The sequence below is a fragment of the Dermacentor albipictus genome, chromosome 2 (assembly GCF_038994185.2).
Source record: "Dermacentor albipictus isolate Rhodes 1998 colony chromosome 2, USDA_Dalb.pri_finalv2, whole genome shotgun sequence".
Classification (NCBI taxonomy): Eukaryota; Metazoa; Arthropoda; class Arachnida; order Ixodida; family Ixodidae; genus Dermacentor; species Dermacentor albipictus.
This window is the reverse complement of record NC_091822.1, coordinates 71,104,862-71,249,040: the sequence shown is the minus strand read 5'-3', so window position 1 is coordinate 71,249,040 and position 144,179 is coordinate 71,104,862. Positions and strand designations below refer to the sequence as shown.

Sequence of the window (144,179 nt, the reverse complement as noted above, 5' to 3'; positions counted from 1 at the left end):
CACTGCATACATTCTTCGACCTGAGGCAAAGAACTTAAAACACAGCATACGTTCCAATGAAGAACAATCCCAAAGAAGCCTCCAAACCACATAATTGATGATAAGGCGAAGCTCGCAGCGCTTTCCGCATACGTTTCTTGGTAAAGATCACTTTTGCGCCAGCTATCGCGGCGATGCCAGCTTGCGACGTGGGGTGTGATGTCCCTAGCCTTTCGTTTATAATATAACCAGCCTGGCAACTGATTTCAATATTGCTACACGTTATGGGCGGCGGCGTGCTGTCAAAATCACCATTACTCCAATTCCTACCATTACCTATAAGCCATAAACCATTGCATACCCCCCTCCCCCCCAAGCAATTGAAATGGTTCATTACAGCAGCTGCGCTGTACATCCACTTCTCAGGGCCATGATGGCGACATTAAAAAAAATAATTTGTTCGTCTTGCCCAGCATCTGTTGTGTTTTATTCGCGAATGTTTTCTTCCAGATGGGATTTGGTCAGACTTAATTTTGCAGTGTATTTCCGTAGAAGGTGGCCCGCTGTAGGTCCCCTTTATTCAAACCACGTGATGGTCGGTGCATGCTGTGACGAAATGAGAAGTGACAATAAAGACCGTCCTCGAGAACTCTGGTGTTTTACAGTTGTCAACCAATTTAGGTCATTTGGCGACTCGTTGAAACTTTTATAGCAGCTAGTCGTTCCCATTGAGGGTTTTACGGTCCTGTTGGCCTAATCGCATCCGTTAGTTCGCAAGACTGGGTTTTAGCTCAATTTCCGGTCGAGCGTACAATGTCACAGGAAACGGCTAATGCTCTTCTGTGGCTGACCCTCACGGAATCCTGACGCCGCATTTCCGAAGCCTGTTTGGTGCCGAACCGACACTCACATCCCAACTGTTATGTGTTGGTTGGCTGACTCCACTTGTCGTCTGCCTGCCTACCTCCTATAGATACATCTGACACTGCTCCAGGGACAGCGACTTTCGTCTCTACCTGTGAGTGCAGGAATTATGTAGCCTTGGAGGCATTGCAAAAAACAGATATATGATCAATTATTAATGGTCCAAACTGCATGTACTAGAGTGTGGAGCTCAATCAAAAATATTTGGTATAGTTAATGTCCTAGCTGACGCATATAAAATGAAGTGATCCTGGCACTTCTTCATGGGCCTTGTAATAATTGTAACAAACACACTCGCTCCTCTGTAGGATTTTCACAGTTTCTATACCACAATTATTGCCGTGTGATTTCACGACAAGTTCTGTCTTCGTTGTTGCTATGCCACAATTTCTACATCCTTAACCCAACCACCGAGGATAATTTCGCACTGAAGTTGCCTAGAACAGTGTATATATATATATATATATATATATATATATGTGTAGTAGTTATTTTGGTTGTGGCGCCACTTTATCCAGCCTGGTATTTCAAAAAATTGCTCAGGCGCAAGATGGTAATGCGCTGAAAACTCACGAAACTAGCATTGGAATGGGGGCCATGCTGAAGTCTACGCAGTGCGGTAACGTTTTGAGGTCTCCCTGTGTGAAATTTGTAGTAAACACAATGGGACGTCAAGAGCATGCCAGTAATTTCGAAGCCTTCTTTTTCTTTTTTCTTGAATGGATATAGTGCAAAGCATTCTATATCTCTTGATGGAGCCGTCATCACGTAAAATGTTTTCTAATTGAGGCGCAATATACCTGCGACCTACGTCGTCTTCTTCGACGGTGAAGTCACCAACTCTCAGTAGAACCCTTGATCTTCACACTGGCCCCAGTGGAAGAAAAGGTTTCTCTAATATAACGCTGAGTAAGGGCCCAGTGATAGGCCCGAAGAGCAGCAAATTGACACGCTGATACATCTAATTAGCCCGCAAGCAGAAGATATCTTTGCCACGTTCCCGTTTACATCTACAAATTATAGAAAAAAAATTCACAAATGTGTTTTAAGGCTACGAATTGTACTTCATTCGAAAATGGAGTGTGATTTCCAAATGAAGTAAGTTGAACATGTGAGTCCAGCACAATGGTGAGTGCATCAAAGAGATCGCACTCATTAAGCAGTTGGAACAAAAGCTACAGGCATGGCTGTTATGCCCCAATGGAATGTGCCTTAATGCCAGAAGAAACTAAACGTTAACCGAGAGCCCATGCATTTGCCCTTTTTCTACACAACTCTTACGGTTTTGCGCTGTACTGGATGTAATTTTGTTATATTTGTTAGCGAATGAGAGAACTAAACACCGTTAGCATATTCTAACGCTGGTCTGACGAATGTAGTGCATGCTAGTAGCTTTGAGGACGCCGACGCCATCTTTAAACACGTTTCTAGCAAATTAGTAGACTGCAGTACGAAGTAAGCACACTAGTTTTTATCAGCCGTATGAACCGGGCAACATTCGCTTACTAACTGACTTAACAACCATGGTGTCAGCGCGCACAAGCACACATGAACACATCATACTCGATTAGCGGGGACACTCGGCGTCAAAACGCTGGTGCGAGCAAGCACAGCCGCAGCAGCGAGCAAACCGACCTTCGTGCGGTCTACTGCTTCTACTTAAAAGCACCCAGAACACAGAGCGAACTAAGGGATTCGCCATCTGCGGGACCCTTGCAAGATGCGGCGCGCGCAACCGCGGGCGACCGTGCACGGTACCCACTTGTGTGCACGGTACGGAAGCGCCTCTAGTGAATGCGGTGTTGCCTTAGAAACGTGCCGTAGAAAGTTATACTGCCGTGTATATCGGTAAATATGAGCATGTAAATCAAAGAAGTCGCAGCTAAACGAGTAGGAAAGTACGTTTCTGCTACCTTTCTTCTGCGCTTGGCGCACACGCAGAGCCATCTTGTGGCAAACACAGAAGACCCCCTCCTCGCAATTTACGGCGCTGCCCCGAGAGGTGGCGCGCCACTTGCCCGCTTCTCCCCTTCGTCTCGTTTGAGCGCACTCGGGCCATGCGGGGACCAGTGTGAGGATGCCCCAATACCCTTGAGATAAATAGGTTTTCTCGCTCTATCTCCTTCCAACTTCCAGCGTGCGTCACTCGAACCCTCGTGTTTCAGCGACGCGGCTCCTCTTCCTGCTCACAGCGCGATTCCTAGTTGCAGCGTCCGATGCCGGACTCCTCCGGCGTGATCGCTGCGCCGTAGCGTATCTGGTCAGAAAGCGTCCCCTGCGATGTGTGCCGTGCTGCTGGCGAGGAGTCATGCGTCTTCGTGGTGCTCCCAAGTGAGATAGAGAATGATCCCATCGAGGCGTCAGCCCCATTGTCGCGTCCGCCTTCATGGCGCGTCGCGGCCTGGCTTTCCGTGCCAATCACGACGTGTGGCTCGCGTAGATCGTTTCTCCCTCCGAGACACCGAGTTCATTGGTTCGTTTCGCTTCCACGTTTCGTTGTCGCGACGAACGCTGCGTTTCTCGGCGTTCCCCGCGTGATTGGTGGGTGCAAAGTCCGATGCGGGGCGCCTCGTAAGTTGTGCTGTGGACTTAAAAGTGTTGTATAAGAAAACTGTCTTTGTTTGACTCAAGAGCATGCCGAGCGAATGAGTGGGCGGTGCGAACGGGGTGCGATAACGCTATCGCGTTCCACTCTTCAAGGCGAAGCTTAAGCGTCCTCCAATTTTTCCTTTGCGCCGAATGCTCCGGGAGGAGCGCATCGGGACGTGGAGCGCTTTCTGCCGCTTTGGGCCCCGAGGGCCGGGCGCTCCCGCCCGGGTCGCTGTGTCTTCGAAGCCACCTGCGACGGGGCAAGAGACCGCCGCGCACTGTGTTTCCGCGCCTTATTTCGCATCGATGCGAGAGTCTGCAGGAAGGTGAATTGGCTCGCTACTGGAGCCGCGCTTCCGCGCTCCAGCGTTTTGACAGCGAGTTTTCACTGACATCGAGTGAGATGCGTTCATCTTTTCTTTTTTCGTGTGCGTGTGTACATGGAACACCGCGCTTGTTAATTAAGTTAGGATGCTTGTGTTTACAAGTTCACATCGCTTATAAAACTACTATCATCATTTCGTATAGCTGTCCAGTAATTGCTATCGCAATCGATGTTTCTCCTTTAGGACGAAACTCGACTTTCTGACGCGAAGCTGTTTGTGGCTCGTGCACACCGTTTGTTAGCCAGCAGAAACCCCTTCTCCACAAGGCGAGCGAGTGAGTGCTAAACCAAGGGTGAGGGCGGGAAAAACAAAAACGCAAAGGGTAAGAGAACATCCGTTTCTTTCGCATCGAAGCGCGGTTTTAGCGGCCACCTGCGTCTAAATCCACGTGCGCATGACATAGTTGGCTCCGACGTGATACCACTGAGGGACAGATAACGCTCTCCCCTCGAAGCGGGGTTGTCGCGGCCACCTGCGTCTGAAAACACGTCTCTGTAACGCAGCGCCTGTCAGATAATGGAATGGAGGCTCGTTTTTGTTTTCACGTTGCCATGGGACGGCCTCGAGAGGTTCGGACGCCCGAGGCGCAGCGAATGTAGGAGGAAGGTCGCCGAGTGGCGCCGCCGAGCCGGCGGTGAGAGAACAAGAACGCGCCTGCGCCGCCGAATGCGCCCGTCGACGTCGGGCCGATCGGGCTGCCCGGGTAGAAGAGCCGGCCCGCGACGCCGAGCGCAAGTGACGGTGTCGAGACGGCGAGATGGCCGTAACCACAACTTCGCCGGTGCCAACGCGAGGTTCCGGGGAGGCTTTCTGGACCGTCACTTTGGATGGAGCTGGCCGTTGCGCGACAGGCTACAGTTTGACAGCGATCTGTCTGAAATCAACGGAATACGATCCGAGGGACGGCACGCGGCGGGATTCGTCTCCTAGCACGTACGCGTGTGCTGCTGCAAAGCACTGCCGTCTAATTCTGCGTTGTACGCACAGTCATACCGCCGTGCCGCCCAACGGGGCTTCGCTGGTCAACCGCCTTCACAGGGTGGAATGGAGTTTAATTTTTTTTTTCGTCTGAACTCTGCTTTTGCGTAGTGTAGTTGGTGTGAAATGTAAGGTTCTCATTTAATGTTTTTCACAACCCTGCCAAATGTTTTTTTTTCTCACTTTACCCAAATCATCCCTCGTGTTATTCAATTTATTATACAAATATTTCTCAGGGGTTATCCAACTACTGTGACGGCACCTGGAATTACATTATCATGGTAGGTCAGTGTCCAATCAAAACTCATATTTTCCGGATGAAAATTTCATCTTTCCTACATGACGTTTTGTGGACATTCCTTTAGTTTGCTAAAATGAGTGGTAGCTAATTCATGATTTCCTCAAAGAAAAAACAACTCTTCAAGTTTAAGCGTGCATCGTTCTATATACAGGGTGTCCTATACCAGTAGCCAAATCCTTAAAAGTGAAATATACAAGCACGCAACCAATGATATTCTGTCACCGGTGACATACAACACCAGGAGGATCATTTTTGACAATCGCACTACCAATAATTAAATGGCAGTTATTACCGAAATTTTTAATTACTGAAATCATCATGCAGATTTTATCAAAAAAGTGTTAATTGGGTTTTAATAAACTCGATTCAGTTGTTTTCAGTGTGCTATGTCTCGCGTAACTTTTTTTCCGCGTCATAAAGAAAACGCGCGAACTGTGAAAACAGCAGCATGAGCATGCGTGCACACACCGCGACAACAGCGCTCCCTGCTGTTACCTGAAAGACTTAACTCTGCTTAATAATGGCCTCCGAGGTTAGCAGACACCGGCTATAGTTTAGCTCCGGCCGTTCCATTCGCCGCGCTCCCCAGCAAAAATGTGTCATGCATCGCGCGTGCCCGGTTCGCCTTGCAGGAGTTCGCAAGGCGAACTCCTGCAAGTCTTTTAGGACAATATCCATTAACTTAGAGAAGCTAAACGGCGCGTTCTTCAGCCCGAAGCTGAGTGCGAGAGGGCGAAAAGTGCCTACAGGTGAGATGAATGCGGCATAGCGGCCGGCACTTTCTGAAAGGGGAACTTGCCAGTACCCCCGCACGAGATCTATAGTTGAAATGTATTTAGCAGCACTAACTCTTTCAATTGGTTCCTCAATGTTGGGTATCGGGTGCAGCTGATCCCTAGTGACGGCATTTAACTTCCTATAGTCAACACATGGACGAGGGTCCTTGTTAGGGGTTTCTACCAGTATTAGCGGTGACGTGTAGTCACTCTCAGCGGGCTCAATAACTGTAAGGCTTTGATCTTACTGGTTCGGTTGATGTCAGCTCAATTGCATGCGTTATTAGTTCGGTTCTACCTGGCCTATCGCTGAATCTGTCGAGATGTTCCCCTAACACCTCTTTTAGCTCATATAGCTGCTCGGGTCTTAAGCGTGAGAGCTTACCGAGTTTTCTACTACTTCTTCTAGGCCAATTTCAGAGTTGGAGGTCGCCCTATACTCCTTAAACTTGGTACTAGTGCCATCCTGCTCTTTGATGGTATAGTTAACGACTCCACTCCGCTGTACATATGGCTTCATCAAATTACAGTGATATATCTTCACTTCCTTCCTGCGACCGGGCATTTTCTGAGCATAGTTAGTATCTGAAAGTTTGTGCAGCACTTTAACGGGCCCGTCCCAGTGAACTTCAAGCTTTTTCTTTCTTGAAGGTTTGAGGGTCATTACCTGGTCTCTGGCGTTAAACGTTCGAAGGCTCGCATTCTTGTCGTAATAGAATTTGGTGTTCTTTTGAGCTACTCCCATGTTTTTTCCGACTAGTTCTTGGGTTGCGCTTAGCTGCTCCAGCAAATTTAGCACGTATTCAACCACTGTTGGACTCTTCCCTCTTTCCTCCCACATCTCTCTCAACATTCTCAGTGGAGAACGGAGTGTCCTCCCATACCCTAGTTCTGCTGGCGAGAATCCTGTCGCTTCATGTGGAACCGTTTGCAACGCATACAATGTTTCCGGCAGACAGTTCTCCCAGTCCTCCTTCTGCTCGTAACAGAGCGCACGCAAAACTCGCTTAAGCACCGAATGCCACCTCTCTACACTGCCAACGTCTTCTCCTGATGTCCCGCTGAAGTTTGATGACACTTGGTAGTATGACAAGGAGAGCGTAGGAGTTGCCCTCACTGCATCAGAGGTCTGTACTTCAAACATCACCTCGATCGGAGAAGGCGGAAGTTTCGTCTTAGCCCGTACCTTCTACCAATCCGTTACGGTCTCCGGAGAGGGGTAAGGTTTTCTTTAATGGTCGGTAAGGCAGAAAGACCGTGGAAATTGTAAGAATAGCATTGTCGTCTTCTTTTTATTCACACTCTTCCCGCATTTCTCATGGGTGACTCCATGTAAGAATATAAACATTCTTCACAAGACTGAAATAACGGAGGAATATCAATTTACAACTCCACAAATTCATAGTACCTGTGCTTAGTAGCCCACAAAATAAACAATGCAGCTATCATTAAATTACCTTGCTGAGTAACTTTTTTCTTCTTTTTCAGCAATAAATCCGGTATGACATGCTCGCTAGAAGTCAGTCTACCCATAAAACCGCGGTTAGAAAAGACAAAATTTACATTTTTCTGCAAAAGTAGAGATTGTCGTTGTTTTTTACACGTTGTAGAGACGTTGAAGACCACAGCCGCAAAACTGCGAGTTACCCATTTAACTTTTCATTCGGCGAACTTGTGCCCACATAAGCAAGTGACATAAGCAGGATCGCCAGTCAGCCTCTTCAGTCTCTGAAAGAGTACGTTCATTCTGGTCAACGACTCACCGGGGACCCTCATCATGTGAAGAAAGTATACAGAAGAATAAAAATGGTTTGGAGTGCATACCGCAAGGATTGTCAGATTCTAACTGGAAGCATAGCGCTAACATTGTAAATAGAGGTGTACAACCTCTGCATTCCATCTGTGCTAAGATCTGGGGCAGAAAGCAGGAGGTTTACAAAAAAGCTCGACAACAAGTTAAGGACCACGCAAAGAGCGCTAGAACGAAAATGTTAGGCGTGACGTTAACGGACACGAATAGAGAAGTGCGGATCGGAGAGCGAACGGGGATAACCGGTACTCTAATTGGCTATAAGAGAAAAGAATGGACCTGGGCAGGCCATGTAATGCGTAGGATGGACAACCAACAGGTGCGTCATTAGAGTTACAGAGTGGTTCCAACTGCCTACCAACCGCCGACTAATGGTCTTACAGAGCGCCTGAATAAGATCCTTGCCGACAAGCCAGCAATGCATGTCGACGTCGACAACACGACTTGAGGTGTCGTCCGGCTGTACGTAACATTCGCTTACAACACAGCGGTACAAAAAACAACACAGATCACGCTGTTCAGGTTGATTTATGGCAGGAACCCGATGACGACTGTCGAGGCCATGCTGCCGCATGTCTCCGACGAAGAGAATCCTAACGTCGCCACCTATTTTCAGCATGGCGAAGAAGCCGGACAGCTCACCAGCCTGCGATTGAAGAACCATCAGAGGACCGACAGCCGACACTACAACCTTCGCCGACGTTACGTCGAGTACCAGCCCAGCGACTGTGCTTGGGTTTGGACTCCAATACGCCGACAATGACTTAGCGAGAAGCTTTTACGCCGCCATTTCGGACCATATAAGATCACCCGACACATTGCCGCACCTGACAATGAGGTCGTGCCAGATGGCATTTCGCTATCACAGCAGCACCGCTCACGACCTGAAATAGTTCATGTTGCGCAGCTTAAGCCGTTTTATCAGCGCTAACAAAGATTTGGCGTTAGCATAGCTGAACTTTGGACTTTCTATTTTTATTTATTGCGAAAGCAGTACTGCTCGCACTTTCGGCCCATCGGTGGTCGTGGCGCCTCCTTACACAGCTGCGCGTCACGTGACCGTGCGACGTCACGCCAGACCAAGGGACGGGGCCCCAGCTCGCAGCATCGATGGTGGAGGCGAATCCTTGCGCGCTGCTGCTGCGGTGCTACCGAGAGAGGGCGCTCGCTGGTGTGACGTCACGCCAGACCGAGAGACGGGGCCCCAGCTCGCGGCATCGATGGTGGAGGCGAAGCCTTGCGCGCCACTGCTGCGACGCTACCGAGAGAGGGCGCTCGCTGGTGTGACGTTACGCTAGGAGGATAAATGGGGCTACAGCTCGGCTCCTCGCAGTGGTCGGCGCGCTGCCTTGCGCTATGTCGGATGATGTATAGCCATAAGTTTGACAAAGGGCAACCATGTCCACACCATCAGCCGAACCAAGGCGCCGCCAAGGGTATTGCTTTCGCAATCTTCCAGGCTTAACCAAGCTGAGCCTTCAGCCAATTTTTCTGACTGTAATCCTTTTTTACTTTGTTTCTTTGTTGTTTCTTAATAAGTGCCCTTTTGCTTTTTCGCTCTCCTGTTATGTCTGTGGCATGGGGACGATACTTTTTGAGAGGGAGGCATTGACACGTTTACTTGTGTATCCTTTCGGGTGGCCGCTTTTCACCGTCTAACAAATGTTATCGCTAAGCGCGGCACGCACCCACATGTACCGGAAGTTTCTCGCATGTTATCGGTGGTTCTTTGTGCTGTCTGTTGTCGCCGAAGCCTGTGTAATCTAATTGTATGTGTGACGCAAATTGCGTGTAAGTTTCTGGAGGAAACATGTGCACCAGCGGTAACTCTGGAACTTTCTATGGCTAACGTATAAAGGCCAACGCGCTTGACCATCCAAACAGATTTCGAGAATGGCCAACCATGTTCGCCGCTATGGCTGTGCTTTTAGTGTAACTTAGTTTTCTGGGCACAAGTTAACCCAATAAAAGTTAGTTTCCTCATTCGCAGTTTTGCAGCTGCATCATTCACCGTCTCTACTACGTGACAATATGGTAGAGGGACCACTAAAAAAAAAGCGTTAGTCCCAGATTCGATTCCCGAACAAGGACAAAATTTTTTCAACCGCTGAGCTTTCTGGGAAGCCCATGTGAGTTTCCTGTGTAGCTTCGTGCGACAGTAGGATGGATCCGCCTTTTTTTATTCCAACACCTATATTACCACGTAGGCAATAAGCGGCAAAGTACACTGTTCAATCTAACATAACCATGCCTGTATGTAGGGTAGCAGGGTAGCCCACTGGCGAATAAGTCCTTTGACGAAGAGGTGTTAATGAGTTTTGTACAGCGTTAAAAAAAAGCAGCGGATGGCACATTTTGTTCTTTGGGGCTTCAGGTGCTTCGGGGCTCAAATTTTCTTTTCCACGTGACCGGGCTTCACTGAAGCTTTCAGCATCACGTGGCATGGCGTGAGCTTTACCTTTGAAATTTCCCGAAAGAACGAAACAGTGAGGCGTACTTTCATAAGCAACTAATAGCTAATTGTTCAGAGGAGAAAGCATGCATGGCACACCAGAACACACACTAGAAGTATGCGAAACAAACTCTTGGTGTGCGTTTGCATGAGCATGTCGTTATTTCAAGGATTATAGGGTAAACATTTTTTATTCATGTATGCATTGCACTTTTTATGCTAGTATTCAGCCGGTCCACAACTAAAGATTGCTCAGTGAAGTCTATTTCTTCGCTTCACGTCTACCACCTTTTCAATCGCGAATAAATTGATTACGAAATATTTACCTAGTCCCCTATTTATTGATGAACAAGCGCAACATTGACTTGCAGGCGAGAATTGCTTCCAGCCCGTTATCATTGTAGTTTTCCACAGAGCATTTAGGTCCACTGCAGGACGGCCTTTTTCTTAACTAGTAAATTATTTGGCCAAATAGCTTTTATTCTCTTTTTATATCTTGCAGGACGTCGGTGGCGCGTACTGAATACAGGTACGAATGGCTCGCAGTTGCTCACCGAACTGTGACCACGGACACAATGAAGCGGTGGTCATCATTGACCGTTGCTGGAGCGTTCCCGTAACGATGGCCGCCACTGCGTTTCTGATCTGCATGCCGTCAGCGTGCTTCGGACTCTTGTTTGTCCTCTTCATGGAGCAGTTCGGCGTCACGAGGGAAGAGGCAGCCTGGCCAGAGAACGTGTTCACCATGGCGAGCCACCTGTCAGGCGAGGGGTCTCACAATATGTTTGCAAAAAACTGTCACCATCCTTTCACCGGGAAGCAATATTGATGCGTCAGCTTAGAAACACTATGCAGCTGCCCGCGTAAAACGCAACCCCCCTACACCCCCCCCCCCCCCATCTCGGGAACATTTTCAAAATACTATCGCTTGTCGACTGCAAGAATATCTTTCGCATCATTGTCGACTGCGTGTTATGTTAGCGACGTGGCCCCCCTGTACCATCGCCTCTGCCTCCAGATGCCAGAAGCCTTGAAGCAGCTTATCAGCGTTGTGGACAGTGAACTCCTAGGAATTCTAAAAGGAGCAGAAATCTGTTTCGCCAAATATTTTGCAGTATCAGATCAGCACCCTCAGGTATAAACAAAACATTTAGCAGGATCGCGCGAACCTATGAAAGAATTCTTAGATGTCATTAACGCCGAAGACGAAAGCATTCTCGACTACTTAGAACATGATTTTGACACTTTTTCTCAAAAACAAAGAAAAGGTTTCCTAGGCGTCAATGAGCTGTGGCTGCACTTTAAGAGCGCCGTGCACGAATGCATCAAAAAGTAGGTTCCTAAAAAGCGGAAGAAAGTCAACCGAAAAAACCCGTGGATTACTCGTAATATCCTGCACTTAAAGCGTCGATTAAAACGTTTAACATGCTGTCGGTCAAGCCACACTGTTTTGGCGTCCCTCCGAGCAGACCTTAGATCCGAATTAAAATTAAGTAAATACCATTTCTTTAATGTCAGAATGCACAACATTTTAAAAAACAACCCAAGGAAGTTTTGGATGCATATATCGAAGCCGAACAGTCTTGTAGACAAGATAAAACTGAATGATGTCGAAGTTACCGACACTCAGCGCATTGCGGAAGCTTTTAACACGTTTTTTTCGTCAGTATTTTTACGTGAACCCACCCAGAAATATGATACTCATGGCGTTGGTCTCAAGCTTCCAGATCTTGTCATATCTGAGGAAGGCATATTTTCGTCACTGCTAAACTTAGATCCAAAAAAATCTGCAGGTCCTGACGACATACCTAACGCTTTTCTTAATCGGTACGCCGAATGGTCCGCGAAATACCTGTTCATAATATTTAACGTAAGTTTAAACGAAGGGGATCTGCCTAACGACTGGAAAGTCGCCAAAGTAGTCCCAGTCCACAAAAAGGGAGACAAGCTTAATGTAGAAAATTACAGAACTATCTCCCTACTCTGCACCGCTTCTAAAGTTATGGAACACTTTATTTGTAAGCATTTAAGTTACTTTTTAGAAAATAATGACTTCTTTAGTGAGAGTCAGCACGGCTTCAGGCGTGGCTTTTCTACCACTACGCAGTTACTTCATATGACCAACGAAATACTGGCAATCTTGGATCAAGGTGGGCAGGTAGACATTCTTGTTTTAGATTTCGAGAAAGCCTTCGATCGGGTTTCACACAAAAAAATGATGATACAGCTAAACAGCATCATACGCAACGAACAAATTTTGCGTTGGCTTGATTCGTACTTGACGCATCGAAAACAATTTGTCAGCATAGGTGCTTCGAATTCATCGCTCGCCTCTGTACTTTCGGGCGTTCCACAGGGCTCGGTTTTAGGGCCACTTCTTTTTCTTATCTACCTAAATGACCTGGCTTGCAAATTTTCCGTGCGGTGTCGCTTTTTTGCGGACGATTGTATTGTTTACTCGAGCATTCAATCTGTGGATGACCAATCTAGCTTAACTGACTATCTAATAGCAATACACGACTGGTGTATCCAGCGGCATATGACCCTAAACATCTCGAAATGCGCGCACATGGTTATTACACGTAAAAAAAATCCGCTAATTTGCACTTACACGATAAATAATATGGACATTAAACAGGTAGAGGGATTCACATATCTTGGAATTACAATTGATTCCAAGATGAGCTATACCGCTCATGTTAGGTATGTTTCTGCGGCAGCAATGAAAAAGTTATCGTTATTAAAGCACCGTTTAAAAAACTGCACTAGTGCTACCAAATTAACTGCATATAAGGCAATTATTAGGCCAACACTCGAGTATTCCGATATAGTCTGGGACCCTCACACAAAGGCTGGTATAGACATTATCGAAAGAGTACAAAAAAAAGCTCTTAGATTTATCTACAATGCTTACAATTGGCGCATTTCAGTCACCTCTTTAAGGTTGCGCTCTGGGCTCCAGACACTAGAAACTCGTCGCAAAATGCACCGTCTACAAGCAATGTATAACATAGTTAACAACCACACTAAAATGAGATTTGACAACTACATGCAATTTAACAAATCGCGACTGACCAGAGGTAAGCACAATCAAACAATATTATTGCCGCGCGCTAGAACAAACGCATATCTTTATTCCTTCCTGCCCAAGACAATTGGCGAATGGAACGCTCTTCCGCAAAGCGTGGTCAACTCAGCCACTCCAGATTCCTTCTTATATGCAGTACAGACGTGCTTGTAATGTCATGCATTCACTGTACCTTTACTTGTTACAAATTCTGATGACTCATTTATTACGCCTTTGCTATTGGCAGCAATGTGACGGCATCATTGTATTTCTTTTGTGTATTTGCATATGTTTACTTTGCCTATTAGACTGTTTTTTACTCTTTTTATTTTTTTATCCCCTTCAAGAAAAAGTTTGAAATCACGTGATGTTGTACCACTCCTGCCTGGGCTTCCAAATGGAAGCCGGCAGTATTCTGAAATAAATAAATAAATAAATAAAAACTTCGCAACCGCAAGACGACTGAGCTGCGCAGACGGTAATTAGGAGTTTGTTCAAGGAAGTGTGTGCGTGCGTGTGCGTGTATGTGCATGCGTGCGTGAGCACGTGCGCGTGTGTGTGTGTGCGTGTGTTTGTGTGTGTGTGTGTGTCTTTGCAGGATAGGGGTTAATGGTAGGGAGGGGAGTTGAACAGTGGATACCGTGAGCGTGTTCTTTTAAGCGTACACGTGGACTATTTTGCGCCACATCGGAAGCGACGTGAACTGACCTAACGAGCATCAGTGATTACAAAGGAAGGAAACAGATCCTAGCACCGGCACCAACTTCTCAAGTGTTAACGAACAAAATACTAGGAAACTTGCCCGATATCACCTGTGTATTTTACACGACACGAATGTTGGCGGCGTTGCCAGTCTCAATGATATGTTCTCGAAGCACTGACTATGCCTGGACATCTGGCATACATCCATTTACTTTCTACGTTCGACGTCGCGGAACTGTCTCAATGATATGTTCTCGAAGCGCTGACTATGCCTGGACATCTGGCATACATCCATTTACTTTCTACGTTCGACGTCGCGGAACTGTCTACTGAAATGCCCTATGCGGTTTCGCCTAAGTGTACCTTGAGGAACTGTTTCAGACACGACCATACTAAATGAAAAAGAAAATCCGCCTTCGTAGGCGTGCACACAAGAAAGCGTCGATTGTCAAACAAGCGCTTATCTGCATCCTACCCTCTCTACGTTATTTTGGTTTCTTCCAGTAGTCCATCCTGGCATTCTTAAAGGGAAAGCTAGACAAGTTTGCACTGATAAAATATCCTTGAAATAGTTTTGTTTTGTTGGCAATGTCATGAAATGTGCAATACTTATAGAATAAAAGGAAGGTATACCTTCCATATTTTGAATTTCAGGACGGAAAGCCAGCGCGGGCACGTCAATATGACGTCGCGAATTTTTATCTCTTCCCCTATTTTATTCAGTCGGTAAGTCATGCGATCGTTATTTTCCTTTCCACGTAACTTGAACTATTCAGGGCAGTAAGGAATCCGCAAATTGAGATCCCGCCTGCAGTTGCCCTATTTCGTTTGGAGGCGAACTGCAAGAACACCGGCGTAGCGTTCAATAAGTGCACGCTAAAGAACCTTGGGAGATCTATTTTATTCTAGAGTGCCCCATTTCAGCAAAGTTCCTAATTCTACTAACAACTAATATCCCAGAAACATTTTTGCGAAGGTCAGTCTATGGCATTCTTAGGATATACTATACTCCACCTGCACCACTAAAAAATTAACTGGAACTGATTACAAGCCGTCAACCCTTATGAAGTCTCGATAATTTGGTTCAAAACTTCAATGCGGTGTCGCCATCTGGCTTTCGTTTGCGTGTTCTTGCTGAAGACGGAAACCTTTCGTCGCAGTAATCGTGATTTATTTTCTTTAGTAAATCCTAATGGCACTGATAAACGTTGCCTTGCCTTTTTCTTATGTTCATATAACGTCGTTCTTAGCAATAGTAAGCAGTCCGCCATCTGAATGCGTGACTCTTCTGATGAAGAGACTAACAGGCACTGTCTATGCCGTTGCCAACTGCACTCCCCTCATGCGGAGTGCAGTCGGCAACTGCATAGACAGCGCCTGTTAGTCTCCTCAGTCGTGTTGGCTAGGTGTTTTTATTCGCTGCCCCCTTTTTACGAAAAAAACTAAATTTACCATATTTGTTCTTTGATTTCTTTCAGGGCTTGGAATCTTCATGCTGCACCGGTGTATCACGGCTTATCACATCATACTTCTTAGCACCGCCCTTAACAGCGCCGCATTGATCAGCTCAGCGTTTTCCCCTAACATCACGTGTATGAGCGTGACCTTCGGTGCTATGCACGGTACGTATGACTTCGCATAAAACTCTCGTCATGCGTATTCACAGTAGCTCACATTGCGTTGGGCAACGCAATAATCGCGGTTTTCATGGGCCGTACTTCACTAAAAGAGAAAATTACCGGTTTCTGGATGTGCCAAAAATTAGGTGTACTTCGTCATATTAACCAGACCCATGATTTTCGTTTTGATTTATTGCTACTTATATAATCTTAGACTTCACTGATGAATAGAATAGAAGATGAACATGCGGAAGGCAAAAGGAATAAACAATTGCCTGGCAAAAGTACAACAACTCACGATCACCAGTCGGCATCTAGAGCCTGTGCAGGAACGCGTTTGTCTAGGTCAATTACTCACAGGGGGCCCTGATGATTACAAGGAAATCTACAGAATAAAAATGAGTTTCAGTGCATATGGCAAGCATTACCAAATCTTAACGTATGTGGCAGAAACTTGGATGTTAACAACGAAGCTCGAGAACAAGTTAAGAATCGCGCAAAGAGCCATGAAACGAAAAATGCCACGTGTAACTTTAAGAGACAGGAAGAGAGTGGCGCCGTATCAGGGAGCAAGCGGGTACAGCCGATACTCTAGTTGACATGAAGAGAAAAAAAATCGAGCTGGGCACGGCATGTAGTGCGTAGGCGAGATAACCGGTGGACCATAAGAGTTACCTATTGGGTGCCAAGGAAATGGAAGCGCAGTCTAGGGCTGCAGAAAATTAAGTGGGGGGATGAAGTGAGAAAATTTGCAGGCCCAAGTTGCAAATAGATAGCGCAAGACGGGGGAAAATCGCGATTGTTGAGAGAGTCCGTCGCCCTTTAGTGGACATAATAATTGGCTGCAGCTGACGATGGTGGTATCATCTCTGATATTGAAAAATCTTCTTCAGTGTTTTAACTTTCAGTCAAATTGGTGATACACTAGGGCAGAGAAAACAAAGTAGTTTTTCTTTCAACGGTGTCAACCATTGCCTAAATCTCGGGCATGTGACATTACAGTGCAGGAGAGTGCGCACTGTGAATCAAGCAATGTAGCCTAATCTTATGCGCATAGCACGAAAAGATGAACTCAATGTGGCAGAGACATGGCAGATGTATGCAGTGGCACAGAGGCACCTTCAAGTTTCGTGATATTTAAAAATTATGGCATTAGGCTTTAAAGTTGCGGTTTGTCAGAGTGCCTGCACTTCTGTTCAACAATTAACATCAAGTCCGATAAGACATACGTTCACAAGAAGATGGAGTCTTGAAGGGATTACCAGTGGTAGAACAAGGAATGTTGCTAAAGCAACTTTTCGACAGCGAGACTTGTATACCCTGAAGAAGACATGTTTTTGTCAAAACGTTGGCCTAAGTGACATTCCTTGTTTTGCCAGTCGTGATGCCATCTTGTCCGATATGCTCTTTCAGCAGAGAGAGAGTATTAATTTTTTTATGCACGCATACTGTTGTTGGATGCGCTGTTAAGACGAGGACCGAGTAAGGCACGCAGATGAACAAACGGGAGTGCTTGAAGCAGTTCATGTAGCTGAAACTAGATGACGCCCTTAGTCTGTTTTGCGTGTGCGTTCGTTAGATGGCTTGCATAAAGCCGAGATTCGAGGAAAGAAGCCGCTGTGCATAGGATTGTGCAGCGTACAGTTATTTCACTTCACTTAGAAGATAACACTGCAGTGCTGCTTAGCAAATAATGCAAATGAGAACGCATATTGTCGTGCAAATGTTTCGAAGCAAGCACGACCACCGATGCAAGTTAGACGCGACTATGTTTGTGGTATACAAAATCAAACGAACATGCCAGGTGCAACGGGCGACGTTCTGTGTCTCGAATACTTCGATGGAAAAAGGACAAGGTGCAAAGCAAGCAAGGTGCAAAGCTACATGAGCCTTAAAATGGACCAATGATTGAACTGCGTGTTTCGTACGTGACCATTTCATGCGCTGTCAACACGCTCAACGTCAATTTCCGGGCGTCTGACAAATACGCTGATCTGTTTGCGACTGAGCTGCTGCGTGGCGCATTGCTGGTGGCATTTCTTAAAATAAGACTACGCATGCCGGCGCGGTTTCGTGATCATACAGAACGAGCCTGTGCCGTGGCCACTCCAACGCGTCTACAAAGATGTTGAACTCAATTTTCTTTACTTTTAAAGAGTATGGCCCAGGACTATAGGCTTTGAATAGGCCAAATTACTTGCTATGTATTTACATCCTCCTCCTCTCGTCATCGTAGGCCATCTTGCGCCTCTTCCTTCTCTATTTCTTCCCCTCTTCGCCTTCCTCCAACGCAGAGTAGCTGACTGGAGGAACGTCCCTCAGGCAGCCCTCTTTGCATTTCCTGTCATCAAACTTTTCTGTCGCTCTGAACTGATTTCACCGAGCAACATCTACGTGAGAACTAGTTCTTATGCGCCGGCCTTCATTGCTACTAATGATACGCTTTGTCATTTCAATAAGCCGCTGTCCTTGCTTAAAACTGTGAAAGTATGAATACATGACCCATGTACACCTATTCAAAGACGTTTCTGCACTAGAACTGTTTTACGATACTTTACGCAATCGCTAACTATCATGCTAGCTAATTTATTAGACAATACGTTAGCATTAGCAAAAATGAACCTTGAGTGCACACAGATACTAGCGTACTAGCGCTTCGCTGGTTGACCTTCGCTGGTTGCAACAAAGGTTTTGCGCCAAATAGCGAATGAACTTTTGTTTTTGCGAAATAATGACACTGTTGCTTTGTGATTGCCCACTTTTTGCTCCAAGAATACGCTCTCCTTTATTGTCTAGGTTTAGGTGGTCATGCTAAGGCACCTGGTACATTCTTGGCAAAGTTACACCCTTTGGCTTGCCCCTTTTGCCACACAACAATAATCGTTATCTGCCTTGATGCGTTTCCTTTCTTTAACGCTGTGAGCCCGGACCTTTCCAGTAACGAACGGCACGTGCGTTATCAGAAGGGGAACTCCGAAGGGTGTAAACTGTTCTATGCTTATAACGCGCGTGCCGTTCGTTACTGGAAAGTGCCGGGCTCACAGCATTAAAGAAAGGAAACGCATCAAGGCAGATAACGATTATTGTTGTGTGGCAGAAGGGGCAAGCCAAAGGGTGTAACTTTGCCTAAGAGTGTAGGTGTCTTTGGGTACTTCTCTAACTTCGCAGCGGTGCCCAACACGACGCTTGTGTTAAAAGCAATAATAATGAAACAAAATGCAACAATGAATTCTATAATTCACATGGTTATATTTTTTGGCCCAATATATCATAAATAGTTGGAGTCCTTCCTCGTCAGGCTAACGTGGGCTTCTAGGTGCTGGGCACAGTCAAAACAGGTCCACGTTTCTGCAGCAGCTCCTTCCCTTGGCTGCCTCACTGGCTTTCCTTCTCTCTCTCTCTTGGCATGTGACGCCTAAACAGAGGTCACTCGTATATTTAGCAGAAAACGCAGACCAGCACATCTAACAAGTGTTTAAATTTTGCGACGCAGAAACATCGAAACGAAGTCGAAGCAATCTTTTGAAGATATTTAATTACACGCGTTTTAGTGCGCATTGTGATCCCCTCCCCCCCTTTGTTAAAAAAAACAAAGAGCGATCGAAGAGTTATATCTATGCGAAATTTGAGGAGTACCAACGCAGTGCTGCGAAATGTTTATTTAAATTTGTTCGAGTAGAAACTCAAGCCACTGGTAACCGCGATACCATACCTATTAGAGCGCCCTGTGAGATGAAATGGCGACGTTCGAGCTGCGGAAGAGAGATATGGACCACTATATATGAAAGTGGTGTCAGAATAAATTAATACGGGCCTGGTATTGCAGATCTGCTGGCACGATCGCACTGTCTGTTTTCCAGGGACAGTTGGAAAGCAAGCGATTGATGAAATTTGCTAAATTGCTAAATTATAGTCGAATAACTATTTGATAAATTTTTGTCCACGATCAAGAAAGCTCAATGCATTAGAACGAGGAGATCTGCAGTTGACGTTACGTTTTTCTTGATTTTGTATATGATGTACAGAAGATAATTGACATAGATATGTATTACAACCTGACAAGGACGTAAGTAATGTAAGAATGTAGCAACGCAATGTAGAGTGAAAACAAAGAAACGCAAAAAGTGGTCTTCAACATGACATGGTTGATGTGAAGGTGAAGCTCCAGATAATTGTCTATCATAACTTCTACAAATGAAACCCAGTCACGAAGGGGAATACAATGACGACCTGCCGTTAAAGGAGGGTCGACTAAAGCTATTCGGTATGAACAGATAGGCGAACAATTTCGTTTTAGACAGATAAGTATTTATTTAGTTGTCGCTAGGCCATTTTCTTAAGTCCTTCAGTAATAGTTTGCGTGATTACTTCAAAAGAGATAGACTCATCTGAAAAACATACAGTCGCATGGTCTACCTAAAGAAGAAAATGATATGTCTGTGACATGAGGTATATCACCGGTGTGTACAGAAAACAGCAGTGCACCCAGTATTTAGGCATAAGTAGGGCTTGGTAAAATTTTTCGGGAAGTAATAAGTTCCACGCGCTTATACACGAAATACCCTGTCAGGCCGATGTTTTCAAAAGGTTAGGGCAGGATCAGTTATTCTTATGCTTCTTGTTTACGAAATATTATCGCGGTAATAATAATATCAAAGGCCTAATTAAAATCTAAGAAAACGGAACAGTTGCATTAATTTTTATTAAGAATATTTCTCATGAAATCAGGGAAAGTAACACTAAGTTTATAGTCCTTCGCGGTCCAATATTGAACTGCAAAATTTAGGGATGTGGAACTTTCGTGAGCGTAGTTTAGTCATATCACAAGATATTTTTCAAAAACTTTGCTTAAGGAGGGACGAAACAATGTTAGGTGGCTATTCTATAATATTTTTTTTAATAGCTTCCTGAAAATCAGAATAAGTTTTGCACCTTCAAGCAATGACGTAAGTGCGCCAGAATTAAGGATCAGATTAATTAGTACGCTTCGGGGCTCGCAGATGGCATTGGCGACTTGTTCTGTTTACGCACTGATATATCATCTGCTCCAGGGCTTGTGTAACGCAGATTGCGTAGTACAATAGGAAAGACCTCATGCATGCGGCGTGAAAGAAAGAGAATAAACAGAATGACTTATGCTACCTATTTTATATGGAAAAGTTTTCTGCTCGCTGCTGTTGAGTATTACGAAACGATCGAAGCAGCTATGAGGAAGAAGACAATATGAGATTGTTGCATACAGTTCTTCAGAATAACACAAATGTCTTATTTAAAAAAATCTGCGTTGAAAAGTTCTGGATCTGACCAAGAAGAAACTAACGCAAAACACTTATACCCGGCATTATTTCCCACTATCTTCGTCACGCTCAACGCAATTCGCGTAAATACTTAAGTAGCCTTTTTGAGCAGGTAATCAAGTTGCGACGATTATTGGTTGAACTGCTGCACCTTAGCTATGGCATCAGAGTCACTCGAATAAATTTGAATCATTTCTTTATGTACGGATACGAAAATTAGTCACATGCAGCAAGATTGGGTGAGCAAAGTGGTCATCAATGCGTTTCAACTCTAGTAGAAAAAACCGTTGCTATTGTAGCTTTGTGTACAGTGACATAGTCCTGCAAAATAGAACACTTTTCCGTAACTTCCCGCCTCGTTCTTTCTTTAAAACTTCCTTTATCGTAACAGTAACATGCATTACTACTGTAGATTTGCTGTATGAGCCACGTAGATATTGTAAGTCATTAATATTCCGTAAGTATAGCTAAAAATTTCCCGGTCGCAAAATATCCGAGTGCCACCTCAGCAAGGACTGCTGTGCTATTTACGGGACCATAATGTCGTAGCCACGTTCCCTCCACAATGCAGAAACGGTCCAGGAAGTCGTCGTCAGACCACTCGAAGTGCTCCGAAATTATCTTCGGTGCGTACACTCGATGGTACTTTTGCTCGGCGTTTAAATAATTTCGCCAACATTTAACCAATAGCTGCTGCATGGTCAACTGCTCCTGACTTTATAATGTGGTGCAGATATGTTCAGTTTCTCAGGAAATAATTCAGCAGCGTCTTCGAGTATCACGACCTGCGCACGACAAACGACTTCGGGAGCTCCTATGATGAAAGGTCACCCGGACATTGTCGAACCTTCAGTTTAATGTGCCCGCAGTTGAAATTGTGCGCACTACAATGTAACTGTGGAGTAACCCAGTGTTTCACTCATACTTTCGCGAATACCATTGTAATTTCCTTCAGAATGAAAGGAAGTTTCGAAACACCCCGGGGTTCAAAAGGTGGGAGATACTGCGTTCGCCTCTGTTGTGGCTGGAACAACTGGGGGGGAAATGTAAAGTTATGATGCCAGGCTTGGAGGGAAACTTGCAAACCGTCACATAAGTTTACTGAAGTCAATAGGATTTGTCAGATCATTTTCAAAATTATTCAGGTCTTGAATATTCCGAAACCCCTGTATAACCTTCGCACGTACGTATAGTCGCAATGACATGGCCGAGATACCGACCGACCCATCAGACACGCCAAACACTGCAGGGTTGGCCAAAAAAGCTTAAGAAAGGAGCAGCGCCTCAGCAGACGAATAGAGGGTCGGTATCATTGAAGGAGAAAAATGCGATGCTATACAGCACCGCACATGGCTTCAAAGACGGGAAATCATGGTGGGAATGATCGGATTATTAATTTATTTGAAAACTGATTGTCTGATTGAAAATAAATGAGGACAATTTGTCTGCATCACCACAATCGCTGAGTAACTGTTGACCCTACACGGAAACTGCAGCGCCTTTGAAGCAGTCGGAAAAATCCTCACTTCTACGGTTCTTTCTCATTTGAGACACCATGAGCGTTATGTTTTTTCATATTCGTAAACAAAATTACTATTCCCTAATTTCGAGTAGTGAATTCCGCATTCGAGTACGAATAATGAAATGGTTTTCAGCACTCTTCGTTAAGTCACTCTCTTATAACCTAGTGCGCAAGACAAAAGAAATATTCAGTTACCCATGTCCAAGGGCATATTTAAGGAGGTGGAGGTAGTTTAGTTTGCTTTCCTTGATATTTCGTCTCATACTGGTGCAAATAATAATAAATACACAGCTACCCGTATTAACTGTGTAGAATGTTGCCGTGCGGAAAGTATAAAGAGCCCTCTTGTCGTGCTTAGTGAGCTCAGTGGCTTTTGAAATACGAACCAAAGCGAGATTAGACGCGAACACGTAGAGCTCATTAGTGTGCACGACTATTCATCAGTGCTAATATTTTTTCTTGTGTCTTTCTAGGTTATTTTTCTCTGTGCGCTCTGGTTGATATATTTATTTATTATGATTTCTCTAAAAACGGCTTTGTTGTTGTTTTTCGCACGGATCGAGGCTGTTTTAGAGGTGACAAGAACAACCGAAATGGTGCAATTCTTGTGATCCATGAAAGGAACCACCAAAGTTTTCAGCGAACATGAACATCATGCCATTAGCCCTCATTGGACAAAAGTATGAAATTTACAGTGCAGCCATTTGTATATTTATTCGTCAATACCTCACACGTTTTCAGGAAGGCATTCAGTGAGGGGGGAATTATGGTTACATGAGCGTAAAACGAACTTTCTTCAAAAAATAACCTACGATGAAAAAATGTCGTCAGCGTAACAAAAATTACTATTCGTACCACGCAATGGCAGCCAACATCAAAACTGTACATCCAGAAGTTTGTCTAAAATGACAACTAAACACAGGAAAAAATTACATCCAAGGCAAATTTCACCGTCGATTTCGCACGGCGCTGAAAGCCGGCGTATGACGTAGTCTGTATTAAATAGTGAGAAAAGAATAAGCAGCAATGCAGCCAGCGTCAAGGTGCTGGATTTCACCTTTGAAATGTAATTTGTACTTATTCTAAAATAAGTAACTTTGTTTATACCTTTCCGCAATAAGCAACTTCAGGGCCGATTTTTTTTTTAGAGAGTGAACCGTGATTCTTCTTTCTCACGTCACGTTTTACTGGCTCCATGTGGGAGATCCACCTGCGGTTGGTAAGGCCATCGTGATGAAAGATGACTGCATGATCCAGCAATGGAGCTTGTGAGGTGAGAAGGGGGGGGGGCAGAAACAGCCGTGTAACAAGGCAGTTGGTGATGAATCATGACTTAGTACAGCCAGGAAATAGAACCCTGTCACCTTCGAAGGGCGTGAGAAATCGCTTATACACAGCTCTGTTCTTTTATATATTTTTGCTGTTCGCATAGATCTGTGAATCACTTCAACAGCGAAGCGTTTTTTTTTTTCCACTCCACCGGACTTTCCTAAGAGTGGCTACTGGCTGGTTCGGTATTACTGCTGTATTGCCGGATATCTTGCACGCAGGATACCACTGCCATTTTTACTACCGTTAAAGATGTCTAGGCTGCTGGTTGTATTTTCTAGTAAATTATTGTCGGATCAAAGAAGCGATGCCTAGAGATCCTCATTCCCACATGAAGCGTCATCGACTGCACGATTCCTTTACTAAAGCTGACATTGCTGGGTCTCAGAACCATTAGTGCCGATTACTTAAATAACGTCACCGAACAACCCCCACACCCTATCCATGTCATAAAGCCATTTCTTCAGGAAAAAAAGTTTCATTCAATAATTTATTCAATTGTAAAGGTGTTTATTAGTCACCTGCATTTAGCACTGATTGTTAGAGCAGGGCGCGAACTCCAAGCCCGTGTGGCGCTCCCCGAACAAAAGCGCTGGAGAGATTGACGGACTAGAAAGCGCTGGGGAGGATGGCCCACTATATCGTCCCTCTTCTTAACTAAAATTACCCCCGAAAGCCCCAAGCCCCGAATTACCGCCTAAAGGCAGAATGACGTCCCAATTTGTTGGTCGGAGACGACGTACATGGCAAGCATACCGCCGAGCGTATGGTTGAAGCGTTCCGTAAGACCATTGCTTTGAGGGTAGTTCGCCGTAGTCCTACGATGAACAACATGGCACTATTGAAGAATGGCTTAAACTATTTTGGACAGGAAGACATGTCCGCGATCACTGAGCAGTTCCTAATGTGGCTGATGACACAGGATGAAACGGCGGCACAGGAAAGAGGCAACATCGGACGCGGTACCTGCCGGGAGGGCGGCGGTTACGGCGTATTGGGTGAGGTGGTCGACTGCCACTATGGCCCAGCGGTTCCAAGCTGACGTCATGGGAAGGGGCCTATAGAAAGCAATGCCGCCGCGCCCGAATGAGCTGGTGAAGCAAGGTAAAGGTTGGAAAATGCCTCATGACAGATGTGGGGGGGGGGCGAGGGGGGGAGGTTCCCGGTGCTAACAACTGGGGTAAGAGTGAACGAACTTTTGAACGTAGCTTAACATCCTTTGCCGGTAGTACCACAGTACAAGGCGCAAGTACGTTTTCAAAACTCCCGAGTGTGCACACTGCGCATTGGAAATAATCTATGATTTTATTTGATTTTATTTGGATCGGCGTGGAAAGCTGCGCATATCTTGGAACGCTCACCACGAAGTACTACCAACAACCACTGGCACCTGTCGGTGTTAGAATTGAATCGGTGAAGCAAGTTTTGATGAATGACTAATTGGTGAGCTTGACCACACAACGTGCGAGTGGTTGGTTGTGCTGATGAACCAGAAAGCAAGTCTATAAGGGAGGGAATCCAATGGTACTTGCGCTACTCAGAAGCGATGCCGGTAAAGCCAAGCCAAGGAACGGTAAACTGGGGTAGTGGGCAACAGGCACTGTCGTCAGGCAAAGGAGAGTGTGAGAGGGCCTCGGTGTCAAAATTCTGGCGTCCGCGGCGGTACAGCACTCCGATATCGCAGTCCTGCAGGCGAAGTGCCCAGCGGGCAAGACTGCCTGAGGGATCCTTGAAGGACGGCAGCCAGCATAGTGCATGGCGGTCCGTAACTGCATCAAATTAACGGTCATACAAATCACGTTCAAAATTAGAGGCCATATGATGACCAAGCGTTCTTATTCTGTCAAAATGCTATTGGTTTCAACTTTCGTAAGTGTTTGAATTACATAGGCTACGACATACTCAGGAAACCCTTGTCTGCGCTGCGCAAGCACAGCGCCGAGGCCAACACCGCTGGCATCTGTGTGTACCTCGGTAGGGGCTGGCGGGTCCTAATGGCGCGAAATTGGCGGAGAAGTTAGCAAACGACGGAACCTTGTGAAGGCCTCGTCGCACTCGGACGACCACGAAAGAGGTCCGTTGCTTCTAAGTAGCTTCCTCAGCGGCAATATCATGGCGGCGAAATTGCGAATGAAGCGTTAGAAGTAAGGGCAGAGACCTATGAAACTGCGCAATTTTCTGACGGCAGTTGGCTTAGGCAATTCGGTGACGGCCCGATGTTTGGCTGGGTCGGGGAGTATTCCACCCTTGGATAGGACGTAACCTAGAATTGTCAGCTGCCGACCTGTGACTCGGCACGTCTTTAGGCTTAGTAGTAGGCTAGCATTTGTTTGAGACGTCAAAAAACACCGGAGCTATTAAAAATGCGTGGTGAACTAAGGAGCAAAAAACTACACTGCCGTCAAGATAGCACAAGCGCGTGTGCCACTTCAAGCCCTGTAGAACTGTGTCCCTGATGCCCTTGAAAGTTAGCGGTGCCTTACAAAGCCCAAAAGGCAATACGTTAAATTCGTATTAACCGTAGGATGTAACAAAAGCTGTATTCGGCCTATCGGCGTCGGCCATTGGCACTTGCGAATACCCTGAGCGCAAATCAAGAAATGAAAAGGATTCTGTGACTTCTAGACGGCCAATCGCATCGTTTATGCGCGGGAGCGGGTAGCCGTCCTTTCGAGTGATCCTGTTGAGGCGCCGGTAGTCACAAAGAACCGCACGGAACAATCTTTCTTCTTATCAACGACGACAGGTGATACCCATGGACTGTTGAAAGGTTGTATCACCTCTCGGCGAAGCATGTCGTCGACTTGTTCGTTGATTACACGACGTTCTTCAGGAGCTACACAATACGGACGCTGCGCACTGATGGTTGCGAGCCAGTGTCAATCCGATGAGTAACATTTGACGTCCGGCCGTGGGAAGATTGCCCTACATAGAAAGAAGCACGAAATTCTAAATGACAGAACAGCTGTGATCGCTTGACCGGGCCTGGTCATCGGTAAATGAAGAACCGACCACATCACTGGGCGATAGTTCACACGCAGAAACAGCACTGAACGCACTGGAACTAGTACAACAATGGTAAGTGGGCACGCCCGTAACTTGCACGTCCTCGATTGCTTCTAGTTTGCCAAGATATTCCCCTTGGAGCAGCATCACAGGATATGGAAACAGATTGGGCGCGACAATGATGCTGGAGCCCTATGTGATGTCCACTGTAGCAAAAGGTAGCAGCAGACCTTTCCCCATGACAAAACGGTCAGCTGGAGTTAGTAGTTCAATAGCCCCATCTCAGATTCCGCTGCAGTACTTGGACACGACGGTTGATGCGTTCAGAGGAACGTGGGAGCCTGCTTGGACAATTGGTTTCCTCGAAAGCGAAGATCCGTCGGAGCGGCAAATCTAACAGCAACGAGAGTTCTATTTCAGCCCGTGCGAAATGGATAAGGGCATTGTGGCACCAGAGAAAATCCTAGCCGAGGATAACGTCATGAGAACACGAGGAACGGATTATGAATTCTATGGCGTATGGAACATCGCCAATGACAACACGAGCAAAGCAAGCCGCTAAGGGGTGAATATTCTGCGCACTGGCTGTGCGGGGGGATAGCCCTGAAAGAGAAAGCGTGACTGTCCGAAGTATGCGGCAAAACTTAGCGTCCATAATACATACGGTGACTCCTGTGTCTACGAGTGCACATGCGCGAACACCGTCAACAAACGCTTCCATTACGTTCGAGGGAATTCTTTGAGGACCTTCACATTTCGATGGTGTCGCAGCCCTTGCCTCTTTGATTGTGACGATTAGTTTTCCTCGTGCCCAGTGACGGGGCTACGTCTCATCGGCCAGAGAGAGCTACGGCGAGGATACAGCGAACGGCGGGTAGTTGGCGTCGGGCGCAAAGTCGGAGGCGTAGCCCACGAGTGCTCGTTGTATGAACGTTTAGGCTGGCTGTTCACGGGTGGTGCGGCGCTAGGCGGCTGCACACGATTACGAAAACGTACGACGTGACCGGCGTAGCCGTATGCAAAGCACATGGGCCAGTTATTAGGAGTACGCCACTGGTTCGCTAGGGCAGGTCCCATCCATGTCACAACACGCCTAGAAGGGCGCCGCTTCTGATATGACTACATGTCGGGCTGTATTTGGGGCCTAGCCACGACGTCGGCATAGCGGACAGTCATAGATGGAGAGAGTGGTTTGGTCCGCGCGACTTCAGAGTCGCTAAGTGGAGAAGCCGCAGGAGAATGATAACGCTGGTCGGGTAAGGCTTTGGTGTTATCCTGCGCATTTTTGCGATGGAGCTGCGGCATAATATTCCAGGCAGGCTGTTAAACACCCACGTCGTCAAGGAGAGCTGGCGTGCAGCTCCCTTCAAGACGAACGCTTCCATTTCTGCAAGAAGCGTTAACTGATCGTAAATGGTAGCCAAACCAGCAATGTGTTCGTCCCGTGATGAAGGACGAAGTGTCTACTAGAGCTGCCTTTGTAGCTCTTCGTAGCTTTCGCATAGAGCGACGATGTCGGTCACGGGCTGAGGATTCTTTGCAAGAAGCATGTTGAAAGTATCGTTCTCTATTCCTTTCATGACATGTCGCATTTTGTCGAATTCCGCCGTCATCTCGTTGATTCTCTAATACAAGTCGAGAACATGCATAATGTAGCTCGTAAATGATATATCCTGTTGCTATGTACGTTCTCGCAACCGCGAGTATGCACGCAGCTTGCGCACAGCCGGGTGACCAAGCACAGCCATTAAACAGGTATTGAACAAAGACCACGTCGGAAACTCGGACTCATGGTTGTTGCCCCAGAGACTGGCGACACCCGCGAGATAGAAAAGCATGTTACTCAGTTTTGTGGGATCGTCTCGTTTGTTGTAGGCGCTTACCCTCTCATATGTCGTCAGCCAGACCTTAACGTCGGTGTCGTCTGAGCCGCTGAAAATGGCGTCGTACCTATGGCGAAGCATACCATAGCATATGATGCACGCAGGAGGCACTTGCTGTAATGGAGTAGGAGTGGTTGTCTGGGATGCGTGTTCAGACATGGTTGGGGATAGGGTAGGGCATCGAAGTTCCAGGATGTACATTGTAGGTCGAACACCGTCTACGAGTTGTTAAAACGTTTAACAGTCAGCGGCGTTTGGTGCCGAGCATTGCAGCAGGGCACGGACTCCCAGCTCGAGCGGCGTTCCCCGAGCAAAAGCGCTTGAGAGATTGACCCACTGGAAAGCGCTGGAGAGGACGGCCCACTATAGCGTCTCTTTTTTTGCGCGACACATTCATGGCATGCCTCATCAATCATTTCATTGATTGACTAGGCATGCCATTCTAACCGTACGGTGCCTAGTTTCCTAAGCATTCGGCTGCAAGCGCACGTATACTTCTATCGTAGTAACGCAAGCTGTCTGTATGAGATCATTGCCTCGTGTTCATTATGATTTCTATAATATGGCTCCAAGAAGTGGGCGGCAAATTTCAAACGAAGAAGAAGAAATTATGGCAATATGAAGGTTATTCCATTGCTTAGCATAGGTGCGTGAGATCACGGGCACACATGCCAGTTCCCTTTATAACAAGGACGTAGGAATGAAATGGGCACACAGCATTTCATTACCTGCTTCAGGAAAGCTTCGCTTCACATAGATTCCCAAATGTGCGTAGGATTGTGTTTTTTTTTCACCCTTTTCTTTTCAGGCTTCGGAATGGGGCTGTTTACCACATCCGCATCGATCTACACCATGCTCCACTTCGACAAGTATAGGACGACGGCCCTCTCTCTGTTGTACGGCGTTGGATGGGGCCTAGCCGGCATCATCGGACAGTTGATCCTGTCCGGCCTGATAGAAAAATATGGCTTCCGAGGTGCCGTACTTCTTCTTGGAGGGATCATGATGCACTCGATTCCGATCGTCATGCTGGCCAAGAAACCTTCTCCGATGTGCATCGGATGCAAGTGGTGTAAAAGCACATCTGTTGACAACCAAGAATCTGGGATGCATGCCGCACGGAGTGAGGACAACGTCACAAATCCAGGGTGATTGATTCGTAGGGCTGTTCACTTAACACCCGCCATCTTGTCACTAGCGCCGCATATTTCTACTAAATAGCCGAGGACTGCTTGTGGTGTAAGCGCCGTCTAAGATGCGGTGAGAATGGTCCAGCGTTTCAGAAACTTTTTCTTAACTGCAACCTTTGCCTCAGATTGTTTCTTTTACCTTTCGCAGTGGCACAAGCATATTATATCTTAGACGGCAAAATTTTATGGAGCATTGGCAATGGTACTGTTCCTGTTCTCAATAAGCACATTTTGGGCAGTGCTGCCGACTTAATGTAGTGTACACTGCCCTTATGTACGACGCAGGTTTCTGATAATATACTGACCTGGGACAAATGACGAAGGCGAAGTACAGGACAGCTGCTTCAGGCCCCGACGAAAAACGAACCATTCGTCATTCTCAACCTCGCCTTTATACCTACATGATGCTCTCTGTGCAAGCTTCTGCCCATCCACCACAATTACGAAATCTTATAATATTTCTCCCATTGCAGCCGAAGCCGGACGGCGAAGCCAGTCAGTTTGGCGGGACTAGTAGCGGTTGAGACGGGCAACTTGTGTAACTTTGGTTTTCGCGTTGCGCCATCGTGTTTCCGCCAGGCATGGTACTTTGTACACGACCTCACTAATGAGTTCTAGAATAGCGTAAGGCCAATGTTCTGCTAAATTCGCGCATAAACAGCGTTTCTGCTGCGTGTCCACAGCTAGGCGAGGTCATCAGTGTGAAAGACAAAGTGGTGGCGACGGCCATGGTATCGTATCCTTGAGCGATCCTGATGTGCCAGGATGCACAAACAAGCACGCCACGAGCTTTTTTCTGCTCGGCAGATGATATCAGCAATATGTCGTTGTCATGTGTAATAAGCTTGAATCTGGTTTTCACCATGTAATGAGGCAGCTGAACATAAAGCACAAAGTAAGAACTTCTGCCATTCGTATCATGTCTCATACTCTCGAATGCGTAGGCGATGAAAGGTAGCTTTCAATCACATTTATGACCCGAGTGGCCGTACATTGAAACCATTGTGCTAATAAGCGTTCGGTTCGTACGCTCTATCATCTACAAACTAATGGTCTGTAGATTATGTATGTAATGCCGGAAGCTAGATGAATAGCGACGAGAGGTTTCCCCATACGGAAGCTAGTGATATTTTTGCTCAAACCAAAAAGTATCTTTTCAAGAAGGTTCTAATGACTTTGGCGGCTGGCAAGATGGTGGTTAGCTGTAGGAGACTCTGAGCGTCGTCTTCAGGTTAATCTTCGATGTCTTCACCATTCTGCAATGTCACCCCCGTCTGCAGAAGCATCATGCCGGTGCAGGTTAGAAGGTGACCGAATGTTGTGGCCTGATGAACGAGACTTGAACTACGTCGGAGCGAGCCTGAGCGACGATATCGTCAAATGGGGCGATTTTCTACGTCACGTTAGTGACTTGACAGAAGACGCGATAAGGCCTAGAGTTGCATAAAAGCTGCTTCACCGAGGTGCAGTGCCCCGCGATGTGGACCAAATAAGAATAATAGTACCCTGTGTGAGTCGAGTGTCACAATGGCAGGCGTCATATAGGTGCCGCTGACATTTCTTTTTGTCCGAAATCCGACGTCAGCCAGTATGAAGGACATCCTGTTCCTTGAGTAAAGTTCACAAGCTTACTCTGATATTAAATGAAAGATGCGAGGAATGAGGCTTTCGAGAGGTAACGTAGGTTCATGGCCAAGCAAGAGGAAAAACGGAAATCAGGCAGCAGTATTGTGGTGAGAATTCTGTGCAAAATTGACGAATGACAAGGCAGCTTCTCTGTCGTAAAGGCCCCCAGAGAGCAAGTCAGTAAGGATTTTTTTATTCAGAATACCCCCCTAAAGGCCCTCTCGCAGGGCCTTTAGGGGGGTATTATTCGTCTCAGAAGCTCAGTTACGACGTTCATTTCTGGGTGATAATTAGCAGCAAGTTTGTGTTTAGTCACCCACCATCTTAGTAGTTGAAGAGCTGTCCAAGGTTGTCGTGATAAAAGATGACCTTCTCTAGGAAATTTCTGCAACAGAATTTGCACAGCCGGTCGGGATGGAGCGTGCGATTGCGATTGGGCGGCGTGATCTGTTGTTACGAAATTCCGCTTGCTTGCCAGTACAGGCACATAAAGCTGCCCAGAAAATCAATGCCTAGAAGATAAAAGGGCTGGCATGCTATGTCAGCAGGTTAAAGGTGGCCAGAGAGTGTGAGTGGTGTCCTTCGAAAAGCTCATAGGCTTATTGTAACAACAAAAGTTGGCGATGATGCCGGCTTCAAAATATGCGCCAAAGAATGCGGTAATACGCTCATGACATGCCAAAACGACCGCCTCCAAGCTGGGCAGAACAGTATGATTAAGGTTAGCTATACGAAGAATCAGGGCCGCCATGGCGCACAATACAGCGGTACCAGATGTCATCCTGTAGTTCAAGCAAGTGAGCGGAATGGTCGGGCGCCTGGGAAGTCGGCCGTTGGACGAGGTTTTGCTAGGGAAGGTCCTGGTGTCATTTCTTTCTGACGTCGTGAAAAGCCAGTGTAAGAGTGAACGCACACGTGTAGCCCCACTGTAGAAGTGTCAGTCGCGTCGACAAAAATACACGCAGGCAGTGTCCATCTTGGATGTCATCAGTCAGACTTCTACACAACTGAGCCACTGTATTTTTCGAAGGCGCAGAACCCAGCGACCAAGGCACCATGAAGTGTCTCTGAGGAATGAAAACAAGATCAAAGCGGGGTGATTACTGATGAGAGGGAATGGTTGTACATACAGGGGCAGAATTTGTCAACTGCTCAAACAAGTACCAGGTCCTCGCGTTCGACAGTTCAGTGACAACGATGATGGATGGCAATGGCATGAAAAGGGACGGCTATCGAAGATGCAATGAAGACGTGTAAGCATGATCTAGATGGAATCACGACGATGGTGTGACAACAAATACGTAGGACGACGTATTGACGGCTATGCCATGACAACGGTATGAGGACAATGAGATGGGGACGGATGCCTGTTGACAACAGCGGCACGACGACTGTATCATAAAGCCTGTATGGCGGCGATGGCGCGATGACGAGGCTATGACGAGTCGGATGATGTAGATAGAGTGTCGACAATGGCAAAGCCACAATAGCACAACGACGCTGGTCCAGCCAACGTATGCAAGACAGTAGCTGTCTGACTACGACGGCGCGATAACGGCGACATAATCACAATTCAGTGACGAAAAAAGATTGATGTTGAAGCGATGACGACGGTGAAGTGACTGCGTTACGACGACGGCATGACAACTATGTAACGACCATGACGGCATAGGGACCACAAGTACATACCTAGTTTCCCAAGCTATTAGCGAATTACGTTCACCGGGTTGGTGAGACAGGCTTTATAATTATGGCATGAGCAAAGGCAGATGACAAAGCTGGAATGACGGAGAATACGCGATCAGTAGCACATAATTAGGGGTCAATGCAAGCAGACCTCTTTCCAGTGGGTGGGCAGAACAGAGCTCATAGATAGATAGATAGATAGATAGATAGATAGATAGATAGATAGATAGATAGATAGATAGATAGATAGATAGATAGATAGATAGATAGATAGATAGATAGATAGATAGATAGACAGACAGACAGACAGACAGACAGACAGACAGACAGACAGACAGACAGACAGACAGACAGACAGACAGACAGACAGACAGACAGATAGACAGACAGACAGACAGATAGATAGATAGATAGACAGATAGATAGATAGATAGATAGATAGATAGATAGATAGATAGATAGATAGATAGATAGATAGATAGATAGATAGATAGATAGATAGATAGATAGATAGATAGATAGATAGATAGATAGATAGATAGATAGATAGATAGATAGATAGATAGATAGATAGATAGATAGATAGATAGATTAAAGCAAAGGATGCCCACTGGGTGCGTTATGGTTCAGTTGTATTGCGAGCAAGAATTTTGTACAAACTTTCCGCGTGATGATGGGTCGCTTAGTGAGAGAGATGCGGTTTGGCTGCGCATAAATCGGGCTGGCTTCACTGGTGCCATTCCATGCATAAAAAGGGGCGATCGTTCATGAAGACGACTTCCAAAGTTGAATATATTCCATTACAGAGCAAGGAAGCGAGCTTGTCGTGCTGCGTTAGAAGATTTGGAGCAAACGAACACTGGTTCACCGCCGGAAACGCCACTCTCGTCCCGGCTGGTGTGGTAGGACAGACTCGGTCCGTGTTGTGCCTCAGTGTGAACCCGTACAGGCCATGGCTAACCTGACAGTGCCAGCTCAGCCGTGTTCCGTTCCGAGAAGAGCGAGCTTCCATGCACGTTCGTCTCGAGCTCACGCATTCACTTCTTTGGCTTCTGTTGGCTTCTTCCAGGTAGCCATACTAGTTTTTTTTTCATTCCTCCGAACTCCCGCCCGGCGTACGCACTTACCTAGCAGTTCCTTAAAATGGGACACAAGTTCAAACTCAAGCTTGCAACACATTACACGGGGCGAAACAGCGCGCCACAAACCTACGCGAAGAATAAGACGGTGTACTACGACAATACGTCACAAGCGTTCAATGAAATCCGCGTGACTCATGTAGTCAGCACCGACATAGTTCACACCGCGAATGCATTCAACATGAAAGCCAAGCTCCTGAAGCAGTAAACTCCAGCGTAGAACCCTGTTATTTAGATGTTTCGCAGATTGGTTGTATGTCAGTGCTTGATGATCGCACTGCAATTTGAACGGTCGCTCATACATGAAAACACGATATTTCTGAATTGCCTAAACTACGGCAAAGCCTTCTCTTTCTATAAGAGATTAGGCTGATTCACGTGGCAATGATTTCCGGCTTGCATAAGAAACTCGGTGCAGTGGACCTTCATGTGCCTGGAGTAGTACTGCTCCTACGCTTCGTGAAGACGCATCTGTTCGTAAAACAAACGGCCTGTGTAAGTTTGGGGATTTCAGCGCAGGCTGCGTGACCAATAGTCTCTTCACGGCTTGAAATGATTTTTCGTGTTCTCGACGCCAAACTAGTTTATTGGGGAAGCCCTTCTTTGTAAGTTCTGTGAATCCATAAGTCAGCTCAGTGTATTGGGAACAAATTCATGAAAGGAACCCGCAAGGCTCAGGAAGGCTTTCAGCACCTTTTTGGTTTTCCAGTTGTAGAGCCGCTCGGGCCTTCTCAGTAGTACTTTTCGTCCTCTATAGTACACCATGGTCGATGATGTGATCTAGAGAGTTGGTCGTTGGGCAGCCGACTTGGCATTTTGCTGGCTTAATCGTTAATGGAGCCGTTCTGATGTGTTCAGAAAATCTCCTCAGTCTTTCCAGATGGTTTTTACAGGTTTTGGTGGCGACAAGCACGCCATCGAAGTAGTAGAACAAACTGGGAGTGCCTTCGGTGATGACTCGCATTAACCTATCACACACTGCCGGTGCAGTCTTGCTGCCGAAGTGCACAAATTTGAAATGATAGAGTCCGGATTCACCGGTGAAACCGTGAATATTTGCAGCTGTACTTCGCGTCTCTGAGTGGAGCGCATAATCAGCCGCACGGTGAACTAGCCGGGACGTGATTGATCCAATCGACATTCACATAAAGATGTCCAGAGTTCTCTAGACTGGCTGGTCATCGGTACTTGCCAGTATTCTTTAGTAAAACAGAAGTGTGAGAAGAAGTTCCATCCGATGAGCTTAGAAAGCATATCTGTGCGAAGGGTCACCTCACAACCTGCGAGAAGAACCCTACTGAGTTGGCGAAAGTCGATGCACAACCTCTTTGTGGCATCTTTCTTTTTAACGACCACTTTAGATGAGTGCTCGGCCCACGTTGATCTTTCAGCGATGCCCAGCTGCAACATGTCATTAACTTCTCGTTCCACGGCTTCTTTGACGGAAAAACGCAATGGGTAAAGCTACACCTGTATCGGAGCCTCTCAAGCTGCAATTCACACTGAACAACGTCCGTCTTCCCTGGTAAACGCAGATGTCTCTGAAGTTGTCCTGGATCTGCCTGGCTTGGTGTCGCTCGTGTGCAATGAGTTCCAGTGCTATACTCACGTCTGTCCACTCCTGCATATGTCCAAATGTTACATGTGGTACATCACCGGGAAAATCCTGGGTCGTGCCAATCTCAGTCGGCTGAGTGGTGGTAGCGCCTGCAACCATTGGTTGGCTTAGTGGTTTGCACTCTTAATATTTCTTTAACATGTTAGAATGAAAGAGAATGACAGTATTTCCAAGGTTGACAAGGTAATCGAGTTCAGTGCGTTTCTCGATTACTGGAAACGGATCTTTCCTAGAGGGCACCAGTTTATTTTTATGGGCTGGTAATAATACTAGCACCCGGTCACCTGGAACAGGTTCTCGCTTCCTCGCTTTCTTGTGATAATATACATTCTGTAGTTTTCTCGCCTTCTCTAATTCTTTTTGTGTGCAAGTGCACATGCGCATTGTGTTCCAGACGTTGCCGAAGCTCCATCATACATGTATATGTCGTGTTTGTCGCACCGTCTAGGCGAGAATTTGTCCATAACTTCTTGAGAACAGCCATGAGCCCTCCAACATGACGCCCATATAGCAACTCAAACGAAGAGACCTCAATGCTACTCTACGGAAACTCTCTACCAGCGAGCAATAATGGTCCAAGGTAGCGATCCCCGCTTTTTGGACGTCCTTGACAGGTCACATGAAAATGAGGCAGGCGAATGTTTTCAGCACAGCAGAGCCGGCCTGGGAGCGGAATCGGAAAAATGAATAGCGAGAGGTACACGAGAAGCATAACACCGGCAAAACAGTCTGTCATGGTGTAACGTGCCAACAGAAAGTAAAGACCCAGGGTATGTTCGGGGGGGATTGATCGAGGGCATAAGCAAAACAGAATTACAGAGTCCGGTGGTACTCACAGCAGGAGGACACATACCAATAACGGCCCGTATTCCACCGTCATCAAACCTATACTCAAGCGATGGGGGAGAACTGTAGGTGAGAATGCTAGCATTCATTATATGTACTTGAACGCCAGTGTCAATGACAGACGTAAAAGACACGCCCTGCAAGCCCACTTTGATGAGGTTGAGATGAGTGGGAGTGGTCAGGGGATAATTTTAGCACCGAGTCGTTATCTCTAAGAGCTGCTACCGTTAGTTTTCCTGAAGCCATCACTGGGAGTATCAGCCGGCTAAGGGACGGCGAACTACGAGATGGAGACGAACTGAAAAACCGGCTATGTAGACAAGGTACGTCTCTAGATTACATGGACCGAGAAGGATCGCCAGAAGTTGCCCGGCATGCTTGCGGCTGGAAGCGAGAAGTATCAGGGCGTGAACGGCTGGAAGAAAAGTTGGGCCAAAGGGTCGAGTTCTCCGAAGCGCAGCAGTGATGAGAAACATGGGTGATACACCAACAAGGGAAGCATATAGACCTGCTGTGAGGAGGGCTCCATTGTGCCCGGCTTCGGGAGCACGTACGAACATGCACGTTTTGGTTGCGAGTGACAATTGGTGGTGAAGTGCTGTGAAGTCTTAAAACAAAGCTCCATTTCTACCGCGCATCTCCACTAAAACGTTACGTGCAGAATAAAAGCACAGAATATATATGTGACACTTTCTCGGCTTCGGACTTACCATCGTCAGCTTTGCGGCATAGAGCTAAGACGTCGAGGATGTACGAAACGTACGGCTGCGTAGATGACTGTACACGAGATGCAAGAGCCTTTCTCGCGGCAGCCTAGCGCCCAATGGGGTCGCCGAACAGTTCCCGTAGCTTCTCTTTGAAATTGTCCCAACTGGTTATCTCGTCGTCATGCGTTTGGTGCCACACGCGTGGGGTGCCGCCGAGATAAAAGATGACATTGGCGAGCATAATAGTTGGGTCCCACCTGTTATTAGCACTGGCGTATTCATAGAGTTTGATCCAGTCGTCAACATCGTGGCCCTCCAGGCCAGAGAACACACCTGGGTAGCGATGTGGGGCGACCGTGATGATTGGAGCAGTGGGACATGCCGAAGCCGTTGCAGAGGTGGGCGCGTCACCGGGAGGCATGGTGACAAGCTCGGTGTGCCGACCACTTTTGAGTTCCGTGGTGAGGACGGGGATCGCTGACCTCCACCAGAATGTTGCGTGTGGATAGACACAGACAGAAGAGGCTATTTACAGGCTATTTACACTGGAGCCAGGCAGCCAGGCCGACACCCGCTCGCGCCAAGCGCACCGACCAACTTCGTCGTCATTCTCGCGGCGGATCGTTTCTTGAGCATCGCTTGAGCATATCGTAATAATATTAACCAAATATTTACAATGAATTTAGAGGCTGACAGGATGATGTTAGCACGAAAAGCCTATAAACTCTGTCGTCTTCGAAATAATCTCTAATGTTCTTTTTTTTTTCATCAGCCTATGAAGATATACTTGAAATATCAAATTTGATACGGTACAGTTCACGCGAGATAAATTGCTGGTTACTGGCAAAGAGCGTCATGACTTCATTTAATTCTAATGACCATCATTCAAAACAAAGTAAAATAATTTTGTTCGCAATGAATCCTTCAAGGTACATGCGAGCACTCACTTACTTTGCGCGTCACAACAATACTGCCCTTTCAGGGGACATACAAGCACCGCTACTCAGAGGAAATGTTGCCGCAACCCAAAACAAGGGGCGTTTTCGATTTGTCTACTTATACATCTAATGCCGCGCTATATCAGTCCAGGTATTTTCATGTGTTCAAGCTATAACTTCAGACGAGCTAACGCATGCAATGACAAAAATAAATACCGAAGCTTCCGAATTCTCATCACCTTGTAGTAGATTTAACAAAAAAAATACCGACGATTACGTTACTTCCTAATGCGAAATTTGACCGCAGCAAATGCGAGCCTTTGTTTGCGTTTGGCCTCGGCCTCGGCCGCGCGAACGGTAGAGTCTTCTCTGCGACGGCGATGAGCTTCTGCTTCAGCCTCGCTTACTGCTGGTTGCTCTCGACGGCGGCGATGAGCCTCCGCTTCGGCGGCGCGAACTGCAGGGTCTTCTCGGCGGCGGCGATGAGCTTCTGCTTCAGCCTCGCTTACTGCTGGTTGCTCTCGACGGCGGCGATGAGCCTCCGCTTCGGCGGCGCGAACGGAAGGGTCTTCTCGGCGGCGGCGCTTAGCCTCTGCTTCGGCGACGCGTACTCCTGGATCATCTCGACGGCGGCGACGGTAAGCTTCTGCTTCGGCGGCACGCACCTCTGGATTCTGACGGCGACGGCGCTGGGCCTCTGCTCTGGCAGCTCGTTTAGCAGCAGCAGCAGCAGCAGCAGACGGAGGACTTCCATCGGTCGTCTCGCTCATGGCTCAGAAAGAACTGGCAGATAATTTCGCAGTGGCGAACGGCAGCGGCAATTTCGGCTCGGGCGATGCACATATACAGATCCGCCGCCACCGATCTGGCTCTCTGATTGCCACCGCACAGGGCGAACGGCAGCGGCAATTTCGGCTCGGGCGGTGCACATATACAGATCCGCCGCCACCGATCTGGCTCTCTGATTGCCACCGCACAGGGGTTGCATTGGAGGAGGAGCGAAGAAAGGAATTAAGTTCGAGCGGGCGCTTTGACAACCGGAGACTCGCAGGAAGAGGGGGGAGGGGGGCGGCGTGTACACCCAGCGGCAAACGATGGGGGCAGAAGCGCGCGCAGCAAGCGGACAACACGATAAAGGGAGGAGGGAAGAGATAGCAGCGACTGACTGATGCCGCTGACGCCGATAGTGAGTTAACCCCAGCTGCGGAGTTGGTTTCAGGGACAACGCCGCCGATGCCGACACAAACAATATGATACCCTCGCTTCCGCAGCGCTAAGAACCAGGTCTAGCCGTGGGAAGGTGGTCACGTATTCGTCGACGTGCCGGGGCCTACGTGAAATAACCGGCGCGTCGGCAACTGAAGAGCACCCTATCCGCCACACAAGAAGAGGGGGGGGGGACCCTTTCCTCCTCTTTCTGCATGGCGGCGACGGTGTTCTATGCAGTCACGTTATCTTGACTCTCTAGCGGCGTCAGCGGCATCCAGCGGTATCAGTCGGTCGCCGCTAGCGCTGGGGAGATGAAAGGGGGGCGGAGCTGGTTACGAGGCCGACGACAACGCCGACGACGACGCGAAACCCAGGAACGGACGCCAAAGAGCTGCGCTCTAAAAAGACGTGGGGCTTTACGTGCCAGAACCACGATGAGATTATGCCACTCATTGTGCGGTCTTTAACTGACGCTTGTATGTTTTGTATTCTTCACCTGGCGAGCTCTCATGTTGGCTTGCCTCGCAGCTAGCCAAGACTGCACCACCGTTTTTGAAGCTGACTAAATATTAAACAAAAAATGTGGTTACCGTATTGACTAAGAGGGCGGACGCATCAAAGCACAACTTGTGCCGTAAGAAGCGAAACAATACAGAACATAAAAAAAGCTTTTCTTTACTGACGCTCTCTCCATTCTCTCTTGCTCTATTCTTATATTGCATTGCTTAGCGTACTATTACGCACTAACAAGTACGAGCTAGTTCAACAAAAAGTCGTGATGCATAAAGACCGAACAAGGATGTCTAACAGACGGTTATTTGTATAAACAACCAAAGCAAATGGACGAAAACACATAAGGAGCTTTCCGGTAAATAAATTCCTCCGTGTAGGCGAGCTTTATTCCAAGCGAAAGTGAGTGCCAGAAAACAGATGATTTAAGCAACTTCTCACAGCACCCTTGTCTTTCTCGCAGGAATGCGAATGAACTGCAAGAGAAACGGCCCATCGCCAAGTCACCGCCACAAGAAAGCAGTTCTCTGAGGCACGCCCTGGCACTCTTCGTCATGCCGTCTTTCTACGTGATTGTCGCGGTCATCATCATTGACGACTATAGTGCTGTGCAGTTCTCCACGACAATAGTGGACTACGCCATCGACAAGGGCATAACATTCGATGCCGCGAAGACGCTGGTTTCCTTCATGGCACTCGGTGGGCTCATCGGTCGTGGAGCGATACCCTTCATTGCTGACATCCTGCCACGCATACGTAGTCCGCTCTACGTGCTGGGGTTCATTTTCATCAGTGCTCTCCTGTTTCCAATGCCAATCGTGCAGGCATATGCGGGTGTCGCGACGATCACCGCGATGCATGGCGTCTGCAAAGGAACTCTGTTGTGCTTCAGGGCCGTTATCATTGCTGAACTGCTTGGCGTCGATCGGACAGCCGCTTGCTGCGGCGTCACGGGCATGGCAATGATACCACTTAGTCTAGTCAGCCCTATGATTGTGGGTGAGTGTTACGAAGATTATTCAGCTTTAAAGGGAAGCTGAAAGGTTTTCCAGAAAAAATGAGTGAACCTCTGTAAATATTGGTTTTCAACCCTCCAATTTCGAATATCGTATCGAAATTGAGCGAAAGAAAGCGCAAATATATTTTATTTCGACGAAAAGTGCCGCAGCGGACACGCCCAGCTCGCGCGTCTCGTTTCCGCCTGTGATTGGTCGGTGCGCCTCGTGACGTCAACTCTGCCGCTGCCGACCGCTGCCGCTACACACGAAGCGTGGTGCCAGGTAGTTTGGTGCTCTTTTTCTGAGACGGTAATGAAAAATTTAGAGAGACTGCGTTTTTCTGAGGAGTTGGGCGTTACTCCCTACATGTACGAGCCGATTGCGAAGAGCCGGCCTCTCGAAGAAGCAAATGATGCTGGTGCGAGCAGTGCTTTCGACGCGAACGAAAGCAAAGTCTTGGGATCTCCTCGTGTTGGAAATGCTCTTTGGTGAGTATGTTTTTTGCAAAGCGATCTAGTGATCTCGCCGATCTTTCGCCGATCTAGTGAGCTCGTTTCCGGTCAAACAACTGTAGTGTTGTGTTCCTGCATGCCTCCTCGTGGAACGTAAGCGGGGATGCGATCGTCGGCATTTGTGCCTGTCCAAAGCTGTCGGCAATCTACAAAGACGGTTTAAACGCGTGAAAAGCTTCCCGGTTCATGCAGTACGTGTAGTGACCTTCATCTGTTGACTACCACTCACGTTTATTACCACTCACCTTGACTACCACGCACGTTGAATACGACTCTACATACACGCAGACGCACCAACAAAGGAATACAGGGTCGATCGAAGCAGATTACGATGGCACGCACGCAGAAACAAGCGCGGTCAGGCACGGTCGCGGACGCTGCGAAGGGACGAAGCAGAGTTGACGTCACAACACCGCGGTTTCCGGTCTCCGCTAAGCTCGTCCACTCAAAGGGAGGCGGAGCTACAGCGCAATTTCAACCGACGATTACGTCGCTCCTAATTGAAAAAAAACCCCAAATTTTACCTACATGGTTTATAAGGTTCGCGCATCCGTATATGAGCGTCTCATTGAATTCGACAGACTGTTCAGCTTCTCTTTAAGAACTGAGCGAAGAACTTGCAATTCACCAAATTTTATTGAGCATATTATTCTTCTCCATAGCCCGAAACAATCTTAGTCGTGTGCTTCGGGATTTGTTGCACGGCACATACATAAATTAAGCGCAATGAAGCGCTATATTCGAGGTATTCTAGTTAAAGGGTGCTTTAGCTAAGACTGACAATTTAAAAAAGAGCATCTCGCCTGTGGCACGTCGCATAATTCGGTCCTTGAAGTCGACTACTCGATAACGCGGATTACACATGCAGTAGAAATTTGAATAGTTAACCGACCAATTACCACAATGTCACTAATTATGTACTAAGTACATTACAACAGATATTTAATTTTGGAGTTCCAGCCGGTGATTTCGCAAGAATTATTCACTGTTAACGAATGTTGAGGATGACACCAGCTTCGAAAAGTTCATTCACAGATGTACCAATTAACACAATTAACACAAAATCAATACTAATTAACGCGATTTCACTAATTAGGTATTGAGTACAGTACAACACATTTTGTGATTTTCGAGTTGTAGTCGGTGATTTCGCAAGGAGTAATCACTGTTAACGAATATTGAGCATGACACCAGCTTGGAAATGTTCATTCCAAAATGTTGCAACAAAATACATTGAGTGCCAGTTCCTCTTTTGCTTTTATAGCATAAAGTGCCGTATTTACAAGCGTTCACAATAACTGTTTCTAACGCTTGCCGCCTTTCTGCACACAAGCCACATTGGCCTTGCGCGAGTAGCAACAAAATCCATCGTGAATGTCATCAATTGCCGAATGCGTTTATTACCAGCGGCAAACTATCCGCCAAGGATGACCTAAATTTGTTATGAGTAAATATATGGTTAACCACCTGCTTTTTGCTTAAAGGGGCAAAAAAGAGAAACAATAAATAACACTTGACTAATATATATCGCTTAAAAGGCCAAAAGAAATTCAACGTCATAGTCCAATTTATTGAATTTTGTGCCGAAACCTCAGCGCTGCTACACCTCAGTGCGACGTCACACATTTTGAAGTCGTGTTGCGTATTTTACTGGCTATGGCTCGAATAAATGTTCCTGAACCTTGCTAAGTATATAGCTCTGTTATAATACGGTGTTGTTGATCTTTACCAATAGCGATTGAACTACGCCAGAGCAGGCGCAGTTGAAATCCATGACGTTACCACACGCTGGTGCGGGAAATTCAAGGCGGCATCGCCCCCTGTATTTCGTTTTTCTTTTCATTTCCTTATTTATCGGCTTATCAAGCCTCTTCTCATGTTAAGAGTGTGCTTTGTGGTAATGTTGAAGGCTAATGTACCAGTACAGACTGTGTAATTCTTTCTGTTTAGTGCCACTTGAAAAATAAAATTAAGCAGTTTCTCCAGAAGGGCGAAGCACCGACTGCAATAGCAAGGTTCCGCCTTACGTTTGAACTGCTCGGATGGCCTCCTCACTATACACGTGTGCGTCAAAAAGTCTGCCACCCTTGGAAGCTTAAACGCCGTGCAGGGCTTGTGTAATGGCATCACACAGGCGCCACTGTGTTGCCTGTGGGAAGTGCCATCAGTGCAATCACATCGCTTTCAGATTGCCAGAACTTATATTGATTTGCTTTTAGTACTCGAAGAAGATTTAAGATGAAAGGTGTACATTGTAAACTGAATGTTCCGTTAATTTTTCTTTGAACATAGCAATTTTTCTCCAAATATAAAGAATAATTCTATGAAGAACATAGGTCATGGTTTGTGCAACCCTGCTGGTTAAATAGCGTCGCATCTGCCTTAAATACGCGGCGTAGATAAAGATATAGACTACATAGGCACATTTGTACGGTACATTTTAGTGCCATAAAAAGCCCTGTTCACAGACGCCCTCGTGGTCGCACGGCGCATGGTCTTACGCTTCGGCTATCAGTTCGTTCTGTGTATCCTGCCGCAATGACTTTTGCCAACGGTCGCTTCCGTTAGATGGCGCCGTGGGTATAGCACTTGCTCACAACTACAAGTGTCGATTCTGACGGAACCGATGTCGGCAATCATGGAGTCAATTGCGACGCGCCAGGAGGTGATAATCGCTCGGAAGTGCGTGCCTGCGACAGGACAGCACTACGTAGGCCTCCGAGTATCACCGCTACTGCGTTGGCTGAATAAGTCACGAAGGTGACGACAATCCCAGAACGTACCGCACATTAAGGATGTGTACTTGGTAGGTTTCAGCGTCCTGTGTCGACCCGCAATGAGGAGCAGTTACACAATAACTGGCCGAATATTATTCGCGGTGTACCTGTCACTGTCGCGTATGGTATCAGTTGCAGTAAAAATACTCTCGCGCAATCTTATTTCATGCAATCAGGAGCAATCTCCAAAAGATATAAAAATAAAGAAAAGTCGTGAGTAGTGTCTCTATTGTTCCAGTCGTCTTCACTCGTGAAGGCGGCTCCCCGCGGTCGCGGACAATAAGGAACCTTCACGCAAGCGTGTGCATGTGGGCTTCTTAGTTGTGGAGAAGCAGAGAAAAAAACCCTCTTTATTCCATCTCTTGCCTTTCCTTCCTCTTGTTACTGACTTCGTGTATATTCCTTTTACTCTGCATCGCTTTCTCGATAAGCTTCACTGCGTGGCGTCATCCAGTCATACATATTAAAGAGCGCTCAGGACACCAGGAGCTTTATTTTGTGCTGCAGCATTGGTGGGAAATTGTGAAGTACAATCTTCGAAGTGCACTCTGTGCGTCCTGAGTGCGTCCTTTTCTTTGTCTTTTTATAAACTCTGGGAAATAGCTCTGTGATTTCTGAAGCGGAAGCCTGCGGGAAAAAAACACTAGTATATGGTGGTGGTAACAGCTATCTGTGTAAAAACAGTTACAGTTGGCTTCAGCAACGGTCGCCCTCATTGCCTGTCCTTCATATTTACTACACATCACCGATCTCTTGTGCTTAAAACAGCAGCTGTTTCCTGCTATCCTGTGTGGCTGAGAATCTGGAGAAGCTGTTAGGGTTAGTAAATGTGTCGGTGTCCCGTAAGGGTTAATACTACTGGAATACAAGGCTGAAAAAAAGTTGCAGGTACCTGTAATCCGCAACAGTGACTACTATATCAAATAATGCTGCCTCTTTTCTGAAGGTTACTTGGCACCATCATTCTTTTATGGCACTGTGTGCGTTTTAATACAAAAAGAAAAGATTAGAAGGGGCCTGGACAGAAGCGCTTTGACATATTTTGCTAAATATAGCATAGAGCGTCGCTTATTAAATTGCTATTCGTTGTTACCTACCAATATTCAAATCTTACACGGTGACCTTTTTTTCCATAGCTCGTTCCACAGTCCTTACTTTGCTATGACTCAAAGAAAGAAATTCAAAGTATCCTGTTCTTCATTGAAGAGCGGCAAATTTCCAGTTGCACATGGCTGGTTGAATAAGTTGGCGTCAAAGATGCTCATTTAAGAGTGGCACACGCCCAATAGCACAAACCCAGTCGCCAAAGTTGGCATCAGTGAGGTCCATTGAAGATGCTGCACGAACCGAGTGGCACATAACAAGTGCTCCAATCGGCGTCAGAGAATTTTATTGAACAGCGTTAACTGCTAAGAGCCGCATCTACACGGACTGATTCCGGTGTGAACGAGGTTCGTTGAAGTGTTGCCCATATGTACACATTGCCGCATACTAAGGGACCAAAGTTGGCGCGACAGTTAGTTCCGAATCCTGGTCCCTCAGCACAGCATCCTGAGGCGTTACCCATTCGATGATGGACTGTGCAGCGGATAGGCGTGAAAATGATTAGCGACACAGGCACAGCTCCCCCGAAAGTGCATGAAGTAACCTAAGATTGATCAGTCGTCAAAAGCTCCGAGGAATTCGTGTTTCACTATATTTACTTCAATCTTCGAGCACCAGAGAACCTGTGCTAAATCTCACTACCCTACTGAGGAGGCCCACACTTGATTAAAGCAAACCGGTAGGACGTGGCGAAACTACACCTAAGAGAAAGCTAAAAAGAAACACTGTGCGGATTTGAGTCAGCGTTAGGAACCGTTATAACATTATCGTAGATATTGAAAGCATAACATTTATTCTAAATTTTGCCCATTTTCTTTTGTTTGAGTAGCGACTGGCCATTTTACGTCTCAAAATGCAGATGCCAGACAATACCTTATAGTAGAGAGACTAATTTTACGTACCTGCGGTTCCACAACTTGTACTGAAAATTTGCTACGATTGCTGTTTTGCATTCGTGCCCCTTCCAAATGCGGTCATTGCGGGATGTTGTTCAACGGGTCACCTCTTGGTTATCAGAAGGACTTCATTGAAACGGAGTCATTGCCCAGGCCATTAGCAGATCCTAAAAGCTTGCCGTACTTTTTTCACAGTTCTTCATTGCAGACATGGATACGACAAAAGACGCGGTAGGGTATTACATGGGAAAGCTATCGACGCCAGCTCTTCTGACATGAGCTGCACTGTGTACTACCATTGAACAAGTTTCGCGTACATTGTTCTTAAGTACACCAATTCTCCATGCCCGCCCTCCCTTATCTTCTCTCGTCATTTGTCCAGGAGCCTACCGGGACGGAAAAGGCACGTACGATGGATTTTACCGGATGATAGCAGCGGTCAATTTGGCGGCTGCCGTCGTCTTCGGTGTATTTTCAGTGTGGAACCGAAGGCGATGAAATCTTGCATCGACAAATGGTTTTTGCGAGAAGCATAGTCGAATTTCTTTTTGCGCCCATATTAATAAATATCGCTTGTGATGACGCCGCCACAGATTCTCTCTTACTTTTTCGTTTTTACGTACCTCACGGGAAACGTGCGCCATGAACGTGCAATATATATATATATATATATATATATATATATATATATATATATATATATATATATATATATATATATATATATATATATATGTATATATATATATATATATATATATATATATATATATATATGTATATATATATATATATATATATATATATATATATATATATATATATATATATATATATAAACGAGAAGAAAGTGGGTTAACCGAGGGACCCGATAATTATTAGTCATGTAATGAGAAGCCAACAAACACTGACACCAGGTACAACATAGGGGAAATTTTAAGTATTTGTGTTTGTTGGCTTCTCATTACATGACTATATATATATATATATATATACAGTGAAAGCTCGTTAATTCGAACTTCAATAATTCGAATTTATGGATAATTCGAACTGTACGATTTGGTCCTGCCAAGCTCCACAGAAGTCTATGCATAAAAAAGTTCGTTAATTCGAACGCGAGAAGGTTCCCTCACGGATAATTCGAACTACGCTCGCCTGGCACACGGCCAGAGAAACGCGCCTACTGTCTACACACAAGGCTGTATTGCCTCCGAAACGGAGAGAACGGCGAGAGCAGGCAAAATCGGAAAAAAAATTTAACCGACGCGGGGTCAGCCAGAAGGCAGCGGTGGCTGCAGCCTCTCCATTCTACGTAACCTCCGAGACTTCTTGCCCGTTGCGAATCTCGGAGGCTTTGCAAATCTTGTACAACTGCTAATGTTGTGCGGAGATGGCACGGCAAGCGCCAAAACACAGCGAATCAAGTACGTCGCAGCTGCGCTTGCAATCAAGAACCAACGAATCAGGGCCTTCGCCACCTTCACATGTTCAGCGTCTTTGTCTCGGCAGTCTTTATCGGTTGTGCACCTCTGTTTTCAACTTAGGAGGTATCGGCTGTCGCGATTCATTGTGATGGTGTTCAGCCTCGGCTAACGTTTGTTTCGGTGGACATCGGTGGTGTGGCACAGTCGGACCCAAAGCTTCGACTTGAAGATGGCGTGTGCCCGCGGCACACGCCATCACTTTCTGACACGCCAAATTTCTGACATGCCCTACTGCTTCCAAATCGCAGTGTACTGTTGCCCCCCTTCACTTTCGTTAGTTCGAACTTTCGTTAATTCGAACTGAAGCGGCTCCCCCTTGCGGTTCGAATTAACGAGCTTTTACTGTATATATGCGCCTATACAGCATAAACTTTCATGAGTGGCTACTCTGCGAAACTTTAGTCACGTCCGTTGCTAAAGGCGACGTGGTAAGTAGGTGACTGGCGCAAGTCTTCATCTGACTGCATCGTCGGCATCGGGGAGCCCCACCGACCAGCGGAAAGCAACCGACAGCTTCGATTTCCAATTCCGCGCCCACTTCTTGGTGGACAACTGTGCAAACAAAATATAAGTTATAAGACTGTATAAATTAAAATGTACCAATTGGTCTAGCCGTTGCAGTGTATCTACAAGTGGTGGAATAATAAAATAAAACAACTTCAATTACGCGAAACAGGCTTCGCTTTGCCTCAGCTGATCTTTTCGATTTTTCCTTAGAAGGCGAGACGGCGGTGACTGACGGAAGCTTAGCTCAGCTGGTTCGGCCACTCGTGCTTCTTGTTGGTGTCGTTAAGGTTGTGCGCGTATTCCTTGGCTTTCTTGACAACTTCCACTTTCTCTAGACGACGGAGCACGAGAAAATTCGCAACTATTCGCATTTGTGGCGTGACAAGAAAAAACATAGGCAGACTAGCTCGAACAAGATGACTAGATGGCTGTATTGGGGAATCACTACACTTTAGCAGCTCTGTGGTAAAAGACAGGTTATTTCGACTCCCCTAAGACGACAGGTGCGCTACGTTCTGTGCACTAGGCTTTGACTTTCGTTATTGAAGCATTTTGGCGTAGTTAAGAAAACTATAAACGAACTTGAGTAGCTCACGCTATCTTATCGTACAGTATGTTCGATGAGTTTGCGTTAACCTCATTCGTGTTCCGTGTAGTAATGGTAATTTTACGCCCACCTACGCTCTTGGATAGCCTCCTATTTGGTGCATTCACAGATAGCCTTCACACGTCTAGATGTTCTATTGTGAAGCTCCAATAGCCTGGCTGCCAATAGCGAACTTTTGTTTCGTTGCCAGGTTGTTCAGCATTACGTTAGTCTGATTTTGCATGAACCACTCCATTTGTGAGCAACCCACGTCGGTCTGTATGTGGACGAAAAGGTATCGACCCTGGAGCCACTACAAGCTTTCCCTACCAGTTTACGAAGCTCTGCTCCCTTGCACAATTTACGAAACACTACATCCAGTGATTCAGACTGTGAGTATGTGAGAGGGGGGCACGGACACCGTGGTATGCATCAGCTCCCTTCGTCCTTGCTGACGGCAATGTTGCCAAGCTGAATTAGTTTTATGGCTACTTCAGCACTGAATGTAAGATTACGATCTCGTGACCATCTCACTGCTTTTCCACCACATCACATCAACGCAGACTGTACAATTTGAATCACTCTGACAGAAACCATGGCCTATGCTGGAAAAAAAACTGGCGATTCGATTATAGATGCGGCAGAAACGCGTTATCATAAGGTCGCACCTCTTTGAGGTCCGAAATTCGTGATATAAATCATGTTCACCACAAGTCATAGTGTTGTTCAGGAGCTCACTCAACACATGTCTTGCCTCTTCGAGGAACGATGTCCAACTGACGGTGGTCCCGAGCAGCCATTTGCACTATGTATACATATATATGGGTATATATTGTAAGGCAAACAGACAATGGTCCGTCGGCCAGAACGCATGTTTACTTCTGCGTCTTCTTGCTATAGCAATCCGAGCGCCATGCCTCCCCTTCTTTTCTTACATTCGACCACGCTGCTGAAGGTAGCACGGGCGCGCACAGTAGCTGTGGGTGCGCTGGTACCAGAAGGACATAGCACACAAGACCTAGGAATGGAGGTAGTCGTCGTTAAGACCAACCAGTGCGCAACCAGCTTCTATGGAGTCGGCAATGACTGTGGCGCTCTGGTGGCAAGTCACGCCGACGATTATCTCGTCGCAGTTGGGAAAATGCGACAGGCAATTGGTCACAGACCGAGTGGTCGAAGAGCGGTTGGTGGCACTGGTTACGGTGGCCGTATTATGAAGATGCTTCGAGGCGCTCCTACCAGCAAGTCTTGAAAACGCATCGCGCGCAGCCGGACTGCCCTCTTCAGAAGGGGTACCATCGGCAGGATATGATTGGCCTGTGATGCGAATCGTGAAAGGTGGTGTTGCGAGCTTTTGAAGTCTCAAAGCAGGGGTCGGCTGCGTATGCGCCGAAGGCGATTATCTTTTGCGCGCTTGGTCTTTTGTGCGTCTCTCGTAGTCTCTTTCCGAATTTTGAGAGGGTCTCTTGTGTGTATTGGCTAGCAAGACTTCCCTGAGACTGTCAGGTGAGCCTCTTAAGGAGCCCTGAGCGACGTCTGCGGAGAATACGGCAGCCCCGGTGCCCGTGCTACCGAGATCTATGGCCAAAGAAGTAAGTGCGGCATTCGTTGACGTGGCATAGGTGCATGGTGCCCTGGGGTAATGATAAATGGCAAGGGAAGCGGGGACGGCGTTCCCTGGCTGCAGGAGTCACACAGAACGGCGAAGTCCCGCAAAGATTAGGCTTAAGGCTGGGCCGCCTTCGGCTGCGTTTTGCAGCGGCGCTGCATATGTCTACACTCCCGTACATATTAAAGGCGTAAGCATTTCTACGGTTACCGAACGGGAAAACTGTCCGTACGTCCTTCCTTCGCGTGAGACGATCGCTTTGAAGATAGAGCCAGGCAGCTCTGGAAGAAGACGACGACGAACGGACGAGCAGTGGCATGAAAATTTTAGGTTAGGCCAACTTCAAATATATACATATATATACATAATTCAAGGAAGAGTTCTGTAGATACCGTGCATAGGTAGTTGAAGAAACGAAGGAGCACACCTACAAAAATTGCATTTTTATTGTTTTTGCGCTTCGGCTGTGGCACGGCCGAAGCGTAAAGACATTAAAAATGCAATTTTCGTGAGTGTCCTCCTTCATTTCGTCAACTATATATATTAATATATATATATATATATATATATATATATATATATATATATATATATATATATATATATATATATATATATGTACAATCATCTGATAGGGAGCCAACAAACAAAGACATCAAGAGAAAGAGAAAATAGCGGAACTTACTTGTACTTAAATAATAGAAATACAGAAATGATAAATTAATGGAAATGAAAGCAGCTGAAGACACTATTTCCCGCAGTTGGGGAACCATCCCACGTCTTCGCATTGCGCGCGCAATGCTCCACCAATTGAACTACCGCGGAGCCGTTTTCCCATCCACTCTCTGGGGTATATGTGTTTTACTACTAGAACTAAGCTTCAGAGGTTTAGCAAGCGCCACCACTCACAAACCTTGGCGACGGATGTGTAACATCCGTTCTATCGCAGGCGTCACGACTACGCCATCTTTTTGGGTGAAGGCAACTGGTTAATAAACCCACACATGGTAATTGAGGGCATCACTGTTGCCGCATTCAAGACCCTTATGTAATAAACGAAAGGAAAGGGGGTTAAACAAGGGGCTCGACTTTTGTTAATCATATAATAATAATCCAACAAATGATGACGCCAAGGAACCCTTCGAGGAAATTACTTGTAGCAAAAAAGTGAATTAAATAAACGATAAATTAATGTAAATGAAAGTGGATGAAAAAACAACTTGCCGCAGGTGGCGAATGACCCCGCGTCTTCGCATTACGCGTGCGATGCTCTACGAATTCAGCGACCGCAGCGGCCTTTTTCCACACGATTTCTTGGGTATACATGTTTTACTACTAGAACCAACCATAGCAGTGTTAGCCAGCGCCACCACTCACAAACCTTGGCGGCGGCTGTGGAACATCCTTTGTACCACAGGTGTCATGAGTACGTGATCTTTTTAAGTGAAGGCAATTGGTCAATAAACCCACAGATGCTACCTCAGGGCACCAATGCTACCGGATTCGAGGCCCTCGTTATGGCCAGTTACCTTCAGCCAAAAAGATCACGTACTCGTGTTGTCGGCGGCACAAATTATGTCCCACATCCATCGCCGACAGCTTCGCTATCAAACTATAAAAAATGTTAGAGTTTGATACCCACCATAGCAACTACGCTAGGCACCGACGCCGCCAACATTTTGGTGCCTCGCCGAATTTTCATCTACGTTGTGGTGTTCTCTACTGTATGCCATAATCTGTGCCCACAGACGCGACATCTCAAAAGTAGGAAAATTTATTATGTATATGCAGTTGGCGTCCGTATACCTCTAGTGCAGTTTAAAACGTGCTCCTTAATAATTATCTGCAAAGGGAAGCGCCTAACGAGCGCATGTATGTACCGTAAAAAACAAACCGAAGTGACGAAGCTCACATTTTATTGCGGGCATTTTTGCCTCTATGCATGAAGTCAGCGTGAATCCCTCATCCCCTTAACACACGCCATACATTACGCATATGATGCACTCTTTGAGCATACCTACAATAAATGCCTCTACACCGATATGACCAGTATAACGAAGCGATAACTGTGTACCGGTTCATTTGTTAGCGGTGTGGTGCGCGACTTTTACATGGAAGTGACTTTTGTAACGAACCAATTTGGAGGCCCCAAGCACTTAGTTATAAATGCGGTCGACATTGCGCCTTAAGACAAGGGTAGCTTACAATAAGAAAAAATAATAACTGATATGCGCGGGACTAACCCGGAAGGTAATGGCCGTAAACTAAAACTCGGGAAGAACGAGAAGAAGAGGGGGCGAGGCGACGAGCCGATTACGCACATAGACGAATGGACCGAGACGCTCAGAAGGGACGTAGACGTGGCAACGAGTGACGTTCCACCCAAGGCGAGCCTCGAAATAATTGACAGAAGGCTCCTACACATGTGGGAAGCAAAGCAAGCACTCCTAAAATATGGAAATGCCAAATACATAATAGGACGTTGCGCAAACGCATAGCACAATTAGACAGAGACATTGAAGAACGCGCACTCCAGGTATGCAGGGCACAGTGGAAAAGAATACGCGTGCAAATGCCTCGAGAGGTTGATGTGCGAGGCGAGCGCTTGCCACCTCTTTGGGCACCTTTTATATCCGGAGGAAGCTCAGGCCGCTCAAGGCAACGAGACTCCTAGGATAGTAAGATATTAATAAATCGATAGCCTACGTCCTCGACGCAATACGTGACCGTTATTTTAAGGAGGCCGACAGCATCCAGAACGCCGAATACAACGGCGTCTCAAACGAGAAACTGGACGCGGAATTTAGCGAAGCAAAAACTCCGATAGTACTGTTCGAACGAAACGCCCGATCGACGTCCGGCCGGACCCAGTTACCAACAAGACTCTCCGTAACCTAGACGACAAGTTAATCTCCCGACTCGCGACCAACGTCCACGAGGGCTGGGAAGGGGTCTCCCTTTCCGAAGTGTGGAAACGAGCCCACGTCATCATGATTCCTAAGCCAGGCAATAAAATTGCACCAGATAATCAAAGACCGATTTCGCTTCCATCTTGGGTCGCCAAAGTCATGGAATACGCAGTTCTCACTCGCGTGACCCACTTTCTCGCAGACAGCGACGCATACCCGCACACCATGCCGAGACTTTGCCACAATCTCTCCGCACAAGACGTATTGCTTCAGCTAAAGCACCATATCGTAGACGAGACTACCACCTCCACTAAGGCAATTCTCGGCCTTGATATTAAAAAGGCCTTTGACACCGTTAAACACGAAGTGATTTTAAAAACAGTAAGAACATTCGGACTAGGACTTAAGAACGTGCAATTAAGTTCGTGATTTACTTGCGGGCAGGCGCACACGCTTTTTCGTTGGCGACGAATAATCGCCCGAATTCGAGACGGGGCCATCTGGCATGCCGCAAGGCTCCGTAATATCACCATTACTCTTTAATTTATTTCTACTCGGCCTACCCGCGAAATTAACAGAAGTAGAAGGATTGCATCACAGACTCTGCGCGGATGACGTTACCCTCCGGCTTCCCGGGGGAGGATGGGATGGTCACGTCGACCGAATGCTACAGGCGGGAATAGATGTGGGCCAGGATTTCTTGCAAGGAACGGGACTCGAGTTCTTGGTGATCAAGTGCGTACTCCTATTCTACAAACCCACAAACAGAGGTCGTAAAACTCTGCGCGACGAGGAACTGGAACACTCCAAATTACGCATTATATTAGCGCATAGAATTCCCATTCGCACGCAGAAAAAATTAGAATGCTGGAGTTCCACCTGCAGGCAAATGGTCATAACGGAGAGATGGTGCGAAGACTCCGTCGTTCCGACTCTTGTGTCGCATCAGGTATAGACGCAGCGGTATGCACGAACACCGCGCGATCGGTCTCGTGCAGACGTGCGCGATAAGCCGCATAATGTATGTTGCTCCCAGCCTGAAGTGGATAGGGTCGGAAAAAAACAAGGTCGAGTGCATAAGAAAGGCTTTCAAGAGGGTGGTCGGCGTTCCACTCAACGTGAGCACCGACATGTTTCTATAGCTCGGACTTCACAACTCACTTGACGAGTTAATTGAGGCGCACAACGTTGCGCAATACGAACGATTATGCAATTCAAAAACAGGTCGACCGATCCGCGAGTCACTCGGAATCCCGTACCGCACTCTGCATGAAGAAAAGACGGTGGTTCCGGCCTCGGTCCGCGAGCCCCTGATCATCCGCCCGCTTCCCAAGAACATTGCACCCGATGCACCACGTCGCGAGACGCAACAAACGACCAAGCGACCTTCATAAGAAGTTTGGCAACAGCAACGAGTCGGTGTACGTAGACACCGCGCGGTATGGAGAAGGGGAAAGCGCGCACGCAATCGTGGTTCCAGACCGCACGGGCTTCGGGAGTGCCACGGTAACCACCGGACACATGGAAGCGGCCGAAAAAGCCGCAAGTGCCCTGGCACTTGCCGCGGTGCTGAACGCTGCGATCGTTATCAGCGACTCGCAGGCGGCGAACCGCGGCTTCGAGCGCGCGGACGTGTCTCGCTACAAGCAGCCCGCATATTCCAAATTTGTGACGACGGTGAGTCGACATTGCCCTCGCAACCGCAAATTTCTATGGTGTTCCTCCTCTAGACCCCGGCACACACTGATGTTCCGCTCGCGGGCAACGAAGTTGCACACGCCACGGCTCGAGGTCTCACAGGCTGAGCCGCCGCAGGTTATATGGCCGCCACCTCCGTCCTCGAGAGCGGGGCATTGGATCTACAAGATCGGGACACTACGACAGAAATGCCGCGACGAGAATCACATTGGGTGTGGGGCGATCGTCTGACCACGTCCAGAGACCTCACCCAACACTACAGACTCGAAAGACGCACATTGCAGCAACCACGCGATAAATTAAACAGGAACGAGAACATAACCTTATACCGATGTCACACGTGCACGTCTGATCGCGATCTGGACCAACCCGGATCAAAATTCTCGACTGCGATGTGCTCTCTCGAGCATATTGTGCAAAGGAGCCAATCACAACCGAGAAATTTGATCCGCATCGGGCTTGATCGCGATCAAAAGTGCGCTGTGTGACACTCGTATTACGCCTATTCGAAAGACGCACCTGCCCTAGCCCAGCTGTCTTACACCACTGTTACCCAGGGTTACACCCGACTGATGAGTGTAAAGCGTGCAGACGGAGAGCAACGCTGCAACACATGCTCTGGGTATGTGCCGGCAACAACGCTACTGAAACCTCCGCCATTCGCAGCCCGTCCATAAGCGAGGTCGCTACTTGCGCACGGGAAGCTTCGAGCTTGCTTCTTCCTGACGCCGCCCGAGCTGCGGGGTTCGCCGGGGACCTTCTCTGTCCGCGCCGCAGCCGCTGGGAGGCGACTCTCAAGAGTTCGGAGTTGGAAGACGAGCTCTCCGCCGTGCAGCAAGCCGGAAACGCCACCCGAGTCCAAGGACTTCGAGCCGTCACGTGAGGCCGACACAATCAAAATGTCGGGATCACTCTGTTTAGTAAAGTTTATTTTCTTCTATATACACAACGACTTCCCATTGCATATTATTTTTAATTCTTAAACGGTCGCTACAGGGAAATACTAATTCAGTCTTCACAGATAAGGTAGTCTTTAGAGTCAATATTTTTCTGAATTACATGGTAAAAGATTGTTTACTAGAAGAGAAAATGATGGCCAAAGTTTTATTTCGTGAATTTCGTACCTAAATTTCATAATTAGCACTTGCGTATGGCGTCATTGATTTCAAGATTTATATTTATCTCGTACTTGGGATTGTTTTCTTTCCTTGTTGCACATGGGCGCCGTGTTACACGGAATAAGTGCTATGCACATTGTTTCGCGGATGTTTGGAGGAATTATGTCTTTTCGGTCCATGGTGGCTATAAAGCTTTCACCGTAGCTCAGCCGTTGTAGCCCTGATCTTCCGGTGGGCGTGAGCTTGAGTCGTTCTAATTGACTGGCTTTATGAGCTCCAGCTAGTCATTGCAAGGTGTTGTGTGCGCCCATCTTGAGAAGTTTCGTAGTCGAAGCCGTGTCTCGTAGCCCCAGGGCGATATTGATGGAATTGAGTATTTCAATGTTACATTTTTCTACTTGTGAATTCTTCAACAGTGAAGACACAGGCAGGATCCGAACGCCAGATACATTGAGGCAGCCAAATACCCGCAAGGAAATGCTTACGCCCTGAGCGTCGTAGATTTTCATGGTAGAGAGCCAGCGTCTGCCGCAGTTCATGCACAAAACCCTGACACTGCAGAACAGACGGCAATGGGCCTAGAAATTACCGCGTCCATGGACGCAGCTGTCGCCTTTTCCGATTCTGAAGCAGCTGTAGGTAAATATGCTAAGGGTCCTGTGTCGACATAAGCACTAAATATATCGAAGTACCGCAGCACTCCGATCCCCTACACCTTCGTGACATGTGCTGCTGGGCACGAATGGCTGGAGGGGAATGAAGCGGCACACGCTGCGGCTTGAGGTCACATCTGCCGCGCTAACCCTTCCTACTCTCGAAATGCCCGGTCTGCGTCCGCGGGGCAGAGACCGTACCCATCACGTACTCAGCGATCCTTCAACATCACGGGCTGGAACGCAGGGCACCACCTCACCCAAAGCTCAACAAAAGAGAAAGTACCGCATTCAGAAGACTACAGAGTAACACTTACACCCACGGTACACTAATGCACAGACTTTATCCAACGCTACAAGGTTACCGCTGCCCAATGTGTGGCGTAATGGACACCTTGGTGCACCTGATCCTCGAGTGTCCATGGCATCCAGCCACAGTCGCATCTTCTCGACCGAAAAACGGTAACGCCTGAAAAGAAAGCGAAGACCTCATGTAGGCGTAGGGGTCATCTCAGAGGACCTAGAACACCAACGACGCCTCGTTACCAGGGCCATGGAGACAGTGAAGGCCAGAGGGTTCCTACAATAAGGAGATCACCCACCTAGACTAAAATTGGGGCATACTACTCCGGGTACTGTTTCGAAAATGAACGTTTATTCGTCTTCCTCCTCTCGTACTTTGGAAATTGTGGTCATGTAAACGCTATCTTAAATTGCTAAGTTCAATGTTTCCTTCGTGTAGAATAGGATATGACAGATTTACATTCACAGAAGCTTACGTCGCCCTGACCAGACGTCATGAGGATCTCGTGACGCCGTGGCCGGTTTGTGTCAGCACCAGTGTCGCTTTGGCATCTGTTCTGCCAAAGCAAATATATATATATATATATATATATATATATATATATATATATATATATATATATATATATAATCATTGGGCAAATTAGTAATAGTAAAAATCTTCAATTTATTTTTCTTTCTAGTGTCCTGTTCATATCAGGATTAAAAGCCGCTTACATATCATCTTTGTCGTTCACATTCCAGCTGTTCTGGAATTGTTTCTTGACTGGTGATAAAAGGAAATGTTGTTATGACTCCGCAGTCTCCATCTGGTTGAGGCATTTGCAGAAATAGCTCGTCGTGAACTTAGTTCGAGGAGCGCGTTTGCACATTGCTTCTCCTCTTCCTGGCGTCAGTGAAGGTCTGCGCACACACCATGAGCGCGGCGAACAGGTCAATGGCACCGCACATTCGGTAGAGATTGTCGTACGAGCCCCTCACGTCACGGAATGCACCTGCGAGAGACAGAAGGAGCAGGCTGAGACAATTGTAACACGCTCGGAGCCAAAATGTTCGCAATCCAGCTTCTGTCCATTGGCAGCTTTTAAGGTGATAGATTTAAGAGCCCCGTTGCGCAATCGGCACGGAGTATGCTGCGTTGGCCGCGAGCGAAAAGTAGCTGCCGATCACAGCGCGCCGCGTACCACGTTTCTACCAATCACAGAGCGGCACGCGCCGCGTGCTTTCTACCAAACCTAGTGCGGGGCGCACGTTTCTTCCATCCGTCGCAGCAGCGGCGCAGGCCAGGCGGGGGAATGAAAAAAACATTTCTTTGGATTGGACGTTCCGGACTTGCGAATGTGAATGTCCAGCGAAGCTGTTGCAAATCACCACAAAACTGTTAAATACAACGCTTTATGGGCAATAGGGTAATGCTAGTAATGGTAACTTTCATATACGGCAGTAATGGGAGTATTGATCATTTTTGTACTAATTTTTTGCAGCACTCCCAGATGAGTGCTGCAACAACACTGAAATCAGTTGCTAGGCTGCTTTTTTATGTATGAAACACTGGAGACCTCACGGACGTCACTCCCCAATCCGCAAGTTGCCGTTCTGCACAACAGTAATCTTTACCGGCAAGGTTATGCGGGGTGCTTCGCATTTCTTATCAGGGGTGCCTTATCATCAATGACGTGGTTCAGATGCTTGTTTTGCGCATGTTCTTTATTGAAACGCATGCTGTAGTGCATGTTGGACGGGTGATTCCGAAGAATGTGCGCACTGTTCGCTTCACTTTGCTGGGTATTTCAAGCCTCTACCTTACCGGGAAAGGGGGGGGGGGGTTACTCCTGGCCTGCACTGCCGCCGGGATCGGCGCACATTTTTTCTAACTGACGCGGACACGAAAAATGCCGACCGTAGAGAATGTAACAGCTTCGCTGTAAAAGAAATATTACCAGAAAGCTCGCTTTCTTGCATAGCGTTCGCCGCCATCGTTTCCCCGTAGAGATTACGGTTGCCTAGTCTGCAGTTTACGGGAAGTGTGAGAAGCAGTCAGGGATCGTTAATTGTATCGCGTACTCTTAAAGGCGAAGCTTAAGCGTCTCCCAGGTTTTAATGCGTTAGCATTCTTTAGCGAGCAGCCCAGTCCTGTCACGCGAAAAGTGTCACGTCTTGCATCTGCACAAGAAGGCGGAACTTGCAAAGTTAACAGATTTATTCGTTATAGTAGTGTATATGCAGTTGACTGATATCTTTAAAAGCAATAAGAAACAATTTAAACCGCAAAAGAATAAGCATAAACACAGAATACCCATAGCGATACAAAGGGCTCCTTATAAGATGCACTGGGACGCTTATAGCCTGGGTGGGCTAACGGAAATTTCGGGTTGGGTGAATTTGAAATTATGGGTTACGTATGTCAACATGAAATTTGGAGGTAAGCCAACTGGAATATTGGGGTGGGCCCGCTTGAAGTTTGTGGATTGTCCATTTTAAATTTGGGCGTATGTTCTTGGGCAACACAAGTGGAGTTTCTGCATTCAACTTTTTTTTTCCTACTGACCCATTTGACTATTTAAGTTGCACCACACGTTGCTAATCAGAGGCCGCTTATTCTCGTGGCACAAGGAGCGTCTCCGACATAGTTCGCTATTCAAGCATCCACAATACTCAAGCCGACTAACTGGCAGGGTCATTTATTTACAGAAAGGCAGAGAGGTCGGTGTGAGCTATAACTTGCTCTGACCTGCATTTAAGACGCATGCACTTTAGATGCTGATGTGACCTGGCTTCGGACAAATGATCTGGAAATGCGCGATTGCCACCTGTTAACACGATGAAACACCATTCACTGAGTGAAAAATTTCAGCGGTAACGATATGTATAGTATGCGCCTCGATAACGCAAGGCCTCTACAGTAGGTTACGAAAGCGAGCTAACCATGAATGACGCCTGTCAGGAGAATGTCATGGAATTGCGGGCTTTAGACCCTCAAAGCAACAGATGGGGTGTAGGATACATCGTAAATGGGGGCTCAGAAATACTTTACACGATGTCGAATTCTTTGATTTAGGTACGCGAGCATTAATTCCGGCTCCAGTAGAAAGCGGCTACTGCGGCAAGAAATAGAACCCCGGATATCACCGCTAGAAGCCCACTGTCATAGCCAGTGCTTTCTAGATGGAATACAGTTCAGTGTACGGGACCTACCAAACTACGGCGTGAAGCGCCCACTCATAAATAAGGGAATCCTAATTAAATCAGTGCTTCCCACAATGTTCACTCTTTCTGCCTACTTGATGAAGGCAGCCACTCGCACACAAATAGAGAAATCACCGAGCGGTTCACGCGGAGCTGAAATACGTCCCACGAGGAAGAACACGCATAAACGGCGCATAACGCGCGAATACAGACACAGTCACACTTGTCTACAGTGCTCCCATCACTTTATCTGGATGTTCACATCATCCATGGCGCTAGACCGGTCGGCAATTATCACAGTGAGCATGCATGCGGCATTGATAAGCGGGCGCTAATAAAAAAATTTACGGTAACTTAAGTATCGTTACGTGATTTAAAGGCGAAAGCATTATGACTTATCTAAGTCATCACCATTAAAGATTTCTTAAGTGTTACAAACTGGTAACAGGCTTACGTCCCGCTGTTCGCTTTCCTTTCTTTGCGTTCATTAATCACCAGACTGCAATCATATAGAACTTATCGTCAAGTAAGTACCAGCTCATATTGTGTTTGCTTCGTTATATCACTATATGACGCACACGCGAATGATGTAAGCAAACTGCGGTAATTTCTTTTCCACATCCATAGGTCTCATCTTAAGCACCCAGTTCTTCTAAGTTCCAACGGTATTTTTAATCCCCCTTTCTCTAATTTGTACCAACCTTAATTCACTTCAATCCACTCTAGCGCCGTAGCCAGATGTATGCCACGTGACGCGGGCAATGACGCACGCAGTAGACACACCTTTAGTCAGCCGGAACCATGGAGCCTCCGTTGCGTCCAGGAAGCGTGCCCGTCTCTCGCGCCGGTTTCCCAAGTTCGTTTGTCGAACAGACCCTAATGTACCAAATTGTATTTTCTAAGCCATTAATTTGCTTCATTTACAGAAGCCTCCCTGAGAAATTTGGCGTCAATCCGAGCATTTCTGACGTCTTCTTACTCTTCGCTCTGTCGGCCATTTCTGGTATCATCGCTTGATCACGCCGGATTTTCTGTCTCATGGGACACATAATGCCTTCGCATTAAAAGCTTGCTACTGCGATTACTAGCGTAAAGTGACTGTGACAGCAGGTATATCAGCGAGTACGCTATCAAACTGTACCACAAACCCTTTAAGGTAGCAGCCACTTCGCACGGCGAGCTGACCATGGAGATTGCGCATGCGTATGTCATCGTACAACATAGTGCTAACTGCGGCAAGAAGCCGAGAAAAATATAGCGCACAATGTGTTTTCTGCGAGTACGATTCCCGGTCTAAGACATGCAAGCCTTTGTTCCGTCGTTGTTCAATTATCGTCATACCACAACCATCATGCCCTTGTTTTTGTAATGGCATTGTCTTCGTCATTGTGTCGACGCACTCGTCATGCGCTAGCCGACACGTTATAGTTGCTATTTCTGTCGGGCCAGCTGTGGCTTCTTAGGGTAGCACGTAAATGTTTGCCTTGAATGGCCATCCACTCTTTTTCACTAATATCACTGATAAGCCTGAAATTAAATTTATGTTTATCAGTGAAGACAATGATGCAGGTTAAAGTGAACTGCATCAATCGCTCCAGAAGCCTCCACCTAAGCAAGCTTTGAACGGCTTGTATGTCATGGACCATCAGAAAGTACATGATTTCGTCACAGAAGCAGCCAAGGTAAAGCTGCGTTTGTCGACAGCAATGAACTCGACTGTAATCTTTCACAGTGATCAGAGCTTTCAACGGTGCTACCGTCACGGTACCAGCATTAGGTTCATGAAGTTGCTTTGCATTATTGTAGCTGTTATAATAAAATGTGGTAAGTTTCATCTTCATTAGTTGTTTGCTAGACTCAAGTGTAACTTCTACACGCAGAATGATGCCGCTTCTAGGGTACTGTGTATTGCAGCCATATATACCTTATAATTAGCGCAGTATCTAACACAGATCCGACTGCACCGTCGCAAGTATTATATGCGTTTAGATATTCGAGTATACCAGCAATATGCCAAAAGCCAGTAGGCAGCAAATTATGCTCCTTACCCACTCTCGAACCCCCCCCCCCCCCTTCCCCGAAATTCGCAAAGTTGTGCAGCTTTATCTTTATATTGCTTTAGTGCAAAGTCTAGTACAATTTTACCATCCACGTTTCTAGAACGATGGCTGCATTGACGTCCTTTTTGACTTAACAGGAACGTTTAACTCAGGGAAACTCCAATTCCTGTATTCAAATGCATGTAAAGCGCCGAAATTTTTTAATGAGGCAACTGCTTAGCAGATCTGAATTAATTTTAATTCATTTCAGAGAAAAAGCTTGTTCTATCGAAACTTGGAAATAAAGTTTCATTTAGGGACTGGAATTTCAGATGATTCAAAAGACCTCAAAAGTTTTTTTACAAAACACAGCAGTGTTTTCTGTCCAATATGAAAATTGAGCATAAATAGAAAAATTTGTGTATCTGTTTGTATGAACTGGAACATGGGCATTTTCGTTAGACACCCTGCAACGTCATCCATCCCTTGCTGCGTGTGAGATCGTTTCAGCTTGTGGGCGTAGCGAGGCGTGACGTGCCCTCGCTGAATGCAAAAGCCACAGTTGTCGCATTTCTTTTTGCACCTACGGAGAACCTTAACTTACTCATCGGCAATGAAAAAAGGCACTAAATAAAATGACGAACGCTTTTTACAAATGCTCGTCGGGTATCGCGAGTAGCAGATGTTAAACGTGAAGCACAAACAAACAGGCCTTTACGATGTTGAAAGAATGACCGGGTTGGGACTATGGAGGAAACTAAGTCACCGGAAAGCGTCTCACAAACCTGCAAATAGCCTGCCACATGTCACATACCCTATAGTCACTTCACGTTACCGGTGCCTCATAAGAGCTTCACAGTATCCACTGGTGGTTCTTAATACCAAAAGAAGACGATGGCTATTTTTTTCTTCACAAAATGCATGGCATTATTTACCAAGCCTTAGTTTTCGGCAACGTAAAGCCAACGTAAACCGATGTCAATTCCATGCAGGAATTTCCCTAATAGCTTTCTTTATGAGGATGAGGAACTTCTTTACTTGCATTTATTTGGCTACAAAGGCTTCAGTTTCGCTGCAGATACAGCTGCAGACACGAAAAAATCTACAAAAGCAACGTCCGGAAATCACTGCAAAAGGAATGAGGGAGCAGCGAGTATTACTTCTACCACCAACTTCTTGCAGTTGTTGTTGTTGCAGCCTGTGACACGTGTGGCTCCTACCCTGCTAGAATTACCTGTTAAAATAAAATCAGAAAGGTCATGTTGAATGAGTAATAATTAATGTATATGTAAAAATTCTTGAAGTTTGATTATTCAAATAACGAAAGTGCTAGACATATCCCCTCTACATCCTTATTCGTAGCTTTGTTGTTCCCACCCGCGCAGGGACAAGCGAAAACATAGGAAATTTGAACACCTGCTTACCCACGATAGAAGGTTCGCAGAATACGAGCGGTAGCAATGCCACGCCCATGAGACCCCAGGACACTGCAACACTGTGCACGCCCAGGTAGTCCGCTACCAGGACGGACTTGAAGGCGTTCAGGTAACCTTGCTGAACACCGGTCACGAAACTGACCACCGCCAGGGCCGCGAAGCTGCCAACGTGGGGAAAAACCCAGAAACACAGCGCCAATGCTGCCAGGCTGAGGGCTGTGATGGCGCAACGGCTGTGCGCGAGCTTGTCAGTAATCAGAGGAATGAAGAGGCGTCCGATGAACCCTCCTGAACACTGGCACGTCACGAGCTGCGCGGCGGCGTTCAATGCTATGCCTTTGTCCACTGCATAGTCAACTATAGTCGAACCAAAGAGCGGAAGAGTAAAGTCTGACGCGACCATAGCCACCAAGAGAATATAGAAGCATGGCGATCGCAAAACCTCAATAACTTGCGAGATAATACCCAAGGGAGTGCTGTGCCGTTCCAGAGGTTTATCCGATGGTGTAGCAGAGCACATCGAAGGCTTTGACGCAACATCCACTGCACTTTTGGTACCGATATTGTCTGCAGTTTGGCCGACCTCACCGTTGCTCGTCCCTAATTCAGTGTCAAGTGCGAACACTGGCTGTTGTATAGTATAATTACTAGCACTGGAGTCTTGAGTTTGCGCTGTCGCCCCGTAGGTGGCGGGCGCATCCTTCATTGCTTCGCCCGACGCCGTCTTGTGTCTGCAACGCGACCACCTGACCGGTTTGGCGTATCGCAGCATAAAAGTAAGGGGAATCAGGTTCAGCGTCAGTGCTCCCACAATAAGGAAGCAGCCTTTTGGACCATGTTCCGACGCCAAGTGTGACAGGAGTGAAGGTCCGATAATTCCTGACACCGAAACGCCCAGGAACTTGATACCAGTGGCGAAGCCTCGGTACTCTTCAAAATAGCAGACGACGTACACCGCTGCTCCTATAGTAAGGGCGCCGAACGATGCCCCTGAAATGATGTAAAGTGGCAAACAGTTAGCTGTGATACGTCTTGCATACAGTTTCTTTTTAAATGCATGTCTCTCGTTTGCAGAGAGGACTTGCGTTCGCAATCATCATATATTTCTTTTATTATTAGCTTCTCCTATCGCCCCTGTAGGACGAATGCCTCTATGAGCCACCTCCATTAATCCAAGGAGACTTCATTCTACGTCGGCTACGTCTTAATCTCTTTCATGAGCGAATTTTCTGCCATCCTCATTTTCTTGGCTCTTATTTGTGTCGTTCTTTTCATCCAATAGACCAGCTTTTATCTATTCTATGCATGCCCTGCTTGGCTCATATATCATACGGCAATTATATATGCATATTTTCTTCTTCGAGCCGAATGTCCCAGCCACTGCAGTTGTAATACGCTGGAAACAGTAAAGCATGTCGTTTGGGTACGCCCGAATATGCCCGTACGAAAGGGAATGCTTTAGGGCTTCTGTTTGCAAGGTTTTCACCGGGACCTTCACAAGACTTAGGTGCAGAGCCACCCATTCGTAATTAACATCCCAGTTGAAAAACACAACAGGAAATTTTAAGAGTCTGTCGTATTTTGGGACGTTGTTTCTGTAGTTCTGTTGCCTGTAGTTCTGTTGCCTGTAGTTCTGTTGTCTGTAGTGTGACGTCCTGTAGTAGAAAGTTGTGTAGTTCTTGATCAATATTTAATTAAAAATTGACAGAGACGTCCGTAGGGTTGTGTAAATTTGTTAGTACAAAAAAGAAAAACATAAAAGTAAAAAAATGTAAAAAAAACGTCCCCGCGTAGGATTCGAACATGCGACCTCACGCTTCCGAGCCCGGCATCTTACCACTGCACCACCCCTGACTTTTTTTTTCTTTATTGCATGGGATTATCGTTACTGTCAAACCGCTACAGTTACATCACATATGATCATACAAGAGAAACAAATTCACAGAAAGTATACAGTCCAATGACAGTTCAAAATTCTAGCAAACAAACACCAGCGTCCAGGTGTGAAATCCATTCAGGGACGGGATCATATGTAAGCACCACACTCCGGACTTGAGCAGTCTCTTCACGGAAGATAGACCTTGTCGAGCGAGGTGGCTCGGCATGTCTGTCGATCATTCGACTTCTCCATAATGAATAAAGTCCTAATAACATAAACAAATCATATGGTGTATTACTGGCTGTCTTTTTGAAAGGAAGGAACCGGATACCATAACATGTGAGAGGAAAGTCTTTTTTGATAGTTCTTTGTAAAATGTCCCAAAAAAGGAATGCGTCACAACAAAGTATAAAGCAATGTTCTATTGTCTCGGGTTGATTGCAAAGCCTACAATTTGTATTCCAGGGTACATAGAGTCCTTTTTCCTGAAGCCACGTTTTAACTGGCAGTGTGGAGGTGTGCAGCTTAAAGAAAAACGTTTTTGCTGCTGGCGCAATCCACATTCTACGGACACGGCAAAGAACATCTTGACCAAATAGAGACAGATACGGCTTTCGGTACAGCGGTTCAGGGAAAAGGTTATCTATAAGTGCTGCATTTAGCGACGTGCGATTAACGGTAAACAAATATTCAAGGTTGAATCTGGCTTTTAAGAAAGAAATAGTGTCGACAAATTCCTTTAAGAAGCCCCATAACGGTAGTTCTTGAGCAACGTTTGTCGTGACAAAAAGAAAAGGGAGGTGTGACGCAAGACGTGCTCGATTAACTGCGAGAAGGAATGGATGACGGACATTTTTAAGGTAAAATAAGCGCATGACCAATTGTCGCACAAACAAATGCACAAGACCCAGGCCTCCCTTTTCAAGCAGGAGAAAAAGGTTATCCCTTCTCATGGCTTCCCATGATGAATGCCAAATAAAACATGCAAATATTCTATGAAATGCCTGGACATGGACACGTGAGCAGTGCAAGACCTGCAGAACATAAAGAAGCTTAGAAGCGAGAAATGTATTGCATGCCTTAGCTCTCGCAAGAATGGAGTGATCACGTCCTTGCCAGGTTGTCACCTTTCTACGGATAGTGGTTATCGTGGACGCCCAATGAGGTCCACTATTACGGAAGTTATCGAGAGGTACTCCAAGATATCGCAACGGAGACTGATTCCAATGAATATTCGCGAATACAGAGGGAGTGAGCGCCCACATGCCTAGCCAAAAGCCTCTACTTTTGTCAAAATTTACAGTAGCTCCTGCAGTCTCACAGAAACGCAGGGTAGCGTTTATTGCCTTGGTAATGCTTGGCTTATCGACGCAAAAGAAGGCAATGTCATCTGCATAAGCTAGCACTTTAATTTCCTCATCGGCATACATATATCCTTTAATGCTCGAGTCACAAAGCACGCTTAAGCAAAGCGGTTCTAAGTATATGGCGAAGAGTAACGGCGAGAGCGGACAACCTTGACGAACGGATGACTGTAGTTGTATTATATCTGAGAGGGTACGATTCACAATTAACTTTGTAGTGCAGTGTTTATAACAAAGTGTTATACCATTGTATAATACATCCCCTAACTGAAGATGTCGCAGTAGTTGGAATAAAAATTCGTGTTGAACCTTATCAAAGGCTTTGGCGGGGTCAATCTGGAGAAGAGCTATTTGATCCGTACTACCCCCAAGGCACTCAAGAACTGAACGTGCGATATGAACATTTGTCTGTATAGAGCGGCCTCGAATTCCGCATGTTTGATGATCACCTACTAATTTAGTAATGACTGTCTGCAATCTATTTGTCAGTATTTTTGCAAATATTTTGTAATCCACGTTACATAATGATATCGGCCTATAACCGTTTACTCTCTTTATTGTTTCATCATCAGTGCTTTTTGGTATTAAGGTTGTGTGGCCCTGATAGAAAGATGGAGGAAGCTCACCATATTGATAGGCTTCCTCGAAAAGTTGCTGCAGAAAAGGACACAGGAATTCCTGAAATTTTATATAAAATTCAGCACTAAGGCCATCAGGAACAGGCGTCTTGTTCCTCTGCAGCGTTTCAACGGCAAAATTAATTTCTTCTCGAGTTATTGGCGCATCAACGCTGAGTCGATCATCTTCTTCTAAGTGTGGCATAAGCGAAATAAACTGATCAGCGTTTTCTTCGTATCCATTCTGAGGCTTAACTGCAGCGAAAAGATCTTTATAGTGAGCTTCAAATAGGCTTATTATTTGGGGCGTGTCTGTGTATATAGACCCACCAGACTCAATTTCTAATATTTGCTTAGAAAGCGCGTATCGCTTCTCATCACCGAGAGCCCTTTTTGTGGGCTGTTCCTCTGTGAAGCGAGTTGTGCGTGAACGAACCATTGCTCCATTGTACACTTCCGTCTCATATTTCTGTACTTGTGCGCGAACTATGTTTATTTCATCGCTATACAACCCTGGTTCCTGGCTTTCGAAAGCGTGCAGCTTGTGAAGTAGATCATGAAGGTAATGCTTTTCAGCTTTTTTTCTTTGAGACAGCTCACATGAAATGGCAATCGCCTCATTTTTTACTCTATTTTTGAACATTTCCCATCGAGCAAACAAAGGAAGCTGTTGACATTGTGTTATTTCTAGCCATAATTCTTTCACTTTGTTTACAAAACTTTCCTCTCGCAAAAGTTGTGCATTAAGTTTCCACAGTTCCCAGTTTGGAGCAAACCTGCCGAATTTTCGGGGACCCCATGAAACAGCTACTAAACAGTGGTCTGTGAAAAATACAGGCTTCACGGCGTAGTTGTGAATGTTAGACCAGAGACTCGTCGAAACATACACACGATCAAGTCGAGCATGGGAGACGCCTTGAAAGTGCGTGAACCGCACCCAAGATGGGGTGTAGGCGCCCACGTCTATTAGATTGTGATCTTCCGTTAACTGATGCAGGGAAGCAGCACTTGCATCATAACGATTAGTTAGGTATGAGTGGTCTCTTGAATGACAAACACAGTTGAAGTCTCCCAACAGTACCAAATCTCTGTCAGTATCTAGGAGCGGAGCAAGTGAGAGGAAGAAAGCCTTCCTCTCACTCACTTTTGAGGGAGCATAAACGCAAACGAATCGCCAATTACGGGAATGAAAAGAGAGGTCACAGCATATAAGGCGGCCTTCCCCATCAACACGCAGCGACAATGAAGAATGATTTAACTGCTTTCTGACTAACAAAAAGCATCCAGCGGAAGCACCACATGCTTGGCTAATACACACCTCGTAATCAGGTTGAAAAGTTTGCAGCGCAAGGTTGACATCACCAGCAGACGATATCTTTGTCTCTTGCACTGCACCAACATCAACTTCATGCTGCCTAAGCACGTGTAGTAACTGCCGCTGACGCCTTATATTCCTCAGCCCACGTACGTTGAGTGTCGCTACACATAAAGGGAGGGTGAAGGCGGTAGCCATTTTGCTCACCTAAAGCTTTTGTATTTCATTGCCCTTGGCCACAGGTAAATCTGTGGTCTTGCTCCCTTTGGGCTTCTTTGTGCCACTCTCCTGACTACGCTGATATAACCGGCGGGGCACATTATCACCAGGAGAGGGAGTTTGCTGAGCACTAGGAGACACTTTCTCGGGCGCCGGTAGTGGACATTCTGTTGCTTCGTCATTGCATGGTGCCGGACGTTTCCTGGCCTTGCTGATGTCCATCGCCTCTTCCTCTTCTTCCTTGTCATCAGGGGGCTTTTCTTTAAGGCTTGCTAGGCCAGGTAGGCAAACTGAGTCATCCTCGCCGGAAGCTTCGCTAGTCTTACTTGAGCTGTTATGACTGGTTGGAATTGGCTTCAAGGTCTCCTGGTCCTCGTCCCTAATGCCACCTGTAGTCTCTCCGGTGGCATCTACTACCTCTGTAGAATCCATGAGGTGGTCCAGTTGTGGCTTCGTCTGCGCTATATTGCCCAGAACGAAGCTTATTGGCGTAGGTGGACACGCAGGCGTCCGCTGAGTGACCAAATCGATGGCACTGTAAGCATCTCGGTGTTCTGCATTGTCGTCGAACGTGTCCCACGCGCTTGCAACGAAGGCACAGAGGAGGCCTACCGGGGATAAGTACGAGGCACTGGTGTCCATAAATGGACATAATGTGCGGTATTGAGGTTACGGTGATAGTGTCCTTGAGCACCAAGGAAACCTCCCGGTTTGTTGTCACCCACTGTTCCATGCCAGTGCATCTCCATGCTTCTCTCTCCACCGACTTCACCTGACCATAGGCCTGGAACGCTTCCTCAACGCGTCATGGTTCAAGGTGAGGTGGAAGCCATAGTAATTTAAGCTTGATGTTTCTAGTCTCCGGATCTATCACCATGCACTTCAGCCCTTTGACACGGAGCTCACCACAGGCGACGAGGGTCTGTTTTGCCGCACTACTAGCGCAAGTAACCATCCATACATGGCTCATTTGATACTGTCCGACACCTACAATATCTGAAGTATTCACTACCTCAAGCAGAGCGTCTCGGAAGTCGGGAGCACGGTATGGTCTGCCACTCAAGTCCGCATGAAGGAAAACAGAGTTCAAAACATCGTTACCGGTTGGTAGACGCGGGAGGACAACTTTGTAGCTTGCATCTTCATTCAAAAACGGGGTCGACGATCCTCGGCCTGGGGCCGATACGCTGTTTCCAGCAGAGAGCATTTTAGAGCACAGCCGTTCCACACGGCTTCTTCTTCTTCTCACCACCCCTGACATGCTTTTCGAGTGTACGTTTCGGCCATGTGAACAGTACGACGTGCCGATGCGTTGATGTTTACATTTGCATTTTGAGAGCCAAAATCCGCTATCACTCCACCGCGTCAAGTGCCGCATCTCTAGAAGAGCAAGAGTGTTCGTGCCATCGACAGGTACATCTTGCAGTGCTAGAACATCGATTTTGATGTACGATATCCTAGAAATAGACAACGTTCACTTTTAGGGTTATTACTGCTAGTTTCGACAGTTGTCTCTCGTTCTTTACACTTTTGAGCGCGCATATAATTCGTGTGTTAAATGCAAAATAGCTACATGAACATTCGTGGATGAGAGTTCTTTCTGACAGCATACTGGCTTCTCACGGCAGCACTGTACCAGATTAATGAGACCCGAGCGAGACAGCTTTTCACGCAACTTTGTGGAACAACCAAAATGTTCTTTTCCGCTTCGCATAAGCTTGTGAAATATTCCTGGGAAATTAACTAATGTGTCAGTGTAACAGCACATGTAAGTCCACAGGCCTGTGTGCCACATCTTACCAAAAAAAAAACGGATACGCAGCCATTCCCGCAGATGGTATGATTTTGATCAGCGGCCGATTTTGAGGAGGCCGGTAGGGCGTTGCTGGTGCCGCGTCGTCACGGCACAATTATAACTATTCGCCACGTCGACTTTATTACCGGTGTCGGTGCCATCAGCATTGCCGGCTTCAGAGCAGCGCGATTGAATACCGCGCAAGAGAAAAGTACAGTGTACACCACCGATGCGAAAACATACAATTTTAAAGGACCGCGACGGAAAGCGCTTCTGTTGCGACTACGGAACTCTTGGCCGTCGCGACCGAATGTTTCTGCTGCGACGTCAGAATTGGTGTCGTAACGTCGGAGTCGCTGTCAGGATATAAAGCTGTTGTTCCGACTTCAGAACTCTTGTTGTCGCGACAGAATGCTTCTGTTGCGAAATCAGAATTTCTGTCGTAATGTCAGAAATGTCTCCCAATTAAGAAATGTCAACAATTTCTGTCGTACAACAGAATTTCTGTAGTTGCGACAGGAATTCCTTTTGTCTTTTTCAACAAGGCACTACAGAAGCTTGTCGCATCACACAATTTCAGTGCACTTCTGTTGTCATCATTGGGTACATGTTGCGGCGATAGGTTTCCGTTGTGGAACAGTTCTCTGTAGTACAACAGAAGTTTGTCCATTACTTCAGGAACACTTCTGTTATGACAACTGGGGGCCTGTTGCAATGATAGGCTTCTGTCGTACAACATTTTTCTGTAGTATAAACAGAAGTTGGTCGCATTACTTCAGGAACACTTCTGTTGTGACAATTGGGGGCCTGTTGCCACAATAGGTTTCTGTAGTATTTCAACAGCTCTCTGTAGCACTACAGAAGTTTTTCGGGTTACTTCAGGAACATTTCTGTTGGGACAACAGGGTGCCTGTAGTGATGACAATTTTTTCTGTAGTACTACAAAAATCTGTTGTAGAGCTTCAGCTTTCTGTTGTAACAACAGACATACGACAGACTGTACTTCTGTAGTAGCAACAACAAATGTCTGTTGTACATCAGAAAAGTCTGTCGCTCCATCAGGAATCTGTAGTTACTACAGAAAAATCCTGTTGTACAACAGAAATTTCTGTAGTACTGAACACAACCTCTGTTGTCATTTTCAACTGGGATTCCTGGGCAACACAGACAGACCTTGGCTCACGGCCAGTTGTGACAGGTCCATCTCTGATGCTTTTGTATTTATTGACTACCTTTTGACTGGTCGTCTACCTTCTAACGCTCTTTTTCACCCAATAAGCTTATTTCCTGTACAGAGTAGCATTCCTGATGCCGACAACCATACTCAAGAAATATGTCCTTTTGATGTGCTCAACTTCATTTCTTCCCAAATAATCTTGATAACAATATCAACTATCTTTGTTCACCCTATCGTCCATACTGCTACCTTCCCAACATTTCGATTTGATTCCTTCTTGTAGGACCCTAAGCGTTTGCTCCAACTACCGTGTTATACCCTGAGTTCAAGCGCAATAGCTTACTAATAGCCAAAGCCGTGGTTTCTATTATTTTCTTATTTCCTTCGGCACTAAGCTAGGAAATGTCTCGTTGTGGCAGATGCGCGATGTCTTTTGCGTCTCTCCTTTAAGCTGGTGCTCTAAACGACGTGAGTCTTGCTTCTCACAGCAACTTGCCCTCACAGCGACTTGCCCGATATAACTTGCCCTCTCACAGTAACTTTGGAACAGCGGGCTATGCCTAGTTGATAACGAAATTCATGCAGCGACCACAATCAATGCAAGGGCCTGTCCAGGTGACCCTCCACTATCATTTTTCAATGCGCTGACGGCACATTGTACTCGTCCGTATGGTGAAACGTGTGCGTCAAGAATATGAATACTGTATTTATGCGCACATAGAACTTTGCAAGCGAAATTGACTTGGTGCACTTAACGATGGCGATTGTGATGGTGCCGCTACAATTTCGTACTTAGGAAGGCAAATAATATATAGACGATTCGGCGTCGTATTAGGGAGATGCATTCTCTGAGGTAGGTTCCTTTTGCGAACCGCTTCTTCCACAAAAGTTCGGTCGCATATATGGAAAATTGTGCGTCTTCCTGCAACATCACCAAAACAGGGTTCTCTATCACGCTCTAACAATGAAAAATTCATATGGCCCATGAATTTAAATGCGTTGCATTTCTTGGCAAACGTTTGCCACTTTTACATTATCTATCTATCTATCTATCTATCTATCTATCTATCTATCTATCTATCTATCTATCTATCTATCTATCTATCTATCTATCTATCTATCTATCTATCTATCTATCTATCTATCTATCTATCTATCTATCTATCTATCTAACTGCCTACATCTTAGCCTTTTGGTCGTTTCGTTGACTTGGTGTGTACCAAATTTGGCATTGTATGACTAGAGTGTCTGACGAACATCAATGATAGGTCATGACATGAATATTGTGACACGTGTGTCTTGTAGCTCATGAAACAGCCGCCTACATATTGGCGCCCTTGTGAACGAAAATGTTCTTCGAACGGGATACGGCGTCTGAAATCTTCGCTTGCACTCCATGGCGGCGGTAAGGTGGTCGCCTCAACGCAACTTGCATTTGGGATCGCACCTATGCTGAGTGTCGAGGTTTGCTTCCCCGCATCCTCACCAGATGGCGTCGTTGGGCGAAGAGCAGAAGTCGGAGTCCACCTGACGATAGTGACGCCTTGTGCCGCCATTGTGCCTGTGACAAAATTTGGCACCCGGTACCCCTCGAACAGGACCACCATGGTGCCAGTATTCTTGATTCTTTCGACGCCCAGAGCCGTGGGATTTTTCGGGTTGTAGAGTTTTTTGTCGACCGCTGCGGGCCCGTCGGTAAGGGAGACACCTCGGATGACGCCCTTACGCGTGGAAGTGGAGGGGGGGGGAGGGTGGCCGCGTAAGCGCCCATCTCAAAACGGTAATTTACTTGTTTGTTTTTAATGCTAATAGCACTCTTTGCCTACTTCAGCCGTTTTCTATCTATCTATCTATCTATCTATCTATCTATCTATCTATCTATCTATCTATCTATCTATCTATCTATCTATCTATCTATCTATCTATCTATCTATCTATCTATCTATCTATCTATCCTCTTACGCCGACTGTGTGCCCCAAGTTGCCTACCTGCTTGGGCAACTAGCGATGTGCTCCTTGTCGTTGTGCTGTCCTGGCCTTCACATTGTGTCATTCCAGCTTCGTTATGTCGTACTTTTGTCGTGCCGTAATTCTCATGCACCACGACCCATCGGCCTTAGGTGTGTAATATTTTTTTTGCTCTGGTATACACGGTCGCCATGAATGCTTAACCACTTTTCTCTGCTTGTCAATAACTTATTATTCACAGATGTGAATTTCAAGGCTGAATTATTGGTCATTTCATACTATTCGCTTTCTGTAATACAATTTCTTGCAGCATTCTATTGTTGATTTTTCTACCCGTATGCATTTCTGTTATACAATGTTCACTAATGTTCACTTTTTTTCTCGTGTATGCGTTATTGTATGTTTGTGTCCTCTTTAATTTGCACAGTGCCATTTTTGTAGGGGGTACAAACCCCGTCAAGCTGAATTCATTTGGCGTTTTGTCTGCACTCCTGTCATCTGTACATGTATCGATGCAAATAAATACTTGAAATAACTTGGGGCACTACGTATGCGCTCGCGGTCGTAATGCCGTTGCCTTCATTTCATCAACGTCATTCCAGCTTTGCTATGGGAGGCTCATCATGCAGTCGCCATAGCGTCATTGTCGTCATGGCGTCGTCGTCATAAGCCATCATTGATGATGATGCCCTCGTAGTCATTCAACCATCGTCACTTCAGCTTCATGATCTGACTTTAGTCATGCGTCGTGATATCACTTTCGTCGTCGACACGCTTTCTACTAAGACTTAGGGGTGCACCTTGTGTGATATCATGGGCCATGTGTACGCGTTCAGGATCCTGATGGCCTCGTGCTCCTTACATTGTCGTCATTCCAGCTTTGTCGTCGTACTCTGGTCATTCCACCGTCATGACGCCGTCGTCTAGAGCATGTCGTGGTGGAGCATTCGTCGTCGCGCTGTCGTTTTGTCATTCTCATTACCTCGGTAACCTTATCCCATTGTCGTCATACAACCTTCATCTCTCCATCGCCCTCAATCATTCTTTGTCACTGCATTGTAATCATACTGTCGTCGTTCAATCAAGATGAACAACCCTTGTCCAGCTGCCTTTGTCAGACAGTCGCTATCAGGCATCCATTGAGACCCGCGTGATAATACGCTTTTAGTCATGACATTTATGCTACTCCAGCTTCATCAGACCACACTCGTCATGCCGTCCTCGTGACGCCATCGTCGTCATACAGGTTTTTTGATAGTCAGCGTCTCACCATTGTCATCCTACACTCGTCGTCATTCCTTGTTCTCATGCCATTGTAACGCCAGCATCGTCACGGCGTCCGCATCATACAATCATCGTCATGCATTCGTTGTCTCACCGTCGTTGGCACGACGTCGGGGTCTATCTAGTGCCATGATTGTAACATTAACATCCGATTCTGGTCATGCCATCGTCGTCATATCCCGTTCGTCGATCCATCACGTCACTCGTTGTTCGTCATTCTATCCGAATCATGGTTTTCGTCATTCGGTAGTGATTATGCCAATGTTGTCATATGACCATTGCCATTGTGTCATTGCCACACAGACGCTATCATGCATAGGTTTTCATAATGTCGTCGCTATGCCGTCTTGGTCCTGCGATCGTCGTCCTTGTGGTGTCGTATGTGTGTCGCGTGTGGTCGTGTCGGTCTCCTCATGTCTTCGTCGCAACGCTGTTGCTACATCATTATACCATTGTCGTCATGTCATCATCGTCATACAGCCTTTGTCGTTCTCATCCCAACGTCATTCCACTAACATCATCAAGTCATCGTCGGGCCTCCATGCTCATGGGCTACCTTGGCAAGCGAAACGAGAACAAGGTAAAAGCGGAAGCATACGTTTCGACAAGTAGGCCTGTCGTTTTCAAGGCGACATATGCTTTCCTCGGCACAGTATATATAGGGAGGGTTCTCCAAAGGGGAGAGGGGGTAAGACGGGTAGGTGAGGCAACGACCGAAAGTGCGTTATCGGAGAGGGCGTAGACTTAAAAGGAAAGGAATGCCATTAACACGGCCGGTGACACGGCACAGTGTCAGTCGGTCGTGCGTTTGTTTTTTCTTGAATGGGGCCTGGACGATGGTAGGGGGGATGGGGGCAGGGATGGCTTGTTACGCTGAAAGTTAGTGAGCTATCGTCTCTCTGAAAGTGATAATATAAAGAGCGGCAGAAGATGGCACACGAGAAAGAAAATCACTAAAGTTAAATACAAATATAAATAAACCAAAAAGGAAAGGGTGCCAAGAAAATAAAAAAAACTGAAGAAAGACACTATGCAACCAAATGAAATAACTGAGTGCTTCCTCCTGTAACTTAACTTTAACATCGCAAATATATTCTGAAGCTTCTTTTGTAACATTTATGCCACGAGCACTATTTTCTGCAGCCCCTTTTATTATAATGTTCACAGAAACAATAGCTCACTGATCTCCAGCGAAACAGGTAATCTCAAAACTGGTGTCATCTTATGAATTCCGTCAATGAGGATCTAACTCACGGACTCCGTGGCTAGAATTTATAAATTGCAATATGACCAATTATTTATTGGTGCATTTTGTCAATTAGCTGATTATGCATTTAAATTATGTTGCGCAAGGGATGTCCGCCTCTTCAAGTAGACCAGCTCATGCACTAGAATTGTGCCATCTGCCATGGGAATTTCTTTTTAATTTGGCTGTGATTGTGGAAACACTCAACATATATATATATATATATATATATATATATATATATATATACATACATACATACTTACATATATATATATATATATATATATATATATATATATATATATATATATATATATATATATATATATCTTCCTGTACGTTGGAAACTTCATGTGCTCTTCTCTGTGCATAACTTAGTTGGACGGCTTGTCTGCTGAAATAGCGACGAGGTTAATCATTATTTTTTGTCTGCGTCTTCCGCAATGACAGGAAGGCGAGAAGCAGCGAAGATCATATATTTGCCTGTCACGAAACTGCTGTAACTAAACTTACGTGTACGTAACGCTCAGTTCGTCGGATCCGATTGCAATTGTAAAAGAATCCGTCGCCTTCACCTTGACGGTGTCAAAAAAAAAAACGTCTTGTGGCATCTCTATTTTGGTGGTGAGCTCCTCTTATCACTCAGTGGTCTAATTTGTGATTTCTCAAAAAGTGGGACGCTTTATTTGGTCTACAGGATTCAGCCATCTAAACTCCGAAACTACTTCTTCTGTAGATTGGGTTATCTCCTAAACTGCGTTCAGTTCAGGTGTCAGTGATGAGCTTAAAGCACAAATAAAACCTCTACTTAAGTAGGAATAGCATAATCGACATTTAAAATAATGCTGTAAGAGAAATCTGCCATCTTCAAAGATAGCTGGGGGCATATGCGAGATCTGAGCTGATTATCTCCTCAACCTTAACTTTATGTTCACCGGGATGCTGCAAGGCATGCATTTGGGTTTATAAAACGCTTCAATATGAGTTGGGAGAACAAGGGGAAGGCGGGAGATAAAAATTCGAGACGTTTCGACGGCAACGAGAGGACTTTTGCTCATGGCGATGCATTGAAAATGAGAAGTTCTCTTGTGGAAACGTTGACTTCTGCTTTCACCCTGTTCTCGTTTGACTCATCGTCCTGAATACGCGTTGCCGCTTCTAACAAAGACGAAACTCCTTTGATGGACGACTAGTATTGCAGGCCCATTATATTTATATTGGCTCTTTAAAGAGTTGCTTTATTACCCAGCGCGCCAGTTTATCGTATGCTACCAACTTTCGAGGTAGAGGGAACGGGAAAGGTAAAGTTGACAATCGCCAGGGCCTCACGCCCTGCTTGCTCTGAGATATTCAGTGACTTTAAATGAAAAGATTTTAGCTTGTGCGTGTTTTGGGTAGAGTTAATAGGGAAGAAGGTATTTTCTATATTTCTACATGTAATAGCTTATTTCCAGGGCAAGCGGCCGTGACCTCATCGGGGTGCAAGCCGCCACAGCTTCCGGTGTTCTCGCTTTCGGAAAGGGAACCGCAAACGCATGGTGAGCATCTTCCAATGTGCTCACCATGCGCACACTTCAGTCACTGCGAAAAAAAGGAGTGGCTGTCTCATCGCCCTCTCATCTACGAAAAAGGTTTAATGCACAGGTATAGTTCTCGTGATACCACACCACAGGTCTGTGAAGTGGGGGAATATCTAGTGAGAGCATAGTGAATAATCTGGGCTCCCAATTCCCACAGCCTAGGTACCAAAACATTTGAAGCCTCATTGGAAGCATTAAGAAAACCGATAATGCAATCAAGATAAATTGCCCTGTTACGCTTTCGGGCAAATGTTCGCAGCAGTCCACTTTACAAACTCTTTTCTGTGAGCCACTTGCAGAAGAAATAAGGTTTAACGAAAATAAGGTCTAATAGAAATTAAATTCTACATGTTCTCCTGGTTGATTCAGAGAGGAATGGTGGAGCAATAAACAAATCATCAGGAGGTTGCTATGGCCCCGTTATTTTGACTTTGAAATCAAGCGCTGCCTCTTCTTGAGCGCTCAAGAATGATTACGTTCTACAGATTGTCACTGCTTTATACACTTAGCATTATTGAGGCGTATGCAACTCCAGCATTCCATATACCAGCACTAATAAGCCAGATACGTCAGACCTTTATTCGGGAGTTGGCGTCCAGCGAACAGTGAGCACGTACCGTAGAGAACTCCCAAGGTTACGGACATCCACGCCATGTTTGGGACAAAGGCGCTGGCGATGATAGCCACAGGGCACAGAAGGGCGCCAGCCAGTATCGTGCTGTGAATGGACACTCTGTGTTGAATAGCTCCGAGTGCAAAACCTTCGAAATAAATTTACTAACATTAGTGCAAAAAAGAACTTCAAATCAGTAGTACTCGCACCCTTATCGCACTGTAATACGTATGTTATTATTTATATTACGAAATACTCCAATTAACGATTTGTAGGCGGTGAGGTTGCAAGGTATATCGACATAGAACAAATTGTACGGATAGCATCGATTTGGTGTATGCACCATTAAACATGCCCTAAGATGGCATTGTTGGTCCGCATAATTTTTTCAAAGAAAACGCCGTTTTAAGCACAGAAGCACAAATATTGTTGAAACGCCAAAGTGCTTTGTCGCGAACCTCAGAACGGAATATCTAGAAACTGGCGTCATCCTGAGAATTCATTTCATTTGTGCATACGCCTCGCGAACTCACAGCAGAATGCACTTCTTGTTGGGCTAGTTGGTAGCTGTTCATCATAAAATATAAAGGCCCCAACTAAAAATAAAGTAGCCGTATATTTGGCGTGTTTATATGCTATAATCACAGGAGAAAATTTGTAAAATGAAATATATATGGTAAAATTTTGCATGAGAACATATTCAGCACAATTTTGTTAATTTGTAGCTTACGTAGTCGGGATGCTTGTGCAAGTAATGACCATCTCTTTAAACAATCCACTTCCACGATTAGAGTTGGGCTATCAGCCACGGGTGATATTAAGGTATGTACAGTAAAAGAAAGAAGAAAAATACGATATTCCAACTATAAGGGCCACATTTAGAAGACATACTAAATGCATTATGTGTCGTACCCAACGACCGCTGCTGCTCACGTAATGATCCATATTTTACCCATAAGGCTGGTCGTCACTGTCTGCATGGTTCTAGGCCATGAGGCTGTTTGCCGATCGACGCCATATCCGTCCATAAACAGGACGAACAGCAAGCCACTGTTGGTCTGTGGAATGGAGACAAGGAGGCTCATGAAAGCCGTGATGAACGGAACTGTCCAGCAGCTGTCAATGAATCCAATGGAAGGCTGCAAGCCGGTTTTCGAGGGTGACGCTGCTGGAACGGCCATGGTGCACAGCGCTGCGAAATGTAAAAGGAAAATAAGGTGCCGCCTCATTGGCATTTATTTTTTTACTTAAAACAACGTTCAGTTGTGTCAGCAAGCTCTTTGCTGACGTCTTGTCGCGCTACTTGGAACTTTCTTAAAATATGAATGCATACCAACTCGGCCAACTTTTGGTAAATCTGCATACATGAAACGAAAACTTGCGATCCTAGTATTGCTTATATTCCAGCTACCATACTTCCCATGCACCTTACTTCGGTGTCGTTGTGTAGAGGAAAGAAGCCATTACTCGATCAAGCATATATCGCGTGCGCAGATGGTGCCATTTTTGCGTCATGCACGAAGAAATGGGAGATAAAGTTAGCCTCCCGCATGGCTTCTAGAGAGGCGTTTAACTCCGCACTACCTTTGTCAATCCAAGCGGGAGTGGCGACACTTTAGAGAGCTCATTCAGGCATAGTAATTATAATTTATCACTCAAACGTGTGCTCACGAGGAATGTGGAAACATACTAGAGTTCTATTTGATGCAAAAGATTTACGGCTGGTCGCCTATGGTTCCCGGGCGTTAGGCACATAGGGTTCAGAAACCGCATGAAGAGACTCGGGCCATGAAACAGAGGGATGCCAGTTCGCCCCCACCACATGACTATGACCTGAGCACTATAAACACGGAGCCTGTGCTATAGGAAGTTTACACATATGACCCCCACTAGCAGTATAATTGTTAACCATGCCAGCTTTGTAATGCGTTAATAAATTTCACGTGTGCGTTTGGCAACGTCATTTCCCCACCCTAGTGCTTGCTTGTTTTTGTGTAGCGTGGTGGTGGGCGGATTACATCTGATAAGTAGATCATCCAGTCATGATGACCAGGAAGTAGAAAGCTTCAATGAAGACGTGGAATCGGCTATGGGCAAAGTCAAAACAAAATACACTATACTGATGGGCGACTTCAATGCCAAGGTAGGCAAGAAGCAGGCTGGAGACAAGGTAGTGAGCGAATATGGCATAGGCACTAGCAATAGCAGGGGAGAGTTATCAGTAGAGTTTGCAGAACAGAATAATATGCGGATGATAAATACCTTCTTCCGCAAGCGGGATAGCCGAAAGTGGACGTGGAGGAGCCCGAACGGCGAGACTAGAAATAAAATAGACTTCACACTCTGCGCTAACCCTGGCGTCATACATGATGTGGACGTGCTCGGCAAGGTGCGCTGCAGCGACCATAGGATGGCAAGAACTCGAATTAGCCTAGACCTGAGGAGAGAACGGAAGAAACTGGTACATAAGAAACCGATAAATGAGTTAGCGGTAAGAGGGAAAATAGAGGAATTCCAGATCAAGCTACAGAACAGGTATTCAGCTTTAACTCAGGAAGAAGACCTTAGTGTTGAAGCAATGAACGACAATCTTGTGGGAATCATTAAGGAGCGTACAATAGAAGTCGGTGGCAACTCCGTTAGACAGGATACCAGTAAGTTATCGCAGGAGACGAAAGATCTGATCAAGAAACGCCAATGCATGAAAGCCTCTAACCCTACAGCTAGAATAGAACTGGCAGAACTGGCAGAAAAAGCAGTGAAGAAGAAACAAGGAATAGGCAAGAATCAGATGAATGCGTTAAGAGACAAAGCCGGCAATATCAGTACTAATATGGATGAGATAGTTCAAGTGGCTGAGGAGTTCTATACAAATTTATACAGTACCAGTGGGACCGACGACGACAATGGAAAAGAGAATAGTCGAGAGGAATTCGAAATCCCACAGGTAACGCAGAAAGAAGTAAAGAGAGCCTTGGAAGCTATGCAAAGGGGCAAGGCAGCTGGGGAGGAACAGATAACAGCAGATTTGTTGAAGCATGGTGAGTAGATTGTTCTAGAGAAACTGGCCACCTTGTATACGCAATGCCTCATGATTTCGAGCGTACCAGAATCATGGAAAAACGCCAACATAATCCTAATCCATAAGAAAGGGGACGCCAAAGACTTGAATAATTATAGACCGATCAGCTTACTGTCCGTTGCCTACGGAGTATTTACTAAGGTAATTGCAAATAGAATCAGGAACACCTTAGACTTCTGTCAAGCAAAGGACCAGGCAGGATTCCGTAAAGGCTCCTCAACAATAGACTATATGCACACTATCAATCAGGTGATAGAAAAATGTGCGGAATATAACCAACCAATATATATAGCTTTCATTGATTACGAGAAAGCGTTCGATTCACTCGAAACCACAGCAGTCATCGAGGCATTGCGAAATCAGGGTGTAGACGAGCCGTATGTAAAAATACTGAAAGATATCTATAGCGGCTCCACATCCACCGTAGTCCTCCATAAATAAAGCAACAGAATCCCAATAAAAAAAGGCGTCAGGCAGGGAGATACGATCTCTCCAATGTTATTCACAGCGTGTTTACAGGGGGTTTTCAGAGACCTGGATTGGGAAGAATTGGGGATAAGAGTTAGTGGAGAATACCTTAGTAACTTGCGATTCGCTGATGATATTGCCTTGCTTAGTAACTGAGGAGATCAATAAACAATACATGCTGACTGACCTGGAGTGACAAAGCAGAAGGGTGAGTCTAAAAATAATTTGAAATCAAAAATAATATCTAAGAGTCTCGGAAGAGAACAGCAGTTTACGCTACGTAGCGGGGCGCTGGAAATGGTAAGGGAATACATCTACTTAGCGCAGGTAGGGACCACGGATCCGGATCATGAGACTGAAATAATCAATAGAATAAGAAAGGACGGGGGTGCATTTGGCAGGCATTCTCACATCATGAACAGCAGGTTGCCATTATCCCTTAAAAGAAAATTGTATGACAGTTGTGTCTTATCAGTACTCACCTACGGGGCAGAAACCTGGAGGCTTACGAAAAGAGTTCTGCTTAAATAGAGGACGACGCAACTAGCTATGGAAAGAAAAATGCTGGGTGTAGCGTTAAGGGATAAGAAAAGAGCAGATTTGGCGAGGGAACAAACGCCAGTTAATGACAGCTTAGTTGAAATCAAGAAAAGAAATGGGCATGGGGAGGACATGCAATGAGGAGAGAAGATAACCGATGGTCATTAATACTGACTGGATTCCAATAGAAGGGATGCGTAGGAGGGGGCAGCAGAAGGTTAGGTGGATGGATGAGGTAAGAAGTTTGCAGGGACAACATGGCCACACAGGTGGCGCATGACCGGGGTAGTTGGAGAAGCATGGGAGAGGCCTTTGCACTGCAGTGGGCGTAGTAAGCCTGGTGCTGCTAATGATGATGATGATGATGATTGATGAATCTGGGATGGTCTCCCCTCAGGCCCTCCGCATTCTCCAAAGCACCAGAAGTATCTCCCCGTATTCTCGCATTTGGTTTCCTGTTCACTTGGGGTTGGCTGAGGGCTCTCCCGGTAACCTAACGAGGGCGCACACGAGGCCGCGCGAGGATTCAGTGACCACGCCGCCTCAGCAGTCCCCCTGCCCAACTGGGAAGCCCTGATCACGTTCAACGATGCTACCAAACTCTACTATCTGTCAAAATGGGTATTCACCCTTCCGCACCCCGCCTTATGCAGGGCGCGAGCGGTGACTTTCCGACTTTTGCAAGTCTGTGCGTATCCTAACCTTGAGGTTCTTGATGGAATATACCCTGAAAAGTATCCGAGTACGGACTTCCCTACCTATGGACTAAGGGCAATATTGGATCATGTGTTGTGGGAGTGTGAAGCCATTGGCTCCTCCTTCAGCGAGGATTGGTGGGCTGCGCTCTTGGGCAGCCACGAACTCAACGACCAAACCCTGGCCGTCCAATGTTCCCGCGATCGGGCCGTCAAGCTCGGCTTGGTGGTCCCTACGTGGGGCTAGCCGGGTGGCGCGAGGTATCCCCTGCGTATTCTCTGGAGCGTATTCTCACTCACTCAGTCACTAACTCACTCACTCACTACTGTAAACGACGGTGGCGTCAAGACGACGGCATGACGTGATTGAGTACGACAGCATCACAACCACGAGCACATAGCTGGTGGCCCAAGCTATTCGACAACTTGCGTCATTTCGTCGGTGTAGTAGTCGTAAGGACGACGGCATGTCAAGAGTCAGATGACGTTGCTCCAAAAGCCACAATCGAATGACCATCCCCATGTGATCAAAAAAGACTTATTGGAGGTCCGGCGAGGATGCGAACTCGTCGCGCACCGGGCTAGTCTCACGTCAGGACCGACAGGTCTAGCCCATCGGTCGCGGGCATGCCGGAACGCCAGGATTTGCTTGTTTAGAGCGAGGCTACACAGAAGCGAGTCCCACTCCTTCTTGCTGAACTTGGGTATATCGACCCGCACTCCCAAGGCATGTGTAGTAGAGTGGAGCTCAGCCCACTGGACGGGCAGGCGTTGTCAGGATATACGTCAAGGTACACTTTGTGCAGAACGCCAAGCCACGGATATGTCCTGGTATGCGAGAGTCTAAGAGAATTCGCCCCATTCAACTTGTGGTGAGGGGTGGAAAGAATATTCTAGACATGTAGAAGAATTTCGTATCCTCGTTGTGAGCAGCGGAAGCGTCCCTGTGGCCGTCGGCGGGAGGGGAGTCGGTGCTCCTTACGGAGGAAGTGTGCTCGGTGAGGTCGCGCGCAGCCTCGTGAGCAGACTCATTGAGGTTCGGGGGAGCACCCTCGACCTTGAGAGGGAAGCCAGTGAATCGAATGATGCGTGAGAGCATACGGACACACGGACTCAAGACGCTAAGAACGCAAGCAGCTTGCTGGGCGATACAACCCTTTTGAAAAGTCCTAACTGCCGTTTCAGAATCGCTGTAGATATCGGACCCATGACCATCTAGCAGAGCGAGGGCGTTGGCGGCTTACGCGGCAACTTCCGGGTCTGAATTTTGAATCGAGGTGCTATTATAAATCTTGCCGCTGTAGTCGCCCACGGCGACGGCAAAGGTCTTCCCATCACTGTACTCTGCGGCGTCGACGAAGCTTGCTCTGATGTCTTGTTGCTGTTTGAGGATCGCTGCTGATCTGGCCTTGCGTCTGCCGTCGTTGTGGCCGGTAGGCACGCTTCGGAGCAGGGGCGTCACTTCCAGCTTGTCTCGAGTGCATCTAAGGATCGAGGCACTTACCATTGAGAATACCGCAAGATGGTAACCCAAGTCTTCACGGATGCCTTTACCTGCCCCTGGGGTAGCCAGGGGAGCGCGTTGCGCGCGCTCTTGGGCTTCGACAACCTACTCGACGATGTTAAGTGCCCCAGCTTAAGGAGATGCTCGGTATGGGTCCTTATGGGCAGCCCGAGAGCCGTTTTGACTACTTTGCGGATGATAGCGTTGAGCTTGTCTCGCTCTGCTATGAGCCATTTTTGCATAGAAATCGTGTACGTGCAGTGGCATAGCACCTAGGCTTTGACTAGACTGAGGAAATTGTTGTTCTTAATGTCTTGGTGTCGGTTTGGGATTCTGCGAACGATGTAGAAAGCGTTGTCAGTCTTTTCGGTGATCTTGCGGAAAGCCATTCCATTCCCGCTGTTGAATTCGACCAACATGTCCAAGACCCGAATGACTTCGTCCCTGGGCATCATCTCCCCTCCGTGCGAAGACAAGTGCGAAGACTAATGCTGCTTTCGGAAACTGGCTTCCATCTTTAGCTCTTTCTCCCTTCTTTTTCTGTAAAGCAGAACCTCCGACTTGGCGGCAGGCAGAGCATCGAAGCCCTATGGGGCAAAGATATTGCTCAATAACATCAATCACCCGTTGCGTGGCTTTGAGTCTGTCTAGCAGCCGCCGGAGCACAAGATGGTGGTGCATCGGCGTAGAAGGTGCATGTCACGCATACGTTAACGACTGATACGCTTGCTTCAGCAGGCAGAATGAACACATGAACGCAAAGTGCAGCGCACACAACATTCATTCGATATGGAATTTTAACAGCAGTATCACAAGGCAACATTCAACACTTATTGCACACAGGCTACGTCCTCCCTTGCTATGTTTTGCGCTCCCACTACCGCGTTAACCAACGTCTCTGCGGCGATCGTTTATGCGCTATCCTAGAGAGGATTACAGTACCAGTTCTGTTCGGGGCGGATATCGGCGTCCCCTGGTCTGAGGTCCGTCGTTGCAATCCGGTCGTCTTCAGTCGTCGCTGGTGTCCGCCATCACCGATGCCCTGGCCGACGTGACGATGGCACAGTCGCTGAGGAGCTGTCGCGCTCCGGCACAGCGGAAGTCGCGCCGGCTGGCGCTCCTGGTGCGCGCCGGCCCAGCTTAGTTCCCTACACGGGACGGTGATTGGCTGCAGCCAGACTTCGCGCATCTATTTTTAGCGGCGTGAACGCTGACGTGTCCTTGCAGGTAGGTCCGGGCCAGATGTATTTCCGGAGGCGTCCGTCATCTGCTCGCCAAGCCTTGTACTCGAGCGGGACGGCCTCACCTACGTACTAGGGTAGGACCCAGAGTGGCGATCTCCGGCCCTCTTCTCCTGGCACGCTGCGCCCCGGCCACCACGTCCTTTTATGCACGCGCCCCTTCCCTAAGATGGCCGCTTCACGCGCTCGCTTCGCTCCCTCTTCCTCTTCTTCCAATCTCTTCTTGCGTGCCTTCGATCTTAGTATCACTTTCTTGGCTTCTTTGTTTGCACTTATCACTCCAGACAATGTATTTGACGCCCTCGACGCATGCCAACCTTATCGTCGAGAAGGTGCTTCAGCATACCCCAGGACTTGCCGTTACGCATCTGTCCGTTGATTGGTTCGCAAAGTTCACATCCCACATACGCTGCCATATCATAAGCCGACAAATACCGACACCAAGCACAACACAGAGGAAATTACTTGTGCCTAATAAATGAAATAAAGAAACGATAAATTAATGGAAATTAAAGTGGATGAAAAAATAACTTGCCACAGGGGGGAACCGAACCCACAACCTTCGCATTTCGCGTGCGATGCTCTACCATTTCAGCTACCGCACCGCCGTTTTCCCATCAACTTTCTTGGGTATTTCTTGGGTATGTGTCCTAGTAGAACCCTGGGAGTATTAGCCAGAGCCAACCACTCACAGAACTTGGCGGCGGACGTGGAACGTCCTTTTTGCCACAGGCGTCACGAGAGCGTGATCTTTTTTGCGTGAAGGCAAGTGGTCAATAAACACACAGATGCTAGCTGAAGGTACCAATGTTGCCGGATTCGAGACACTCGTTATGTAATCAACGAGAAGAAAGGGGGTTAACCAAGGGGCCCGATTTTTATTAGTCTTATCATAAGAAGCCAACAAACACTGACACCAAGGACAACATAGGGGAAATTACTTGTGCTTAATAAATGAAATAAAGAAACGATAAATTAATCAAAATGAAAGTAGATGAAAAAAACAACTTGCCGCAGGTGGGAACCGAACCTACAGCCTTCGCATTTCACGCGGTTCAAGCACAAGTAATTTACCCTATGTTGTCCTTGGTTTCAGTGTTTGTTGCCTTATGATGACATCACTAAAAAAATTGGGCTCCTCGTAACCCCTTTTCTTCACGTTGATCTGCTGTCATAGTATTCTGCAGTGGTGGTCGATGACATTGTGGAGCTCCATGGTCATGTTAGCACATCCAGTTGCTCTAGCTGGAGTACAATTTTAGAAGCAAGCAGGCAGGCAGACAGACAGACAGACAGACAGACAGACAGACAGACAGACAGACAGACAGACAGACAGACAGACAGACAGACAGACAGACAGACAGACAGACAGACAGACAGACGGACGGACGGACGGACGGACGGACGGACGGACGGACGGACGGACGGACGGATGGACAGATAGATAGATAGATAGATAGATAGATAGATAGATAGATAGATAGATAGATAGATAGATAGATAGATAGATAGATAGATAGATAGATAGATAGATAGATAGATAGATAGATAGATAGATAGATAGATAACCCCTAACCTAGATAAAAAATTCCACTTGCATTATTATGGTAGTGGAGCCAGGTCCTCGCATTGCACACAACTGATATACTTTACGTAGCGTCTGACCTGTGTGGGCAATATCATTTAACGAGTAGCCTACCATGAATATTGGAGGCCTCCTACACCTATCCAGGAAGAGAAACTCTCGTTTTTTTAGATGTGGCGTTCCCGCGTTTTTCTTTCATTTTTCTTCGCGTTCATGTATAGGATGCGCGTGTGGCAAGGGCGTTTGCACCACCCAACGGGATTCTGCCGGCGATAGAGGGTGCAGTGACCGCAATGCACTTGCGACGCTGCGGTCTCATCGTGGCATCCGTTCTCACAGGCACGTGCATTAACGGTATTACAATGATTTCCTGTTTTGACCCTCTATAACAGGTGGCACGTTCCCTACCTCGTCTGCTTCTGATGCGAAAGCCGTGGACGGAACGTAGCTGTTGAATGGGAGGTCACCAGGTGAGCTTCGCGCTCTATTCCATGCCGAATCCGCTGAAAAAAGCAAGAAAAGTACCCCCTAGTAGCAGGGTTCAAGATGCGCATTGTTCAGCGTGAACAAGCGCTAATTTCACTGCATCGTGAGCAAGCGCCGGCCCAGTGCATGACAAATGAAATCCCGCGAGAAATACTTCGCATCGGGTGAACAGTTTCGTCATGAGTCAAGGTGCAGAACTAGCTTAAGCAGGTAACCTTCGTCTGTATTGTGTAACTGTTTGTCTTATTTTGCTTTATATCCTATCTCCCTGTCCTTTCACACCTGTTCAGCAATTATCTTTGCTTCCCTTCGTTTTCATATATATATATATATATATATATATATATATATATATATATATATATATATATATATATATATATATATATATATATATATATGAAAACGAAGGGAAGCAAAGATAATTGCTGACCTCAGTGTCTAACGCCGTCTGCTGAGTGCTGAACACTGGTTAGGAGCTGAACAGGTGTGAAAGGACAGGGAGATAGGATATATTGGACGCATTGGATTTGGACGATTTGATTTATTGGACGATAGGATTTGGACGCATTGTTCCATGCGTCCAAATATAATCTGCCCGACTATCGTTGGGCTGCCCTTTTTATATTCTAAACAAAACAAAACATAAACACTTGCACCTACGTTTAGTATGCTAGAGGCTTCTCCTCAATTATTAATATATTTACCAGCACGAGCAAAAAACGTGAACTTTTAGGCTCGTTATATTTACAGTTCGGAATTCTAGCTAAATGTATGAAGTCACGCCAATCAATTTTTATTAATACAGGATTTATTATTGAGGTTATTTTCATTACAGAGGTGGCTCAATCCTGCGATGGTTCGATCATATGACTCAACGCGAAAGAAATTAAATTCTTCGGTTAGAGAGAGTCTCACTGCCGTCGTGGTGTCAGTGTGGATGTGGCTTGAAAATTTCCGGTTTTATATATTGTATTCAATTTGGATTTTTTACACTGCCATTTAAAAAAATGCGGACGTGCTTAGCCTTATAAACCTGACTTACTGGCCATATAGCTAAGCTGTCAAATAAATGTAACTCGCATCATGGTTTGGGCACTTGTGTAGGGCTTCTCCGGCATGTTACAGCAAAACTGAGTATAATAATGCGAATTACTGCGAAATATTTTTCTATAAATTTGCGAACTTTCGCATTATTGCACTATACTAGTTCTTGACGTAGCCATTTTTTCCCGCTAAACTGAGCAGGCTGTAAGTAACACCTGAAGATTTTCAGGGTTTCTTTCAAATCGAAAAGCTTCCGGAAAAGAATTGCTTGCTAACGTCCTTAAGTTATCTGTAAACTTATTATGAGCAACAGTTAGCAAAATTTATCAGCATGCACCAGTTAGGTAGGTAGCCCGGTGGCTTATTCTCATTAAGCTAAGGACGAAGACGAATATTGGATTGAAAACTATATACGTAAGGATCAGACACAGAAGACCAAACGAGTGCAGCAGATATGCTATAGCTGAGTTTATGGTGAATATTTATCGCTGGGAACCGGTAACAAATTTACTATTAGAAAATCCCGATGGTTTCCAACGTAGGGGACACAAGTTCCAGGAGTGCTACATTGGGCATTGTGAGCAGATTCAAAATTTGAACGCATAGTATTTGACTTTGCTGAGGTAGATGATGGGTGAGTGGGCACCTCCTTCTTCGATTAGACTTATTACTCGCTGTGAAACTATTGGAAGTAAACTGTCGTCATTATGCCAGTTCACGCTTCTCGTGCTTATTATGCAGAAAAATAAACAAGAAGAAAGAGACGAAAAAGAGGAATCGAACAAATTCTGATATGAAATTATTTTAAATAAACAAAAAAGGTTGAAAACCAACGTCCATTGCTTAACCATAATATTTGCTTCGCAAGAGGGATCGCTCAACTGCGCGGAGCGAAAGCGAAAGTCATAGTGACAAACTTCAGGCAGGAATTCAAGCACATCAAAAATGGCTCGCCGATTGCATACATCGAAGAAACTGTTAGAAGCCAGCAATGCATTTGTCCTCTCGGATTCTGCCGCTTCTACCACGACGCTCATAATTCCTGAACCAGACTTTGACATAAAGTGAACTCTCCCCGTGAGTAACCATCAAAACCTCAGAAATCTTCTCCGACCATACAAAGTTTGCTTTTCGACGTCATTGAGTATTCGACAAACACCAGTTGCAAAGCATCGCGTAATAATAGAAGAGTGCGCTAGGCGACTCCGCCAGAGCGCTTATCGAGTTTCGACGCGAGTCCATGAAGCTATAACACAACAAGTCGAAGAATTGCTGCGCGATGACATCATCCAGCCGTCGAAAAGTCTTAGGCATCTCGTGTAGTCTTGGCGAAGAAAAAAGACGAAACCTTACCTTTCTGCATCGATTACCGTTGACCAAACGACGTCCCGAAGAACGACGAATGCGCCCTCCCACGCAAACATTTGTTTGGCTCTCCCACGCTAAGTACTTCTCGTCTATAGATCTCAAGACTGGCTACTGTCAAATAGAAGTCGACGAAAGGGTCGGTGAAAATACCACCTTCATCACGCCAGAGGGGCTTTATGAGTTCAAAGTCATGCCATTCGGACTGGACTTGGTGACTGCAGCGTTATAGGGCGGGATGGACATGGTAATAAAAGGATGGAAGTATGACGTCGTCGTCTTCGGGGGAAATTTTGACGATGACTTTAGGCGGCTTCTAGCAGTACTCTGCAGCTGGGAAATCGTCACTTCACTTATGACGAGCTTCTGTTCCTGGGCCACGTGATCTGCAAATCTGGAGTCTGCCCTCGCCGCAGAAGACTGCTGCCGTCACAAAGTTCCAACAGCTCATCGACAAGAAGTCACTGCTTAGATGCGACTACTACAGGCGCTATGTCAAGGACTTTGGACGCATAGGTGAGCCGCTAATACATCTAATTAAATGTGACCTCGAGTTCAAATGGGAAACGCCACCGTTCGATGCATTTCAACAACTCAAACGACAAATGCAGTCGACACCGGTAATTGCGCCCTTCGAGAAGGACGCCGATACAGAAATCCATACTGACGCTTGTAGCCTCGTTGCCGTCCTAGTTCTGAGGAAAGACGGACTTGAACAGGTTATAACTTACGCGAGCCGGTCGCTGACAAAAGAGGAAAGCAATTATGCTACGACCGAAAAGGAGTGCTTCGCCTTAATTTGAGCTATAGCAAAATTGGCAGGATATAGCAAAAATTGGCCTATATGGCAGGCCGTTCAAAGTCGTCAGCAACTATCAGGTGTTGTGTTGGCTAGCAAGCTTAAATGATCCTTAGGACGCCTGGTGCGGTGGAGCCTCAGACTACACGGATATGGTGTCAGTGTAGCCTACTCACGCTCCCGTGAACCCGCCGCCACAAGATGAGCTAGACGAAGACGCCTCTTTAGGTACACAAAGTGCAGACGACTTTGCCAAAGAGCGGCGAGCCGACCAGAGCTCTGATGCCTTGATGGGTACTTGCAATGAAAGACCGATTTTGTCCCGAGGATATTTAGGCGTAGATTGTCTTCGCTTTTCCCACGAAGCGACGTCCTGATGACGAACTTGTCGCCAGCACGCGCAAACTACCTTCTCGTTGAGCTCGCAACACTCACGTCTGAAATCCTGCAAACCCTGCACGATGATAAGACAGCTGGGCACGTCGGGATTTTCTGTATGCTCACAGTAATACAAGAGAAGCTCTATTGGCCACAAATTATCACCGACGTCGCCCGTTGCGCGAAGACATGTCGAGACTGCCAGCGACGCAAGACACCACCGACATAGCCGGTGGGTCTACTACAGCCGATCGAGCCACCCTGCCGACGGTTTCAGCAGATAGGGATGTAATTGGTTGGAGCCCTTTCCGACGTCAACATCCGGAAATAGGTGAATTCTCGTCGCCACCGACGGCATCACCCGCTACACCAAAACGAAAGCCCTGCTTAACGGTAGGGCAATGAAAGTAGATACATTTTTCGTCAAAGACATCCTGCTGCTACATGGAGAGCCAGAAGTCCTCATTATTGACAGATGAACGGCTTTTACAGCTGAGGTTACTGAAGTCATCCTGCAGTACAGTCAGACAAGTCACCGGAGGACCACTGCCTACCATCCACTGACGAATGGCCTAACAGAACGACGGAACAAGACGCTCGCCGACATTTAAGCGATGTACGTCGAAATCGAACACAAGACGTGAGATGCGTGCTGTAGTTTGCACATTTGCATACAACACGGCAGTGCAAAAGACAACACAGATCACGCTGTTCAAACTGTTTTAAGGAAGGAACCTGACGACGACCCTCGATGCCCTGCTGCCGCAATATTGACGCCGCCGCCTATCTCCAGTGCGTTGAAGAAGCCCGACATCTCGGCTGCCTGCGCATCAACAACGAGTAGAATACTGACACCGGTACTACAATCTTCGACGACGCTACGTGGATTACCAGCCCGGCGACCGTGTTGGGAAAATGAAGATTGTACAGGTCTACGCCCTTACATCCGGTCATGATGACCAGGAAGTCGAAAGCTTCTATGAAGACGTGGAATCGGCAATGGGTAGAGTGAAAACTAAATACAATATACTAATGGGCGACTTTAATGCCAAGGTAGGCAAGAAGCAGGCTGGAGACAAGGCAGTGGGGGAATATGGCATAGGCACTAGGAATAGCAGGGGAGAGTTTGCGGAACAGAATAATATGAGGATAATGAATACCTTCTTTCGCAAGCGGGATAGCCGAAAGTGGACGTGGAGAAGACCGAACGGCGAGACTAGAAATGAAATAGACTTCACACTCTGCGCTAACCCTGGCATCATACAAGATGTGGACGTGCTCGGCAAGGCGCGCTGCAGTGACCACAGGATGGTAAGAACTGGAATTAGCCTAGAACTGAGAAGGGAACGGAAGAAACTGGTACATAAGAAGCCGATCAATGAGTTAGCCGTAAGAGAGAAAATAGAGGAATTCCAGATCAATTTACAGAACAGGTATTCGGCTTTAACTCAGAAGGAGGACCTTAGTGTTGAAGCAATGAACCACAATCTTGTGGGCATCATTAAGGAGTGTGCATTAGAAGTCGGTGGTAACTCCGTTAGGCAAGATACCAGCAAACAATCGCAGGAGACGAAAGATCTGATCAAGAAACGCCAATGTATGAAAGCCTCTAACCTTACCGCTAGAATAGAACTGGCAGAACTTTCGAAGTTAATCAACAAGCGTAAGACAGCTGAAAGAAGTATAATATAGATAGAATTGAACATGCTCTCAGGAACGGAGGAAGCCTAAAAACAGCGAAGAAACTAGGAATTCGCAAGAATCAGATGTATGCGTTAAGAGACAAAGCCGGCAATATTATTACTAATATGTATGAGATAGTTCAAGTGGCTGAGAAGTTCTATAGAGCTTTTTACAGAACCAGTTGCACCCACGACGATAATGGAAGAGAAAATAGCCTAGAGGAATTCGAAATCCCAAAGGTAACGCCAGAAGAAGTAAAGAAAGCCTTGGGAGATATGCAAAGGGGGAAGGCAGCTGGGGAAGATCAGATAACAGCAGATTTGTTGAAGGATGGTGGGCAGATTGTTCTAGAGGAACTGGCCACCCTGTATACGCAATGTCTCATGACCTCGAGCGTACCGGAATCTTGGAAGAACGCTAACATAATCCTAATCCATCAAAAAGGGGACGCCAAAGACTTGAAAAATTATAGACCGATCAGCCTACTGTCCATTGCCTACAAAGCATTTACTAAGGTAATTGCACATAGAATCAGGAACACCTTAGACTTCTGTCAAGCAAAGGACCAGGCAGGATTCCGTAAAGGCTACTCAACAATAGACCATATTCACACTATCAATCAGGTGATAGAAAAATGTGCGGAATATAACCAACGTTAATATATAGCTTTCATTGATTACGAGAAAGCGTTTGATCCGGTCAAATCCTCAGCAGTCATGCGGAATCAGGGTGTAGACGAGCCGTATGTAAAAATACTGAAAGATACCTATAGCGGCTCCACAGCCACCGTAGTCCTCCATAAAGAAAGCAACAAAATCCCAATAAAGAAAGGCGTCAGGCAGGGAGATACGATCTCTCCAATGCTATTCACAGCGTGTTTACAGGACGTATTCAGAGACCTGGATTGGGAAGAATTGGGGATAAGAGTTAATGGAGAATACCTTAGTAACTTGCGATTCGCTGATGATATTGCCTTGCTCAGTAACTCAGGGGACCAACTGCAATGCATGCTCACTGACTTCGAGAGGCAAAGCCGAAGGGTGGTTCTAAAAATTAATCTGCAGAAAACTAAAGTAATGTTTAACACTCTCGGAAGAGAACAGCAGTTTACAATAGGCAGTGAGGCACTGGAAGTGGTAAGGGAATGCATCTACTTAGGACAGGTAGTTACTGTGGATCCGGATCATGAGAGCTAAATAATGAGAATAAGAATGGGCTGTGGTGCGTTTGGCAGGCATTCTCAGATCGTGAACAGCAGGTTGCCATTATCCCTCAAGAGAAAAGTTTATAACAGCTGTGTCTTACCAGTACTCACGTATGGCACAGAAACGTGGAGGCTTACGAAAAGGGTTCTACTTAAATTGAGGACACCGCAACCAGCTATGGAAAGAAGAATGGTAGGTGTAGCGTTAAGGGATAAGAAAAGAGCAGATTGGGTGCGGGAACAAACGCGAGGTAATGATATCTTAGTTGAAATCAAGAAAAGGAAATGGGCATGGGCAGGACACGTAATGAGGAGGAAATATAACCGATGGTTATCAAGAGTTACGGAATGGATTCCAAGAGAAGGGAAGCGTAGCAGAGGGCGGCAGAAAGTCAGCTGGGTGGATGAGATTAAGGAGTTTGCGGGGACAACATGGCCACAATTAGTACGTGACTGGGGTAGTTGAAGTATGGGAGAGGCCTTTGCCCTGCATTATTACTATTATGACTATTACCGACGCTTTATTGCGAAGCAATATGCCCCTACAGCACTTCACACTGATGCGAGGAATGTTGGTCTTAGTGCCGTACTGGTGCAGTGGCAAGACGGCTCCGCAAATGTAGTCGCCTACTCTAGCCGAATTCTCTCTCGTACGGAGAAAACTGCTCAACTACCGAGAAGGAATGCCTCGCCGTTGTGTGGGCGGTCAACAAATTTCATGCGAATTTGTGCGGCCGTTCATTCAAGCTTGTCAGCGATCACAATTCTGCTTGTTGACTGACTCAAAAGACCCACCTGGCCATGTCACGCACTGGAGCCTTAGGCTTCAGGAGTTCAAGATGGCCATCATTTACAAATCAGGAAAGAGGCACACTGACACCGACTGCCCCTCGCGGTCACCCGTCGAGTCCGCAGGTAATGATGACGTGGACGCTGCATTTTTGGATGTCACTGACTCCGTCATTATTTCACAGGAACAGCGCCACGTTCCAAAACTTCTCCTACTCAATAATTTCTTGGAAGGCCGAAGTAAAGACGTTCCGCGACTCTATGCCAGTGGACAGCCGTCGTTTTGTCTCCGGAACGATGTTTTATATAAGAACTTTTCTGCAAGTGGCAGCACGTACCTGCTTGTCGTACCGGCATCACTTCGAAAAGAACTACTAAAAGCATGCCACAATGAAACCACCGCAGGTCATCTAGACTGCACGAAAACTTTGTCCCAACTCCGATGGATGTACTACTGGCCGAACATACACGCTGCCGTAAAACGTCAGGTACAAACATGTGCAGATTGCCAAACAATCAAAGCACCTCCCGGCAAGCCCGCAGGTCTCTTACATTCGGTCGAGGTACCAGGTCAGCCATTCGCCCGAGTTGGAGCGGATTTCCTGGACACATTTCCAACTTCTACAGCTGGCAACAGATGGATCATTCTTGCCACAGAATACCTGCCGCGCTACGCCGAGACGAGAGCTACACAGCGGGATACAGCAGTCGAAGTGTGTTCATTGAAAACATCATCCTTAGGCACGGCGCCCCAAACGCAGTAATCACAGACAGGGCAACTGCCTTCACTGCCGACCTTCTTACTCGCTTCTCAAAATCGGTGGTACAAGCCACTGGTAAACAACCGCTCATCATCTCCGGATGAACGAAATAACCGAGCGTCTTAATAAGAACCTCGCACACATGATATGCATGTAAGTCGACATAGGACATAAGAACTGGGATCAGATCTTGCCCTACGTAACATTCGCCTACAATACCGTTCGACAGGAAACCACTGGACTGACACTGTTCAGCTCGGTCCATGGTCGCGAAGCCACGACAACGCTGGATACCTTGTTGCCACACGAGTTTGACGGCCTATTTACCGACGTCGACGAATTTACTCAGCGCGCTGAAGAAGCCAGACAGCTTGCCCGTCTACATATCTGCATTAGGCAAGACCAAGGTGCAAAACGGTACGATCTTCAACACTGGTCCGTTTTTACACCCCCGGCGACGAAGCATGGGTGTGGGTACCCATGCGCCATCGTGGGCTCTCGGAGAAACTCCCACGACGGTACTTTGGGCCATACAGAGTCATCCGCCGCCTGAGCGACGTGAATTACGAGGTCGATCTCGATGGTGACAAAAGGTCCAGTCACAGCAAGCACTTACCCTAATTGGTGCATGTGGTACGAATGAAGCCGTACCTGTCAAGCTAACTTTTGCTTTTTTTGTTCTCGTTTGTGCGTCCGTTCCTGTGTGCGTGTGTGTGTGTTTGTGTGTTTGTGCGTGTGCGTGTGTGTTTGCGTGAACGGGAAGGAAAGGAGCCGAGAGCTCGGACATTTATTAATGTTATCATAAACAGCCAACATACACAGTGTGGTGGCGCTGTCTAAAACTCCTAAGGTTAGTTACAGGAACAAATCATAAGTACCCCAGAAAGTGGATGGGAAAACAGCGCCGAGGCAGATCACTTCGTAAGAGCATCGCACGCCCAATGCGAAGACGTGGGTTCGTTGGCCGCCTGCGGCCAATTCTTTTTCAATGCACTTTTATTTCTATGAATTTTCATTTCTTCAATTCAATAAGTAAGTCCAACTAATTACCTCTACGTCGTCCTTGGCGCTGTTGTGACTGGCGCTTCTTCAAAGCGGGGCATGTCCCACCAACGACATGCAGTTGTCGCGGTTGATGTTCGCGCCCCATCATTGAATTCGCCTCAAGACAGCAACGACGCTCCCTGACCATCATGAACTAGCCAATTATCGATAAAAGGGTCCTTCCCGGAGGGAAAGCATCATTTACAGGTGGTTGCCTCCTATTGTGACACGTTGGAGACAGATGCACCATGTAAACGAGTAGTCCATTGAAGGCATGAGCACCACGAGCAGCACATTAAGGACAGCACCCGAGCAGCACGCTCACGACCACTGAAGGGCGAGAGCAGTGATCAACGATTCGGCGTTGTGATTGGCCAGTGAATTCCCTGAACGAGGCAAAGAGCGAGAAAAATTGCATGAAAAGCCGATCCGGACGGCTGTGAGAAGGAGAGACGCTCGGACATGCAGACACACTACCATACAGTGATCTGATAGTTGAAGCCATGCTGTAAAACTTCTTCACGTGACTTTTTTTAATTTAACCCCTTTTTTTATTCTCTTCAACGTCACTCGGAGCCCTTCCTTCTCTCGGCACATGGCAGCGCCACCCATGGAACCTTCGTTGGCCGCACGGATTCCCGGTATCACATCAGTGCCTTCTTTTGTTGGCTACTTATGATTATTAAAAATTGGGCCCCTCGGTTCCGTTTATGCTCGTTCATTGCATTATGAGGATCTCGAATCCGGCAGCATTCATGCCTTCAGGCACCAAGGGTAGATTTATGGACCACTTGCCATCGCCCCAATAGATCGCGTAACCGTGACGCCTGGATGTTCCACATACGCCGCCAAGGTTTGATAGGGGTTGCGCTGGCTAACACTCAGAGGGTCACATCAAGTAGTTGATGGGAAGTCAGGGGTTACATCAATTAGTGGAGTGGAAAATGACGCCATGGTAGCTCAGTTGGTAAGAACATCGCACGTGTAATGCGAAGACGTGTGTTCGGATCCAATCTCCGGTCAGCAAATTTTAATGCGCTTTCATTTCCACTGATTTACCGTTGCTTTATTCAATTAGTAAGTAAAAGTACTTTCGCCTGGTTGCCCTTGGTGTCTTTGCTGGCTACTTCGAAATGATTATATTATTACGATATCGTCGAGCGATGCTCAAGGGACGAGCCGCCACGAGAAAGACGACGAAGTGGGTCTGTGCCCTTGGCACGAGCGAGTGTCGGCCTGGCGGTCTGGCTCCAGTGTAAATAGCCTGTAAAATAGCCTCTTTCATCTGTTTTTTTCCACACGTAACATTCTGGTGGAGGCACTGGGCAGCCGCGAGATGTGATGTGTGATACGGCGGCTCTTCGCTTGATCAAGGCGACGGCATTCTTTGATGATGGCGTCGATAGTCGAGACGTGGCCGAAAACAAGCAAATTGAAAGCATCGTCGGCGATGCCTTTTAGCACTGGTGACACTTGATTTGCTTCAGACATTGTATCGTCAGCTTTGCGGCATAGAGCCAAGACGTCGAAGATGTATGAAACGTGCGGCTCTGCAGATGTCTGAACACGAGACGCAAGAGCCTTTCTCGTGGCAGCCTTGCGCCCAATGGGGCGTCGAACAGTTCCCTGAGCTTTTCTTTGAAACTGTCCCAACTCGTTATCTGGTCGTCATGCGTTTGCTGCCACACGCGTGGGGTGCCGCCGAGATAAAAGATGACATTGGTGAGCATGATCATTGGGTACCACCTGTTATTAGCAATGGCGTGTTCATAGAGCTTGATCCATTCTTCAAAGTCCTCTCCCTCTAGGCCAGAGAACACACCAGAGTCGCGATGTTGGGCAACCGTGATGATTGGAGCAGTCCTACAAGCCGCAGCCGTTGCAGAGGCGGTCTCGTCACCGGGGGGCATGGTGACAAGCTCGATGTACCGACCACTCCGGCGTTCCGTGGTGAGGACGGGGGTCGCTGACCTCCACCAGAATGTTACGTGTGGAAAAACCTTCGCTACAGCCGCTCGCCCCCACCTCGACGCCATCAGTCACGTTCGCCCCAACCCCGTCGCGTATGGCATCCCGGATTAAGCCGGAAAACTAGGCACTGCAGCTTCTGGAGGTGAAGCTGCGTTGTCCACCCTGCACTCAAATCCTCTGCTCACGTTACGCATGAACCAAAACCTTCTTGACGTTGACGTTGATGGCTATCGTGTCACGGCACTCATCGATACAGGTGTGCATCTTTGTATTAAGTGTGCTGCCTTCCGACGACGACTGAACAAGCTCCTCACCCCAGCGTCGGCACGCGTCGTCCGCGTTGTGGATGGCGGTACTGCGCCTATCATCGACATGTGTACGGCACGTGTTAGCATCGCCGGCCGCCGCACTCTTGTCCACTTCACCGTGATTGTTCATTGCCCCCACGACCTCATTCTCGGCCTCAATTTTCTCTCCGCGCATTCTGCTCGTATCGACTGCTCTTCCAGTACCTTCGCCTTGAGTTGCCGATTCTCGCAGAATCTTCTGAAGCACCCCAGTGCCACCTACACCTCACCGGCTTTATTCACTTGCCGCCAAAATCAATAGCCTATATTGAACTCTTGTCTTCGCTACAAGTCCCTGATGGCGAGCACCTCGTCACTCCTCGGCTCGACATTCCACTACAGTATGACGCTACCGTGCGTCACAGTATACTTACTATTACTGCAAACTGCACTTTCATACCTATCTTTAACTTTGTATTCGCAAAGCAAATTCTACCGCAAGGTATTTGCCTTGCCAATGTTGATTGTCTTGACGACCATCACGTGGCAACTTTATCGACCAATGCTTCTTGCGAGCTTAGCAGGCCCATCGTGCCAGCCTCGGCCGCCGATTCCAAGATACAGAAAATGGTTGCGACGGACCTGTCATCTCCACTGACTGAAGACCTTTACCAAGTATTATCGTCCTACAAAGATATTTTCAAATTCGATGATCGCCCTTTAGGCCAGATGCTCGCGGTCAAGCATCGTATTCTTACTGGCGATGCTACTCCTATTCACCGACGAGCATATCGATTTGCTGGGTCGGAACGCTGAGTAATTGAAAGTAAAGTCAACAAAATGGTAGATAAAAACATCATTGAGCCTTCTTCGAGTCACTGGGCGTCACCTGTGGTGTTGGTTAAGAAAAAGGATGGCACGTGGCACTTCTGTGTAGACCAGCGTCATCTGAGCAACATTACTAAGAAGGACGTCTACACCCTCCCACGTACAGATGACGCCCTTGACTGGCTCCACGGTTCCAGCTATTTCTCTTCTATTGATCTTCGTTCTAGATACTGGCAGATTGCGGTTGACGATAGGGACAGAGAAAAAAAATTGGAGGCTTATCAAGGTTAAGCCCAGTGGATGCGAAGCATCCACTGGGCTTAACCTTAGCGTATCCTTAGCGTTTGGAGGCATCTTGACCGCGTACACGCCCGGTGCAAAGACGCTGGCGTGGTTGCGGGCACAGAGACTGACGCGAAATTATATTACGGAACGAGAATGCTTTGCTGTAGTCTGGGCGTTTGCCAAGTTCCGTCCTTACTTTTACGGTCGCCCTTTTTCCGTAGTCACTGACCATCACGTCTCTGCTGGCGCTCATTGCTAAAAGATCCTACAGGCCAGCTTGGTCGATGGGCTTTGAGGCTACAAGAATTTTCGTATTCCATGGTCTACAAGTCGCCGCCTGCACCAAGACGCTGACAGTTTGTCGTGTTAACCTCTTGATGACTCTGACTCCTCCAATATTGCAAGTGCTTCTTGCGTATTCTCTGTATCCCAGCTGCTTCATTTCACCGACGAGCAACACCGTGACACCTACATCAGAGAGCTCATCGACCGTTTTGAACACTATCAGGCCGATGCTGCTCTACGCCTCTGCGTCCTCCGCGACGGTACTCTGTACCGTCCTAAGCTTCATCCGGATGGCTCTGAGTTCCTACTTGTGATACCCAAACACCTCCGCTCAACCATTCTAGAAGAACTTCACGATGCACCAACGGCAGGACACCTCGACGTATCTCGAACCTAGGACCGTGTACGTCGCCGTTTTTTTCTGGCCGGGCCTTGCCCGTTCCGTACGACGTTACGTCGCCGCTTGTGAACTTTGCGAACGACGCAAGAAGCCTTCCCAGTTCCCCGATGGTTACCTGCAGCCGCTCGACATCCCTGCCAAGCGCTTCCATCGTGTCGGCTTAGACCTTCTCGGCCCATTTCCGGAATCTACATCAGGAAACAAGTGGATTGCAGTCGCGGCGGACTACACGACCCGCTACGCCATAACCCACGCTCTTCCTACCAGTTGCACAAATGATGTTGCGGACTTCCTCCTGCATGATATCATTTTGATTCATGGTGCTCCGTGTCAACTGCTAACAGACCGTGGTCGTACGTTATTAGCACAAGTCATTGACGGCATCATGCGTGCCTGCTCAATACAGCATAAATTTACCACCTACTACCACCCTCAAACGACTGGCCTCACTCAGCGTTTGAACCGCACCCTTACAGACATACTATTCAAATACGTTTCAAACGACCACCGTGACTGGGACTAGGCTCTACCTTACATTACCTTTGCGTACAACTCTTCCCGTCTCGAAACTGCTGGCTTTTTGCCTTTTTACCTCTTGTATGACCGTGAACCGATGCTACCATTGGAAACTGCGCTTCCGTCCACCACAGCTTCAACTAGCGCATATGCCTGTGATGCTATCGCCCATACTGACCATGCTCACCAACTTTCGCGCGCTCGTCTAGAAGTCTCGCTAGGCAAATAAGAGCAACGCTACGACCTCCATCACGGGGATGTCCATTTTGTGCCCGGCGCCCTCGTGTTGCTTTGGTCGCCATCGCGTAAAGTTGGCCTTTGTAAAAAACTGCTTTTCTGCAACACAGGCCCATATCGCGTGCTCCGCCAAGTGACCGATGTCACCTACGAAATCGTTCTAGCCACGCCTACTACATCCTCCGTTGTGACAACCAGTGACATGGTCCACGTCACCCGACTGAAAACCTACAACTCTCCATGTGCCTTGGATATTTAACAGCACCGTGACGGTGCTTTTGCCGCCGGGGCGTAGCATTACGATATCATAGAGCGATGCTCAAGGGACGAGCCGCCGCAAACACGACGCCGAAGTGGGCCTGGAAAAAACACAGATGAAAGAGGCTATTTACAGGCTATTTACACTGGACTGGAGCCAGAGTGCCAGGCCGACATGCACTCGCGCCAAGGGCACAGACCCACTTCGTCGTCGTTCCCGCGGTGGCTCGTCTCTTGAGCAAGCATCGCTCGATGATATCGTAATATATATATATATATATATATATATATATATATATATATATATATATATATATATATATATATATATATATATATAGCCACGTAGTAGTGACGGAGCAGAAGGCAGCACGACTGAATGGCGGAACTAGCGTTTTATAGAAGAACCTGTGCCCTTAAAACCAGGCTGCCCTAAATGAACAACGATAGTAGCGAACACACTCAGCGATCGTCTAAAATATGATCTGCCAGCGCGTTGGCTTCTTCAAAGGAAGGAAGGAAATCAACTTTATTCAGGTCCTGCAGGCCACGAGAGCTTTGGGCTCTCATGGAGTGGGCGTCTCCCACGACGGAACCGGGAGGCTGAGTTTCCTGGCGGCGTCGTGGACCTGCTGGACGGCCCAGAGTTGGGGAGCGAGTTCTTCGCTCCGAATTGCTTCTTCAAACTTGCGCTTGTCTTGTTCGTAGTTTACGTGAGCTTGCGAGCTTCAAATCACCGAAGGTTTCAGAGTAATCGCTCGTGCCGGTGTGTGTTTCAGAAAATACTACACAATTGGCGTCGCACATGCAATCAGATTACACAAGCTTGGGTGACGACAGACAACGGGTGGAATCATCGATAACATTCAAGAATCTTCCGATACACATAGGTGCGTCCCACGCTGAACGATAACACTTGTTAGACGGTGAAATGCGGTCACCCGAAAAGATAAACAATTACATGTGTCGGTGTCCCCCTTTCAAAAAGCATCGTCGCGATGCTACAAACATAATAGGAGAACGAAAAACATAAAAGGATGCCTAATAAACAAAAGTAACAAAACAACAAAGAAGCGTTGTGCAAAGTGACACAACCCCCCCAAAAAATCCAAAGTTTAGCCATGCAAATGCCAGAGTTCGTTAGCGCTGGTAGAATGGCTTGAGCCGCACAACATTGACTATTTCAGACCGTCAACGGCGCCACTGTGATAGCGAAATGCCATCTGGCACGACCTCTTAGTCGAGTGCGCCATTGTGTCGGAGGATCTTGTATGGTCCGAAATAGGGGCTTAATAGTGCCTCACTGAGTCCTCGTCGGCGTATCGAGGTTTCAAACCAAACACGGTCGCCGGGCTGGTATTCCACGTAGCTTCGCCGAAGATTCCAGTGTCGGCTGTCCATCTGCTGGATCTTGATGGTCCGCACCGGCGAGCGAGCTGTCGCGCTTGTTCGGCACGCTGGAGATAAGTGGAGATGTCGACATTTTCTTCGTCGGTCACTTACGAAAGCATGGCGTCAAGAGTCCTCGTTGGGTTCCTTCCGTAAACCAGATTGAACGGCATGATCTGAGTTGTTTCTTGCACTGCCGTCTTGTAAGCAAAGGTTACGTATGGCAGAACGGCATCCCATGTCTTGTGCTCGACGTCGACGTACGTTGCCAGCACGTCGGCTAGAGTCTTGTTCAGCGCTCCGTAAGACGATTCGTCTGTGGATGGTCGGCAGTTGTCCTCCTGTGGCTTGTCCGGCTGTATTGCAACATGGTTGGGATGAGTACTGCTGTAAACGCCTTTCGTCGGTCGACGATGAGGACTTCTCGGGCACGATGTCGTAGCTGGATGCTCTCGACGAAAAAAGGGGCTACTTCGACACACTACCTATAGGCAGAGCTTTTGTTTCGGCGTAGTGGCTAAGGTAGTACGCGACCATGACGATGCGCTTGTTTCCATATTCTGACGTGGGAAAGGGCCCAAGCAAATCCATTCCAATCTGCTCAAACGACCTGAAAGGTGGTTTGATTGCCTGTAGTAATACCGCTGGCCTCGTTGGCGGTTTCTTGCGTCGTTGGCACTCACAGCAAGTATTGACATAACGGGCGACGTCGGCGGTCAGGTGCGGCCAGTAATACTCCTATTGTATACTACAAGGCGTACGGGAAAACTGGAGGTGCACGAATGTCTAATCATCGTGCACGGCATGCAGGATTTCTGACCAGGGTACAGCAGGTATAACGAAGAGAGAGTTTAGAGGGGCTGATGAAAAGTTCTTCACCAGGACGTCATTTCTCAAAAAGATTGAAGCCAATGCGCGGCTAACTATCCTCGGAAAAAGTTGGTCATGCCTTGAAGGTACTCAGCAACGCTTCATAGCTCGGGGTCCACTCGCGTCGTTGTTTTGGTCATCTTGGGTGGTGGGTCCACGGGAGCGCGAGACAGGAAGTCGGCATCAGATTGTTTTTGTTCGGACTTGAAAATTACAGTGATGTCATATTTTCCAATCGAGGCTCCACCATGCCAGGCGTCCTGAAGGGTCCTTTAAGGTCACTACCCAACGCAAGGCTTGATGGTCGCTTACGACTTTGAACAGCGTGCCATATTCGTGAGGGTGAAATTTTTCTACAGCCCATATGATGGCAAGGCATTTCTTTTCGGTTGTAAAATAATTGCCTTCTCTTTTTGGCAGCGATTGGCTAGTGTAAGCTATCACGCGTTCAAGTCATCTTTCCTCTGCACTAGAATGGGACCCAGACCTAAGCTACAGGCGTCCGTGTGGATTTCCGTATTGGTGTCTTCGTCGAAGTGCGCAAGTACCGGCGGCGACCGCATGCGTCCTTTGAGTTTTTGAGACGCCTTGTCCTGCGGCATTGCCCACTTGAATTCGACATCCCATTTAGTTAGATGTGTCAGTGGCGCTGCGATGCCTGAAAAGACCTTGAGAAAGTGCCTGTAATAAACGCACATGCCAAGGAATCTACGCACTGCCTTCTTGTGGACCTGCTGCTGGAACTTCGCGATGGCAGCTCTATTCTGCGGGTCAGGATGTACTCCATACCTGCTGATAACGCGTCCAAGGAGCGGCAGCTCATTGTACGCAAAGTGACACTTTTCCGGCTTCAAAGTGGGCCCGGAGGACTTGATTATCTTTAGTACTGTTTCAAGGAGACTGAAGTGCTCGTCGAAACTTGCAGAAAAAACAACGACATCAGCCAAGTAGACGAGGCAAGTCTGACACTTCAACCCTCCTAACACCGCGTTTATCACGCGCTTGAACGTTGCCGGCACCCGGCACAGTCCGAATGGCATGACCTTAAACTCGTGGAGGCTGGCTGGTGTGATGAAGGCAGTCTTTTCGGAATCCCGCTCGTCCAGTGCTATGTGCAAATAGCGAGTCTTGAGATCCATTGACAAGAAGTGTTTAGTGTTGCAGAGCCAATCCAATACTTCATTTGTCTTTCTTCGTAATCCCGTTCAATCGACGATAATTGATGCAGAAACGTAGTGATCCGTCGTTTTCATTTACCAAGAATACGGGAGATGTCCACGGGCATTTCGACGGATGGATTATGTTGTCGCGTAGTATTTGGTCGACTTTTGGTCTTATAGCTTCGTGTTCTCGCCTCGAAAATTTGTAAGCTCTGGCGGAGTGGTCGAGCACTCTCTTCGGTTATTATTCGATGCTTTTGGAGCTGGTGTTTGTCGAATCCTCGATGACGTCGCAATGAAGTCGTTGTATCGCCGGAGGAGGCTCCTGAGCTGTTCCTGCTTACTTATGGGGAGACCTGGATTCACATCGAAGTGTGATTCGGGAAGTGTGCTCCTCGAGGTAGAAGGTGCAAAACGTATCTCTAGTTTCTATAATTTTCTGGATGTATGCGATCGTCGTGCCCTTGTTGACGTGCTTGAACTCTTGGCAAAACTTTGCGAGCAACAGTGTAGTTTTTCCACCATGCAGTCGAGCAATCCCTCTTCCGACGCAAATTTCACGGTCTCGCAGTAGATGTTGGTCACCCTCTATGACGCCTTCTACGTCTGCAGGTATTTCAGTGCCGAGAGAAATAACAATGCTGGAGCAGGGCTGGATAATGATTTGATTTTAGAGAACACTCAAGGCATGGTGACTACGAGAGCTCTCCAGCGATATCGTTTGATCTTCGAATTATCCTATTCGACTTCAGCTCGATGACTGCGCCGCGTCGGTTCAGGCAGTTTATGCCAAGAATTGCGCCTCGTGAACAATGTTGGAGGATAACGAAGGTGGCAGGGTAGGTGCGGTCAATAAAGGTAATTTCGGCCGTGTGGATTCCAGCCGATGTCATCAGGTGTGCTCCAGCTGTCCGCATTTGACGGACTTCCCATGCAGTCTTAACTTTCTTCAGCTGGGTGGCAAGGGCTCCGCTCATCACGGAGTAGTCGACTCCTGTGTCCACTGAGGCTGTGACTGCCTGGCCATCGAGAATGACGTCGAGGTCTGTGGTTCTTTGTCTTGCGTTGCAGTTATGTCTTTATGTCGCACCACGGTTCTTCGGGTTGCGTTGTCACGTCTTCTTTTTTCGGCGTATTGTTAGCATCTAGGCTTCGTCGGGATGGCGATGTCTCGCTGATATATCGTCGACATAGACTTTCCGGCGTCTTTGTCGGTGGCGCATAATCTGCGTCTGTTCGACGAACAGCAACCGCACCTCCATCGGTTGCTTCTTATACTTTTCTGGATATGGGCTGACGGACCGACTCCGGGCTAGGCCAGCGTATGGACGGTGCCGTGGTGACAGGTAATGGCCTGGTGACGACGGTACGGTCGTCCAGAGCTCCACTGAGTAGCGGCGAGGCAGTCGGCGATGAGGGTGCGGTGTGTTGACGGCGAAACGTCGCAGTCACATCTCGCGGTAAGGACATCGGCGGTAGATGTCACCGGCTTCTGCGCAGCGATAGCAGAGCGGACGGTAGTAGGGGCTCATCAAGCGTCAGCCTTCCTTAGAATGCTGCTCGGGGCGATTTGTTCGCGTGCTGGCGGCGGCAGTGCTGGAGGTTGGAGCAGTGACGTTACCGCGCCTTGGCGTAGTCGCGGAGAGGGAACGTGATGGCGGGCTACGTCAGCGTACGTCATCACTTCCGGCAGAGGCTGTGGCGATTGAAGTACTCCGAGGGATGGTTGGAGTTCCTCGCGTGTGACGTCGGCAATCGAAGCCACTTGAGGTTGCGATGAAGGGAACAGCTTCTGAAGCTCCTCCCACACGACCACTCTGATAGTCTCGCGAAGGCTGTCGGTGACGAGTGAGTGAACTCCGGCGTAGTTCGATGAGTTTGTGCGGCAGTCGAATAGCCAATTCCGCATTTCCAATGTCGTCTCCCCGATGGCCGGCCTCGCTGAGAAACTCGTCGACGTTCTTCGGTGGGCTTCGTACATTCCGGCGAAAAGTTCCTCCTTCACATCACACATGAGTAGACGGACTTTCTTCTCCTCGGACATTTCCGGGTGGGTGTGCCGGAATAGACTGCTCATCTCCTCCGTGAAGATCACGATTGTTTCATTCAGCAGCTGCACTTGTGTTTCTAGTAGAGCTTGGGCTCATTATCTGCTTACGACTCTTGTGAATGTCTGCAGGAAGTCGCTTCGGAATAGGTCCCATGTCGTTAAGATGGTTTCTTTATTCTCCAACTACGTTCTGGCGGTACCCTTCAATACAAAAAATGACTTGTCACAGCTTGCCGTTGGAGTCTGAGTTGTTGAAGGTCGAGGTTCACACGTCTCATGCCCGGTTTCTGGGTCTTCGTACGATGATTCATGGCAGGTTGGTGGGCGCCGATGTTGTTGCAGCAGAATTGGGGACGCTGGGTCAATCATTGGGTTTTATGACTTCGGCTTGATCCCTACGGTCTTTTTTGGAAGAGGTCCGTATTCCGGTAGCAGTCCTTTTTGTCTATGGGTAGCTCGCTGGTCCTCGGCGACGTTGGTGTTGTCCTCGAGTTTCGGGCATGGATCGTGACTTTGCGGGGGGCGTTCTGTACATGAATGCACTAACACCTGCACCAGATGCCGTGTAGTAGTGACGGTGAAGAAGGCAGCAAAATTGTGAATGAAGAAACTAGCCTTTTATTGGGCTAACCTGTGCCCTCAAAAGCAGGCTAAACTGAAAGAACGATTGTGGCGAACACAGTCGGCGATCGTGGAAACTTTTATCTGTCGGTTAAGCGCGTCGGCTTCTACACATGGGTTGTCGAAGGTTCCAGATTAATCGGGGGTGCCCGCGTGTCTTCCGGAAAACTCTACACATTGCGCATCACACATGCAATGAAATTACGCAAGCTTAAGTGACAACAGAGAACGGGTATAACATCTGAGAAACTTCCAATACATGCGGGCACTTCCCGCGCTTTGCGATAACATTTGTTAGACGGCTAAAGCGGTCACCCGAAAAGATGAACAAGTACGCTTGCCCATGTATATACATATATGCACATAAATGTATGCTCTACATGTGTTTATACTTCAATGCGCTCGAATTTCCCAGATTTGTGCAGGCAAGTTTTATTCATTTCAAATAATACCTCTGTAAAACTTTTTGTTAATACCTGTGTGGCCAAAGAGTAATCAAATTTAATTTTTCTAGGAGGTTCCATCAACCTCCTAGAATGAGTTTCGAGGTGCTCATCCTTGCTTTTCGACAACCGTGTCATCTTTGAAGGGTTCTATGTGCTGCGATACCCGCAATACTTTATTCTCATAAACATTGTCATGTAGCGCTGGTTTGTGCCATCGATGATTTTTTTTCTCGACAATAACGATGAATAACAGATATCATTTCACCACCAAGCACAAACAGCACCGCTCTCAAACTCTGAATGGAGAACAACACAGCTGGTTGGGCCAGGCCGTGCGGTCTTCAACCAACTCCGAGGTTATTGCAGGGATTTAACTTTCATCAACAACCGTAGACGAAAAAGAAAACAACCCAAAAGCATGATGATCGAAGCACCGCCATATCGCCTCATCCTACATTGACCATATCATATGTGCCCACGAATTTCAACCACAGCCTGAACTTCATAAACACCTTAACTTAAGCACTCTACCGTCAAAAGCCTGCCCTTGAACAAGTCAAAGAGGTGCGAATTAACCTAAGGAAGAATATTCTCTCAGTTGACGTGCCAACACAGGTCCCGCTAGATAATCCGTTGACGCACTTGTACCAATATAGGTGCTTTTTTTCATCGCGCACAGCAGTATAACGGGCCTGGCGTAATTTACGGCGTCGGTACATTCATCACTGGTACGACTTGCCACAGCATTCACAGTCCCTGTTCAAGAATCTTGAGTTTCGATGCCTTGGTTCGCTGCAAGATGGCATTAAGATTGTATTGTTTGACAACGCCAAAAAAAGATGTCCTCAGTGGCGAAACTGCGTTGGTAGTAGTATCGTTCACTATATTCCCGATGGTGGGGATCGCATAGTCGTCAACGTGTGCAATGTAGCGAGGGCAGTCAAAAGTTTTCGTTTCCTTCAGTTGGTGGCGATGATCCCAACACAGCTTCCATCTTTAACTGCTGTCTCAGTACGAAAGAAAGAAGCCAATGATAATGCTCTTCTATGTCTTCTCGTATACTTCATTTCTTCTGTTATTTCTTTTCTTTTCCTTTCTTCGTAAACGAGAACGGTACCCTGAATGTTGCGCCTGTGAGACTCCTGAGGCAAATAGACCACATACTTTGCGTGTGCCCTCAACATGCAGCTGAGTGATTTACACTTAAGTTTAGTGTTGACTGTTTGGACTTCCACCCCTTTTCGTAAGAAAAGCTTTTAGGCGCGTGGAGAAGAGTTGACTATGTCTCTTGAACTTTCTGCGTGAGACAGGCTGAGACGGTTTTCTCTAGGACATGTGACATAAAGACACAGCGAAGTGTGCTTGCGCGATAATATATTGTGTGGACGAGATTACTACCGCGTGTAGTGTGTCTAAAGCTCACATCCGCATAATGGACAACGTATATGTAGTAGCTCATTGTATCATAACAAAACCACCTGCCACCTACCTTTCCCTGTGTCTCCCACTTCCCCTTTTCTCAGCGAGGAGTAGCAGGCTAAGGACACGCTCTCCAGGCAGACCTCTCCTCCTTTCTCTTCATTAAAATCTACCTCACCCTGCCCTCGGCCTCTCCTGAAAGCGGAAATGATCGGCGTGATAAATCATGATATTCATGTAACTGTAGCTGCATTACCTTCAGACTGGCTCGTCGCAAAAGTAATACCGATTCAGAGAGGTGGCAATAGGTTGCACATAGACACATACCGACCAATTTCTTTAACAAGCTGCTGTTGCAAATTAATGGAGCACATTATCGACAAATTCATTATTAGTTACGTAGAAAACAATAACCTGATATACCCTAAACAGCATGGCTTCAGAAAGGACCTTTCTACAATGACACAGCTATTGCAAATTTCGCATGACTTTGCAGAGGTAATTAATTCCGGACTACAAACAGACGCCATATTCGTCGATTTCTCCAAAGCCTTCGATCGCGTGCCGCACTGTGAACTGATCGAAAAACTTAAACTTATTAGCATTGCATCTAACACTGTTGCGTGGATAGCATCTTACCTCACACTCAGATCACAATATGTAGCTGTAAACAATAATGAGTCTGAGAGCCTTGAAGTCTTTTCTGATGTGTCACAGGGGTCCCTGCTGGTGCCATTGCTCTTTCTTGCATATGTCAACGACATCCCATCATGTGTTGAGCCTAACGTAACCGTCCGTCTTTTTGCAGATATTTTGTTGTCTACACAACTGTTCGGTCTGTGGATGATCAAACTAAACTAAACACCTCACTAAACAGCATTGCGAATTGGTGTGATAGGTGGGGAATGAAAATCAACATCAGTAAAACAGCATGCATCACTTTTGCACATAAAAAGGCACCTGACATCTTCACTTACAACAGAAGACGCACAGCTATAATAAGATCAGATACTGTAAAATATTTGGGTGTGACATTCTCGAGCTCGCTCAAATAGGACACTCACATTGATATCACATGTGCAAAGGAATTTAGGCGGCTCCATTTCTTACGTCCGAAATTGGCAACAGCCCCATCCCGTCTCAAATTAACTGCGTACAAAACCCTCGTCCAGCCAATACTTGAGTATACCAGCATTATATGGCCCCCGCAGCAGTCTTACCTCATTGATTAACTTGATAGAATACAGCGCATGGCACTCCGTTTCATTTATTCCAGATACTCACCGTACGACAGCGTCACTGTTTTACGTGAACAAGCAAATATCACGGCTGTAATATCAGGAAGGCGTATCGCTGTCATGAAGTTCCTTTTCCTTCTTTTCACGGGCACATAAATATCGATAAAACAAAGTACATTAGGCCACGCTTCCAATATTCGGAAAGAACAAATCGCCGTAAGTGCATCAGACAGTTTTCTGCGAGTTGCAAAACATCTGAATATTCATTTTTTCCATCTGCAATTGAAGCCTGGAACCGTCTGCCGGAACCTATTGCACAGGTTGACTCCATCGAAGAATTTGCAACCAGAATACGTGCACTTTTTATTATTACGTCTGTTTCCGATTATTTACTGCTGCGCTACAACGTTGCGTTGCGCAACTGTGTTTTGGCCGTTTCCCACCGCATCTGAATTGTTCGTAGCTCTTAGCCGTTCCCTGTATTATTTGCCTTGTACTGTGTGCTTTTGTCTGTCGTTTTGTTTTCATGTTATATCTTTCAATTTTAATAATTAGCATATTTCATTGCTTTCTTCTGTTTTGACCAACATTGCTTTGTTGTTTTGATTGTGACCCACTCCTGTATGAGCCTGTAGAAAGGCTTACAGTATTGCTAAATAAATAATAAAATCAAATAATTAATTACAAATTTATTAGCTCACTTTTCATTATCGTCTTAGGAGGCATGTTGAAATCACGAAATTGTAACAAAGCTGTTAAGCAGTCAAGTCACAGAGTAAAATTAAAATGCTAACCTCACTGTCCAGAAATCTGTCTGCAAGATCTACAACATTCAGAAGCCTTCCAGTTAAGTGCTTTCCCGGAGTCTCCATGTAGCACTTCTGGCCTATGCAAGTCCTAGGCGGATGCAGCTGGAGAGGTGTCCTAATAATAATGGTGCTACAATGTCAGCTGAGCAAACGTGACTTCAGCACTGCTAGGCTTCATTTTAGCATTTACAGCGTGCGCAAGACAGTCGTAATCGGCCATGACATGAGCCGTGAAGAATATTATCAGCCAATACTCCTATTCGAAAAAAAAACATAAGGCCCGTATCATAATTCAATATGATCAGTAGGGTTTATTTGGGGAACATACACGTTTTCGTACAGGAACATATAGCATCTACAGGATTAGCATATGGGTCATAAAAGGCTCAGGGAAATTTTCACAAGGGCTAGGCTATGTTATGAAGGCGTTCTAATTTTTCGTGCCTGTAATTTCCGCCTCCAGCGCTCCAGCTGGATACACGGGCAGCACTGTGTATCGCAGGCCCATTTAACAAAAAAAAGTATATTCGTATAGCGCAAAACAAGCGCACAGGTGGTAAGTGTCAAGAAAATGCGTCATATCATAAATGCATGTAACCGCACAGACGCAAGCATCCGCAAAGGTAGATGCACAGGAGAAGGCCGAATACCTACAGGTACCACCAGTTGACCGCTTCTCGCGCAGTTTGCTATATGCGTTCCGTAACTAGGCGTTAACTGCGTGCCTACCGATGCAAAATGAAGCGTCGATATATTACGAAACTCACTATTTCCCAGCGTCCGGTGATCACTAGCACCATAGGTGACGAGGAGAGGGCCGCCGTCGCTTCTCGATCGCATTCAGGTAAGCGGTCACAGCACTCCGACCAGCGGGCTTAAAAACAGCCCCAGCGATAACCGCGGCATCGTTGCGACCCCGCTGCGACTAATGGGGAATTGCGGTCGGGTCGCCTTGCGCTGCTTGCGTTCTGTCAAGCACCCGGCACCGGCAGCTGCACGCCTCTGTCTCCGTTTGAATAGTATCAGAACCTGCCACTTAGGGGCGTCCTGGGCGCAAAACATGTGCGCTGCGTTCGTCGTCAGCGCACAAACAAAAAATTAACGTCTATAGGCTGTTTCGCATGGCGCGATTTTCACTCAGCGACAAAGCGAATTCCGTCGCTTCGTCGACGGAATTCGCTTCGTCGTGGGCTTTCCGCGACTGGACTGCAACAAGTTGGTCGCGCCGTCGCAGCGATCGCCGCGATGTGGGAGGGGCAATGTGTGTGACGAAACGAAGCGCCGTCAAAATAGGAGCTTTCCTGTTTTACCACGCGTTGGTAGCTTTGCGGAGCAATGTCGCGCGCCAGTTTCACTTATGTTTTAATAGGGCGTACCCACCAGCGCCTGCGGCTTAGGAGCTTCACATTCGTCTTTTTTCTTCCGCTTACACAATTGGTTTAAAAAGACGAGCTGCACGCTATCCAGGTCGGGAGCAGACGCCGCCTCACCATAAGGCACGTACCCACTTGATCGCCACCATCGCTACAAATTGTGCCAGCTGCTTGTACATGCACACTCAATAGTAGCTTGTTGTTCTGCAAAAGCAAATACTCATCAAGGTAAAAAAGTTGTGGCTTCCATAGTAACCACGAAACTAGACTGTACTAAACGGAACCGCTCCACCGACACCCCACAAGCAGCACGCTCATTCATACTTGCGGTGTTGTGCAGCGTCTCACTCACCGCATCTGCATGGCAGCTGCCGCAAAGACTGAACGATTTTAAACGTTAAAAATGGTGTACTTCTTCTATTATCGAATAATAATAGGAAAATTCAAATCTTTCACTAGTTTCCGTGTTGTTTCTATTTAATGATGCAGGCACGGATGCAAACACGGTGAGCAGGGGGCCACCTTGCGCCTCGCAGCTATGAAAATGGCGCTGCCGCAAATGCATGTAAAAGCTGTCAGTGAAAATAGCTCTGCGACGTGCTCGGCAGAACGATTTTTTTTTTCGCCCCAATCGCGCCATGTAAAACAACCTTATAGCTTGTTTCACATGATGCGATTTTAATCGCATCGAATGTGCACTTTTGGTCGCATGCGTCGGAAATCGCAGTGCCAAGAGTAAACACCCGAGCACCACCCACCCACCTCCTCTGTCAGGGCCGATTTACGCTCGAGCCGCCCATCGCCGCAAGCCGCACCACACGCTTGCGGTCACGCGAAAAATTGCACGTATCCAGCACTTGTGTATAAATTACCATTTACACTGTGTGCACAGTGTATATCTTACACATTGTAAACCGAAATTTGTGCACAAGTGTTTGATACGTGCAATCTCTCGCGCGACCGCACGCGTGCGGTGCGGCTTGCGGCGATGGGCGGCTCGAGCGTAAATCGTCCCTTACTGCAACTAATCGGTTGCTCACACGTCACAGCGATCGTAGCGATCGCTGCCATATTTTGCCAAAACTCCACCGAGAGCCGCGAGAGCTATTTCGCGGCTTATTTAGGGAAATAGCGCCTTTCGCTCAACCTTCCTTGAACAGTGCCACTAACTGCATGGACCTATGTGTCGCACATGCGGTATTACGTACTATCAGCACTGACACGCGAACAAGGCATATAGATAATGTAGTAGGTCAGGTTCGGTTCTGTGATTACTATGCGTTTGTTGGCACGCTACGTTGCTAATCAAGTGTCGTTTCTCTTTCTTTTTTTCACGTAGCTGCAGGTGCTAATAGCACTTACTTCTGGGTGCTTTTCGGTTATTATCACGCGCTGCAAATTTCAAACACTGCGAGGTGTCCCTCACGAGACGACATAGTCTTCGCATGTCGCCCCAATTTTCAAGTTTGTAGCATACAAGCTACTCGCGATATACGAAGAGGCCACACTTGCTGCGCGGTATACTTTTACGGACTAAGCAATTTAAAGAATATGCAACTACACTTAATTGCCTTGTCTAGGGGATGTGACATACAAGCATAGTATCAGGCGCTTCAACGTCGCATTATACGCGCGATTATTTAGTTGTAGTCTGTACGTGTGGGGTTTCACGGGTTGTTTTCCCGGTGAATCAAACGTCTCATTTCAAGGTGCTGGTACTTCCGCTGCGAGACGTGATTGTTTATGAGGGTCACAAAGCGAAAGCGTAAACTACATATCTTAATCAATTTTCTAGAATAGCATATTTAACACTTTATGAGTCAACAGCATCGTCCATTTGTTTTCGAAGCGCTAGCGCACGATAAGCTTCATTTAATGTTTTGTCCTTTTTCCGTTCTATCATTTTTTCTCTGCATTTATACCAATAAACCTTCAACACTTTGTTGATTTTGTATCCTTGCTACACATGTATTAGATTTAACTTGAAAAGCTAATTGCATACTGCAGTTACTTCCGCGCATCGAACTTCTTTTGTTTATGCTAGTCGTAAGGTACCCCAGTGTTCTAAGATTCATCGTCGTAAACATCTCTGCCTTTCTTCTATTTTCCCTCTCTGACTTGTGTAATGTCTATGGAACAATCTGGAAAGCGGGCTAGCACCATATTTTCATAAATTGTAGAAAACTCTATGAACAAAAGCAAATCAAAATTGTGGAGTGAAGTCAGCTAGTTGCATGCCTTCTTGCAAATGATAGCCTTCTTACAAGTGCGGACGGTTCTTGAAGCTGAGTTTCACGGGCCGATCCTAGTCAGACTGAACTGACTTTTGAGTGAATTCACCGACCTATGTATACAATGCACGACGTAAATATTTTGACCTTTGACGAGCATAAGCACACATTGCATAAGTTCCGTGTTGTATCACTTGAAAATAAGGACTTGATTTGAAAATTGTAACAGCGCTAACACATGCATCCACAAAGCAACAAGGACGAGACACAAGCGCTTGTGTCTCGTCCTTGTTACTTTGGAAGCATGTGTTAGCGCTGTTACAATTTTCAAATCAAGTATGCACCAACTCGCCCATAAAGAAATTTTAATGAAAATAAGGACAACTGTACACACTGCAGTTAGTTTTATAGAACTTCATTGACCATCGCACAAAAGCTTCTCCTGAAGTCCGTCCCAAAACGGGAATTGATCCTGCGTCATATTCTTTGCCAAAACTACTGTCCACCTTGGCCGTTACTGGGTGGCCACATTTTGCACATTTCAACAAAAAGTTTAAATGTGCAAAATGTGGCACTTGAAAGGTGCAAAATCTGCGTGAGCGCATAATGAGAGGCACACAAATTATAAATACTTGTACTAACGGAATCCCTCTTGTACCGAGTTCACCACTACCTTTCGCACAAAAAGCATGGACCGGTTCTACAAAGAGACTACGCATGGTCATGCCTCTTGCTGGGTCCACGGGCTATAGGAGAAACGTACGTGCAACCTAGCTGTTACCGCGACGGAGCAGCTACAGACGCTGGCGCAGTCCACAGCCGGCCACTCGACCAGTGGTATTTAGACGCACTTTTATCGTCTATATCTGAAGGTCTTAACGTGGTCTTCGCAAAATTTTCGCAGTGTCTGCATTCAGAAGCTTTTAAAGGTAAGCAGGTTTTTCCCATTGTGTTGTTCATGAACTAAGCCTGTATAAGAGTTTAGAGATGTCATGAATGTGTTACACTTCCTCTAGAACAATATGGTGTGTGCTATTGACGTTCGTGCGTATTTTCAACAGCAAGAAAAGGATTCAGTCTCCCCATAAACTTTTGCAAATACAATCTGTTAAGGAATACCAAATTAGAGTGCACTTTGAGGCTTTCCTCGTAGATTCTTATTTTGATTGATTAATATAGTTTGAAGTATTTCCTATTAGCATGTTCCAAGATTGATCAGATACAGCTCAATTACCTGATCAGCTTGACAGATTGGGATACTTGTATTTTTTAAGCGAAGGCACAATAACATCTGCTCCAATTGCACAGGTTTTTTGATGTCTGGGGGTTTTCAGCCTCACATTACGATAATGTCCTGAAGCGGGTGGAAGCACATGCATGTCAGCGGGACTGAGACATGGTTCCGATAGCTTCATACTTACGGCCCCTACTCCTTGCCACTATGAGTAGAAAAATTCTAGAGCTCTGTTTTATTAATAATCAAACAAATGTAGATCTAATAGCGTATCGAATGTTTGCCCTTGGCATACGCCACCACACTACGTATTGCATCATAGGGATTTAAGCACCTTAGTAAAATTCACGGTAGACTCAAAGCGCGAGACATATAGGACAAGAAAGTAGACAACGCCCATGTTAAATGCTATGATGCTAGTTACGAAGGTGATTGCAGCTCCTAAAAAATAATATTGGTGTTGGCTTTTACGTCTTTCGATATATTCAGAGAAGATTTCTATACGTGATTACCGCACACATACCGCGGTGGCCCAACCAGGTTAGGTCTAAGAATGAAGTTCACAACACAAATTCCATTCCACGTTCAGTAATCATGCACAGACCATTTGCGGCTTTCTGCAGGGGCATACGCGGGCTTTCTGGTTGCTGCCTGCTGCTGCCTTTGGACAAAGAATATGGCTAGGAGCAGGCTTCATTTATGCGCAATTACGAGCAATATACGGAAATCAGTTCCACAGAAAGTGACGCTTACCGCATGAATCACGAGGGTCTCTCTGCACTGTCAAGACGATTTCGCTTCCGCCGAATTCCGGATACTGCATGTGCAATGAGGACAGGTATATGGGCTTGTTGATAGCTGCCCTTTTGATTTGTTGCAGTCCAGGCAGAAAAACACCAACATGCAAGGCATATAAGACAACACCCAGGGCTTTACGACCAGCTGCGAACACCTGTGAACATCCACAAGGTCTCCTCGTACTGACCTACAGAAACTGTTATTGGACACTCCAAACAAGCTTGAAAATGCGAATCGTTTTAGCTTGCAAAACAGGCGTAGTATTTGTTCCGATTTAGTACTGGTCAATAACACCATAACGCACAGTTTTTTTTTATTACATTTGAAAAATTTTGTACCCTATGCGACAAAACTTGGCAGCAAGCAAACCTGGGCGTCGCACCAGCCGCATCGCTGAAATCGCAATCGCATGCAATGAAGCCTCTAAAAATCGCATTGCAATGCGTGATACTGCCGCGATTTTTCTCGCTAATGTGAAAGTCCTATGGCGGCACCACATTCATCCACGATAGGCAGACGAGCTTTCCAGTGCGACGTCCTTGATTGTTATCAGCGCTTTCTTTTCATTTACAATGAAACATTACGTTCTGTTCATTGATGTTTATTTATAAGGCTACAAGCTGGTGTTTATTTTATAAGGGTAAAAAAAACACAAACATCATATCTAAAAGTACCGACCAGGTGCTTTGATCGAATTTGTATCCCCTAAAAAATTATCCCTTGTGCAAAAGATTACTATTAGAATATTAACATGGATTACCTATGGAATTGTACAACTTCACCGGACCACACAACCATTCGCTATGCAAAAGAATTGAAAAATAAATATATATAGCTATCGAGTGTGGGCGGCAGGTGCAGTTAAGGATGATGGAGAGAGGGAGAGAGCGGAATCTTATTAATATTGGGATAATTTGGTTGTCATAATGTGTTCGTGAGTAAATAATGTGCAAGGTTTCTGTACGCTGCGTGCCAGTTTCTGCTGTGCTTTGAGACACGCCAGTGTTTCGATAAAAGAAGGTTTTGACATTCATTCCTATGTACTGATAAAATATTTTCTCTTCTTTTTTCTCATTCAGTTAATGAAGGTCAATGCCCTAGAAGTTCAACATGTGTTGCCGAGTTGCGTGTTGAGCTTTTTTTTTTCTCTCACTCCATCTTGCCGCAAGAAGCGCGCACTGAATGAGCTCAGTATCTGTGGCCCGTATAAGTGACAGTATCTTATCAGTGAAAGAAGAAGGCAAGAATATAATAAGCAATTTAAAGTTTAAGAAATAATAAAACGTAGGTTCGTAACTGTACCAGTTACACGAACAACTTTACCAGCGGATATACGAAGTTATTCGGGTCGCTGAGGTTTTACTCAAATCTAACTCCGAACCACAATGACACTTCCTTGAGGAAAGAAAGAAAAAAAATATTCTTACAGGAATTTGCAGCTTCGCGGGCCCGTGGTCGTTAAAAACGCAGTCGGCTACTTAACGAGGCACCAAGTGTGCCACCTGTAACAGAGTCACTAGCACGGAAAAATGCGCGCAATGCTACAGCGGGGAGTTTGCCAGCTTCGTTATCGATGGCGCTCTGCCTATAACGCAACAGTCCGCTTTTGCACACGCGTCGCTTGAAGATGCTCAATTTCACTCCGACTCTGCGTCCTCCACGAAGGCCTTGAGTTCCGATGTGTCTTATCAAAAAAAGGTCGTGCTATTTCCGGCGACGGTGATGCTACAGGCGGCAGTGCCATCGCCGCGTTAGTGTTGGCAGAAGGCCGGCGGCGCGCAACTGAAATAAACACGGCGGTGGTTCACTGTCAACAATTTGGCCCCATCAATGCGTAAGCATTCTAGTGCCTACTTCTAGTGCTAAAATATATTACAGTGAAACTAATCAAGCCTAAATAACGCTCCTTAAGACTAAAAAAAAAGGTAAGGAAGCCTAACAAATAATTGCTGGAACGATTATTTAAATAATAATGACTTTTTTAATGAGCTGTATTAATGAATAGATAGATGATTACTAAATAATTATCAATTACACACTCCACCTAATCAATAATAATTAGTGCACTTATTATACATTGGGCCTAATTTCAATTGATTAACATAAAACGGTTTAACCTTAGCTCAGGATATTTACGGTAATTAATACGACTTATGTCTACGTAGTAATAATTACGATTACATCACTCTCGCCCAAAAAGAATAATACCGACTAATTTGGTTGAAAAATACGGTAATTTCAACGCGTCATTGCTATAATTACAGCACATTGCGTCATCCTTGACACATTTAGCAGCGGTGTGCGTAAAGCGGCCAGTCAATCAATCATTCTTTGCCTGAGTGCAAGAGTGCTGACAGGAAATCATCCTCAAACCCCATCTGATAGGTCCGATTAGGGAGTTCTGGCAGTAAAATTTTCCTACCAATGAAGCACGCTGACTGCAGTGATCTAATCATATATTGCCCTCTAAGGCCACAATATTGCAGAGGATGCGCAGAACAATTTACTTTAGACAAGCGTAAATTGGCTTGAACCGGCGTCTGAAGCTCATACCCACAGTCTCAGTTTTGCCACTTCTTTGGGGCACTTTTGTGCATCGTTTCCTTGCATTTCGCCTACTCTAGTAATATTGTTCCACAACTTAATTATTACTCCATTCTGTGCCAATCGCGCACTGACAATAAAAAAGTTTTGATACCGATACAACGAAATAAATAGCAATTTAACGCGCACTCTGAATGAAGAAACTAACACATAGATGTGCGTTTCTTTCTTTAACACGAATGTGTTCTTTGCCAATCTACACGTAGTTTGTGCCAAGTACGCACGTCACTAAATCATCATCGACACGCAAAAAACAACCTGATAATTTTTTTTCTCTTAAAGCTGATTATCGCTGATCATAAGAGGAAGGTAACCTTACCTTCCCCTAACTCAAATAAGCAAGACTTTCTGAGCGCTTTTTTTAACCCAGTGAAATGTAATTTTTGTTTCTAACAAGTTTTGCTGCCTGCACGTTGGATGTTTAGCTGGGAGTTCGCACAGCAGTGGTTGCAAAAGCTGACACCCTCATCCAGCACCATGTAGTTATCAGGACCTCGAGGACACCTCTATTTGAGATAGGGGACCATTTTTGGCGACCTTAAGGACAATTGTGGGCCCAAACAAGGCGAGTCGTCACTAAGCCTAGGCTTGTTCCGCTGACCGCTTGGCCTAGCCGCCGCGGCCGCCGCCTCCACCGATGGGCGGGCGCTGCTGGAACGCACATTATTCCCAATATTACCGGCATCATGGCCACTCTCATGAGTGTTGAAATAGAGAGGAAGGCTATTCACCCCGGAGAAGTCACCAGGACCCTGGGCTGGCGCATCGCCGGTGAGCGCAAGTCCCGGCCGCGTCAGTGCGACCTACGTCTACCCAACGCACTTTAATCAAAACACTCCGGTGCCGGTCATGGACCCGGGAACGCCACAGATAAGTGAATCATGGGAGCGCGCATGCGTGCATTGCCCCGAGACTGTACCAAGATCATGGTGAGACCACGCGGGGGTCTCAATATGAGAAAGGTCGGCCATATGGAAGCTGGCCGGGCCATTTATGCTGCGGCGGGAGTCACAAAACCAGAGAAGGGATCCGGGACGTAATATGCCCAAATTACCAGCAAAACATCGTTGTCATTAATGATTTGCAGAGAAAAAATGCTAACCGGTACGTGGGAGTCACCCAGATTGTCGTCCAAGACAATGAGCACGAGGTCAGCGCCTACGAATCGGTCCCCCCATGGCATGACCAAGGAAGTCATAAGAGGCGTCCCCCTCGGTGACACAGTTCAAGAAATCAACAAAAACATCGTCAACGAAAATAATCCCTCTGCTGTAGAGGCCAACCTCATCGCCAGCACTACTTACAGCGACAGAAAGCTGAGCTAGTTGGTAAGGATTCATTATGCAAAAAAGAGGTGACACGTGCAGACAGGACGCAGGAGTAGAGAAGTGGACAACACGAACGCCAACTATCAACTGAAGGGACCACTGAGGCGAAAAAGAAAGAAGACACAAAGCTCATCTGCGCAAGCTCAGGAATGGTATCACCACGTGTGAGTCGGGTGCATGTGCCGGTCTACGTCAGATATAACTGTTAAGGCACTTAATCTCTTCCTTATGTTAACTAATCGAAGACTGACTCACGCACTCACTTCCACCGTTATAGATATGCCATGCCTCTACCATAAGACGCGTATCTTGATTCTTATGCCTGCACAATACCACGCATTCATCTAACTCTGGCGTGCAGTTACAATTTTGGCAATGTAGCGAAAGATTAGAAGGCGATCCACCGGTTAACAACCTTTATGTTCCATTAGCCTCTGATTGATACACCGTCCCCTTTGCCCTACGTAGAGCTGGCCACAGCTAAGGGGAATTTTATAAACCACACCCATACGACAGTCAGTAAAACTGCTGTTCTTATTGTGCTTCATTTTAGCTGCTCATTGTCCTCTGTACGGCAGCGCATATCTTACCTAACTCATTGGGAGCAGTGAAAGCAACATTAACATCATATCCACTTGCAACTTTTTTAAGCCTGTGCGACACTGAATGAACGTACGGAATAACCACTGCTCTTTTTATTTGCTATTACTTCTTTCTGTAATCACCTCCGTCCCCCTCGAAACAGACTTCATTAGGCGATCAGCCACACACAGTGGCCACTGCTACACTAGGATAACCTTCATCTATTAGGCGCCGGGCCTGTGCATTACAACTGGCGCTAATTTTGTGCATGTAGGATCTGGTGAGAGAAGACTTAAGGCACGATATTGCAATTCCGTTTTTTGCTACTTTGGAATGCTTGGATTGAAAGTTAAGCAACGGCTACGAAGATATTAGGAAGTATTGCCAACAAACGTGATTTTGTTCGAAGACCAAGGAAATGTCAAGAAACTGAATTAGGCTTCGCTGACGAAATTCCTTGGTAAACTCTAATCGTCCTCCATTAGGTTTGAGTTGCTCACTTACTGAGGTAGCAGCGGAATCGAATTCTTCCCTATTGCAGAAAATCAGGTAATCATCGACGTAATGGAGTAGCTTGATGACGGTATAGAAACCCTTACGTTATAGCGTTGTCAGCATATTTCGTTACGTCGATGATTACCTGATTTTCTGCAATAGGGAAGAGTCCTATTCCGCTTCTATCTCAGTAATTGAGAGAGAGAGTGAACTTCTAATGAGCACCAGCAGTTCAGTCGACTGGGCCTAGGCCTCCCACGATGGGACGTCGAGGCCTTGCCTCTTCGCCACTTCGTAGGCCTGCTGGGTCGCCCAGAGTTGGTCGTCGAGATGGAAGCAGCGCAGGGTGGCGTGCCATCTCGGCGAGAGCATCAAGGGATTAAGGTCTGCACATTGATGTTTGCACTCCCATAGTATATGGCGGAGTGTTGCCGATTCAGTTTTACAGGCCTTGCTCGTCTGGCTCGAGTAGATGTCGGGGTATACGGTGTGATAGCGTGTGAGGGAGGGGTATGTATTCATCTGTAAGAGGCGAAGGCTGGTAGCCTGTGCTCTGTTTAACTGGTGGTGAGGGGTGGAAAAGGTTCTTCTTGCGCGGTAAAATGACTTCACAAGGTCGTTGTATCTTGTAAGGCGGTCGCGTCCTGCGGGTGCACCTGCACCATTTCCGGCACGGTTGACTCGTCCTCGTGCTACGGAGTTTGTAACCTCGTTGAGGTTGGTGAGGTGCGGGTGGTCAACGCCGGCGTGTGCTAGGATCCAGACGAGGGTGCTTTGATTTTCGGACGAATGCGGGGCTTCTTGTAAGATACGGAGTGATTGCTGAGAAATACGACCCTTGATGTAGTTGTTGATTGCTATGCGAGAATCGCTCAGTATGGTGTGACAGGCTGGGTCAAGAGTGGCTAAGGCGGTGGCCACTTCCTCGGCCGTCTCGGCGTTTTGGGTAGCGATGCTGGCAGCATGTCAGAGCAAGCCGCCTGCTGTCGCAACGGCCGCAAAGCGCCGTCCATCTTAGTAATCAGCTGCGTCGACGGAGGTGACCCCGCGGTCTTGGCATAAGCTTTGATGAAGGAGGTAGCTCGTGCCATCCTGCGTCCTTTGTTTTGGTCTGGGTGCAGGCTTTTCGGAATAGGGTCAGCGTGTATCCATTGCTGGATGTCGCGTAGTATTGGGTGTTTGTCTTTTTGTTGGTGGTGGTAGGTGATATTAAGCTTGGTTAGAATGCTGCGGCCCATATCCGTGAGGGTAAGCCGCTCTAGTTGAGATCGGCGTTGGCCTTCGATTAACTCGTCTAGCGTGTTGTGTATACGTAATTGTAGTAGAATTTTCCTGCTGGTGTGTTTGGTTAGTCCTAAGGCCTGCTTATAGGCTCCTGTGATGATGATGTCCGGTTCAGTCTTTTCAGCTTTGTGCCAGTTGAGAAAGGGCGCAACGTAAGTAATGTGACAGATGATAAAAGATTGGACAAGGCGGATGAGGTTTTCTTCCTTCATACCCCTTCATAGGTTGGTCACTCGTTTGAGCAGTATGGATGTATCAGTGGTCTGTCGAAGGATCTTGGAGATAGCCGTAGAGTTAGCTCCATTGGCTTCTATGGTCATACCAAGAACGCGGATGCTTGGGACCACGGGTATGGGTCTGCCATCCCTCAGGTTGAGCTATATTTGCTCGTATTGGCGTTTATTCGTGGAGCCCCGTGGGGGGCGTCCACAGAGTGTGGGGCCGTATAGGAAAAGCTCCGACTTTTCAATGAACAGCGGAGTCCCGTGCCTTCCAGATAATTTTCTAGGCCGTTAATGGCGTCTTCTAGGGCAGTTTCGATTTGGCCGTCACTGCCCTTTGCTGCCCAGATTGTAATGTCGTCGGCGTATATGGTGTGTTCAATGCCGTCGAGGTTTTGCAGTTCTTGTGCCAATGCGAGCATAACGAGATTAAACACTATTGGGGTAATGACAGTCTTGTGGTGTGCCCGTGCTGCCGAGACAGAGTTCCTCCGATCGAATGTCTCCGGCCGACAGGAAGGCCTTCCGATTGGATAGAAAGTATCTTACGTAGTTGTAAGTGCGTTCTCCAAGGTTGAGCAAGGAGATGCGTTTGAGCATGGTGGAGTGTCTTATGTTATCGAAGGCGCGCTCGAGGTCAAGGCCCAAGATCGCCTTCGTGTGACGGGATTTGCCATCTAGGATTTGATGCTGAAGTTGGAGCACAGCGTCTTGTGTGCAAAGATGCTGTCTAATGCCAATTATCGAGTGGGTGTAAGCACATGTGTCTTCGAGGTGAGTGCTTACACGGGTTAGGTGTGCGTGCTCCATGACCTTGCCTACATATGAAGTTAGCGATATGGGCCAGGGATTGGCGAGGCTAGATGACTTACCGGGTTTGGGGATGAGAATTACTTTGGCCGTTTTCCATGTTGGAGGAATGGATCCCTGGCGCCAGCAGTTGTTGATGTATCTAGTGAGTTGTTGCACCGACGGGCAACAACTTTATGGAGGAGGATTAAAATTTACCAACGAATTTACTCAGCGACGCCTAATTCAGTTTCTTGACATTGCCTCGGTCTTCGAACAAAATAACGTCTGTTGGCAGTACTCCCCAAGATGTTCGAAGCCGTTGCTAAACTTTCAATCCAAGCATTCCAAAGTAGTAAAAAACGGAACTCCCATGTCGTGCCTTAAGTCTTCTCTCACCCGATTCTGCATGCACAAAATGAGCGCCAGTTTTAATGCGAAGGTCCGGCGCCTATCAGAAGCGGTTTATCCGAGTGTAACAGTGGCCACTGTGGCTGAGCGCCTAAACAAGTCGGTTTCGAGAGGGACGGAGGTGATTATAGAAACCAGTAATAGCGAAAAAGAGTAGTGGCTATTCCGTACATTCATTCAGTGTCGTACAGGCTTAAAAAAGTTGCAAGTAGATATGATGTTATTGTTGCTTTCACTGCTCCCGCTAAGCTAGGTAAAATGTGCGCTGTCGTACAGATGAAAATGGAGCAGGTAAAAGGCAAAAAAAAGAACAGATGTTTCCCCAGTACAGCACAATAAGAGCAGCTGTTTTACTGACTGCCGTATGGGTGTGGTTTATAAAATTCCCCTTAGCTGCGGCCATTTCTACGTAGGGCAAAGGGGACGGTGTATCAATCAGAGGCTAATGGAACATAAAAGGTTGTTAACCGGTGGATCACCTTATAATCTTTCCCTACGTTGCCAAGATTGTAACTGCACGCCAGAGTTAGATGAATGCGCGATATTGTACTGGCATAAGAATGAAGATACGCGTCTTATGGTAGACGCATGGCATATTTGTAATGGTGAAAGTGCGTGAGTGACTCAGCCTTCGATTACATTACATAAGGAAGAGATTAAGTGGCTTAACAGTTATCTCTGACGTAGGCCGACACATGTTCTCGACTGACAAGTGGTGATACCATTCCTGAGCTTGCGCAGATTAGTGTTGCGTCTTCTTTCTTTTTTCGCGTAAGGGCTCCCTTCAGTTGATAGTCGGCGTTCGTGTTGTCCACTTCTCTACTCTTGTGTCCTGTCTGCACGCCTCATCTCTTTTTTGAATAATGCCAACACGACGGCTGTGGTGATAGCCTTCAATGGACCCAAAGTGCCGAAATACGTTCGTTACGGTGGGCTTCTCGCCAAATGCTCGTTATACAGAAAGGAGATAGATATCTGCTGTCAGGTTGGTCGCCTTGGTCACCGCAAGGATGTTTGCCCTAATCCGTCAGACCGGATCTGCCGAGGATGCGGAGCTTCTAATCCCAATGAACAGCATAAGTGTACCCCCAAGTGTGACCTCTGTGGAGGCGAGCATTTGACGGCAGACAAGGTGTGCAAACCTCGCTTCAATATCCCGTACGTGGTACAGAAACGCCGGTGGGAGCGGAGAGATGCCAACGACACGTCCGCAGAAGCCTCCAAACCGCCACATTGAGAGGGAGCAGCTACGTTATTGTAGCGGAACCGCTCTCTTTCCCGTTACTGTGGACGAGGGCGGAGCAGCAGCTGCGCCTCAAGGCCGGCCTCGAGAGCGTCTTCGCCGGGTGACGTGGCCGGGAGCAGCTGCCGTGGGCGCCGCTGGGAGTCGCGCTCAATGTCACAGACACGGAGCCAGACGCCTGCGAGGAACGCCGCTAAACAGGCGGGCTGGGCAGGTACATCTCCTGTCAATCTTCGCAACAATGATTGATCTCCCCTTCCCAAGATTCCCAAGAAAGATTGTGAGGAATGCGTGCAACTCAAAGCGTTTGTAGTGAAGCAAAATGATCAAATCAACGCACTTCTTGCGCGCATGAAGGCGTTAGAAAAATCTAAATGCAGCGAGGAGGGGGAATGACAAAAAACACAAAATTGTCAAGAGGGACGCTCAGCTGGAGCCTCCGGTAACAGTTATGGAGGCAGAGAAAATTGAATCGAGTCCGTCTGAGGAACTGGCGTGGGCCAAGCCCATTCAAGCCCTCTCTGAGATGGTCACACAGCTTGCCAGCCAGATCGGCTTGGTAAAGTCCAAGATGGCGAAGTTCGATGCGCTAGAAGCTAATGTCAACAATTTCATACTGACCACTCAGAAAGCTAAAAAGGGAGCCCTGTATGGGAAACCGTGTATGGGAAGTAGTCTCATGACTACCAACCTGAACCGTGTATGGGAAGTAGTCTCATGACTACCAACCTGAACCAAGATGGCGGACAAGCGTAAAAGTAGGAAGGAAGATTCAATGACCTTAGCCCAATTGAACTGTCGAGGAATTAAGGACAAAATGGGGGGATTACAGCAATATATAGATAATGCGGAACACGAACCGGATATCCTTGCAATACAAGAAACAAACTCACCACCCGAACTCCCGGGGTACGTCACATACGCCGATCCCAGTGAGGAAAGCACAGCGATCCTTGTCCGAAGCAACATAGCTGCGACGCAGCACATGATCAACCAGAGAGGGTGTGAACACGTTCTCTTGGAAATTCATAGCAGATGCATAGGAAGCAAAGACAACATCTTTATACTCAGTGCATACTATCAGCCCTCCAAGAACATGGACATAGAGGGCACGTTACTCGGCAGCAAGGGAGAGGCGGACAGCCGACCGCTATTGATATTAGCAAATTTCAATGTGCCTCACTCAATAAGGGGCTACAAATTTTGCTCCAAGAGGGGCAGGGTGCTGGTGAACGTCACGGATCAGCACAACCTAGCCCTACTCAACGAACCAGAGACTCCCATCCACATGGGCACAAGTACGACCCGGGACACCACTTCAGACGTTACCCTGTTGGGTGGAACCTTGGACGTGTCGTGGCGGAACACGGGCGTGAACCTGGGGTCGGACCGCGATATACTCTATATTACAATCAGGGGGCCTTCATTCTAGGCCCGAATGGGAACAACAAAAATAACTGACTAGGACAAACTTCGAATAAGGCAAGCAGCTGATGAAGCCGATGAACCGCACCAAACTGTATGGGGAAAGGGTTAAGGAACAACTCGAGCTGGTAGAGAAATACACCCAGAAAATTGCGTTCACACTGCAGCCACCCTGTGTAGACGCAACGTTTGCCCACCTTTGAGAAGCACGACACAGCCTCACCAGACACTGGAAGAAACAACCACACAACAAGAAACTTCGTGAACGCATCCATGCTTTCAACGAGCAAGCCACTGAATACGCGTCCAAGCTGTGCAGAGAGAACTGGCTGAGCGTGTGTGGTGGACTGCAGGAGACCTTGTCTACCAGGCAGATGTGGTGCCTCCTTCGTCACCTGATCAATCCTCTCGGCAGCATGAGCGCCCCAAATCCAAGCCTCACGCGCACTGTCACCAACTATACTGGGGGTGCCGATAAACTTATGAACGGCCTGAAGGCCAAGTACCTAAAAACGGAGAAGGGTGGAGAAGATTGCCAACACCGAGTTGGTCTCGGCAATCTCCGAGAGCAACAGGAGCAGCGCGCCGGGACCCGTTACCATTACCTACAAGTTACCAATCTCGAGCACAAGGCCCGCGGAGAGCTGCTCGAGTATATCAACCGGGTCCGGGAGTCTGGCAAACTACCACAGGAATAGAAAGAGGCAGAAGTCCGCTTCATACCCAAGCCTGGGAAGACACCTCACATCGACGACATGCGACCGATATCCCTCACGTCCTGCGTGGGGAAGATCATGGAACGCATGGTACTCAAGAGGTTGCAGCGACATCTGGATGCCACCGATCAGATGCCAGAGACAATGTATGGCTTTAGGCAACATCTGGGCACCCAGGATGTTCTCGTACAGCTGAACGAGCTAGTAATTGGGCGGGCAACGAAGCAGGCGCCGCCAGCGCAACTAGCGCTAGACCTCATAGGTGCCTTTAATAAGGTCACGCATGAAGGTGTCCTGCGCAACCTATTCCAGACGGGTTGTGGAGTGAAAACGTACAACTACATCCGACACTTTCTTTGTAACCGAACAGCCAGGATCAGAATAAGATAGGAGACATCCCAACCGATCTCCCTGGGGTATAGAGGAACGCCGCATGGTTCGGTCCGTTCCCCCCACCCCTCCTCCTATTAAACATGGCTCTCCTGCCGTTACTCAAGCTTCTCGAATCAATAGATGGCCTGGGCCATGCATTATATGCCGATGACGTCACCCTCTGAAGTGCGAGGGCAGGTTCGGATGGCTCGATGAAAAACACGCTCCAAAAAATGGCTGACACAGTCAACAGCTATGCGAAGACCTGAGGCCTTTGCTGTTCGCCTCAAGAGTCGGAGCTTCCCATTGTCAGAACACATGCATCAGGGAAACAAGCAGAAAACATAGAAATTCTTTTTGAATGAATCCGAATCCTCCCTGTACAACTCAGGATCATGGGCCTCCTGATCCAGGCAGACGGTAAGGCAACAGCTATGATTAGAAAAGTCAAGCTCACGTCAGACCAGTTCTTGAACATGATCAGACGAGTGGCTAACATGCGAAGGGGTCTGAAGGAATCGGACACCTTGCGCCTCATTCAGGCCTTTGTTATCTCAGGAATCGTCTACGCAGCGCCATACCTGCAACGCCTCAAGAAGGACATCTTACTACTTGACGCCATAATCAGGAAAGCCACGAAGCAGGCCCTAGGCATTCCCATAAATTCAACCAAGACAAAATTACTTCGAATGGCAGAACAGAACACAGTAGCGGAGCTCGTACAAGCTCACCTATCGAATCAAAGGGTGCGCCTTAGCCAGACCAAGGCGGGCAGAAGCGTCCTCCGCAAGATCGTATGGCAAGAATCGCACTACACCCACTACTACAAATTACCCGAAAAGTGGAGTGAGAAGCTGGAATGCAAACCAATACCGCACAACATAAACGCCACCAGGCATGCCGGACGACGCCACGCACGGGCAAGAGCCATCTCCAGGACCCTGGCGGAAGAAGACACTCTCCTATATGCAGACCCATCTCTATCCAAACGCTCCACGAGGGCAACAGTCGTGGTCACCGGGCTAGAAAAGCTGGTCACCTGCGCATCAATCAACAGTTCCCCTTCGGAGGACGCAAAAGAAGCCGCGATATCTCTCGCACTCCTGCAACATAACGTCCACAAGATCGTCACAGACTCACAAGCTGTATTCAAGAACTACAGATGGCTGGGTGTCCCTTGCGGCGCGAAGGATCCTCGGAAAAGTGGCGCCTCCTAAACAAACAATCGAATAAGTTTGAGTCCTGGCTGACTCCTCCGTTGATGGCAACGAATATGTTCATCAACAGGCCCGAGCGCTCAACTCCCGGGTCAAAGAGGAGGAGGCAAGGGTATGGCAACCCATCACAAGTTACATAGATATAGTAAAATATTACAGGGACGTTAGCACGACATTCCCGCAGACCCACCACTCCTTGATCAGAGCCGAACAAACAATATACAGGCAAATCCAGGCAGGATCCTTTTCCCACCCCTGCCTCCAGAACAAAATATACCCAGGAAGATACAAGAACACATGTCCTCGCTGCAATGCACTAGGCACCCTTCAGAACGTCATAGGAGGGTGCCATTTTTCCGATAACCACCCCCCCCCCACCTATACCCATAACTAACACCCGTACTATCCCCACCCTTTACGAGTGATGGGTGATCATGCTATCCAGCCCCGCCCTTCAAGACCAGCTCCGACTGATCCACAGGCTCCAGGCGGCCCTGGAAGCATATGCAACCCGTGAAGAGGGAGCCACCCCATCAGACGCTTAACGCATTCCATTTCATAATGGACCAGTAAAGTTGTTTCTCTCTCTCTCTCTCTTGCAACGCCGCCTGCACAGGACATCTGAAGCCCCTGTATGACCAGGGTCCACATACAGTACAGAAGACCTATAACCAACCTAAGGAATGAAAACATTAGTTTCTAAATTGCAAAGGCTATGTGGCTATGGTGTTGGGCTGCTAAGCATGAGGTCGCACGACTGAATCCCGGCCACGGCGGCCGCATTTGTACGGGGGCAAAAACACCCCTGTACTTAGATTTAGGTGCACGTTAAAGAACCTCAGGTGGTCTAAGTTTCCGGAGTCCCCCACTACAGCGCGCCTCATAATCAGAAAGTGGTTTTGGCACGTAAAATCCCGTAATTTAATTTAATTAAAATTTGTGAATGTGCAACAAATCTGCCACTGCACATAGAAGGCGTGTTTCACTTTCGTGTTAACACTAATTCCTCTGGAAGAAAGACCTACAATTTTATTTTATTTACCGCGGAATGCAAAGTTAATGAGTTAAACAAGCTAGGCCACTGTGAGTGACACTATAGTAGTAGTATCCCGAGGTTGCTTCAGAAGAGGCTATTTTTTATCGCAGTAACAGCAAAAAAAAACAGCATTTATGCAGTGGTCTTGCTTGTTTACGAACACGATAACGATGCGATGACGTTGCAATTATGTAAGGATGTAAAACCATTACATTCCTTTATGGGGGCACTAATATTATCCGCTGTCTCCCGTCAAACTAAGAACGCCACAATGAAGAGCAAAAGTCAATTATAATAGCTGCCTTTCAACTTACTGTTAAGACACCCGCCGCCTAGAGAGTGCAGTGTCGCACATGGTCCTCATATTACGCCCTATATGAGCAAAACCTACCTTATTTTAGCTGTCTTTTTGTAGGAACGAATCAAAATCAAAAATCACAATAGCCCACGATTTATTTACCAGGCAAGATGAATTCATTGTTGTGGCATCCAAGCCACATATTAGAAAACACCTGAGGCATAGTTAATAAGAGATCTAGCTGTTCGCATAAGCAGTAAGCCAGAGTCATAGAAATATCGCAATTATAACATTGCAGGTGGAGTAACCTAATGGCATGACGCGATGTGATCAGAATGCATGCTTCTGTTTCTTTATTTTTTCACTGCTGAGTGATATTCACGCCAAGTCGTTCCTGTTTCATGATACCACAAAGGTCGCGGAGTGATGAACACATCCTTATAAGCCGCTAAAGCATGGCATGTGTGTCTCGCTGCGACCACTTTACCTGCTTAAGATGAGTAGAATTGCTTTTTGTTATGTACTCGTAACATGAAGGAAAAATATACATTGCAACAATTGACGAGAACAGAGAGTTTGTCGGTTGAGCATAGCGTGCTCGACACGGACAATCTCGCATGCTCAATTTTTATGTTGAAACGTAATTACCCCGAAACGTGATGATTATGAAATAAACGTTGCCTTGCGTATACACGACTCGGACAGACAACTTTTTTTTTTCGTTGTATCCTAGTCAATAATTCATAGTTTTTGTTTACAACGTCGTATTTTACCGGCTGCACATCGGAGGTCTGCGAGGATGGCTGCGACGGCATGTGTTGACAGCTGCTTTCCGCAAAGCAGATTGCGTGGAAACGCCGGTGGTGTGTGCAACCTCCAGGAGCCCCAACCACCCCACCCTTGTGCATATGAGATCATTTTTATTATATAAAGCAATCCGCTCCAGTTTCCACTGGCTTTATAAATGCCAAAATATGTTGAGATGACGCTGAGATATCATGGTATCGCAGTGTGAGCTTTTGAAAAGTACTTTTTTTTCGACTGTCTGCACAACAAGTTCTGTGTACATTAAGCCTTTCCTTTTACTGGCCATATTATAGCCGTATGAGCAGGACCACTGTGAGACATAATTACTAGAAACATCCAGCAAACGGAGGCCCAAGTGCGTCCGACGATGGCTGGCAGAACTCGCATAATCAGCTTCGTTATGTTTGATGTTTCAGTTGCCCAGATAAGCCTGCTTCTGCGCTGTATATTTGCCCCTGAGCGTAAGTTGCTGGCTTAGATTAGCGCCCTCGGGGCCCGCATTGCGATTGCTTCGCATGCAGAGCCGCCCTCTTTTACTGGGTGTATTGTTTGTACGCAATAATATAACCTCGAGCTACAGAGCGTCATACGGTCCCGCTCGTAGCCGGGCGGCGGCTTTGACACGCCAGGATCTCTCTATACGCCAGATACTTGAATATACCCTGTTACCTGCCAAACACTGAGCAAGAACAATCAATGGCTGTACATCGCTTGCATCATACAGAGGTTGTGTGCTCGACCCCGCTGTAAGCACGTTGTCCTTTCTTAAACTTCGATTTCCTTATATCTTAGTACATTAGCATTCGGAGGGAACTTCACGGACTTTCCGCGAGATAACTGTTTATGTGTGTATGTATGTTTGTATAAAGCAGTTTTCCCCTCAACCTCGAGCACTGTTCGACCTTGGTCGAATGTTGAGAGCATCGGGCTGCTGGACTGACGAAACAGTGTTTGAAAACCAGCCGTCGGCCAACTTCAATCGCTCAGTATGTGGCAATGTGCGCATATGTGCCGCTCCTGTACGAAACTCTTTGACGCCGACTTGGAGCTCTGGATATGCGCCACTGACTGTGCGTCAAGCGAGGGCGCAACTCTCAGCGGTCGCACGCACCAGCGCGCCGCGCTTCGCGTCTCGGAGGCCACGATCGGACTTCTCGGTAGTGCCACTACAAGGCGCAGCGTGTCCAGAAAGAAGCGCGTGAGTGGAGCCCGGCTTACGAATGACGCGTTTCTCGGCGTTCACCGGCGAGCCACACATTTCAGAGGCCATGCGCAGGCTTCACGGCGGCGCTGCTTGATGGCGCTGACTGTTTCTAGGAAAGTGCGAAAGAGGAGTCCCACTGCAGTGTATGCCCCATATGTGGCTCGTTTTGGTGGTGGCAATACGTTGTGTCCTAGAACTGGTACAGCGCAGCATACAAAGGAAGAAACAAGCCGAGCCGGCCAGATAAAGGAACAGAGCTCTGACTTCCAACTGGTTTATTAGCGAGTTTCACGAAATGTATACCCACAAGAAAGCATCAGGACAAGTCGTCACAACACTTCACAAAACTTGTTTCTTCCTTTCTATGTTGCGCTGTACCATTTCTAGAATGCAATACCAACTCGCCCAATCCTCAAGCCTAGTGAACGTTGTGTCATCGTATTCATTCTATGCTCAACGCGTTACCGCCGACAAGCATCGCGAGATTCATTCGGCCTATTTTATTTCTAAATTTCAGTCAAACCTCAAGTCACTTTCCACTAGAGCGCATATGAATGCACTTACACATGGGTCGCCGTAATCACTTATTTTTGGTACTTTGATAATTCGACGCTTAATTTTTTTACTCGACAATGTTGACTGTAATTCAATTTTTTTGCAGTAACGAATTCGGCGTAACGTGTTACTTTGTTAGCGAGAGAAGCTGTAAAAGGTGACGCAATTTTGAGAACCTGAATTTGGCGGGAACTATCAGAGCGTCTGAGATCGTGCCACAGAGCAGTCGGTTCAGAATGGCAGAGACGGCAGCTCAATGTATGTTTCCTCAACTTAACGCTCACCCACGTCTTCGTCGAGAAATTTACCCGCTGCTTGTATGTCTCGATAGCGATAGCTATTTTGAACATTAATGCCAAGATATCACCTACGGACGACTTCTGCAGGTTTTCATTGGCCAAACCGGGAGCGTCTTTTCCGAGTCCAAGCAATGATGATACGCTGCGCTTCGCAGAGCAACCAGATGTCGAGCGACGGCAGACTTGTGCTGAAGATGTCCATAGGTTACAACACCGCCTACTTCCGGGCGCGCGCCATTTCAGGGTCTCTGCAGATGTCTTCCCGACAAAAGGGAGGAAAGACTACAGGCAAAGCCTGTGAAAAGCAAATGTTTCCAAAGATAAGCTAGGTACCGATAAACGACTTACATCGTTGCAGATCACGAACAAATAGTGCGCGTGTGCTAGGCCAGCTCTTTCGACTTACGCGATCTGAGCAATGTTATCAAAAATCCGAAAGAAAGTAACGAAGAAGTAATGTATCACTTCTGAGTAATTAGTTGTTTACTTTCCCCTGGCTGTAATCGTTAACTGTAATAAAATAATTTTTCCAGTGATAGTGATAGTGATAGTGATAGGTGAAATGCTTTTTTCGGTAACGTCTACAAGTATACTGAACAGACTTAGGTAGACGTATGAACGGCAGTGAGTGCCGGTGAATTTGAGTGGACGACAGTGCGGTGCTGCCAATTAGCGTCAGTACGAACGAACGCCAGATACGCTGATGTTGTGCACACTGGTGACTGTGAGTGGCGTGTAAGTGGGTGTATGTGAGTGAGCGTCCGAGAGAGGAATGAACGCGATCGCGAGCCTCAGTTGGTGCGGGAAATGTGAGTGGAGGTAACCGTCGAAGGGTGGAAGAGCGTAAGCGCAGCTGAGTGCACCTCAGTGAGTATATATAGCTTGCGAAAAATATTCGTGATATATGAGGGTTTATCGGCTTAATTCGCTGACTTGTGATTTCCACTATGCTTTCTGCTCTTTCACTTCCATGCCTGATTTACAGGCTTATGTAATGCGGCTGTAATCAAAGAACAAATAACAGCGTATGTCTCGAATTGGAGGCGGAAAAACGAAAAAGCAGACAAGAACGAGCACCGACCTTAAACTGAGAACCTTTATAAGAAAAACGAATTTGTTGTGGAATGAAGACAAACGGCGAACGAATAAGTGACAAAAACAGAACAGGTTGAAATAGCAATAAAAACAGTGCTTCCTATCGCCTATCCCGCGTGCACCCAGTCGCCCCCAAATACGCAGTGCAATATCCCAAGGATGATTCGCTAACACATGATATGCCTGCACGCTCGATCTGAGCAGTTTGAGTAATTTCGGGTGTGGGCTAATCTCGATACTTGTCGACGGCATTTTTATGCTCGTGCATAAGGGTACCACCACAGGTGTGATAGTGAATGGTTAAAAAGCCTTCTTACGATTGCATACCTTTAATATTGCAAAGCCTCCTTACGATTATTGTGTTTCCGCAGATGGCCGTATAAGCACTGTGACCAACGTATACGGCTGCTGCTAAGAAGAGAGATATAGCAAACTACTTGAACTGCACACTCCACGTAATGGGCACGCTGCCTGCCAGCGCATTTGCCTTTCTGTTCTGATGCGAAACTCCCCACGCTCATAAGCCGAGTGCCTTACCCACTGGGCTAAATTTGCGGAAGCCTTTCAACGCGATCGCTTGCCCGCGTGCAGTTCTTAACGCGAAGGATCGCTCAGCGGCTTTCAGTAGGACATTAATACTTTCGCGTTCCCAACTCATGACAAGCGCTTAGGTGTCCTCGGAATTTTTTTTTCAGAGCACGTTTCTTATGAAAAATACGAAGGCTTGTGGGACACGGAAAGAATGCACGTGCCCATATACGTGCTCCCCTATCTTTTTTATAGGGAAGAAAAAGAAAGACAGAAAACGATGCATGAGGGGGAGTTTGGCGCACAGGGTGGCCCCAGCGACCTTTCCTTTTCATCTGGTTTGTATTTGGCCTTTTTATAACGAGTTTATTTTTATTTTTCCGTGCATTCCTTCTTGTCCCGTGCACTGCTTATCTAAATTAGGAAAGAAGAGCTGTGGTTGCGATAAGCTTCAATATGTATAAATTAAGGGTTCTACAATTCTACACGTCGATGGGCAGTTATAGTGATAATAAAGTCAAACAATTATTCGAGATATGTAATAATAACGCTCAGTGTGGAGAGGTCATAGGCAACTCAAGCGTGAAAGAAAGAAAAACGTAAGTTGTAGAACAGGCACCTGGGAGCTAGGAGGCCGAAACCTGAAAGAGTTGACGACATAAGTTTGTTTAGGTGGAGGAAATGATCGATTTAGAATAATGAATAAATTACTACAAAAACGCGGTAATGATAGATGTGAAATGACCTTGTAATCAGTTCCCTTATAATGACCTGTCATAACAATAGCCCCTCACTACAAACAAAAACACGTCAGGACACATTACGGTCGCTAATTCTCAACGCCGCTCTGTTACACCAGACAAACGCGCAAAATGGCACTGCGCATGTTCGCAGGAAGAGAAAAAAAATGGCAACAAGAAAATATTTCACTAAGAATTTATGTCTTCAACACACCCTATGCCAACGGTAAGTGGAGGGGCAATATTGTATATCTCACACTGCACCAAATACAGAGACTGGAACCACTTTCGCGAGATATTGACGCATCCGGCTCACAGCAATATCAGTAACCTGCTTATTGTGAAATCACATAAGCCCGCGAACGTGCCGCGTCAGGTCGCTTCTAATCAGGTAATGTACTTTTCTCTTCCTGGAATGCTTAATGTAAGCACGCAAGGCTCAGGACACGTGAAGCACCTTTTTTTTTTTGCTTGAACATCTTTTGCCTGTTTTTCCAGAGGCTGATTGAAACTTCCTTGTTGGGCGCCCTCCGCATGAGCTAGCTTGACGCACTGGCAGATATAAAAAAAAGCCTTCGCTTGCTATGCGTGCCTGCTCCATGTGCGCGCGCACTTATGTGTGTTCGCGTATGGATGCAAATGTATAAGTCTGTCGGATTGAATTCTGCAGTTGTACAGTCGCGATCAATATGAAGGTGATCGCGCGAGCATCGACCGGCGGGCCTTTCCAGCTGCATAGCGGCCGATGTCGGAACTGTGACGATAAAGATTGCGTTGCCTTCTTTCCCTCGCAGGCTCTTCTGGGCTACAACCGTCACCCCTACCTCGTTACCTTTTCCCTGCGTTTGTTCTCTGGGCTTCGGTTTATCTGCATTGTATATCATTTCTTTTTCATTTTTGCCGATACAGCAGGGGTGGGTCCTTCTGCCGTCGCAGGTTTTGATAACACTGTCACTGTTTCTACGGCCCACTTGCGCCGTACTGGTAATGCATAGAAAAAAAAAGTCGCCGGTTGCCTTCGGTGTGCAGCTTCCGGCGAGCCTTTCAGACTTATCAGAGCGTCTTCGTGGCACATAAATGCCGTTTCTTTTGCTCCCACCTTCAGTCGCTCCCAATATGCCAGGGCGGTTAACTGTGGAGGAAAGGAGCGAAATAATCGGTCTAGGAAAGGCAGGCTTCTCTCAGAGAAAAATTGCTGCCATAGTTGGCCATCCACAGAAAACTGTAAACTGCACCCCTCAATGCCTATTTCAGAGAGAACCGTGTAGCGGATGCCCCTCATCGTCGCAGGCCCAGGAAAACGACTGAACATGAAGACCACCTCATCGTAGCTGCAGCCGTCCAAAACCCCTTCAGAACAGCAAAAAAAATTGCAGAGAAGCTCAACGTTGATGTTAGTCTGCCCACTATTCGAAGGCGACTACATGAGGCAGGACTGAAGAGTCACGTAGCCGCAAGGAAGCTCCTCCTTACAGCAAGTCACCTTCAGAAATGGTTAGAATTTGCCAACCGTCACAGAAACTGGACGTCGCACCAACGGCCAAGTTATATTCAGCGACGAGTCCACATTCTCCACTTGCTGGAATCAGCACCTCCGCATCTGGAGGGTCTCCGGGTCCAGGTAAAATTGGGAGATGGGAATGCGCATGCTTTTTGCGCATTTCAGAATTGATTTGTTCTTTCTCGTTTCCGGAAGGTGCGATGAGGACAACGTCCTGAACTTTGATGCCAGCGGGCGTGTATCTGTGAACGTGTGGGGTGCCATCAGCTACGCAGGCCTTGGCCTGCTGTACCACATTCCGGGGAGGCTGACAGCTGAAGCTTACATAGAAATTTGTAACAGCATTCTTCTCCCATATGCTATTATTGGACGCTTCCCGGACGGCTGCTTTTATTTTCAACATGACAGGTGCCCTGTACACACTGCATCTGTAGTGCAGGAGTACCTGAACAGCAGTGGAATCGCACAGCTGGAGTGGCCACCGCGGCGTTCGGACCTCAACATAATTGAAAACATTTGGAGGATTATAAAAGCTGACCTGGCTCGCATGCATCCCGACAGAGGGAGTCCAGAAACATTGTGGCAAGCGGTAGAAGGCGAATGGAATCGCACTCGAGGGGACCCGACCATAGCACAGTCACTCTATGCATCTTCGCCCAGGAGAATTGAAGACCTCCAAAGGAAAGGAGGGCGCCCTATCAAGTATTGATAGAAAGTCAGAGCATGTCTGAAGTGGGGATTATCGACAGAGATTATGTTGCATGTTATGGATGAGTAGAGCGTGCTGAAAATTATCCTTATTTTTTTTGCAGTGAATAAAATACTGAACAATGTTGTGCCTTAGTTCGTTTTGACACTTTAATGGCAACTTTTGCGGCTGCAGGCAAGTAGTAGAAACGAACGGCAGTGTTAAACACCGAAACAGTTGATGTTATTATAATATTGTAGTATTGTAGTTACAGGAAAATGAAGGCGCAGTAGTAGATGTCACCCCTGGTACAGAAAGGAGTCAAGAAAAGGACGGAGAAATTGCGAAGTAGAGGGCACCGGAACGATACGGGGGCACTTGAGAATATTTTCGCGCTGTCAATGTGGAAGTGCGGATTCTAGATGTCATAGATCAGTATCTGATCTTTAATCGGTTGACTTAAATAATCCAGACCATGAGTATTCAATTATCACCCCCTCCACCCCCCCCCCCTCCCAAGAATGACATAAATCGTGCCTTCACTTTCTTGATTTTCCTCCATTCACTCTATTGCTAACCGAAATTCAGGTGTGCAGTTATCCCTTATAGAGAGGTATCGGAGCCCACGTAAGTAATGGGCTAGAGAAAGCACCTTTCTATCCCTATGACCGACTACCTTGAGCGGTTTTCGGTGTCGTTTTTTTTCTGGACGCTGCCACGTCCGCCGCTTTCTCCTGCCGATTACTCGTGTATCGCTTTTGCGTTAATATTTTCGATCAGCTGGGAGCTTCAAAATGTGCTGCCCTCGCTGAGCTAATAGATGCGGCAGTGTGTAGTGCAAATGAGGAATTAAAGAAAAAAGTGAAACCTGACACTATCGTTACTGAGAAGACTGTCCGCTCTTTGTGGAAGAGCCTGAGTGCAACGGAAGCTAGCGTGACTTTATTCCTGAAAGGTAAAAAAATGCCGCGCAAGGCGGATTTTTTTAGCATAGGTTGACGCTCGCACGATTAACTTCCAATTGATTGCGTCCGGTCTAGCAGTATACACAAGATTACGACAAGTGCGTATCCGTCTGCTGACGCGTAAAAAAAATAACGAAATTTGGAGCTTGCTACAAGAGAGTGACAGCAGCTGAAGGAACAGTGAAGGGAGAGAGGGAAGCTACTACGATGTTCCCCTCGCCACGGAGGGTGATGACGTAAGGTGGCGCTGCTCCTTACCTCGGACGCCTCTCGAGCGATCACGATCGCCATTGTACGTGCCAGATAGGCACGCCATCGTGGAGGGCGCCGGGATAATTTTGATCGTCGGTTTTTCTTTAACATGGCCCAATGCACCGGACACGAACGTTTTTACACATCACCCCCATCGAAATGAGACTGCCGTGGCCGGTATTCGATCCCGTGACCTCGTGCTCAGCAGCGCAATTTGCGGCTAAGCCAGCACGGCGTGTTGTATACGCCTGTTGTTCGTACCTCTGGTTCTTAGTGTGCGTGTGTGTGCTTGCTTGATCATGTGTGCGTATGTGAGATATGTGTACGTTATACATGTTTTTAGTGAGCGTCTTTTGCGGCGTATATGCTAGCGCACGTGGTTTGTGCGTGTGTGCGCGACAACGTGTCAGTCTCTACAGTGTGAGCATGCGTGTGTGTTTGTGCCCATGGATATGTGCGTGTGTCTGCGTGTGTGTGTGCGTTCTGCTTGTATGAGTGTGTCAGTGTGTGTTGCGCAGGCGTGTATGTCTGTGTGCTTGTCTGTGTGCGTGTGTGCGGATGTGTTTATGAGCTTGTCTGCGTGTATTAGTGCATGAGAGTGTAGATGTGCGGGCATGCGTGCGCGTAGGTTGGTGAGTGTGCGTGTCGCTGTGTGTTGGCGTGGACTTGTGTAGATGGATGTGTGCGCTGACACGTGTGTGTGCGCTCTGGCGTATGTTTATTTGCGTGTACGTTTGAACGTACTTGTGTGTGTGTGTGTGTGTGTGTGTGTGTGTGTGTGCGTGCGTGCGTGCGTGCGCGTGCGTTTGTGTCTGTGTGTTTGTGTTTGTGTGTGTGTGTGTGTGCGTGCGTGCGTGCGCGCGCGCGCGCGCGTGTGTGTGTGTGTGTGTGTGTGTGTGTGTGTGTGTGTGTGTGTGTGTGTGTGTGTGCGTGTGTGTGTGTGTGTGTGTACAGTGATTGTTAAGCATGCATTTCTTGAAATCTGAAGTTTCCGTTCAGCAAGTTAAATCGAGCAAAAGGCGAAAGCTTGGCGCCTCTCCGAAAGACTGGGCGTGTTTGTGTCTGCGCAGCAAGGGAAAGGCCCCAGCGAAAGCGTGTGGAAGGTCAGACAGGGGAGCAAACAGCGTAAAAATAATGTAGCCAAAACCAAGGAGACACTACGCACCTGCTTGCATAACACTGTTGGCAAAGAACTGTCACCCTGTATACCAGCGACCAAGCTAATCTAAACGAAGACAAAGGGAAGTATTGGTTCATCTCACAGTGTAAACAAACGGACTTGGACTCACGCGGTCGGATTGTTCTCTTTGTTTTCTGTACACGGAAAAAGACCCGCCGCCCTATTTTACGCTCTAAGCTCACCGAAGAGGGCACGATATGGCTGGATCTAGAAACAATACCATTGTCTTCTGTTTTGTTTCTTTAAGTTCTGTCACGCCAGTGCCTCATGCGTGCCTCATGAACGTGTCACGTACGGTGTTTTCTATATTTTTTTTTTAAATACGGGCATCAGAGTATTTTCTTTTAAACGGTATTTGCCATGTAGCACATTTCTGCTCCAGGAGCTCGATTACTCTAAAACACGGCGGTTACTTGCACAACTTGGAGATGCACAATGTCATTACCCATACTTCGTTTATTAATTTTAAGCTAATAGCATTACGTCACAGGATGTAATTCACGAATCGCAGCCGATTAGTTCGCATGTCAAACATAAAGCGAATTCTTAGAATGGCGCCAGTTTCGACATATTCGCTCCCAGTTATAGTACTCCTTGAATGCGTAAAAAGGTGTTTTGTTATAATGTAAGTGAAACAACACTGTAATTTTACTGCAATTTTGACTACGCTTAATCATCTGAAAAGTGATACTGGTCTCGAAATTCGTTCCATGTAGTGGTAGCTTCGAGAAATCGATCACTTGTTTAGTTTCACAAATTGCACTAAGTAGCTTAATTTATTAAGGTAAAAAGCTTACAATTAAATATGTGTAAAGGTTTCCATTTTATTTCATGTGCATGTAATTTGCACATCTTTGAGCAATCTAGTTCAATAAGTATATTTCTGCTTTGCCTCACCCATCTCCTTCTTTATTTATTTTTCAAAATCTCCGCAAAGCATAAACACAAGCACTTTTTTTATCATATCATGAGAAGCCAACAAACAAAGACACCAAGGAAGACACCGGGAACATTACTTGTACATACTAATTGAATTAAAGAAATGATCAAGTAATGGCAATGAAAGTCGATGAAGAAACAACTTGCCGCAGGTGGGGAACGATCCCACGTCTTCGCATTACGCATGCGATGCTCTAACCAATTGAGCTACCGCGGCCCAGTCTCCCCATTCACTTTGTTGGATATTTATGTGCTACTACTAGAACTAACCTTGGGAGTGTTAGCCAGCGCCACCCCTCACAACCCCTGGCGGCGGATTCATCCTTTCTGCCGCAGGTGTCACGAGTACCTGATCTTTCTGGGTGAAGGCAACCGGTCAATAAACCCGTACATGCTACCTGAACGCATCAATGTGGCCCGAATTTCTGACCACTACAGGAAAATCTACAAGAAACCTCGTGCAACGCATGAAAAAAAAAATAAAGAGAAAGGTCTCAGTAGGTATTTGCAGCTCTCCTCATTTACCCGCAAATCTGACAGTTTCGCGACACATCACGCTTAAACCCCCTCCCCCCCCCCCCCCCACCGCCCATTTCCGTCAAATGTAAGCTCGGTGCCACGTAGAGTTCTCTCATGACGCTCGAGAAATGTAAACTGGTAAACTAACAATTTCACCCCTCTTAAAGAAATTTGTCGTAGAGGCATTGTTTGTTTCCCACGGATTGGACTTCATGTACACATTTGCACTTGTGCCAGCCCATTCTCGCTAAATTTCATCTCTGCGGCACTCATATTTCTACTAGGGCAAAGAGTACACTTGGCAAGAGAACTTCTTCTTAAACAACTTGATGCTTAGATTTCCTAGGTGTCAGCGATGCTTCTATCATATTGTATTCTGCAGAAATGTGCTTTGTTGTTCTGCGTCGCACCTTAGATGTCTGCGCACGCTGGGTTGTCTTTTTCCTGTATGATTCCGAGCTTGTCAGCAAATGGTGGTAGTTGGCGCTTCACTGTCTTCTTCATTCTGACCCTTTTCACGAAATGAATTTCGCGTCACAATCAAGT

General features: G+C 46.9%; 2 protein-coding genes and 1 non-coding gene across 8 annotated transcripts; 1 reads left to right on the top strand and 2 right to left on the bottom strand.

Annotated features, from left to right (window-relative positions):
* The first annotated feature begins 9,080 nt into the window (after positions 1-9,080).
* LOC135908244 (monocarboxylate transporter 12-like) lies at positions 9,081-46,956 on the top strand. 2 transcript variants are annotated; one of them, XM_065440006.2, is made up of 6 exons: positions 9,081-9,179; positions 10,698-10,959; positions 15,443-15,586; positions 29,429-29,768; positions 40,553-41,088; positions 46,759-46,956. In XM_065440006.2, the coding sequence occupies exons 2-6, from the start codon at positions 10,731-10,733 to the stop codon at positions 46,872-46,874; spliced, it is 1,365 nt and encodes a 454-aa protein (XP_065296078.1). In that variant the 5' UTR covers positions 9,081-9,179; positions 10,698-10,730; the 3' UTR covers positions 46,875-46,956. The 2 variants fall into 2 exon arrangements, with proteins under 2 accessions (XP_065296078.1, XP_065296079.1); XM_065440007.2 differs by having other exon boundaries at positions 9,091-9,240.
* Positions 46,957-57,890: 10,934 nt separating this feature from the next.
* Positions 57,891-119,869, bottom strand: LOC135908242 (monocarboxylate transporter 14-like). Of its 5 annotated transcripts, none has more exons than XM_070532910.1 (7): positions 119,768-119,869; positions 118,296-118,359; positions 110,728-110,852; positions 79,917-80,156; positions 78,969-79,112; positions 63,893-64,894; positions 57,891-58,238 (listed from the first exon to the last, which is right to left on the bottom strand). In XM_070532910.1, exons 2-7 carry the CDS (start codon positions 118,298-118,300, stop codon positions 58,090-58,092), a joined length of 1,665 nt encoding a protein of 554 aa, XP_070389011.1. In that variant the 5' UTR covers positions 118,301-118,359; positions 119,768-119,869; the 3' UTR covers positions 57,891-58,089. The 5 variants fall into 5 exon arrangements, with proteins under 5 accessions (XP_070389011.1, XP_065296071.1, XP_065296072.1 ...); XM_065439999.1 differs by lacking the exons at positions 118,296-118,359; positions 119,768-119,869 and adding exons at positions 88,488-88,582; positions 113,472-113,842; XM_065440000.1 differs by lacking the exons at positions 110,728-110,852; positions 118,296-118,359 and adding an exon at positions 88,488-88,582 and having other exon boundaries at positions 119,768-119,850.
* A 23,389-nt stretch (positions 119,870-143,258) lies between these two features.
* Positions 143,259-143,331, bottom strand: TRNAT-CGU (transfer RNA threonine (anticodon CGU)). The gene has a single exon. It is a non-coding gene; the product is annotated as a tRNA-Thr (tRNA).
* Positions 143,332-144,179: the final 848 nt, after the last annotated feature.

Excerpts from the sequence above, each read along its gene's own strand:
- LOC135908242 (XM_070532910.1), bottom strand. Across the intron at positions 64,895-78,968 it reads AACCTTGGGAGTTCTCTACG|GGGCATCGTTCGGCGCCCTT; the intron begins GTACGTGCTCAC and ends ACATCATTTCAG. Across the intron at positions 58,239-63,892 it reads CTGCGAACCTTCTATCGTGG|GTGCATTCCGTGACGTGAGG; the intron begins GTAAGCAGGTGT and ends TGTCTCTCGCAG.
- LOC135908244 (XM_065440006.2), top strand. The coding sequence starts at position 10,731 with ATGGCTCGCAGTTGCTCACCGAACTGTGACCACGGACACAATGAAGCG. Across the intron at positions 10,960-15,442 it reads CATGGCGAGCCACCTGTCAG|GGCTTGGAATCTTCATGCTG; the intron begins GCGAGGGGTCTC and ends GATTTCTTTCAG. Across the intron at positions 15,587-29,428 it reads GACCTTCGGTGCTATGCACG|GCTTCGGAATGGGGCTGTTT; the intron begins GTACGTATGACT and ends TTTTCTTTTCAG.